We start from the raw sequence: 144,179 nt of genomic DNA, 5'->3' as shown, positions 1-144,179 counted from the left end.
ACTCGACCCCGTCTTCTCATCCAGCAAGGACATCGCCTTCAGCCACGCCACGGGACTCCACTGGACGGACCACAGCTGCGTCCACTTCAGCTTCAAAAGGACCACGCTCCACCATCACCAACAACAGGTTCCCCGCAGAAGCTGGAACAAGATCACAGCCGACCAGCTCGCGTCTTCCCTGAGCAAGAAGCCTCCCACCAGCACAACGAACCCCAGCAAAGCGGCCACCAACCTCACAAAATGGATCAGCGACTGCGCAGACGACCTCGCCCCTCTGAAGACCCCACCGAGCAGACCCGGCAGCAAGAAAGCCCCATGGTTCAACGACGAACTCAAGAGCTCCAAGAAGAACTGCAGAGCACTCGAGAAAACCTGGCGCAGACACCCAACACCGGACAACATGACTGCCCTCAAGCTCGCCACCCGAAAACACCACCAACTGATCCACGCCACCAAGAAAACCGTATTCAAGGAACGACTGGACAACAACGCACTCAACAGCAAGGAACTCTTCAACATCGTGAAAGAGCTCTCCAACCCCAACGCCGGAAACAACGACATAACCCCTTCGCAAGACCTCTGCAACTCCCTCGCCTCCTACTTCCACAACAAGATCGCGGACATCCACAACAGCTTCAGCACTCAACCGACGCACGCCACGACCGAACCACCGCCCCCCACCACCACCCTCCGCGCCTGGACTCCGATCAGCACCGAAGACACCATCCGCACGATGAACTCCATCCACTCCGGATCTCCGACAGACCCCTGCCCTCACCACGTCTTCAACAAGGCCGACACTGTCATCGCACCCCACCTGCGGGACATCATCAACACCTCCTTTGACACCGCCACCTTCCCGGAGAGCTGGAAGCACGCCGAACTCAGCGCTCTACTCAAGAAACCATCAGCCGACCCCACCGACCTCAAGAACTACCGCCCCATCTCGCTGCTCCCGTTTCCGGCTAAAGTCATCGAGAAGACCGTCAACAAGCAACTGGCCGCCTTCCTCGAGACGAACGGCTCCCTCGACCTCTCGCAGTCTGGCTTCCGGGCCAACCACAGCACCGAGACCGCCCTGATCGCAGCTACCGATGACATCCGAGCCCTGCACGACAACGGAGAAACGGCGGCCCTCATCCTCCTGGACCTCTACGCGGCCTTCGACACCGTCTGCCACCGTACCGTAGTACAGCGCCTCAGCAACGTCGGAATCCAGGAGAAGGCACTGGAGTGGATCATCTCCTACCTCGCCGGAAGGACACAGAGAGTCCGCCTCCCCCCGTTCAGATCGGAGGCCACCGAAGTCATCTGCGGCGTTCCTCAAGGCTCCTCGCTCAGCCCAACACTCTTCAACGTCTACATGAGCCCCCTCGCAGCCATCGCACGCCAGCACAACCTCAACATCATCTCCTACGCCGACGACACCCAGCTGATCCTCTCCCTCACCAACGACCCCACCACCGCCAGAGCCAACCTGCACGAAGGGATGACGGACGTTGTCAAATGGATGTCGAACAGCCGCCTGAAACTGAACTCAGACAAGACGGAAGTCCTCATCCTAGGATCCTCACCCTCCGCCTGGGACGACTCCTGGTGGCCCCCCGCCCTGGGCAGCGCACCCAAACCAACAGACCACGCACGCAACCTGGGCTTCATCCTGGACTCCTCCCTCTCCATGACCAGACAAGTCAACGCCGTCTCCTCGTCGTGCTTCAACATCCTGCGCATGCTACGCAAGATCTTCCGATGGATCCCCTCCGAGACCAGGAAGACGGTCACCCAGGCCCTCGTCACCAGCCGGCTGGACTACGGCAACTCCCTCTACGCCGGAACCACCGCCAAACTCCAGAAGAGACTCCAGAGGATCCAGAACACCTCAGCACGACTCATCCTGGACATCCCCCGCCGCAGCCACATCTCCGGACACCTGAGAGACCTGCACTGGCTCCCGGTCAACAAGAGAATCACCTTCCAGCTCCTCACCCATGCACACAAAGCCCTACACAACCAAGGCCAAATACCTCAACAGCCGCCTCAACTTCTACGCTCCCAAACGCCAGCTTCGATCGACCAGCCACGCCCTCGCCGCCGTCCCCCGCATCCGAAGAGCCACCACAGGAGGAAGGTCCTTCTCCTACCTGGCCGCCAAGACTTGGAACTCCCTTCCGACCCGCCTCCGCCTGACCCAAGACCAGCTCGCCTTCAGGAAGCAGCTCAAGACCTGGCTGTTCGAGCAGTAGCGGACCCCCCCCCCCCAGCGCCTTGAGACCCTCCGGGTGAGTAGCGCGCTATATAAATGCTTGATTCATTTGATTCATTCAACACATGACAACTTATCACCCCTTCAACTTATCTTACTGGCACAGATCGAGCAACTGTTAATCTCGGCATTATCACCTCTGATCACAAAAATCAACGATCTAGGGGACAGGTTGACCTGTATTGAAACAACAATAAAAAAGAACTATTCATTAACCGATAAAACTGCTACACCTACTTGCCCTACTCCCTCCATCAACTATGAAAAGCCTAAGCCCACTGCATGCAGAAAAACTCAAACTCTTGAACCCCCCTTTACTACACTCATTCCAAGAGGCCGGAATGCTACTTTTAACCCTGTACTCGTACCTCATAGAGCTCCTAGGATTACACCAGAAAGAAGGCATCGCATCAATCTACCTCCCGAAGCTGCCCCATACGTGACTGTTCTCTCTGGGGTCCCTACATTGAGTCAGGGCAAACTTGAAACACACCAGGATTTGCTTAACAAAGCCATTTTCTGGCTACAACATAACAGACCGTTGCCACCTGCACTTGATGGTGGAATCCTGAGCGTCAGGAGGGTGGGGTGGCTAGGTACGTTGCCCAAAGACATTTCGGGGGACTTGATTTTAATTAAATTTAAGAATAGGAATATTGTCCCCTACCTACGTTCTTCCAAGCATAAAGAAGGAGATGGCCCCATTTGCATTTGGGACTTGCATGATTTTTATCCCGGCCCACGATACAATTCGTTACCAAGACTAATGTCATCGAATCATAATTCTTGGTGAAAGGGGAATCTGTGTACCCTGTTCTATTAATTCTTTATTTTTTATCTAGTTTGGATTATGCACGTATTTTGATTAGCTGATTAGTTAAATTGTTTTCGTTCATTTTTATAGTTGATTTCTTTTTACCTTGTAATGATATGATGAGTCATTATGTATGTATGTATTTTTCTTTTTGTTGCTTTTATGGTTTTAAACTAAAAACCGAATAAAGCTTATTTTGATTTGATTTGACATAAATAGTTTTACATATATAAATATTCTATAACAACTAATTGCCAATTTTTGTGCAAGAAAAAATATTTCTGCATCAAATTATTTTGCCCTTATAAATTGCTATCTGTTCCCAGTCAAATTAATCTGTGTCTAAATTTACCATCTTTTGAATGCTTCAGGAAATTTCTGTCCTACATTTTGTACAGCACAATTGTAGAAATGTATGTACCTATGTCCATGCTATTCATGTACATGGCTGACCTGTGTGTGTTTTCCTAACCAGACCAACTCTTACTATATTCTTTGCAGGCCCTAATGATGCAGAGAAGCAGGGTATTTGATTAGCTAGTCATGTTCTTTTTTCAATCTTTTTTTGTATTCAAACGTATTTTCCCTACTTGCATTAACAGTCTGACAACTGGTGACAGTGCGCCCCTTAACCAAATATTCTGTCCCACTTAAACCTAAAACACTGAGCTGTAAGGGATATGTGGAGCTCAGAGTAAGTGAATTACATAATATTTGTGAATACCCAGAAAGTTACGAGCATATTGGGACTCAACACATTTGATTAACATTTCCCTGTTCAGTCCTCTGACATTTTCTCAGGAATACTTAATAATGTAATCTCAGAACAAACTATGAAAATTTAGTTTACTTAACCCCACATTCCTCTCTAAAGGTGGTTCGGAAAAACAATGTGGGTAAATACTGCTAGCGTTTCAAGGGATTTATACGACAGAGGAAAAGGGGGGACTGCGAGCTGGAATGGAAGTTCCAGAGCCCTTGCTCCTAGGAATAAATCACAATATCACAAAAATAGGGTTTCTGTTCCTAGAAAAGAAGAGAAAAAATATAGACTGGTTATGTGTGACTAGAGCAAGGTCACCTGGGCAGTGAACAAGACTGTCTCATATTGCCCTGACACATCCCCAAAGGGATGTCTTGCTTCATCAAAGGGCAGTGCTCCTCGTCGATCCAGCGCTGCAATACCCTACGGGTCCTCCCAAGGGTAACTTTAGCGTAGATTTTTTGTTGAAAAATGCTTGCTGATGAGTGCAAGAAAGTTAGTAAGTGGGCTGGTTTTGTGAGTATGAACATGTGGATTAAAACTGTTAGGGGAGGTCACAAACAATTCTTTAATAACTGGACCACCCTGTCAGGGGTAAAAACCTTTTAAAGATGAATTTTACCAATGCAGTTGTTAGGAACCCTGGTAGTCAGTGTACTACAGTTGAGTAAAGAAAAGTACCCTGTAGTTGTAAGTAAGAAGCTTCCCTCTGGTCTCACTCTGAGTTATAAGCTAAAATGGTTCACACCTTTCTAGTGGTCATAAGGATCTGTGGCACTTCATCAGGACAGAGAGAGTTATCTACCCTACAAATATATTGTGCCCCTAAAGTACTACCTCCTGTATATGTGGTTAAACGTCCAACCTATGGAGTAAAGAGGATACAAAAAGAGAGGTTATCATGCTCCTGGTGTGAGAAACTTTCATCCACCAGGCCATCTATTATCATGGACCAAAATATCGGCCTGGTATCAAATTCAGCATCTAGACATTTGACATATCTATATGAGACATACATGACATGGATATTTGGCTTAAACAAATGCTGCAGCAGTGATTCCCATGGTGACTGTGCCGCTACGAAATTTGGACCAGGGTGCCGGTCAGGTACTGAATTGGTATCCAATGGCATCAAACAAACAGACAAGATACACAGTGCACTTATTTGATGGTTAACAGACTGATGGCAGTAATTCATCAGGATGTGATGTCAATGTGAAGTTACCAGGCTATAAAAGTGAAGTCTGGCATCTTCGTATAAGCAAGACACAGCACAAGTTGGTAACATGTTATGGCAAGCATTCCAAACAAAACAAACATCCTGGTTGTAGTGCACATTCACACTCAAGTGGTGCCCAGTGCATGTTTAACAGGTTAGCATGTTAAAAACACCAATCATTTGTCATGTTGTCATGTTGTTCCTAGGAATCCCCCAGGACCTGCGCGTGTTGAATGACCTAAACTAAGGGCTTGGTGTCCAAACCGCTTCCGAACATCCTCACAGGATATGTCGGCCATTAGACCAGCTAGCTCTACAATGCCACTACCACCCCCCTGTATCTTACAGTGGTATAGGTAGTTTCTGGCAACGACTGACCATGACAACCCTGATTCCTCAGGGATCGTGGAAAACCGTACAGTACCTTTTGCCAAGTCACTTGTGCTTGCTTATTCGCAGAAAGCACACAGGATGGCGATTAGGACGTTTCAATAAGTATTTATTGGTGCAGTGCCGGTCTTGTGTAAAACATATTTGCTGCAACAATTATGAGACACAAGCATACAAAAGAAATCGCAAGTACCAATATATTAAACAGTAGACACATTCAAACCAAATTGCTAAGAAGATAAACATATACAGTTCAGATACAACAGCAGACTTGCGTACTCCTAAAAATGTGCACTCTAAGTAATTTGTCTAAATGTACGTAGCCAAGATCTGTAAGTGTAGCACGTATATGCATATGTATATATATCCTCACAAGCTGCCTGAGTTGCACCGCCGCAGCTCCCAAACAGAGGGTGCATCGTCGAAAAGGACCAACCAAGCAAGGTCCACTTAATTCTGCATTCACTTCATAGCAACAAGGATGACCACGCCGTGCATAGATGCAAAAAAATGGTTTATTCGCTGGCTCCCATCAATGGGAGCTGGCGAATAAACAATTTGTTTGCATCTATACACACACACGGAGTCATCATCCTTGTTCCTACGTGGTGAATGATATATGTATATATATATTCACGGAAAAAACACAGGGTTCATGGGCGTTTTAGTTAGTTGGACATTTCACTCGTAAGAACCATAGGAATTTCACCATTATAGTTAGTTCAGCTAACTATAACTCGCGCGCCGACAATGCACTGCTGATGACGCCACATATTACATCACTCATGACATGGTCAGTGACATCCCTTATGACATCACTGATGACATCTCAAATAACATCAGTGATGTCATTTGATCAGGATTGAAGAGGAATCATTTCCCTAACTTAAAACGTGCCACAGGGCATGTTTGCACACGGCACTTCAGGCCCCGCCCCCTCCCTTCACCACTGCGTAAACCCCCGGGGCCAGCCTTTCAGGGTTTTTTTTATTTTTGTATAATGGGGAGGCAGGCTGCTTGGCCCCCTCCTTATGGCCCTAAGATCCCCATCCCGCAGGGCCAGCCCTATCCGTTAGGACCGTGGGGGGTCCCAAATCCCTCCACGGTCCTGCCTGCTCCCCGCGTTCTGCGGGAGTTGGCATTGCTTTTCCACACAGAGAGCTGCTAAGATGCAGCTCCCCATGCGGAAAAGCAATCTGCTTTGGTTTTTGGAAGAGAGAGCAGGTTTCCCTGCTCTCTCTTCCAAAAACCAAAGCAGAGTTTACTATTGCAGGGCGGGAGCCACGAGGCTCCTGCCCTGCCATAGCAAACAGCAGTGTCCCAGGGGTGGGCACCCCGGGACACTACAGGAGCCGGCCCTGGGCAATGGAGGTCCCCAGGGCCATCACAGTGCTCTAGGAGGGGGGCCACGCGGCCCCCCTCCCAACATTGTTAAAGCCCGGGGGAGTTGGTGGTCCCGGGGCTCGAGGGTCGGTAACGGACCCCCAAATTTACATATCAGTGCCCCGGGGAGGTGGCGGTCCCAGGCCGTGTGGGGGGACTCGAGCCCCCCCCACAGGTATTTATTCAAAAGAAGCCCTGGGGGTAGCGGTCCCTGGGTCAGCGGGGGACCGTGAGCCCCCACACAATAATTACAGAAAGCCCCGGGGGTAGTGGTCCCTGAGCTTGGGGGGCCATTGACGCCCCCCATACATTTTAAAAAGAAGCCCCGTGGGGTGGCGGTCCCAGGGGCTGCGGGGGGCTCTGTGCCCCGCAAATATTTCTAGAAAGCCCCGGGGAGCGGCAGTCCCCGGGGCTGCGGGGGTCCCCCTAGGCCCCCGCAAATATTTTGGGAAATACCCCTGCCAACCTGGGGGATAATTAATAACAAAGTGCGGGAGCCCGCGCTTCGTTTTTTTTATTTTCGCTGCAGGATCCTCGGATCCTCTATGCATCCTGCGATTTCCCCCCCCAAATTTTTTGGGGGGGCCCTGGGGGTCCTTATGGGACCCCCTAATCAGGCCTAGGGGGTCAGGGTGTTTCTACCCTGCCCCCTTTTCTTGTTTTGTGCCTCAGTTATTCTGTTTTCTTGTGCTACGGTTCTACCAAGGCACAAGATGGCTGCCAACACTTCCTGGTTTGGAGTGTTGACAGCCAATTAGCATGAAGCTTGTGAAGGGGAGGGTACGCGGATACTGCGAAAAAAACACAGATTTCAGGGACTTCATAGTTAGTTGGACATTTTACTCGTACAAAACCAGAGAAATTCGGCCGTTATAGTTAGTTGAAGTAACTATAACTCGCGCCCCCCTGTGAAAAACGCTGGATTAAATAGCTGAAAATCCACCCGGTTGTGCCGCCTCCTTTGTTCGTAAAATATATATATATATATGTGGTAGGTGGTACGTCAGCCTCTGGTGCACAATCTTCGGCGTCTGATGCTAGCTCAATGCTAGCTAGCGGGTCGGATGCTGACAGCATGAGAACAGACCCGAGGTTGGGGTTTATAAAATTCTCGCTCGCGCAGGAGGTAGATTGCCTGCGGCAAGATCGGCGGGAGACTCTACGACCAAGAAAACTGAGCCAAACCGCAAACAAAAACTCAACTTCAAGCAGCAACAACGACAGAAAGCAGGCCGGGGCAGAGCAGCCAAAGAAGAAATTTTATCCAAAAAAGAAATGGAACCAAAGGAAATAAATCCAATTCCAAAAAGAAAATCTGACATTAGCAGGGGGTCCATCAGTCATCAACCTGACTTCCACAGTTCTCAGCAAATCTGATGTCAAGGTTTTGTCAGTTGGGCTTACATACAGCCCAGCAAGTAATTTCAACTATGGTAACACCAGGGTTGATCTATTCAAATACACCCGTAAACTCAAATTAAAGAAGCATTTTTTGAGCAGTCAGTTTCAATCAAAGTCACAGAAAATGCGCCGGGGTCAAACAATACCGGGATCGGTTGCCAGTGAAGTAGCATTGCTCCAAGATCTAATGGCACTGCATGATGAAGCTTCACCTTCATGTTCATTGGAGGAACAGCCGGTTTTAAATGCACCTAGTTTGACTTAGTTTAAACGTAAATCGACCTTTACACCATTAATGCTCCACGACAACATATACATTTTTCACGAATTAACTACAGCTGGGATCAAAAAATTGCACATGAAAGAGAAGCACAAATTTGGGGCCCATAATATCCAATACAACAACTTGGTTAAAAAACTACAGGCGGATAACACGATCATTGTCCGCCAGGCTGACAAAGGGGGAAATGTCGTGCTCTGGCCACGTGCATTGTATTTGGAGGAGGCATACCTCCAATTGAATGATGCTTCTTGCTATAAACGCTGTGACCTCACTACCATCAAACAGGCACAGAATGAACTCAACAGTTTAATATTGAGTTGGAAGAGCGCTGGTCTTCTGAGCCTTGACAAATTTAAATTTCTCAAGAAAAACTTCCCTGTAATGCCAGTGTATTATTTGATCCTTAAGGTACACAAAGACATCATCAAACCCCCTGGCAGACCAATCATTTCGGCCAGGGAGGGTTTGTTGGAAAATGTCACCAAATACATTGATTTCTTTCTTCAGGATTTCGTCAAAACATTACCATCATTTGTACAAGATTCGAGTGATTTCCTCAGAAAGGTGGATGTTGTGCAGTGTGAACCCGGGTACTGGTTAATCACGCTGGATGTTTCAGCGCTGTATACCAGTATTCGACATCTGGACGGTTTGAGGGCAATTCAGTTTTACTTGGGTAACAGACCAATGCAATATTTTGAACACAACAAAATGTTGATTACAATGATATCCTTTTGCTTGAATAACAACTTTTTCCAGTTTAACAGCCAATTTTTCCAGCAGATCAGGGGAGTGGCTATGGTGGCCTGCTTCTCTCCCAGCTATGCCTGTTTGCATATGGGCTACTGGGAGAGGCAGGTCCTCCATGGTACACACCTTGCGGTGGTTGCTGAACAAGTGGTACATTGGTATCATTATATCGATGACATATTTTTGATATGGCGGGGTACCCAGCTGGAGGCATTGGATTTCATTGCTCAGCTGAATGTTAATTTGTTCAGTATTACCTTTATCCACAACATGAGTCAGGAGACTATATGCTTCTTAGATGTGGAGGTGTCTATTAGCCAGAACTGGTTACAGACTACACTATATCGAAAGCCCACGGCTGGAAATACGGTGCTTCAGGCCAAGAGCCACCATCCGGCACATCTGATCCGCAGTATCCCCTATGGGGAGATGCTGCATATTAGACGTATTTGCAGCACTGAAGCCCAATGTGGGCTTGCTCAAAAGGAAAGTAAAGCTTGTTTCCTGGCCAGAGGGTACACTGAAGCTGCCGTGGACATAGCCATCCGGAAGGTTAATGTCATCCCGAGAGAAGAGGCCCTGCTGCTGATGAAATCAAAGGCAGCAGAGGTTGAGAACGCCAACCAGCCAGTCAGACTAGTTCTGACGTACACAATCAGCAATTTCAGGCGTTACGCAAGATTGTCACCAGAAACTGGAATCTGATTAACAATGATCCAGTTATAGGCCACCTCATGCCATCCAGGCCAGATATTTCGTGCAGAAAGGCGTGTTCTCTCAGTGATACTTTGGTTAAATCCAGTCCGGAGGTTGTAGAAAATATCCCTTGGTTTAAATCTATCAAGGGATTCAGAAAATGTCCCACGTGCAAGGCGTGTAAACATGGGGTGAATAAAATGGAATATCTAACCGCATTTTCTGAGGTACCCCGGCCGATTCAAAAACAATTGACGTGCAAGACGGAGTACGCGGTTTATGTGCTGGAGTGTCCCTGTGGCCTGCGCTATGTGGGCAGCACTAAGCTGCAGGCACACAAGCGGATACTCCAGCACGTAAGGGCCATCAACACCGGCGATGTCGCCTATCCCGTCGCACGCCATTTTAAAGAGCACCATGGAAACGAGAGTCAATTGCTGAAATATTTTATAATTGACACGGTTCCACCCCTGCGTAGAGGCGGTAATCGCGAAGCAATCCTTAGAGCCCATGAAACCAGGTATATAATTGACGTAAGTCACCTTTAGGTCTCAACACTAGTGTAGACTTCCACACCTATTTATAGCCTCCCATTTTAGAACATCAGAATTAGTTGAATAAGGGATAACACACCTCATCAACACTTATGAATCATAGGAGTTGAAAAGGGTTTGAAACTAACTCAATGATGAGATAATGAAATTTGGTGTGTTGCTCTCTCAACATTCCGTATGTACAGTCCAGTAATCCCGGTTAGAATGGTCTTGTATTTAAATGTTGTTGTGAAACACTTTTTGTACATTTATGTCATGCAGAGACAATGTTTATGTCATCTAGTATGTCTTCTATGTCTACACGTACTCCCTTGTAAATCTACCAATCATGTTACAATATATATATATATACATATATTCACTGAAAAAACCATAGGTTTCAGCCACGTTATAGTTAGGAATTAGCTTTTAAAAAACCTAAGAAATTCACTGAAAAAAACATAGGTTTTAGGGGTATTGTAGTTAACTGGACATTTCACTTGTACAAACCATTGAAATTCCTCTGTTATAGTTAGTTATACTAAATATAACTCACTGCTGCTTTGCCGGTGTTATTGCCAGCTCTTTTGCCACTCCACTCCTTGCCAACCCCGCTTCGCGGGAGCCGCTGCGCTGTGTGACGATCCAGCGTTGGTGCCTGACAGCCTGGGAAGATCTCCGCCGAGGGCTGAGAGGCTGCAGGGGTGTTGCGCTGCAGGGACTCACTCTACCAGGAGTCCCTGCGTGACCAAGTAGCATCCGGTCAGCGCCCCCTGCGTGCCCCACCCCCAGCCGCCCTACCCCTATAGGTTTTGCTGCTGGGCCGTCTCGCGGGACGCCGAGCGAAGCCCGGGCAAAGGGCGGGCCGTCTGTGGCCGTCCGGGACGCCCGAGGACGGGACAGGCCACCCTCTTTACGCCTTCAATTGTAAGTGGAAGGTAGGAGCATAATATTATGGGTTCAAACTGTGATAAATCTAGCACTGTGGGGGGCAGTAAAGGAACATTAGAGAATTACTTCACCAGGGCCTCTGTGGATTTGGACAAGGATGACTTGCTGACTGAGCGTAGGATTGAACGTCGCCGCTCTATTGAGTCTCTGAAAAATAGATCATTGATTGATTTGGCGCCTACATCTGCCCTGCCGGATAATACCATTGATACTTATACCGAAGATCCACTGTCCATGGATAAATTTCCCCTACTCCTCAGAGACACTCCACCGCTCCCTGGCACAGTATCCATCGACCCTTCACCTAATGTGTTGTCTTCATGCGCTCCTTGCACAGGACTAGATGTAGAAAATGTGCCTTGTGCTCCAGCTAGGGAGTTGCCTAAAAGGACGGGCAAGATACTACATACGACCAAAGCTCTTGGCCCACCACCATCTAACAGGAGGAGGGGGTTGGGTGCTCCACAGAGGGGTAAGCTTAGCCACTCCGAGTTCGGCAAATCCCTGAAAAGCAAGACCACTGGTGCAACTATAACTAAGGCCCCTGTACCATCTGATATAGTGTCACCAGCAATACCAACCCTAGACACAAATGCTATATTATCTGCTACCAATTTAGTAAGGGAAACTGGGGTAGTTTCCCCCTCATGCCAAGAAGTTTTTTCATTCTCTGACACCCCGTGGAACTCCGCAGAGCAGCTACTTAGGTCCTTTATGCTCCCTATATTGGATATTTTAAAGAGGGTGGAGCATCGACTAGGTAATCTAGAGGCATTGTTTGCTGGTAAAGTTGGGACAGGGCCTACTACGACCATCCCAAGGCCCTCCACTTTGCCGACAACTCTACCTCAGATTCCAAATGTCCTTGTTCCTACCCTGGTTGCCTTTAATGGTCCTAATAATGGCAATATTGGAGCCAACAAACCCTCTGGTAATAACAAATTGAGAACTGTAGGTTCTCCCAAGAGCTCCAGAAAGGATAATAATATAGTTAACAAGCCCCCTAGTAATATCCAATGGAAAAATTTGGTATCTCAGCATGCCCAGGCTCCTGCGGCAACAGCGGTAAAATCTATAGCCCAGGCTGCAAGAGAACCTCAGAAGGGTGGTGAAAACCCCAGTATCACGAACCAGCAACTGGGAAGGGGAAGGTCGAGCTTGCTCATTAATGATAAAACACAGGGTCACAATGTTGAACTACCCCCCGAGGCTGTACCATTCGTAGTTGTACTCACAGGAGTCCCTACTTTAGAGGCATGTAAAAGGGTGGGGCATCCCCAGCTAAAAAACAAGATTCTGCACTGGCTAGGACAAAACAGACCACTCCCATATTACATCGATGGGGAGATAGTCCACGTCAGGTGCCTCTCTTGGCTGGGCAGTAGGGAAAAAAACCTAAAGGGAGATATTGTAGTAATACATTTTAGATGTATACTAACAGGGTCCTCTGGGAATTTGAATACTGTCATAGTCCCATAAGATCTAACCTATTTTTATCCAAGATCGCATGTGACTCCCCTTCTTTTCCCCGGAGGGCTAGCCGATCCTCACCGCAACAAGAATGTGTATATGCCTCCCTATAACAGCCACACAGGCCATTTGCTCAGGCCCCTGCCTACTGGGAGCACTTCGGGCTGGAATATAGTCCCTGCTAGTGGCCGCAGTATGCTTTCAGGGGGGTTGGACTACTTGTATGGGAACAGGAGTATGGAGCATTTGATCCCTTTTACCCCGCTGGAAACTTCCAACAGATATGGTGTCCTTTCCTGCTTCGATGGCTGTGATTGACTTCCCGCCTCCATCATTCCTCCTCTAACTAGTTCAAGGGTGGGTAAAGGGGAGCCAGCCCGGGAGGACACTCAGAGTGGGATTAGGTTGACGTCTACATTCTCCCAACCTACTATTGCCCCCTCCATATCACACGAGGCCAAACTCCCCATATCTAGCCACGACACACCTAAGGGACAGATGAGCCCTGAAGCAGGTGACCCAATCGTAGAATTTGCTACATTTTCCAATCAGCTAATTTACCGACCGACCCGTCAAAGTAGACATCTAGCGGCCCTATCATGGAACGTGGCGGGTTTGGCTACAAAACTAGACAGCACTGATTGGTGTGATTTCGTGGATACTTATGGTATCTGTATATTTCAAGAAACATGGGCTATGACCACCCATCATAGAATGGGGTTTGTTACCTACGCTGAACTTGCCATAAAGGGTGCTAGAGGCAGGCCATCTGGTGGCCTGACCATATGGGTGGGTGCCCATCTTGGGTTCTCAGTTAAAAGGATCAATACTAATAGCTGCGACATATTATGTATTCTTTTAGCTCGCCCAAACACACCCAAATTGGCAATCATTAATATCTATTTACGCCCTGTTCGTGGGGGAGGAACATCACAGACTTTAGAGTCCTTAACTAATCTATTGAACAGCCTCCCTAGCGAGACTAAGGTGTTAATAGGGGGAGACTTCAACTGCCACTACGAGCCACTTGGGGGGGTTATTCAGATATCGTCAGATGAGGATGACGCCTGCCAGATTCCATTTCCTAATGTCTATCAAACTAAATCCTGGTCACCTATGGTTATGCAGCTCACATACTTGACGTATACATTTTCACTTAGAGCATGTAATGGTCGCTTTCCGGGGGATAGTCCAGGAAAGCGTACTTATAATGGAATGGGCCATTCGTCAATAATTGATTATTTTATGGCTAGTTTGTCTTTATGGCCACTGATCCGTAACTTCCATGTACACGATCGCTCGGAAAGTGATCATAACCCTTTGGTGGTGGACTTGGATCTGCCACATCCTGAGGGGGTGCATCAAGAGGCTGACATGGTTTCTAGCAATATTAGGATTATACAGGGTGGTAAAAGAATCCGCTGGGCCTCTATTAAGACTTCACCAGAAAATCTGGCTTCGATGTACAAAAGTGTAATTCCTCAGCTAGAGCGGTTGTCAGCACTGTATGAGAATGTCCCAAATCATGCGGAAGGCGCTAAAATTTTAGAAATCCATAAAGAGTTAATGACGGCCTTGGCGGACAGCTTCTACAAACCCTCCAATCAGAGCCAACGGCAGCCACGGGACCATAATCCCTGGTATAACCATTCATGTAGGAGGGCGAACACTACTTTAGTATCCGCTCTTAAAACAGGCAGTAGGACTTCCATTATGATTGCAAGGAAGGCCTATAAGGATCTCCTGTTCCATGCAAAATCTGAATGGGAAACTGAGAGATGGCATGCAATCAAACAGGCATTAATTGCGAAAGATGCCCGATCCTTTTGGAATCTGGTCCACACTGGGAAGGTAGAGGGCAAGTCCAAGATCGATCCTAACATCGCTGAGGAAGCTTGGTGTGCTTACTTTAGAGATCTTTATTCTAGTCCCGCTTCCCTAACTATTGACTTATCAAGTTTTCCCCTGAGGTTGGATCCAAGCTGGCACCCTCCTTTATTTACTTTGTCGGAAGTGACACTAGCGGTACTAGCACTGAAACCTAATAAGGCCCCGGGGTTGGATAGGATTCCTGGTGATCTCTACAGAGATGAGCTGAAGATATGGGTTCCTTACTTGACTGTCCTATTTAACGCCATTTTGGACGGACAAGAACTCCCTAGCACTTGGCTGGGGGCCGAAATCATTCCGGTTTACAAAAAGGGCTCTCCGCTGGCACCATCAAATTATAGGCCAATTAGCCTTATTGATGTTACACAAAAAATCTATGCCAGACTCCTTTTACAACGCTTGCAGGATTGGATCATAGAGAACAATATTCTCTCCCACCTGCAAGCAGGGTTTAGAGCCAAAATATCGACCATTGACCAACTACTACGGCTCCAGGTACTCTACTGGAAGCATGTGGTCCTGGATGGGGGCAGCCTGTACCTAACGTTTGTGGACCTCAAATCCGCCTTTGATATGGTGGATAGGAACCAACTGTGGAGTATACTAACCAATATGGGGATTCCTCCTTACCTGTGCCATCAATTTAAAAGACTCCATTAAGGAACCTTTGCGAAGGTACGCTATGGTAAATCTGGTCAGCTGACTAGAGCATTCCCAATCGAGAAGGGAGTCAGGCAGGGGTGTGTACTTGCCCCTACTCTATTTTCCCTTTTTCTAAATGGCCTCATAGATGATTTGACCAGCGCAAATAATATTGATGCCCCCAATTTAGCTGGCGGTAAATTTCTTGCACTAATGTTTGCGGACGACACCCTGCTGCTTTCAAAAACACCAATGGGAATGCAGCGGGTGTTAGACCAATTTACCGAATTCTGTAAGAAAAGGAATCTGGTGATTAACATAGATAAAACAAAGTACATGGTGTTTAACGCCAGCACAATTAATTGCCCTTACCCGAAAATGGATGGACGACCCCTGGAAAGGGTAAATAACTTTGTCTACCTTGGTTTGACGCTGAACGACAAAATGGGGTGGGACACCCAAATGTCTAGGGCTAATTTAGGGCTTTCACAGTCCGCGGGGGGAATCTTAAGAGTGCAGAAAAATTGCGTGCACAAACTAGTGAGTGCACCGCTAGAAATATATAAGGTTCAAGCCAGATCTTCCACTCTTTACGGGGCGGAACTCTGGGGGCACTGACCAGCAATTGAGATCAGTGTTACTGAGAATAACTTCATTAGACAGTTGCTTTCTCTACCAAAAAACACACCGTTAATTCCACTAAGGCTGGATCTAAACTTGAGGCCAATTGCAGAAGCAATTGCCTCTCGCCCACTTCTCTATTGGCGAAGATTGTGGAGTATCCCGAAGCTTGAGAGCTATAGAGAAGAACTGAAGACCGTGATGGCCTGTCAGGGTGTAGGCAGGATACAGTGGTTATCATTCATAAGGGGGCAGGCGACCAGGATTGGCATGGAGAACCTGTGGTCCAACCCGGAGGAAGCATGCCAAGCTACCTCGAGACAAACCCTGGCTGAGACCATAAAACACCATAATCTACAGGAAGTTCTCCAATAAGCCAGGCCCTCCAGTCTTACCGATAGTTTCTTAGATCTTAAGAACGTTTACAGCTTTGAGAAGGAATTAGATATGATTGAACCGGTTCTAGCAAAGAAACTGTATCTACAGTTTAGATACGGCACACTGCCTCTGCACAGACAAATGGAAAGAGGGTCCAGCTCGCCCCTGTCCAGGTTGCGAAAACCCTAACGAGACCTTAATGCATGTAATCTTGTTATGTCCTGCCTACTGCAACAGTAGAAAGAAATGGATTATACAGCTATGTGTGAACCTGGGAGTTAGAAATTATCTAGAGATTTTTAGAATCTTAAAATCCGACACCAATGCACTAATAGTTACAGCCATTGCTAAGTTCTTGTTTTCTATGTGGTTAACAAGACGGAGAATGTTTTGGAAGTAACAAAGCCCCCTGGTTTGTTGTTAGATAACTTTCCCAGGAAAACTTTGGGTTTCTATTGTATTTTAACTTTTTAATCTGTTAATATATAATTTATTGTCTTAAATATCTTAACGGGACTCCATAACCAAATGGAAACTTATGGACTATGTATATGAACTAGGATGTAACATGTGTATTATTTTATGAACTAGGATGTAACATGTGTATTATTTTATGAACTAGGATGTAACGTGTATTATTTTATTGCTTAAAACGTGTTTTTTTTCCTTGTTGTACTTTTATGGTTCATAAACAAACCGAAATAAAGTTTAGAATGAATATAACTCATGCGCCCGCAACCCACTGCTGATGATGGCACATATTACATCATTCATGACATGGTTAGTGATATCACTGATGACATCTCAAATGACATCACTGATGACATCACTGATTACATCATCCAGTGAATGTGGTTTGGTTTGAAATTTAAATATGTATTATATACATACCAATCTGTATTGAAGATTGAGTGGATATATAACTGTCTGAATGGATGATTTTAGTAGCAATGTGATTGACTGTTTAAGTGACTAATTTAAAGTGTCTCACTAAATATATGGGATAGTGATTAAACTGTGTGAATACCTGTATCACTGTATATCTTGTTGTGTAAACTACTACATAAGTTGTTTACTAGCTATGTGAAAGTCTATATTATTATTAAGTAGTTACGTGAGTATTTGTATGGGATAGCGAATGAGTGTGTGGTTGGGTGGAAGGTGTGTGACTGTCCAAAGATGTATAAATACTTGACTTAGTAGGTATATGAGGTTAAGATTTTAATGGATTCTTGTCTCCCGATTCAAAGAAATAAATCTCATATCCACCATCCACCAGCACCATGGTTTACTGACGCTCTTCACCAAGAAAAATCTAAATGTAAAAAACTGGAACGCATATGGCGCTCCAACTATGATGCTGTTCAAAAAGTTGAATACAAGGCTGCCCTTAAAGCCTATCACGCGGCTTGTGATATTGCCAGAGCAAATTTTGCTAATACCACTATTCTTACAGCGCAGAATAGACCCAAGGCCCTGTTTAAAATTGTGAAGGAGCTATCAGGTGCATCTACGGTACCTAAAGACCCCAGTCTGGATACTGCCCAGTGTGAAGTCTTAGCCAATTTTTTTGTTGACAAAATTGAGAAGATCTATGAGACTTTTAACTCTACTTCTGGTGCGTCCACTTATCCTGACCCAACCGCATGTACGCCCCCACCGGTCACTTTCCCTTGCCCTACTCTCATTACTCCCCAACTTCATGCGTGGGACCCCATCTCCCCTACGCTTCTAAAAAAGTATCTGCAGGATATAAAATCTGGTTCCCCCATTGACCCTATGCCTCCTCAAGTTTTGAGCTCTTTGGACCCAGCACTACTTCTCATTATTCTGAAGATTCTGAACGCATCACTTATTGAAGCTACCGTCCCTAACGAATGGAAGCACGCTATGGTGGTCCCACTATTAAAAAAGGCCAACGCAGATCCCAATAACCCATCTAATTTTCGCCCTATTTCTTTGCTTTCATGTTTCTCTAAAATTCTAGAGAAACATGTGAACTCTTTGCTCAACTCTCACGTGGAAACCTCCAATTTTCTTCATGGCTCTCAATCCGGGTTCAGGGCGGGTTTCTCAACTGAAACCACTCTCCTTGGTGTGTCAGAATCCATCAGACAAAAGGTGGACAATGGGGAGACAGTGGCACTCATATTGCTTGATTTGAGTGCCGCATTCGACACCGTCTCCCATTCCATCTTGTTGTCCACCTTGAAATCGGCGGGTGTCGGTGGTTCCGCCCTGGCCTGGATTGCTAATTTTCTTTCTGATCGCACGTTTCAAGTTTTTTCTTCTACATCTATCTCATCAACTTTCCCTTCCAATCACGGTGTCCCACAAGGGTCTATCCTCAGCCCTCTTTTCTTCAATTTATATGTTAGACCTCTTGCTGAGAAGTGTGGCTCACTGGTTAGAGGAGGCAGACCCTGAAGCAGAGGTCAGACCCGGGACCAGGGTTCAATTCCCGACGCGGCAGGGTCTTGAGCCCAAATATCCACAGACTCGATAATTCTCGCTTCGGTGCCTACTCGAATCATGGGTTCACACGCTCTGGGCATTAGCCTGCTTAATATCCACTACGCCCCCCCCCGCGGCGGGATGCCTGGCTTTCACCTTGGGGAAGCCAGGACGGGTTCCCAAGGCAAGCGCCGAGATGCCTACGGGTAATCGAGCGCTATATAAGAACGCATAATAATAATAATAATAATAATAATAATAATAATAATAATAATGATAATAATTTCTGGCGGAACAAGCAGGTCTCACTATTTATTCCTATGCCGATGACACGCAAGTCATCTATTCACTTTCCACCAACAAACATCTTCCCTCCTCCTCTCTTCAAGCTGGACTGAAACGGATATCGGCCTGGATGTTTGAGCACAAATTAAAATTGAACGGGGAGAAAACAGAACTACTCCTGTTTGGCTCTGACACCCCGCTCTGGGGCCCACAACATTGGCCACCGGAGATGGGCCCTCTTCCCACCCCAACTACTAGTGCTCGTAATCTGGGGGTCCTCCTGGACAATCAACTATCCTTCAGGCAACACGTCGTGAAAGTCTCCGCCACCTGTACCACCATCATCAGGTGGTTGAGGAAAATCACGTGGATGCTGCCTGCTGACACCCTGAGAACTGTAGTCCAGGCTCTTGTCACCTCACGCCTGGACTATGGAAACATCTTACTCCTGGGTGCCTGCAAGGAGGTAACTAAGAAGTACCAGGTGGTACAAAACATGGCTGTTCGCCTTATCTGTAACCTTCCCGCTAGAACCTCTACCACCTCTCACATGCGTAAACTACATTGGCTGAGAATTGAGAGCAGAGTCAAATTCAAGGCACTTTGTCTTATGCATAAGATCATGTCTGGAAAAGCTCCACACTACCTATCTGCTCTAGTGCACCAATATCTTCCACCTCGCACACTTAGGTCATCTACCCAAAATAAGTTCAGGATACCGCGTGTCAAGAGAGCTAAAATGGGAGGTCGCTCATTCTCCCTGCTAGCACCTTCTCTTTGGAACTCTCTACCCCTCCCCTTGCGATCTGAAATGTGCTTCTTGACTTTCCGTAAAGGAATTAAGGCCTGGCTCTTCAATATGTAAACTGCTGTCCTGACACTCCCTCCACCCTGTATACTGGTTTATTTGCTTTAGCGCCGGGAAACCTCCGGGTAGCTGTGCGCTTAATAAATGTAATAATAATAATAATAATAATAATGAGTTACTATCTCATGAATGATGTAATATGTGACATCATTAGCAGTGGATTGAGGGCGCGTGAGTTATCCTTAGTACTACTAACTACAATGGAGGAATTTCAATGGTTTTGTACAAGTGAAATGTCCAGCTGACTATGACACCCATAAAACCTATGGTTTTTCAGTGAATTATAAAGGTTTTTTAAAGGCTAATTCCTAACTATAACACCCCTAAAACCTATGGATTTTTCAGTGAATTTCAAAGGTATTTTAAATGCTAATTCCTAAATATAACATGTCTGAAACCTATGGTTTTTCAGTGAATTTCAAAGGTTTTTCTAAATGACTAATTTTAAATGTATTAATTGTTATATAATTTTTTATACTGATTTACTACATTTTTTTACACTATTTATTTTTAGATATTTTATTTTTTAAATTACATTATAATTACATTATAAATGACATTACAAAATATACCTTCTCAGAATGAATTACTTTAGTTTAAATACTTTGGAAATAGGCAATAGACTTTTAAGTACAGTACTTACAGTTGTTGCAATGGGCAACACAATTTCAATTTCAATGCAACATTGAGCTCAATGTGAATTTCTAGTTACATGCAATTAGTTACTTTATGGATTACTTTTCTAACCACAGGACTGGATCCTAGATTCAGTCCTCGGACATCTCCTGTAAACAGTTGAGTAAAAGCGTTTTGGTTACGGTAGTGATTTTTACGGAATATTATTGTATTTTAAAAGTTGACACTAGAAACTTTTTCACATAGAATTACCAATGTTATCCTATGGGAGGTTTTTCACTTAGCAGGTAAGTAGTGTTATTGTTACTTTTTCTTACTCAGTGGTGGATCCTGGATCCAGCACTTATGCATCTCATGTAAACAGGTGAAAGAATGCGTTTAAGTCATACAGGCGATTTTTAAGGAATATTTGTAGTTTGTGAAAATCAACACTTAGAAACTTTTCTGGTGAAAACCAGACAATGGATTCCTATGGAAGAAAATACAAGTTACTGGTAAGTACAGTTAGAATTACTTTTCAGGTTCAGTGCTGGGCTAAAAGATGCAGCACTGGGTTCGCTCCTGATAACAGGTGAGTAAATCGGAATTCGTTGTTCGGATGATTTTAGGTGAGTATTTTAAAGTTCAAAAACTCCACACTTAGAAGAATTTCCAAGTGAAACCAGTCAATGTTAGCCTATGGAAGTAAATTCAAATTACTGGTAAGTATGGATAGAATTACTTTTCAGGATCAGTACTGGGCTCAAAGATATGTAAGTAAATCAGAATTCGTAGTATATCCAGTAAACGCCACAGAGCTGCATAGCAGAGAGATGTGAAAAGGGGCATGGCCTGCACCACCTTTCGGCCACGCAGCACAGTGGTGCTTCCTGGAAGCACCTGGTGGGCTACTTGGCCCCCACGGTCCCTCAGGTTTGAATTGGAATATTTTCTCTAATTTAAAACGAGCCACAGAGCATGTTTGCATATATCACGTCAGGCCCGTCCCCTCCCTTCACCACTGTGTAAACACACCCTGTCACTGTTCTGAGTTGAGAGATTAAGTCCCCTTCAATCCTAAGGGTCCCTAGGGTCAAATTAGCCCACTAGGTACCTCCAGTAAGCGTCACAGAGCTGCGTTGCAGAGAGGTGTAAAAAGGGGCTTGGCCTCTGAACACCTGTTTGCAACACAGCTCCCTGGTGCATACTGTAGATACCTGTTGGGCTTTTTGGCCCTCAGGGACTTTCGGTATTGAAAGATAATTCATTCCCCAACTTAAAACGCCCCACAGGGCGTGTTTGCACAGTGGTGAAGGAAGGGGGCATGGCCTGAGGTGATATGTCTGTAAACACACCCTGTGGCGCGTTTTAAGTTAGAGAATTAATTCCCACCAGGTACCTCCAGTATGCGTCATGAGGCTGCGTTGCAGAGAGGTGTTCAGAGGCCACACTCCTTTTTACAACACTCTGCAAGACAGCTCCGTGGCAGAGGTTTTTGGAAGGTTTCCCTGCTCTCTCTTCCAAAAACCAAAGCAGAGTTTGCTATGGCAGGGCGGGAGCCACGAGGCTCCTGCCCTGCCATAGCAAACAGCGGTGTCCCAGGGGTGGGCACACTGGGACACTGCATGAGCCGGCCCTGGGCGATGGAGGTCCCCAGGGCCATTACAGTGCTCTAGGAGGGGGGCCACATGGCCCCTCTCCCAACATTGTTAAAGCCCCGGGGAGTTGGTGGTCCCGGAGCTCGAGGGTCGGTAACGGACCCCCATATTTACATATCAGTGCCCAGGGGAGGTGACGGTCCCCAGGGCGTGTGGGGGGACTCTAGACCCCCCACACAGGTATTTATTCAAAAGAAGCCCTGGGGGTGGCGGTCCCTGGGTCAGCGGGGGACCGTGAGCCCCCACACAATAATTACAGAAAGCCCCGGGGGTAATGGTCCCTGAGCTTGGGGGGCCTTTGATGCCCCCATACATTTTAAAAGAAGCCCCGTGGGGTGGCGGTCCCAGGGGCTGTGGAGGGCTCTGTGCCCCCCGCAAATATTTCTAGGAAGCCCCGGGGAGCGGCAGTCCCCGGGGCTGCGGGGGTCGCCCTAGGCCCCGCAAATATTTTTGGAAATACCCCTGCCCACCTGGGGGATAATTAATAACAAAGTGCGGGAGCCCGCGCTTCATTTTTTTTATTTTCGCTGCAGGATCCTCGGATCCTCTATGCATCCTGCGATTTTCCCCCCAATTTTTTTTTGGGGGGGGCCTGGGGGTCCTTATGGGACCCCCTAAGCAGGCCTAGGGGGTCAGGGTGTTTCAACCCTGCCCCCTTTTCTTGTTTTGCGCCTTAGTTATTCTGTTTTCTTGTGCTACGGTTCTACCAAGGCACAAGATGGCTGCCAACACTTCCTGGTTTGGAGTGTTGACAGCCAATTAGCATGAAGCTTGTGAAGGGGAGGGTACGCGGATACTGCGAAAAAACCTCAGATTTCAGGGACGTCATAGTTAGTTGGACATTTTACTCGTACAAAACCAGAGAAATTCGGCCGTTATAGTTAGTTGAGGTAACTATAACTCGTGCCCCCCTGTAAAAAACGCTGGATTAAATAGCTGAAAATCCACCCGGCTGTGCCGCCTCCTTTGTTCGTAAAATAGATATATATATATATGTGGTAGGTGGTACGTCAGCCTCTGGTGCGCAATCTTCAGGGTCTGATGCTAGCTCAATGCTAGATAGCGGGTCGGATACTGACAGCATGAGAACAGACCCGAGGTTGGGGTTTATAAAATTCTCGCTCGCGCAGGAGGTAGATTGCCTGCGGCAAGATCGGCGGGAGACTCTACGACCAAGAAAACTGAGCCAAACCGCAAACAAAAACTCAACTTCAAGCAGCAACAACGACAGAAAGCAGGCCGGAGCAGAGCAGCCACAGAAATTTTTTTATCCAAAAAAGAAATGTAACCAAAGGAAATAAATCCAATGCCAAAAAGAAAATCTGACATTAGCAGGGGGTCCATCAGTCATCAACCTGACTTCCACAGTTCTCAGCAAATCTGATGTCAAGGTTTTGTCACTTGGGCTTACATACAGCCCAGCAAGTAATTTCAACTATGCTAACACCAGGGTTGATCTATTCAAATACACCCGTAAACTCAAATTAAAGAAGCATTTTTTGAGCAGTCAGTTTCAATCAAAGTCACAGAAAATGCGCCGGGGTCAAACAATACCGGGATCGGTTGCCAGTGAAGTAGCATTGCTCCAAGATCTAATGGCACTGCATGATGAAGCTTCACCTTCATGTTTATTGGAGGAACAGACGGTTTTAAATGCACCTAGTTTGACTGAGTTTAAACGCAAATCGACCTTTACACCAATAATGCTCCACGACAACATATACATTTTTCACGAATTAACTATAGCTGGGATCAAAAAATTGCACATGAAAGAGAAGCACAAATTTGGGGCCCATAATATCCAATACAACAACTTGCTTAAAAAACTACAGGCGAATAACACGATCATTGTCCGCCAGGTTGACAAAGGGGGAAATGTCGTGCTCTGGCCACGTGCATTATATTTGGAGGAGGCATACCTCCAATTGAATGATGCTTCTTGCTATAAACGCTGTGACCTCACTACCATCAAACAGGCACAGAATGAACTCAACAGTTTATTATTGAGTTGGAAGAGCGCTGGTCTTCTGAGCCTTGACAAATTTAAATTTCTCAAGAAAAACTTCCCTGTAATGCCAGTGTATTATTTGATCCCTAAGGTACACAAAGACATCATCACACCCCCTGGCAGACCAATCATTTCGGCCAGGGAGGGTTTGTTGGAAAATGTCACCAAATACATTGATTTCTTTTTTCAGGATTTCGTCAAAACATTACCATCATTTGTACAAGATTCGAGTGACTTCCTGAGAAAGGTGGATGTTGTGCAGTGTGAACTCGGGTACTGGTTAATCACGCTGGATGTTTCAGCGCTGTATACCAGTATTCGACATCTGGACGGTTTGAGGGCAATTCAGTTTTACTTGGGGAACAGACCAATGCAATATTTTGAACACAACAAAATGTTGATTACAATGATATCCTTTTGCTTGAATAACAACTTTTTCCAGTTTAACAGCCAATTTTTCCAGCAGATCAGGGGAGTGGCTATGGGGGCCTGCTTCTCTCCCAGCTATGCCTGTTTGCATATGGGCTACTGGGAGAGGCAGGTCCTCCATGGTACACACCTTGCGGTGGTTGCTGAACATGTGGTACATTGGTATCATTATATCGATGACATATTTTTGATATGGCGGGGTACCCAGCTGGAGGCATTGGATTTCATTGCTCAGCTGAATGTTAATTTGTTAAGTATTACCTTTATCCACAACATGAGTCAGGAGAATATCTGCTTCTTGGATGTGGAGGTGTCTATTAGCCAGAACAGGTTACAGACTACACTATATCGAAAGCCCACGGCTGGAAATACGGTGCTTCATGCCAAGAGCCACCATCCGGCACATCTGATCCGCAGTATCCTCTATGGGGAGATGCTGCATATCAGACGTATTTGCAGCACTGAAGCCCAATGTCAGCTTGCTCAAAAGGAAAGTAAAGCTTGTTTCCTGGCCAGAGGGTACACTGAAGCTGCCGTGGACATAGCCATCCGGAAGGTTAATGTCATCCCGAGAGAAGAGGCCCTGCTGCTGAGGAAATCAAAGGCAGCAGAGGTTGAGAACGCCAACCAGCCAGTCAGACTAGTTCTGACGTACAATCGGCAATTTCACGCGTTACGCAAGATTGTCACCAGAAACTGGAATCTGATTAACAATGATCCAGTTATAGGCCACCTCATGCCATCCAGCCAGATATTTTGTGCAGAGAGAGGCGCGTTCTCTCAGTGATACTTTGGTTAAATCCAGTCCGGAGGTTGTAGCAAATATCCCTTGGTTTAAATCTATCAAGGGATTCAGAAAATGTCCCACGTGCAAGGCGTGTAAACATGGGGTGAATAAAATGGAATATCTAACCCCATTTTCTGAGGTACCCCGGCCGATTCAAAAACAATTGACGTGCAAGACGGAGTACGCGGTTTATGTGCTGGAGTGTCCCTGTGGCCTGCGCTATGTGGGCAGCACTAAGCTGCAGGCACACAAGCGGATATTCCAGCACGTAAGGGCCATCAACACCGGCGATGTCCCCTATCCCGTCGCACGCCATTTTAAAGAGCACCATGGAAACGAGAGTCAATTGCTGAAATATTTTATAATTGACACGGTTCCACCCCTGCGTAGAGGCGGTAATCGCGAACCAATCCTTAGAGCCCATGAAACCAGGTATATAATTGACGTAGATTGTAAGTCACCTGTAGGTCTCAACAATAGTGTAGACTTCCACACCTATTTATAGCCTCCCAATTTAGAACATCAGAATTAGTTGAATAAGGGATAACACACCTCATCAACACTTATAAATCATAAGAGTTGAAAAGGGTTTGAAACTAACTCATTGATGAGATAATGAAATTTGGTGTGTTGCTCTCTCAACATTCCGTATGTACAGTCCAGTAATCCCAGTTAGAATGGTCTTGTAGGTTGCTAAACAGCAATTTTAAATCATGAAACTGTTCTTTTTTGTTTACAAACCAGTAATTCACATTGTAATGTGATTTTTTTTGCACCTTTCTCTCTTTTTTTCATAAATGTTGCATGTTTAGGTAATTGTGTAGCTATATAGCTTAGAAATATGAGCATTAAGCACTTTATTTGGTAGTTTCGTAATGACTTAAAGGAGGACTTTCCAACATTGTATTGGCACTGATTTTACCCACTAGGGTTATATTATCGTATGTGAGCTCCATGGTGGGCATACGTAGATCAAGGAAAATAATGCATACTTTTACGGAGGTATGTAGCGGAAGGTGTTGCATCGCATTTGCCCCATGCTTTTTTCCTTATGTCTTGTTTAAATGCTATCTTACATAGATTGTATTTTAAATAGTGTCATTTTAGTGTAAATGTTGTTGTGAAACACTTTTTGTACATTTATGTCATGCAGAGACAATGTTTATGTCATCTAGTATGTCTTCTATGTCTACACGTACTCCCTTGTAAATCTACCAATCATGTTACAATTGCACTCGCACTTGCACTTTAAAAATTAAATGCCCCTCCTATGGCGTCATGTGATCAAGGCCTCTGGGCAGGCCGAAACATTATGCTGGTGGCGATATAAAAAATTAAAAGAATATTTATTCACCTCAAGCCTGGGTCGGCTCTCGTTCCCTGTGCTGGCAGTATCCTGGTGGAGCGCGGATTGCTTGTGCTGTTGGTGCGAGTGGTTGCTGCATATATATATATATATATATATATATATATATATATATTCACTGAAAAACCATAGGTTATAGACCATATATAGTTAGGAATTAGCATTTACAAAACCTTGAAAATTCACTGAAAAAACCATAGGTTATAGACCATATATAGTTAGGAATTAGCATTTACAAAACCTTGAAAATTCACTGAAAAAACCATAGGTTATAGACCATATATCGTTAGGAATTAGCATTTACAAAACCTTATTTTACTCACACAAAACCATTGAAATTCCATATATAGTTAGTTGCACTAACTATATATCGCGCACCCGCAATCCACTGCTGATGATGTCACATATTACATCATTCATGACATGGTCAGTGACATCACTGATGACATCACTGATGACATCTCAAATGACATCACTGATGACATGACTGATAACAACATCCAGTGATTTTTTGTTTCTGTAAAGTTTAAATATGTCTTACATATTGAAGATTGAGTGGATGTGTAAGTGTCTGGACGAAGGATTTAGTAGGTGCATGACTAACTGTATGAGTGAGTGATTAAATGTGTCTCACTGAGTGCATGGGTTAGTGACTAAACTGTCTTAATTTGTGCATCATTATGTCTGTTGTTCTGTAAACTGCTGCATGTGTTGATCAGTAGCTGTATGAGTAACTATATGGGTTATTGATTGATTGCCCAAGTATTTGTATGGGAGACTGAGTGTGTGTGTGGCTGGCTGGGAGGTATGTGACTCTGTGCAGATCAATGTGTACTTGTATCAATGATTGTATAAGAAGGTAAGTATGTGTTAGTATATGTTTGAAAATGTAAGGTGCTCTATGTTTAACTGTATAGACAAGAAAATGGAAGTGTCATTGATTCTTTACATGACTGACTAGGTGAGTGAGTAACTCCATGGATGAGTGGCAGACTGTGAGTGTCTGTATAGGTGTATGAGTGCATATGATAGTGTTGTAAAGATGAGTGATTGTATGTATGAATGATTGTATGGGTGAATGAGTGAAGGTGTGTGTAGACGTAGGAATCAGTGAGTGCGTATGTAGTAACTAGTATTGGTGTGTCAATGGTTTCAAAAATTATACTCTGTATTTAACACTGGGTGAAACAGAGGTTATATTAAAATGTGAGGAGATGCATTGTATTGTCACATGAATGATATCATCAGTGATGTGGTCATTGATGTCAAATGAGATGTCATCAGTGATGTCATCAGTGATGTCATTTGAGATGTCATCAGTGATGTCACTGACCATGTCATGAATGATGTAATATGTGACATCATCAGCAGTGGATTGCGGGTGCGCGATATATAGTTAGTGCAACTAACTATATATGGAATTTCAATGGTTTTGTGTGAGTAAAATAAGGTTTTGTAAATGCTAATTCCTAACGATATATGGTCTATAACCTATGGTTTTTTCAGTGAATTTTCAAGGTTTTGTAAATGCTAATTCCTAACTATATATGGTCTATAACCTATGGTTTTTTCAGTGAATTTTCAAGGTTTTGTAAATGCTAATTCCTAACTATATATGGTCTATAACCTATGGTTTTTTCAGTGAATTTCAATGGTTTTTTAATAGCAAATATCATAAGCTGTCGAATGTCAAGTACGTGGTAAGTAAAAACATTTTCGTGTTTATGCACACTGATCTGCTTTGAATGCTGCCCCCCCCTCATTTCTATTAGGAGTACTCTCTCTTTGCAGATAGTGAAAGGTAGTTAACGCAGGCCTTTGCCCCCGTTGTAATACGTCGTGCCTGCTTCTCTCTCCATTTGATTGATTGTTATCCAAGCATTTACTGTTTTAGAATTGGTTCTCTTTGGTTCATTCTCTATTTACAAACAAACACAGAGTCGCAATACTCTGTTTAGTCTTTGCAGATAACGAAAAATCGTGTAAAAAAACAAAAGGAATCGAGCAAAATCAGTAGGCCACTAATGGGATCTCTTTTTGACCTCGCTAAAATAGAAACATTAGGAACAACCCCTCATGACAAATACGAAACTAGTGAGATTAACTGAACTCCACACAATGATGGCTGCAAAACAGCTCGGCTCCGCCACCCACCCCGCCCAAAATAACGATAAAGAGCGGCTGCCATGATTGGTTGCGGAATGGCCACGACGGAGCTACGAAATGGTGGTGCTCTCATGCTAACCCCAGCTTCAGTCTGAAACATCCAGAAACACTGTAGACTACCAATTCGATCAGTTCCGGTAGCGCCCCAATGTAACCCGGTAGAGAAGAACTAGCCCTCCCCTCTTTGACTGATGGTTCTTGTTGCCTGTCCCTTCTGTTGTCATTTAACAGAACTATTTAGCCTGCTGAAAGGGGTTGTGTTCCGACCGCTGGTTGGTGGAGACATTTTGACTATATTCTGGACCTGCGTTGTCGCGTAATGCGTCATATCATGCGCCGCGTTAGCGCATCCGGAAGTCCTCCGGGGCGCGACGCGCAGCACGTAACGTAAGCATAACAAGTCATGTGACTTGTTAATAAAACTTTTCATTGGTTCATTTTACTTTTCTTATTCTAATGATGAAAGGCTTGTTCATATGACCTAAAAATTACGCTTTTTATTACTTCCGAACATTATTTTTTCTTAAATATATGTTATAATGTTCCAGGCTAATGTACTTTCCCGGAAAATTTACAACTGTCCTGCAAGTAAAATATATTCTTTTTTCGAGAAAAAGAGCGTTTCTTCGTCCCATGACGGAGCCGTTGAGCAAAAGAGGGTCGACCTGCTGTCTTAGTCGCCGATACGCCTGAATATGAGATTCTTATCGATCACTTTATGTTGCAGGAGTAGAAAACACAACAGCCCTTGACCATTTATCTTTACTGCGTTCCTGCGTATTATACCTTTTACCCTTCATGTAATTGGTCTGCTTTATTTCACTTGCCTTTTAATGATTCTAAAACAGTGACTATTATTAAAAACTTTACCAATGTATATACTACTACCATGTTTTCTTTTAAAAACCTTTATTGTGAAAATTTCATTATACAAATACGAGCCTATAACCACGTGGGCCGGCCACAGAGCAAACTGTAATCGTATATGATGAGTAGACATTTACACTGTAGAGGAACGTAACGGGCGGGCCATTAGGTTGCAAGAACTAAGGTGTCTAACAGTTGCGGAATTGGTGGACGTACATTTTATGATTAAAATACGACAGGGCCAGTTACAATAAAATTATCTAGATATACATTTGCGGGCAAGTACCATGGGTGACGTTAATTCGAACTTTCAATAGTAAAGTAATCAATAACACATCAGAACTTAATATCAATAGGGATGTCGAAATATTCAATCAATTCTCGTCCCCGCCCGCCATGTGCTTCAAAACTGCATACGTATCTCGTGATTTCAAGGTTCTGCAACCAGTACACAACAAGGAGTTACGAGTCCCATTTATTCCGGCGCCATTTTGGGCGAGGACGGGCAGGTCCAGGATATAGTCAAAATGTCTCTAGCAACCATCGACTATGATGATGTTCATATGCTGTATTTATTAGAGTAACACTCATCTGTCCACATGAAATTAATTTGCCACAATCTAAACATGTCATTTTAATCTTTCCAAAGTTCTTCTAAATATTTGGGACCGTTTCCCTTGCCTCTGATGCTGTCAGTGCCACTTCTTTGATGAATGTACTGGCAGGTCGGGGGTTCTCCTCCAAATCTCTCTTTTATGCAGCACTATAATTAATTGGTGCCACCTCTCCATATGACGATGCATGGTATAGTTACCATAACTATATTTTTTTTCGGTTCCTCTGGAGAGTACATCGTGGCAGATGAAGCGTGTAACGTACCGGGCATTTACCTTTTTTTGCATGTACAGGAAAGGAAAAAAAAATCGAGCGTCCGAGTTCTAAGGTGTCCCAGGGCCATTTTAGTGGACCAGGCCCAAATCCAAAGAACAGGCCGCCATTTTGAGAGTCCTGTTGCAGCCGCCTGTCGCTGTAGCATCAAGAGCAGCCGAAACTCAGCTGAATGGCAACTGAAACGGTAAAGGGGCGCCCCACTACAGCAGACGAGCCTCCACCTAGGAAGGCCCGTTCACGCCGCCTCCCCCCCCCCTTTGGGCACCCCACGCCGTTATTCGGAGCAGTATTGTAGGATGGCCACACCAGTGCGGCAACTTGCTAGACATCACCTCGGTGGTAACCGAATCTCAGCGCCTTGTGGTGTCTTCTCTTCAGAAAATATTGTTGCGCTGCCTTTGGCCCCATTCGCACATCGGTCCGCTACTGACGCCATCTCACAGGCTAATGGGGCGCCCCACGCCGAGTTTCAGCATTGTAGGATGGCCACACCAGTACAGCAACTTGCTAGACATCACCTCGGTGCCATCCGGATCTTGGCATCTCAGCGCCTTGTGGTGTCTTCTAGTCAGAAAATATTGTTGCGCTGCCTTTGGCCCCATTCGCACATCGGTCCGCTACTGACACCATCTCACAGGCCAACAGGGCGCCCCACGCCGACTTTTACCATTGTAGGATGGCCACACCAGTGCCACAACTTGCTAGACACCACCTCGGTGCCATCCGGATCTTGGCATCTCAGCGCCTTGTGGTGTCTTCTATTCAGAAAATATTGTTGCGCTGCCTTTGGCCCCATTCGCACATCGGTCCGCTACTGACGCCATCTCACAGGCCAACGGGGCGCCCCACGCCGACTTTCAACATTGTAGGATGGCCACACCAGTGCGGCAACTTACTAGACACCACCTCGGTGCCATCCGGATCTTGGCGCGTTGTGCTGCCTTCGGCCTATTCACACATCGGTCCGCTACTGACGCGAACTCACAGGCCAACGGGGCACCCCACGCCGACTTTCAGCATTGTAGGATGGCCACACCAGTGCTGCAACTTGCTGGACACCACCTCGGTGCCATCCGGATCTTGGCGCCTTGTGTTGCCTTTGGTCTATTCGCACATCGGTCCGCTACTGACGCCGCCTCACGTGCCAACGTATTTTCTCCGCATTTTATACCCTATGCCGCATAACAGGTCATGTGACTTGTTTATAAAACTTTTCATTGGTTCATTTTACTTTTGGTTTCCTAATGATGGAAGGCTTGATCATATGACCTAAAAATAACACTTTTCATTGGATGAAAACTTTTTTTTTTTCCCAAACGATGAAAGCCCCACCTTGTTTCTGGATGTTTCAGACTGAAGCTGGAGTCACCATGAAAGCACCACCATCTCGTGGCTCCGTCGTGGTCATTCCGCGAGCAATCATGGCAGCCGCTCCCCACCAGAAGCCTGCAGGAGTCGGGGGCCCCCAAAACTTTTGATGAATCCTCAAGGCGGAGGGGACGCTTTCGAGAATGGGGTCCAAGACCTAGCAGACAAGCGTCCGATTTCCAAGGTGTCCCAGGGCCATTTCAGTGGACCAGGCCCAAAAAGGAAACAGCCTGCCGCCATTTTGAGAGTCCTGTGACAGCCGCCTATCGCTGCACCGCAAGAGTGGGCGCAACTCAGCTGAATTGCGGCTTTTGACACAGTGGACCAAAAGCGGACGGAATGGCAACTGAAACGGTAAAGGGGCGCCCCACTACAACAGACGAGACTCCACCTGGAGAGGCCCGTTCACGCCGCCTCCCCCCCCCCCCCCCCGGGGCGCCCCACGCCGTTATTCGGAGCAGCATTGTAGGATGCCAAAACCAGTGCGGCAACTTACTGGACATCACCTTGGTGCCATCGTTCTGCTGCCTTGGAACTATTCGCACAACAGTTTGCTACTGATGACCCACCCCCCGCGACGCCCCACGCCGGATGCCGAAATCAGTGCGGCACCCAGGCAAAATCACCTGGGTGCCGTCCAGAAATCTGGACGTTGTGCTGCGTTGGGACTATTCGCACAGCCGACCGCTACTTCGTTGTTTTTCCCTAAAAATGTTTATATGTTATTACTGTTTTTGTTTTGTTGTATATATTTATAAGTTATTAAAGTTTTATAATCTTACTACTTTGTTGGAGTGCTATATATTTTTAATGTGACACATAATTGTAAAAACTTTGATGTACAAAGAGTCATCCCTGGAATCTTCCGCTTCAGGCTCGGTCCCCTCCCCAATCACAATACAGGATGGTTTTCAGATAATAGGAACCCGTCTGCTGTGACGGATCTCATCGAGTGTGGGCCTTGATCTACTATAACTCCTTTGAAGAGGGGTGATTCTTTACAGCTGGGGCCATAAACTACATCTGCAGGGCTAGCTGATAGCCTAGGACCGGCCTGGACAATCGGACACAGAGGAAAAGAAGTGTCAGAGGGTGCGGTAGTGAATAGGGCGAAAGGGAGGTGTCGGGCGGGCACAGGGTGTGATTCTCAAGGAAGAGAAGCGCAGACAGGGGGAGGTTTATTACCCATGCATAAGACAGAGAGCTGGGGTGACCACTGCCTGGGGGAGATGCTTGCGAGTGTGGGGAGCCATGCTAAGGATCGACAGCGTGCAGAGAGTGGGTCTGGTCAAGGCATCTAAAATGACTGCCGTGCACGACAAAAGTGTGGCATTTGAAAAAAGGCAAGATGGCGCAGACAATGTTTTTCAACACTTCCTGATTTCCTTCGAATCGAACGTTAACAGACGTTGGGGCATATTACCAAAGTTAAGCGATATTTATCCCTAACGATGCTTAGCAACGAATTTTTTACCGCTAAGCATCGTCAGAAATTATCGCAGATAAACCTTGCTATTATCAAGGTTTATCGCAAATACGATAAAAAACGACCGCAATGCATTAATATCGCTGAAAACTCAGCGATATTCATGCATTACCAAGCTAATGCTCTTAGCCATGTTATCCACCTCCCATTGGATAACATGGCTAAGAACTGCTCAGGGCAGGTGGTAGCTTTTGGAGATATTCGCGCTTATCGCGAATATTTCCAAAAGTTGGTAATAGGAGATAGCAATGTTAGCGACTGTTTCCAGTCGCTAACATCTTGGCATGCCCACTTTGCATGTCATTAGTGATAAATATCACTCACATGCAAAGTGGGGCCCAAGATGGTCGCTATCTCCTACTAGCGGTCGCTAACTGGTGTTAGCAACAGCTAGGTAATACAGAGATAATTTTATCTCCGCGAAGCGGAGCGCTGTTACAGATATATATCTTTTTTTGAACGTTAATTTCTCAAAATCCACTGAAGCACAAATATTGAGACCTAGCAAAGGCACATCGAGCTACCAGTCCCTACAATTTTGCCAAGTTTCGTGCAAATCCATTCAGCCGTTCGATTATTATTATTATTTATTTTTTTGCCCCGCGGGGCCCTTTTAAAACCTCCACATCAAACCTAAGAGGTCAAGGAGGATCTACTATGCCCCCTTATGGTCATTTGCCCCTTCGCTTTGGCCTCCTCTTGTCTCTTGATCCTAACGAGAGACAAGATGGCGGCCGCTACGGACTGTTTGCAATGTTTACAGACGCCGGAGAACCAATCAGCTTCGCAAAGCTCCGTAACGCGAAAAGTACGCGAAGCGGAGCGCTGTTACAGATATATATCTTTTTTTGAACGTTAATTTCTCAAAATCCACTGAAGCACATATATTGAGACCTAGCAAAGGCACATCGGGCTACCAGTCCCTACAATTTTGCCAAGTTTCGTGCAAATCCATTCAGCCGTTCGATTATTATTATTTATTTTTTTTTTGCCCCGCGGGGCCCTTTTAAAACCTCCACATCAAACCTAGAGGGTCAGGGAGGATCTACTATGCCCCCTTATGGTCATTTGCCCCTTCGCTTTGGCCTCCTCTTGTCTCTCGATCCTACCGAGAGACAAGATGGCGGCCGCTACGGACTGTTTGCAATGTTTACAGACGCCGGAGAACCAATCAGCTTCGCAAAGCTCCGTAACGCGAAAAGTACGCGAAGCGGAGCGCTGTTACAGATATATATCTTTTTTTGAACGTTAATTTCTCAAAATCCACTGAAGCACATATATTGAGACCTAGCAAAGGCACATCGGGCTACCAGTCCCTACAATTTTGCCAAGTTTCGTGCAAATCCATTCAGCCGTTCGATTATTATAATTTTTTTTTTTTTTGCCCCGCGGGCCCTTTTAAAACCTCCACATCAAACCTAGAGGGTCAGGGAGGATCTACTATGCCCCCTTATGGTCATTTGCCCCTTCGCTTTGGCCTCCTCTTGTCTCTCGATCCTACCGAGAGACAAGATGGCTGCCGCTACGGACTGTTTGGAATGTTTACAGACGCCGGAGAACCAATCAGCTTCGCTTCACAAAGCTCCGTAACGCGTAAAGTCCGCGAACCGGAGCGCTGCCTGGTCCGCTGTTACAGATATATATCTTTTTTTGAACATTAATTTCTCAAAATCCACTGAAGCACATATATTGAGACCTAGCAAAGGCACATCGGGCTACCAGTCCCTACAATTTTGCCAAGTTTCGTGGAAATCCATTCAGCCGTTCGGCCTAAAAGTGAGGCCAACCGCCCTATGGAAAACTCAATGTTAAAAACACGTTTTGGGACCCCCCTTTTTTCTCGGCCCCCCCTTGACGAACCCCCCCCAAATTTCCAGGGGCTGCTCAGAAACAAAATGTGCCATTTTCCTGAAAATTTCAGCCAACTCCGTCCACAAACGCCAAAGTTATTAGACATAGAATTTTCAAAAAACCCATAGAGAAAAAATCCTAACTATATATACCTACTGGCGACCGCCAGTAGGTAATATATATTTATATATATATATATATATATATATATATATACATATATATATATATATATATATATATATATATTCACTGAAAAAACCATAGGTTATAGACCATATATAGTTAGGAATTAGCATTTACAAAACCTTGAAAATTCACTGAAAAAACCATAGGTTATACACCATATATAGTTAGGAATTAGCATTTAAAAAACCTTATTTTACTCACACAAAACCATTGAAATTCCATATATAGTTAGTTGCACTAACTATATATCGCGCACCCGCAATCCACTGCTGATCATGTCACATATTACATCATTCATGACATGGTCAGTGACATCACTGATGACATCACTGATGACATCTCAAATGACATCACTGATGAGATCACTGATGACATCTCATTTGACATCAATGACCACATCACTGATGATATCATTCATGTGACAATACAATGCATCTCCTCACGTTTTAATATAACCTCTGTTTCACCCAGTGTTAAATACAGAGTATAATTTTTGAAACCATTGACACACCAATACTAGTTACTACATACGTACTCACTGATTCCTACGTCTACACACACATTCACTCATTCACCCATACAATCATTCATACATACAATCACTCATCTTTACAACACTATCATATGCACTCATACACCTATACAGACACTTACACTCTGCCACTCATCCATGGAGTTACTCACACACCTAGTCAGTCCTGTAAAGAATCAATCACACTTCCATTTTCTTGTCTATACAGTTAAACATAGAGCACCTTACATTTTCAAACATATACTAACACATACTTACTTTCTTATACAATCATTGATACAAGTACACATTGATCTGCACAGAGTCACACACCTCCCAGCCAGCCACACACACACTCAGTCTCCTATACAAATACTTGGACAATCAATCAATAACCCATATAGTTAATCATATAGCTACTGATCAACACATGCAGCAGTTTACAGAACAACAGACATAATGATGCACAAATTAAGACAGTTTAGTCACTAACCCATGCACTCAGTGAGACACATTTAATCACTCACTCATACATTCAGTCATGCACCTACTAAATCCTTCGTCCAGACACTTATACATCTACTCATTCTTCAATATGTAAAACATATTTAAACTTTACAGAAACACACAGTCACTGGATGATGTCATCAGTGATCTCATCAGTGATGTCATTTGAGATGTCATCAGTGATGTCATCAGTGATGTCACTGACCATGTCATGAATGATGTAATATGTGACATGATCAGCAGTGGATTGCGGGTGCGCGATATATAGTTAGTGCAACTAACTATATATGGAATTTCAATGGTTTTGTGTGAGTAAAATAAGGTTTTTTAAATGCTAATTCCTAACTATATATGGTGTATAACCTATGGTTTTTTCATTGAATTTTCAAGGTTTTGTAAATGCTAATTCCTAACTATATATGGTCTATAACCTATGGTTTTTTCAGTGAATTTCAATGGTTTTTTAATAGCAAATATCATAAGCTGTCGAATGTCAAGTACGTGGTAAGTAAAAACATTTTCGTGTTTATGCACACTGATCTGCTTTGAATGCTGCCCCCCACCCCTCATTTCTATTAGGAGTACTCTCTCTTTGCAGATAGTGAAGGGTAGTTAACGCAGCCCTTTGCCCCCTTTGTAATCCGTCGTGCCTGCTTCTCTCTCCATTTGATTGATTGTTCTCTTTGGTTCATTCTCTATTTACAAACAAGCACAGAGTCGCAATACTCTGTTTAGTCTTTGCAGATAGCGAAAAATTGTGTAAAAAAACAAAAGGAATCGAGCAAAATCAGTAGGCCACTAATGGGATCTCTTTTTGACCTCGCTAAAATAGAAACATTAGGAACAACCTGTTGAAAATAGCAATGCGTATGTATATAAGCGGCGTTCATTTGTGTTCACAGTACCCCTTGTTGATTGTTTCAATCGAGCATTGACTTGTTCGAAGTTAATTCTCTTAAGGATCTTCTCTACCTGCAAACGAGGAAGAATAGGAATATTCTCTCTCCCTTTGCAGATAGTGAAGGGTAGGTAACGCAAGCCTTTAACACGTCGTACCTATTTCATTCCTCATTGATTGATTGATTGTCCGAACATTGACTGTTTGGGAATTAGTTCTTTTTCGAGGTATTCCCTGTTTGCAAATAAACGTAGGAAAATCTTTGCAAGTAGTGAAAGGGTACGTAATGCGGACCTTTCTCCCCCGTTGTAATCTGTCATGCCTATCTACTCCCCACTGATTGATGCACCTTTTTCTCCCGGACCATTTACTAGAGATACGTCATCTGGCCCGACCAGAGAGCACCCCTAGTGAAAAGGACATATGCAATAATAACGAAGTGATCACTGTATCCTGTTAACAGAAACTTTACCATGAAACAACCTGGAAAGAAAAAAATCAGTAGGCCACTGATGAACATGAACTTTTATTAAACAACGAACAAAGAAACGATAACATAACGTAATGATAAAACCTATTAATGTCCTAGAAACAAGAAAACGTTAAAATATGCCAGTGGTGAGAGACCAGAAAAACAGTAAGAGAAACCAAATCACCCCTCGCTGTCCCACCGCCTGCCACGCCAAAAAAATCGATAGACTAGGGAAAATGCAAGTCAGTAGAACATCCACCCCCACTCTGGAAACTTCCAAGGTGGGGCAGGGTTCCGGCTACGCCCAGCCGGGAGCAGCCCATATAAGGCAGGTCCTGCTGCCACGCCTCGGCCAGGAGATCCTAACGTAGGGTGTAGCCGGAGGAGAGGCCGAGGCCAGCGGGACCCGGCCAGGGGATTGCCTTTACAACGCTGAACAGTTGCAGGGGGGGGAATGTGTCCTCGACCCTCCCCTCTCTCTCCCAGTCCGGCCGCGGTGGCCCTTGAGAGTTGCAGGTAGTCCCGCCACATGCTCTTCCGGTCCGACCACCAACGGTCGGGGGGCCGAGGCCGACGGGATCCGGCTGCAGCCGATAAACCAAGAAACCCGTTCATGGGGCCAGAGCCAGGGGCGTCCGGCCGACATCCACCGGAAGCCCGGCCCGAAGACGGACGGGACACTTCTTTCTTTTATAATGGCTGCGACAACACTGGGGGGGGATGTCTTGCACATGCCTCCGACCCCCCCCCCCTCGTCCTCATCGCCTGGTCCGGCCATAACAAATCTCAAGCGAGACGCCGTGGGGTGCACTGGGAGGGAGAGACGGTGCGAACAGCCCTCTCCCGCCTCCCCAGGTGGAGGCTTCCCAGCTGCACCCTCAGCGCTCCAGGCGCCCGGAAAAGGGTTCTTCCACTGTGGCCATGCTGCAACGTCTCGCCCGGCAGGGTGGAGCCCGTCCGCTCATGTGACCCCGCGATCGCCGGTAGCTGCCGAACTCTCAAAATGGCGGTCGACCTGGCAAGAGCGGGCCCAGCATAAAGAAATGGCCCGGTTACTGGTTGACTCCACCACCGTAGTCCTCCACGACCTTGAAGATTCTAGAGGAGCCGCGGGAGTCTCCGACCCCCGATGGGGAATGACTGCCATGATCGCCCGTGGAGTGACGAAACTGTATCCGCGGGACGTCGGCGCTCCCATGCTGGCGCCAGCCTCACTTTGAATTACTAGAATCCTGCAGACCTCTCTTCCGGTGAAAGCACAGTGTGACCCGGTAGGAAAAATTATTGCACCCCCTCCCCTTTTTGACTGATAGTTCAAACCACCGATCCTTTCCTTTGCCCTTTTAACGGAACTTTGGACTGCCTCCCCCTCTTTTACATTTTCTAGAGAAAACAAAACATTAACCACTACATTAGCATAGCAGTTGACACCAGAACTGTTTTCAAATTGAAAACCAACAACATCTTCAACAGAATCCTTTTTGTTTCTGCTGTGACCCTGCTACAGCACAGGCATTGTCCCCAGCAGTAATTCTGCAATGCCGGTAAGAATAGCTGTGGTGCCTACTGGACTCACTCACCCCCGCGGCGCCCAACGCCGTTTTTTGCTGGGCGGCAACTTACTAGACATCACTTTCGTGCCATCTAGATTTCAGCGCGTTCTGCTGCCTTGGAACTATTCGCACAACAGACCGCTACTGACAAGAATATTTCATTATTGGTGCTGTCAATTTCAATAAATCTATTGGATAATTCAAAAGAAATTGCCACGGTCTCTTCGTTGTTTAAATGTTTTTACTGTTTTTGTTTTCTTGTATATATTTATATGTTATTAAAATTTTATATTCCTACTACTTTGTTGGAGTGCTATATATTTTTAATGTGACACATAATTGTAAAAACTTTGATGTACAAAGAGTCATTCCTGGAATCTTCCGCTTCAGGCTCGGTCCCCTCCCCAATCACAATACAGGATGGTTTTCAGATAGTAGGAACACGTGTGGTGTGACGGATCTCATCGGGTGTGGGCCTTGATCTACTATAACTCCTTTGAAGAGGGGTGATTCTTTACAGCTGGGGCCATAAACTACATCTGCAGGGCTAGCTGATAGCCTGGACAATCGGACACAGAGAAAGAGGAGTGTCAGAGGGTGCGGTAGTGAATAGGGCGAAAGGGAGGTGTCGGGCGGGCACAGAGTGTGATTCTCAGGGAAGAGCAGCGCAGATGGGGGGAGGTTTATTGCCCATGCATAAGACAGAGAGCGGTGGTGACCAGTGCCTAGGGAAGATGCTTGCGTGGGTGAGGAGCCATGCTACGAATCGACAGCGTGCAGAGAGTGGGTCTGGTCAAGACATCTAAAATGGCTGCCGTGCACGACAAAAGTGTGGCATTTAAAAAAAGGCAAGATGGCGCAGACAATGTTTTTCAACACTTCCTCATTTCCTTCGAATCGAACGTTAACAGACGTTGGGGCATATTACCAAAGTTAAGCGATATTTATCGCTAACGATGCTTACCAACCAATTTTTTACCACTAAGCATCGTCAGAAATTATCGAAGATAAACCTTGCTATTATCAAGGTTTATCGCAAATGCGATAATAAACGGCCGCAATGCATGAATATCGCTAAAAACTCAGCGATATTCATGCATTACCGAGCTAATGCTCTTAGCCATGTTATCCACCTCCCATTGGATAACATGGCTAAGAACTGCTCAGGGCAGGTGTTACTTTTTGGAGATATTCGCGCTTAGCGCGAATATCTCCAAAAGTTGGTAATAGGAGATAGATATCTTGCATGTTGTAATGCAAGTTATTGTGGTATATGGAACTCATACCATAATCTCTCAGGAAAGCAGAAACTGATCCTTTTGGGACCGCCTAAAAAGGCCTAGGGGGTGAGGAGTACTCTACTTTGCCCCCTTTTCACGTTCCGAACTATTTTATTTTACTCTCTTCTGTAATTACACAAAATAGCAGCGATAAGATGCATCGGAGACACACAGTGAGAGAAAGGAGGCCGGAGATGAAGAAGAGATGTCAAATACACATTGGAGATAATATAGTGGCAGAAGGGAAGTAAATATGAGTAAACTTACCATGTAACATAAAAATGTTGCACTCTATACTATAAGTCTCATTTTATACTACAATCACTTCGCTACAACCTCATAAATTAAAAATAAAAATGAATAATGTCTCAAACAATTTTTGATTTCTAAATATAAATTTATTCTTCAGAATTTTCTAAATTTGAAAGAACTAGTAACATGTCCTCATCAGCAATGTCCTCATTAAAAGTCTCCAATGATGATTCTTGTAACTCTATGGTCTCCAAACACTCGATAAATTCGCCATCAAGAGATTGATAAAAAAAATCATTCAAGTCATCTCCTCCTTGTGACAATATTTCATTATTGGTGCTGTCAATTTCAATCAATGTAGTGGAATCATTCAAGTCATCTCCTCGTGACAATATTTCATTATTGGTGCTCTCAATTTCAATCAATGTAGTGGAATCATTCAAGTCATCTCCTCCTTGTGACAATATTTCATTATTGGTGCTGTCCATTTCAATCAATCTAATGGAATCATACAAGTCATCTCCTCCTTGTGACAATATTTCATTATTGGTGCTCTCAATTTCAATCAATGTAGTGGAATCATTCAAGTCATCTCCTTGTGACAATATTTCATTCTTGGTGCTGTCCATTTCAATCAATCTAATGGAATCATACAAGTCATGTCCTCCTTGTGACAATATTTCATTATTGGTGCTCTCAATTTCAATCAATGTAGTGGACAATTCAAAAGAAATTGCCACGGTCTCTTCATTGTGAGCCATTTTATTTTGAAATTGCTTGCTGTAAATTGCAGAAAAAAATAATCACTTTCATTTATCGTTTTTAGTAATACATAATATAAAACTAACTTTATCAAGTATTTAGTATACCAGAAGGACTGCAAATAAATAACAGAAAACATTTTTCAAATTATCTTCAAGTGTACAACATAGTTCCCCTTACAAATTAACAACTCACCTTTTTAAAAGTAGCAGAAGTGTTAGTACTGTGTAAATCAAACACCAGAAATTCACCACCAAAAATTCCTCACAAATGTACCTCAGACAGTAGTATCACAAAATGGCTGTGGTTTCCTCTCATTTGACATATATACATAACCAATTAACTTTCATCACACACAAATACAAAACCAAAGTAACATTTTAATTGGTTCTAAATTTCAACACTTTCAAATGTGTTTTCCCCATGCAATTTTCCATAGGACATTTACATACGTCTACAGCCTGAATGGCTGAACGGAATTACACCAAACTTGGCAAAATGGTACATCAAACCTAAGAGGTCAGGAAGGATCTACTATGCCCCCTTATGGTCATTTCCCCCTTCGCTCTGGCCTCCTCTTGTCTCTCAATCCTACCGAGAGACAAGATGGCGGCCGCTACGGACTGTTTGGAATGTTGACAGACGCCGGAGAACCAATCAGCTTCGCAAAGCTCCGTAACTCGAAAAGTACGCGAAGCGGAGCGCTGTTACAGATATATATCTTTTTTTTAACGTTAATTTCTCAAAATCCACTGGAGCACATATATTGAGACCTAGCAAAGGCACATCGGGCTACCAGTTCCTAATATTTTGCCAAGTTTCGTGCAAATCCATTCAGCCGTTCGATTATTATTATTTTGTTTTTTTTTTGCCCCGCGGGGCCCTTTTAAAACCTCCACATCAAACGTAGGGGGTCAGCGAGGATCTACTATTCCCCCTTATGGTCATTTGCCCCTTCGCTTTGGCCTCCTCTTGTCTCTCGATCCTACCGAGAGACAAGATGGCGGCCGCTACGGACTGTTTGGAATGTTGACAGACGCCGGAGAACCAATCAGCTTCGCTTCACAAAGCTCCGTTGCGCGAAAAGTACGCGTCCTGGAGCGCTGCCCGGTCCGCTGTTACAGATATATATCTTTTTTTAAACGTTAATTTCTCAAAATCCACTGTAGCACATATATTGAGACCTACAAAAGGCACATCGGGCTACCAGTCCCTACAATTTTGCCAAGTTTCGTGCAAATCCATTCAGCCGTTCGGGCTAAAAGTGAGGCCAACCGCCCTATGGAAAACTCAATGTTAAAAACACGTTTTGGGACCCCCTTTTTTCTCAGCCCCCCCTTGACGAACCCCCCCCAAATTTTCAAGGGCTGCTCAGAAACAAAATGTGCCATTTTCCTGAAAATTTCAGCCAATTCCGTCCACAAACGCCAAAGTTATTAGACATAGAATTTTCAAAAAACCCATAGAGAAAAAATCCTAACTATATATACCTACTGGCGACCGCCAGTAGGTAATATATATATATGTATATATATATATATATATATATATATATATATATATTCACTGAAAAAACCATAGGTTTCAGCCACGTTATAGTTAGGAATTAGCTTTTAAAAAACCTAAGAAATTCACTGAAAAAACCATAGGTTTTAGGGGTGTCGGCTCTCGTTTCCTGTGCTGGCAGTATCCTGTTGGAGCGCGGACTGCTTGTGCTGTTGGTGCGAGTGGTTGCTGCATATATATATATATATATATATATATATATATATATATATATATATATATTACCTACTGGCTGTCGCCAGTAGGTAGTTATAGTTAGGATTGATTTCCATAGGCAAATCGTAACATTCTATTGGGAATAACTTTGGCGCCGGTGGAGGAATCTGCCTGAAATTTTCCTCAACTTTGCCTCGCGGCGCTCCGCTCCTTCCCTGAAAGTTTGGGGGGCATTTGTCAAGCGGGGGCCGAGAAAAAAGGGGGTCCCAAAACGTGTTTTCCCCATGTTAATTTCCATAGGGCGGTCAAACTCACTTTCAACTCGAACGGCTGAATGTATTTTCACAAAACTTGGCAAAATTGTAGGGACTGGTAGCCCGATGTGCCTTTGCTATGTCTCAAGATATGTGCTCCGGAGGATTTTGAGTAATTTAGGTTAAAAAAAAAATATATATCTATAAGCGCGCCCCGGTACGCGTACCGGGGAGCGCACCGGGCGCGCTACACGACTTGCGCACGGAAAGCTGATTGGCTCTCGGGTGTCTGTAAACATTCTAAACAGTCCGCAGTGGCCGCCATCTTGTGTCTCGGTAGGATCGAGACACAAGAGGTGGCAAAAACAAAGGGGGAAATTACCATAAGGGGGCAGGGTAGACCCCCCCTGACCCCGTAGGTTTGATGTGGGGGCCATAAAAGGGTCCCGCGGGACAAAAAACATTTTTTTTTGGTCGATTTTCGCGGGGGAGCGCCCGGTACGTGCACCGGGGAGCGCACCGGGGAGCGTACCGGGGAGCGTACTTTGGTGAAAAATAGTGAAAATAATAGTGTAAAATAATCATTTTGAGTGATTACAGGTAGGGTAGCTCTGAAAACAGCTTTTGGGTTCTGTGGCTGTTTTAGGTACCTACAAGTACGTCCCACACACACCCACACGCACACAACCCCACACCCCCACACCCACACACTCCCCACACACACCTCACACACGCACACCTGTACCCACACCCAAACACCCCACACCCCCACACCGACACCTTACACATCCACACTCACACCCACATCCCACACACCCACTCACACACACACCTCACCCCCCAACACACACACACACACGCACACACAGATACCTAACAGACACACCCCACACATCCCACACACACACCTCCCCCCCACACACACACACACACATCACAGACACATCCACACATCCCACACATACACACACATCCTACACACATACCCCCCACACCCACACACACCCCACACACACCTAACACACCCACACCCCCGCACACACCTTACACACCCACATCCCCACCCACACCCACATACCCCACACACCTACACACACCTATACACCTCATCCCCCCCAGACACACACACACACATACACACCTCATAGGCGGCCATCTATATCTCATAGATTTCACTGCGTCACTATTACGAGGCTTTTTGCGGGGGAATGCCCCCTCTGTGTACATTACACCTGACAGAGGTATAATGTGGCGCAGAGGTTTAAAAAGTGACGCATCTACCTACATGCGTCACTTTTTAAATATGGCGCAAAAAGGTACATGTTTTATGCCGCCGATGCGTCACAAAAAGTGACGCATCAGTAGCGCAAAACTGACGCAGGTCTTTATAAATGAGGCTCATCTTTTGTTTGCACACTACTCCAGTTTAGTCCTGTCCACTGCACTCTTGGACACAAGCCTCACCTTTTGTGCTCCCCTGGGCAGGCTTCATCACATCTGCACTCCTACTTAGTCCTCATAATCTTTTTTTAGAATAACATTTGAAAAACAGAGAAAAGGTCATATGTATAAGCTTTTCAGTGCACTACTGAAACATTTTTGGGGCAAATTAATGTCTTTTACATTTTTGAGAAAGAATAAATAGTGTGTGCATGATTACATAAAAAAAGTTGACCTTTTCACAATCATGTCACCTGTGTTACCTCAGATTAGGAAGTAGATTGTACAGATGAGGTGAGGCATGTCCAGAGGGACAGAGGAGGTGAGGCCTGTGTTCAAGACTGTAGTGGGAGAGAGGCTTTTCTTGGAGAGCGTAAGTGGTGAGACCTGTGTCTAAGAGTGCAGTGGACTAGGCTTCATGAAGCCTATCCCCCACTGCACTCTAAGACACAGGTCTGAAGTTCTTTGCACCCGTGGACAGACCTCTCTTCTACTACACTCTTCAATAGAGGCCATACCTCTTGTGCACCCCTAGACAATCCTTACCTCATCTGGAACCCTGAATAGACTTCAACTAATTGGCATGCTTAGACAGGCCTCAGCTTATTTACACCCTTGGACATGCGTTACCTCATATGCACCTACTTACTATCAATTATGCTCAATACATTGAGGCCTGTTCAGAGGACAGAGATGAGGTAAGGCTTGTCCAAGGATAAGAGGAGGTTAGTCCTCTCCATTGTAGTCATGCAGACTGAATGCTTGTACATAGGACCTGCACTGTGTGTCTAAAATGTTATTTAAAAAAGGATTTTGGTGAAAAAAAATGACTTTTAGTTTTTTGAGAAGGAATAAATAGTGTCTGCATGATTAAATACATATATTTCATCTTTTCACAATAATGTCACCTGTGTTACCTTAGATTAGGAAGTAGATTGTGTAGATGAGATGAGGCATGTCCAGAGGGACAGACGAGGTGAGGCCTGAGTTCAAGACTGTAGTGGGAGAGAGGCCTTTCCTGGAGAACATAGGTGGTGTAGCCTGTGTGTAAGAGTACAGTGGACTAGACTTCATGAAGCTTATCTCCTACTGCACTCTTAGACACTGGTCTCACTTTCTTTGTACCTGTGGACATACCTCCCTTCCACTACACTCTTCAATACAGGTCTCACCTCTTCTGCACCCTTGGAGAATCCTCACTTGATCTGTAACCCTGAATAGACCGTTTGCTTTTTGTCATTGCTTTGTTGTTTGATAATAGTGGTCTATAATGTGCAATTTTTTTCTTTAACACAGATTGAAATCAAGATTTCAAGAGTAAGGAAAGATGCCCTCAAGGCAAAGAAGAAGGAAAAATGAAATACGGTTACAAACAAAAACAGCAACGGAATTACAGCACTCTTCAACAACAAATACTTCAAAAAACAGGAACAAAGCTCCTGGTAAGACAAGTAAGTCTTTCTTACGGAACATATGTCGTTAAAAAAAAAATGTTGGACAGCATGTAGAAAAAGAGAATGAGAGAGTAAATTTGAAAAGGAAGGAGAGACCCTCAAAGAATCCTACAACTGGAGCAGGATAGAATAATATGTATAGGAATAGAAGGCAGAATCAGTTTAGAGACATTCGTAAACGAATGTTTCGCAATAGGGTGGTTTTAAATTTGTTAAAAAACATTAGGAAAGGTAAACAGAGAGCTGCTTTTTATAAGAAAAAGAAAAGTGTAGAGAAGATTGTTGATCAGGCTTTTGAAGTTAAGAAAAAATTATTTATTTTAATAATCAATAGAATTAGGACACTTAACAAGACAATTGATGTTTTCAAATCAAACAGTAGATGGAAAAGAATAATTAATCTGACTAATTTTTGTAAAGTTTTTTCAGGAGAATGGATGCACAGTTCAAGTTGTGAGCCATTTTTTAATGAGGAGAGTTACTTCCAGGAGAACGATTTAGTGCATGCAGTTGACACCAGTGGTCGAGCGTATGAAGTGAAAGACGGTTGTCCGATTGAAAAAGAGAAACTTGTGCCTAGAGAACCAGAAGAGGTGTTTACTGATGAAGTTTTAGGGAGACATACTAAGGGTCCAGTGTACACTTGGAAGTGTAGTCGTATTTGTAGTGTGTGACAGGAATCAATTGATTTGTTTTGTAATTTCTTACGTACATATAGTAAGAAAAGTCTAAAGCAGAAAGTGAAGTTGTTGCAAGACTTAGATCCTTGCAGAGTGAGAGAAAACACAGGTTTGCAAGGGCATTCACTGGCTTGTCTTTCTAGAAAAGTCTGTCAGAGTGTTTTTCATCATTTTCGGATGTTAGCAGTGCATCATACCAAAATGAGGAAATTAGTGAGAATGTTGTATTATGCAAAAAGTCCAGCACTTAAGCTTAAACAATTAAACAGTGCTCTTTTGCATGGAACTGAATTAGATGTGAAGAAGATTTGTGAAGAAATTGAGATTTGTTATTTTGGTGAAAAAAGGACAGTGTAGAAATTGACACAGCAATTCAAGGCAATGTGGAAGAGAATGTACAGATTTCAAGTACAGAAAAGTTTGAGCAGGAAATTACCAGGTTTAAGGTGAAATCAAGTGAAAGGCCGAATTTTACTTGTGTGTGTTGTCGACGAAGTCATTATAAACATCAAACTAGATTAGTTGATTTATACGTAAAAAGTGAAAAGATGAATAATTATGAGTGGAAGGATTTTGCAACTGATTTGTGGGTGGAGAATTGTTTTGATTTGAGTTGTGATCAGCGTATTTGTAAATATTGTTATGATAAATTAAATCAAAACAGAATGCCTGCCAGAGCTGTTCATAATAATCTGGAGTTGGTAGAAATTCCCCGTGAATTGATGGATTTAAATACATATGAGTCTATTTTGATTCAATGTGTCCATCCTTTTCAGGCAATTGTTCGCATGGAGCCTAAGATAGGGAAATTGCCTCCTACAGATTTGCAGAGAGGATTAAAGGGAAGAGTTGTTTATTTGCCTCTAGATTTCAAAAAACATATTGATACAATTGGTATAGAAAAAGTAGAAGAGAAACCTTTAGTTATTCTAGTTACTGGGGTTCTGACAAAGAGTAAGAACATCTGGCAAGATTTAGTGAATGTTAGGAAAGTCAAAAAGGCAACGTTGTATTTAGTCAAAAACAATGAGTATTACAAAGATGTATGTGTTGCAGCAGAGGAAACAGATGCAGATGAAGACAGTGATTGTTCAGGCGGCCAAATTGAAAAAGTTGATGTGTCTAGAAGTGAAGAAATATATGAACATTATACTGTTCATCCTTTGCATTCCAAAGAAATAATGGGGAATGCAATTGAATTATTTCAAATGAAAGCAGCAAAAGGAAGTCCCATTAGTGTATGGGAAGAAAGTTTGGAAGCTCGTTGTTTTCCACAGCTATTTCCAACAGGTCGAGGTGGACGATATGACGATCGACCACTTCAAATTCCTGCATCTAAATATCGAACTGTAAGATTGTATGCTGAAGATCCAAGGTTTCGTCAATGCATTCCCTATTTGTTTCATTTACTGTATGAAAGTGACTTGTCTGGGCTTTCTTATGCAGTAAACCATATACTGAAAAGTGGAGCACATCTGCAAAATGTTTCGGCGAGAGACTTTATGGAGAAAGTGAATCTGCAAGGTAATATTTTGGAATCTCATTTAATCAATCTCCTGGCATGTCAGCGTGGTACAAACGAGTATTGGTACCGTCGTCATGGGGAATTGAAATGTATGCTAAGAAACTTAGGAACTCCTACATGGTTCCTCACTCTTAGCTGTGCCGAGTATGCATGGGACGACTTACTTCAATTTCTACGCGAGGCAAATGCAAATTTACAAAATATAGAATTCAAAACACCTGGAGAACTGTGTTCTTTGGATCCAGTGAATGTATGCAGATATTTCAATCATAGATTTGAAGCTATGATGTCTTTTATTACCAACAAAAAAATCCTCCCCTTGGAGAGGTTTTGGATTTCTTTTGGAGAAAGGAGTATCAAGCGAGAGGTGCTCCTCACAAACATATGTTGTTGTGGATTAAAGATGCACCCAAATTTGGAACAGATTCGGATGAGACAGTGATGAGCTTCATTGAAGAGTATTCAACATGTGCTGTTCTGAAAACTACCGAAGAAAACAGTTTAAGGCAACAAGTTTTACGCTTTCAATACCATCGTTGTGGAAAGTACTGTCGTCGAAAATTCAGAAACAAGGACAAGTTCTACACAAAATGTCGTTTCAGCTTTCCACGACCAGTGATTTCTAAAGGAAGAGTAAATAATTTGATGTCTTCTCTGCGACATACTGTGACGAGGAAGCCACCAAAAAATACATACAATTTAAAAAGAAACGAAGAGTCCAAGTACATCAACGGCTACAACCCAGTGATTTTGTCCATGTGGAATGCTAACATGGATATTCAATTCGTTGCTGACAACTCTATTTCTGTGGCTCGATATGTGACGTCTTACATCACAAAAAAAGAAAAAACAGAACTGAAGGAAATGTGGGAGGACATTTCACATGAAAAGAGTCTAAGCAAGAAATTATACAGTTACAGTCTGAAGATGTTGTTGCATCGAGAAATTGGAGGATATGAATGTTCTGATCGATTGTCATCAGCAAGTCTCTATGCCAAATCTAGAACGATCATGTGGGTGAGTCTAGGTCTTGCTGCAACACGAAATCGAGTTTTGAAATCTGTACAAGAGATAGAGTATTTGGCGGAGAAAGAACCAGAAAGTACAGATATTTTGAAGACAAACATGTTGGCTACATACTATCCAAATAGAAGTTCTCACCTTGAGAACGCTTGTCTCTATGAAGTTCTTCAAAGCTATATTGATAAGAGGAACATCAGAGAAGATATCAATAATGGAATATATGCTGTCATTGGATGTGAAGGATGTCTAGTGAAACAGAAAAAAGGCCATTTGATTAATCATCGAAAACTGAGTTGTGAAAATCCAGACAAAAGGGAATTTTTCTATTTAGCTCTTTTGCAACTCTTTAAGCCATGGCGTACAGAAGAGGAACTACTTGGAGATTTTCTCTGTTACGAAGATTCTTTTAATGCAACCAAGGATACCATAGAATGTCCTGTTTTTCCAAATTATCTGCAAATGTTGAACGAAGAAATAGAGCAAGAAGCCACAATTGCTGCAGACATTGCTAGAGACAGTTCTCAAGACAGTCAGAGTTCTGCTTCATTGAGTCAGGATCCACTTGGAGGACCAATTATTCAAAATGAAGCTGCCACTGCCATGGATGAGGTGGAAAGAGCTATGGAACAAGCTCAAGATGATGTAGTTAACTTAGAAGATTTGGTGAAACAACTAAACCTTGAGCAGAAACAGATATATGACGAAGTCACAGATCAGATTGAACATGGATTCACTCATGAGAAAAAAAAGTGCTCATGTACATCATTTAAACCAGTCCAACTGTACGTAAGTGGAGAAGCGGGAACTGGAAAAAGTTTTCTGATTAAAGCAATTGCAACTTATCTGCAGAAAAGGACTGAATCACCGCTATCTTGTGTTGTTACTGCTCCAACTGGGCTGGCAGCACATAAAATTAAAGGGATTACTTTACATCGTTTACTGATGCTGCCAGGGGAGCATGATAACAAATTGCAATATCACAAGCTATCTGGAGATGCGTGTTCCGAAGTTTCGAGAGTCCTGAAGAAAATGAAACTTCTTATCATTGATGAAGTAAGCATGGTGTCAAATATAATGCTTGCTTTTGTGCATTTGAGAATGCAAGAAATTCTTAGAACAGACTATGATGTCTTATTTGGAGGAAAACATATTATTGTTTTTGGAGATCTACTGCAGTTGACTCCAGTGAAAGGACAACCTGTGTTCAAAATGCTCACGCATGAAGATACCAGGAAGTGCCTAGGAAGCATTGGAAACGTTAATCTATGGTTAAACTTCAAATATGCAGAACTGCTTCAAAATATGCGGCAGGCAAAGGATGAAGATTATAAAAATATTCTACAAGATGTAAGAATCGGAAAAGTAAGTCAGCAAGGGAAAGAAGCTCTACATGGACAATTAATTTCAAATTTGTACCCAAATGAAAACATTCTTCCAGAGTATATTTTTAAGAAAATTAATGAGAAGAAATCTGGCATATGTTTGATGCCAACTCTGAAAGAATGTTCCATGTTCAGCAACAAAATGTTAAAGTTAGAAAATGAAGAGATAGTGAAACTGGAAGCTATAGATAAAATTTAACATATGGGAGCAACAATTATTTTGTCTGAAAACTTGAAATCAAAATTGGATTCATTAGAGAAGACTATATCTAAAACTGCTGGTTTTGAAAAGACTCTGAATGTGTGTTTAAATTGTCGTATCATTTTGAGAAGGAATTTAAATGTTGAAAGAGGTCTGGTAAATGGAGCAATGGGTCATGTTGTTGGTTTTGTGAATTCCAAAAATAGAGATGGAATTGAAATTTTAAAAATTAAATTTGATGGCATTGAGGAAATAGAACAAATTTGTTGTTGTTCAGCTAGATTTTTGCTTGTGAAAGACTTATATGTTCGCCGAAAACAGTTTCCTATTTGTTTGGCATATGCGGTGACAATTCATAAATCTCAAGGTTTAAGTGTAGATAGCGCTTTGGTGAACATTGGAAGTTCTGTGTTTAAAGAGGGTATGGCATATGTGGCATTATCACGCGTCAGAACTTTATCAGGATTGTATTTGATTGAGTGTGATGAAACAAAGATTTGTGCAGATCTACATTGTGTTAAAGAATACAATAGGTTAAGAAGAGAGTATGCTCCACATTTGCCTCAATATCCTCTGTTTGAAAAACGTGTGGTAGGCCGAAAAAGAAGAAATGAGAATAATTGCAGTGAGGTAGTAGCAAAAAGACAAAAAGTAGATGAAACTGTAATTGTAAGGAGAAAGAAAAAGGATTCTGTTGAAGATGTTGTTGGATTTCAGTTTGAAAACAGTTCTGGTGTCAACTGCTATGCTAATGTAGTGGTTAATGTTGTTTTTTTTCTTCAAAATATACAAGAACAGATTGTTGAAAATCGGGATCAAAGATTCTGTTGTTTGTTGAATTCCGTGTTTAAGAAATGTAGCAGTGATAGAGCAAAAATAGAAAGTGTTTCAGAAATTATGTTCTGGTCAAAATCAATTTTCACAGAATATTCAGCAGGATTGTCAAGAATTTTTAATGTATATGTTTGATGTATTGGAAGATGAAGGTGAAGATATAAAAAAATCTTTTTAGCCTTTCTTATCAATGGCAGCATGACTGCGACAACTGTACTTTATCAAGTACTACTAGAATAGACACTGAAATATTTATATATTTGACTTTACCAGACTGCAAATCAGTGCCTTTTAATAATCTATTTAAAGCCGCGGATCACAATATGGTGTGTACCCAATGTAAGTCTACTATGCTGTCCACATTATTTCTACAAAATTATGGTCAGTATGTCATTTTAATGTTCCAAGATGTAGACCTGATGGAACTAAATTGACAACTTCTATTAAAATTTTTGTTGGTTCTCAGTTATCAATATCAGGAAGAACCTTTGCAACTGTAGCTATTATTTTTCATGACGGTCCTTCTACAACATCAGGGCATTACACATGCTATTTAAAAAGTTGTAAAGGTTGGACTCACTGTAACGACATTCATTTGACTTTCAAACAACGTTTGCCTTTTGGCTTAAAAAATTCATACCTAGTGTTTTTACAACCAAAATTTAAGTAAAGGTAATTGGCCTTTGAAGACGGGAGCAGTTAATAAAGGTTATTTTGCTGTTTAAAAATATATTCTGAGTAAAAGTGATCCAGGTAATATAAAAAATTGACTTGTCATATAGGTACTGTAAGTGGATCTCATAGTATGTGATATTAGAATTATACAAAATGATGAACATGGAAAAAAGGTAATTTCAGAGTTTCTTAGAGTTAATTTGAAAATATACTTATACAGTCATGACTGAAAAAAGGAGTATATGAAAATAATGAAAATATTTCAGATGTTCTTGGAGCTTTTCTTCTAGAAAGTCGATTAAATGACTTTTTAGTGAACAGCAGAGTACTTTGCAACGAGAAAAGGTCCTCCATGATATACTATTTGGCCTCAAGGAAAAGTAAATCAATCAAAGATTAGTGTACATTTGTCAATTGTCAGTATCTACATTTTTTTTTAAAACACAATCTTTTAGATTGTGTTTTTTTTCCGCTGTCATATGATGAGTAATTTGAACTCACTGTTTAAGTGAAATTCAATATATTCTGAGAACAGCAAAAATAAACTATGTAACATGTTGTACAAGTTATACTATAATTTGGATTGTGTAAATTAAATTGTATTCCCATTCTCTGACACTCATTTTCCCTTTTCCTCTCTCTTTCAGCTCTCTTTACTCACTCACACTGCCTTTCTCTCACTCTGTTTCACACCCATTCGTTTACTGCACTTCTTTCACAACCCCTCATTCTCATTTCAACTGTCTGCATCCCCTCTCTCCCTTGCACCACTTTTCAGCTTTCAGTCTCTCTGCTTTACTTCCCTTTTCCGTCTTTTCCTCCTTTGCTCTTTTACTAATTCCTCTTTACTCACTGAGCAGTATTGTCGCACTCTATCACTATAACTCACCCACTCTCCCTCGCTTATCTTTGTTTGCTCCTTTCTTTTGACCTCTTTTCTCAATTTTTCGTTCACTACCTCTATGTCCTCAGTGCCTCACTCTCCTTGTGTTATGTTCACTTGTGTTTATCTACCTTCTATCATTTCTTTTACAACAACTTCACTGCTCCTCTCTCTTAGTTCTTCATCCCATTTCTTTTACTCTGGTTCCATTACTATCCCTCATTTCCTTTCTTTCAATGTCCTTCTCTTTACTTTCATCACCAAATTATTTTCTCTCAGTACCACTCTTTTAGTCATCTTCTCCTCTCTTTCCTTTGTTTGCTCCCTTACTCATTTCCTTTTGTCACTCATTGTACTCCACCTCACTCAGTTTTTCTCTTAGTGTGTCTGTCTACTAACTTCCTGACTCCATTTCCCTCAATCGTTGTATATTATCCTCTGTCCCTTCATCCCTTCACTTTGACTGTTCTTCACTTACTCTCAGTTATCTTCTATTTCTCAATCTTCTAAATGCATCCTTAATTAGTCTCTTTTCCGTCTCTGTTATTATCTTTTTACTTACTACTGTTTCCTGACTTAGTTTTGCTAACTCACATTGTTTTAGTATCTTTCTTACCTTCAGTTCATTTCTCTGTTCTTCTCTTCCTCTGTGTCAGTGAATCTATATGCCTTACTCTTAGTAATTTGCTCTCATTCTACTTCTTTTTTCTCTTTTTATCCTTCTACCTTACTTTATTTCCCTTTCTGTGTCCTTCACTCTTACTTTATTTCTAAATACACTGTTATGATTTTTAACCTCTTCATTTGTATTTTTTTAATTTAAAATACACATTTTACTAATTATAACTTATGTTTTCTTCTCTCTTTCACAGATACAAAGTGTAGTAAAAAAAAATTAAAGTTACATTTATTATATGGTGAGTATGACTATAAAAATGTATTTTGTCATCACCCTTTGCTTTAAGCTCACTAATATTTTCTCAACCAGCCTCACTCCTTTGTCTTTATTCTGCTTCCCTCACTTATTCTTATTCTCCATGTTTACTCCAATTTCCCTATTTCCCCTCTCATATTCAACTTCTTTCAATCCCTATTCTTTACTTCACTTACCCTCTGTTCCCTTCCTTTGCTTCTTCACTCATTCTGTTTTTCTTAATTATTTACCTTACTCCTACACACACACCTCATCCCCCTCTCAATACATACACACACCTCTAACATACACCCCACACACACACCACACACACACCTCATACACGCAAAAAATCCCCCCACACACACTCTTCACATACACACACACATTCCATACACACACATACATCGCCCACATATACACCCCACACCCATACACTCCTCACACATACTTCACACACCCTCACCTCCACCCACACCAAAACACCCCACACAGCCACACCCACAGACACACCTTACACACCCACACCCCGACCTACACCCACTGACTCCCTATAAGTCACACATACTGCATTACTTATCTTTCTTTGCTGTTTCACTCAAACCCATTCAGGTACTGTTTTCTTTACTCTCTTTGTCCTTTCTCTTTGTCACTTCCCATGTCTTATCCTAATTCAATTTTTTACCCTCTTTCACCCCTCTTTACTTACACTAACTGGTCTTTTCTTACCCTCACTCACCGTTCTTCATTTATCCCGGTTACGCCACTAACCTTCATTCTCAATTATTTACTGTCCTTTCTTTTTCTTTCAACACCCACTCACATTCTCCCACTATCTCTATTTTAGTCTTCTTCCTCTCTCTTCCCTTCTTTCGCTCCCTTATTCATTTTACTTTTCTCACTTTCACCCTATTACACCTTCTCTGTTTTTTACTATGTAATAAAAATACCTCTGTGTTTCTCCCTCTAGCTCTCTTTCTCTTAACATTACTCTCTTTGTGTTCTTCCCTCATGCTACCTCCTTCATTAAATTTTTTTTTTTTTTTTTTTGGGGGGCGCGCTCCGGTACACGTACCCTCAGAAAAAAAACTGACAGATTCATTAAAAATATAGGGTTATTTTTATAAATGAAAGGTAGTTCTAAAAAGAACTGTTTTTTTTCTTCTTTTTGTTGTTTTATATTTTTTTTATTTTTTTTGAACATTTTGTACTTTTTTGGGCTTTTCAAAACAGTTTTATATTTTTTTTGTATTTTTTATAGGGAAAAACAAAAAAAGGGGAATTGAAAATGGCTCAACTGGAGCAAAAAACAAAAAATGAAGAAAATTACTTTTCTTTGGGGCATTTGTGATTGTCTCCAGCAAGGACGACGAGCTTTACGCTCTTTTCACCATAGCAGATGAGCTTGCCACAATCAATACATGTGATTCTAAATTTTGCAAATCGAGGTTGAATACAAGGCATTGTCTCCGTTGTTTCTAGTCCCGATGGACTGGGGTGCTTTCTTTTGGAGGAGGTCCTTGAATACTGGGGGAGGTTACTGGCCAATTCCCTGATCTCTGCAGCAGAGTAGTTGTTTGGATGCTTGCGGGTCATATGTCTGATCATGGTATTATTACCAAAGGAATATTTTTTGTTTGTGTTGCCCCTTGAGAGTTATTCGCCACAGATTAGGCAAGTTACCTTGGCCGCATTCACTTTTTTCTTGCCCTCTGGGATTGAAAAAAACTCCCATGCAATGTGTGGCCTTGGCTGGTATGGGGTATTGTCTTCAGCCAGCCATCTTCTCCCCTCCTCCTCTTCCTCTTCCTCCTCCTCCTCTTCTTGACCACCAATGTACTGTTGTGGTGGTCCTCTTGGTTGTGGTGGTGGTGGTGGTGGTGCAGATGCTCCAGCTGTTGCAGCTACAGTAGCCATTTGAAAGTACAAAAAAGTTCTCTCTATTGCTGAAACAGGTCTTCCTCAGTCAAAGGACAAAGTCAGAATAAGGAAAGAAGGTGGGGTCTTGAACCAATGAGAAGTGTTATTTTCAGGTCATATGACCCGGGCTTTACTCATTTGGAAACCAAAACTGTTCTGCACCAATAGAAAGTGTTATTGTCAGGTCACATGACCCGACGCGCTTACGCTACGCGCCCCGGGGCGCGCCCGTAGTCGCGCTCCGGGGCGTGCCCGCGGGCACGTAGTGTAAGCGCGTCAAGATGTTGCGCGATCGTATGCGCTCGCGTGCTTCTGGGTGCGCTTACGCTGTGCGTCATATGACGCATCACGCGTCTACGCGATACGTCACGATGTTGTTTTCGTTCGCGAAAATAGCGCTAACGGGACGCTCCCCGGTACGCGCCCCGGGGCGCGCCGCAACATTGCGCTGACCGGGGCGCTTCCTGGTACGCGCCCCGGGGCAAAAAAATAAAAAATACATAAATATACAATATAAAATTCATTATAAAAAATATTACTTTTCATACCTATAGAGATTTGCTATTAAAAAACCTATGAAATTCACTGAAAAAACCATAGGTTTCACACCAGTTATAGTTAGGAATTAGCATTTGAAAAACCTATTAAATTCACTGAAAAAACCATAGGTTTCACACCAGTTATAGTTAGCTGGAAATTTTACCGGCATAAAACCAATGAAATTCCCACGTTATAGTTAGTTGGACTCACTATAACTTGCGCGTGCAATGCACTGCTGATGACGTCACATATTACATCACTCATGACATGGTCAGTGACATCACTAATGACATCACTGATGACACTATCCTTGTGACAGAGTGACAGACCTCCTTTCACTGTAATGTAACCCTTGAAACACATATTCAAAAATAGAAACTAACATTTTCAAAAAAATGGAGCTATCCATACCAGTTACAACAACCAATTCAGTAATTCCACCATCTATATACACATCCACTCATTCACCAACAGTTCTATGTAGTCACTCCTACATATACTCACTCATCATATGTAGTGATACACCAATACATCCTGTTACACACCGACAGTCATCCAAAAGATACTGTCACACATACTCACACATGCAAATAAACTATTAAACAACCATTTATTTGCATATACAGTTATACACACACTACCACTTTACTTTTAAGGAAACTTACACATACTTACTCTCTTAAACAATCACTTATAGAAACACATAGTAATTTAAACAGGAACTCTTACAATCCCTCACTCTCACATATACTCACTTATATACATCAATATTCACATATAATACATTAAAACATATGTAGTTACTGATAAAGACACTAGTGAGACAGTCATTCACTCACTAACATACACATATACACACTCATCCACCCATACAGTCCTGCACATGTGCTGTATTCAAAACACATACAAACAGAGAGTCAGTCATTCACGCATCTATGTGCTAAGTAATACCCCCATCAAACCATACAAACACTTATACTGATACTAAGAAAAACATCTAATAACCCATATACCTACACATGCAGCTACTCACCAACCCATGCAGCCACTTATACACAAAGTGAAACATTAATCCATATATTTAAATATTTAAACATTACTCACTAATATTTATTTTTCAGAAAGACACACATTCACTGGATGGTGTCATCAGTGATGTCATGCGTGATGTCACTGACCATGTCATGAGTGATGTAATATGTGACATCATCAGCAGTGCATTGCACGCGCAAGTTATAGTGATTCCAACTAACTATAACGTGGGAATTTCATTGGTTTTATGCCAGTAAAATTTCCAGCTAACTATAACTGGTGTGAAACCTATGGTTTTTTCAGTGAATATATATATATATATATATATATATATATATATATATATATATATATACATATATTCACTGAAAAAACCATAGGTTTCAGCCTCGTTATAGTTAGGAATTAGCTTTTAAAAAACGTAAGAAATTCACTGAAAAAAACATAGGTTTTAGGGGTGTTGTAGTTAACTGGACATTTCACTTGTACAAAACCATTCAAATTCCTCTGTTATAGTTAGTTATACTAAATATAACTTGTGCGCCCGCAACCCACTGCTGATGATGGCACATATTACATCATTCATGACATGGTTTGTGACATCACTGATGACATCTCAAATGACATCACTGATGTCATCACTGATTACATCATCCAGTGAATGTGGTTTGGTTTGAAATTTAAATATGTATTATATACATACCAATCTGTATTGAAGATTGAGTGGATATATAACTGTCTGAATGGATGATTTTAGTAGCAATGTGATTGACTGTTTAAGTGACTAATTTAAAGTGTCTCACTAAATATATGGGACAGTGATTAAACTGTGTGAATACCTGTATCACTCTATCTCTTGTTGTGTAAACTACTACATACGTTGTTTACTAGCTATGTGAAAGTCTATATTATTATTAACTAGTTAAGTGAGTATTTGTATGGGATAGTGAATGAGTGTGTGGTTGGGTGGAAGGTATGTGACTGTCCAAAGATGTATAAATACTTGACTCAGTAGGTATATGAGGTTAAGATTTTATAACACACTAAGTATGAGTTACTATCTCATGAATGATGTAATATGTGACATCATCAGCAGTGGATTGAGGGCGCGTGCGGTATCCTTAGTACAACTAACTATAATGGAGGAATTTCAATGGTGTTGTACAAGTGAAATGTCCAGCTAACTATGACACCCATAAAACCTATGGTTTTTCAGTGAATTATAAAAGTTTTTTAAAGGCTAATTCCTAACTATAACACCCCTAAAACCTATGTATTTTTCAGTGAATTTCAAAGGTATTTTAAATGCTAATTCCTAAATATAACATATAAGAATAGAATACCTCAGCACACCCTTCTCATTATTTCTAATACCAATAGTACAAGTGTTGCTTCACACAGTCTTTGAAATCTCAGTGCCCTATGCAAATCAGTCCAAGATAAAGTAGTTTCAAGAGGAAATGATATAATAGTCCAAACAGGTCTTCTTGGATCGAGGTCTGTTTATTTTCATATATCTCAGGAAGAAAGCAGCCTTCTTATTAGGTATTAGAAATAATGAGAAGGGTGTGCTGAGGTATTCTATTCTTATATGTATGACCTAGGTTCTTATTGATCCTGGGACGGAACGACACCTTGGTGGGTAGGTGTCATATACCTCCAGCACCCTCGCCACAGTTGCAATTGCATAACGATTCGATGTCCCCATTTCACTTCCTGCAAGGAGATCTTCTCAATCGTGCGCGAATTTACTAGCCCCCGGTCCATCTCCACCCAGGGTGCTCCAGCGGAGACCTGGGCTAACACTATTGCCAATTTTTTTACCACCAAAATTAGGCAAATCCAGGTCTCCTTTTCATCGAAAGCCCCAGATGATGCGTCTATGATGTCGATCGAGACAGTGTCTCTATCTCCCTCAGGCCCAGCTCTGCTTGATTTCCCTCCCCTCTCGGTTGCTACATCTTTAGCCTTGATGAGGAACCTCAAGTCGGGCTCACCACTAGATCCATGCCCGGCAAAATTTCTGGCAAAAATGGCAGATGCCATCAACCCCATAGCCAATCCCATTCTTAATTTATCCCTGAGCGAAGGTTTTCTGCCCCAGACCTGGAAGCAAGCCATGGTCATCCCTCTGATTAAGAAGCCCAATCTTGACCCAAAGGCACCCTCCAACTATAGGCCAATCTCGCTCCTTCCAGCACTAACCAAGATCTTGGAGAAACACGTGCACAGCGTGCTTTCCAACTTCCTGGAGTCCAATGATTTACTTCATGAATCCCAATCGGGCTTTCGCTCCAACGTAAGTACCGAGACGGCGCTCCTGGAAGTCTCGGAGATCGTAAAAGAGGTGCTGGACATGGGAGGCAGGGTGATGTTAGTTATGCTAGACCTGTCGGCGGCATTTGACACCGTCCCCCATGAGGATCTTCTCACCAGGCTCCGTGACATCGGGCTAGGGGGGACGGTGTTCAACTGGTTTTCTTCCTTTCTGGCCAATCGCCGCCAGACGGTCTGGGTCCCACCCGGATCCGCCGAGATGCCGCCATTGGGAGTCGGAGTGCCTCAGGGCTCTATTCTGAGCCCCACTCTATTTAACATCCTTATGACCCCTCTGGCGACATTGGCGGAGTCCTTTGGGGCCCGGATCGTCTCTTATGCTGATGACACTCAGCTCCTTTTCACCTGTCGCAAGAGCGAAGAGTTCGATGGAGATAGGATCCGTGAGTGCCTTGGGGCTGTTTTTAGCTGGTTTTCACATAACAGCCTTAAGTGCAACTCGGACAAATCCGAAATACTATTCTTCGGATGCCCATCAGAACCAGATTGGCAAGGATGGTGGCCTGCCGACATGTTCCCTCCCACACAGTCCTCTAAGTGGGCCAAGAACCTGGGAGTTAAAATTGACAACGAGCTTTCGCTCAAATCCCAGGTTTCCACTCTTACGGGAACATGCTTTGGGATTCTCAGAATGTTGCGCAAGTTCTTTCCCCTTCTTTCGGAGCAACATCGGAGGATCACTGTTCAGGCCCTTATAGGGTCCAGATTGGACTATGCCAACGTCCTATATCTGGGCTTGCCTGAATATCTCCTCCAACGTCTGCAGGTCACCCAGAACGCTGCTGCGCGTGCCATTTTTGGCCTTCATCGCCGTACTAGCGCTTCTAATCTCCTTGTATCCCTCCATTGGCTCCCGGTGCGGAAGAGGATACTGTTTAAGGCCATGACCCTTGCCCACAAGGCCTTGCATGGCAATGGCGCCAAGTATCTCCAGAAGAGGCTGGACTTCTATCGACCTGCACGTTCCCTCAGGTCAGAAGCCTTGGCTTTGGCGCGGGTACCACGCATTAAAAAGGCTCGGCTAGGTGGCCGGTCTTTTAGCTTCCTTGCTCCTCAGCTATGGAACTCGCTACCGTTGTCCCTGCGAAACACCTCAAATCTGCTTGTCTTCAGGAAAGACTTGAAAACCTGGTTGTTTGCTGGATAACTCTTCCCCTTCCTTGGGCCCTGTTCTGTTACTGTTATGTTTCTTGCTCTCTTCCATGGTTTGGAGCTCAAAGCGCCGGGACACTCCTTTGGAGTAGCCGTTGCGCTATATAAGTCCCATTTTAACATAACATAACATAACATAACATAACATAACTTGGCGTAACTATTTAAGATGTGCGGCTCACTCTAAGCAAACCCATTCAATGTTGATATAAATCCTAAATATAACATGTCTGAAACCTATGGTTTTTCAGTGAATTTCAAAGGTTTTTCTAAATGACTAATTTTAAATGTATTAATTGTTATATAATTGTTTTATACTGATTTACTACATTTTTTTACACTATTTATTTTTAGATATTTTATTTTTTAAATTACATTATAATTACATTGTACATTACAGTACAAAATATACCTTTTCAGAATGAATTACTTTAGTTTAAATACTTTGGAAATAGGCAATAGACTTTTAAGTACAGTACTTACAGTTGTTGCAATGGGCAACACAATTTCAAATACAATGCAACATTGAGCTCAATGTGAATTTCTAGTTACATGCAATTAGTTACTTTATGGATTACTTTTCTAACCACAGGACTGGATCCTAGATTCAGTCCTTGGACATCTCCTGTAAACAGTTGAGTAAAAGCGTTTTAGTTACGGTAGTGATTTTTAAGGAATATTATTGTATTTTAAAAGTTGACACTAGAAACTTTTTCACATAGAATTACCAATGTTATCCTATGGGAGGAAATTCACTTAGTAGGTAAGTAGTGTTATTGTTACTTTTTCTTACTCAGTGGTGGATCCTGGATCCAGCACTTATGCATCTCATGTAAACAGGTGAAAGAATGCGTTTAAGTCATACAGGCGATTTTTAAGGAATATTTGTAGTTTGTGAAAATCAACACTAAAAAACTTTTCTGGTGAAAACCAGACAATGGATTCCTATGGAAGAAAATACATGTTACTGGTAAGTACGGTTAGAATTACTTTTCAGATTCAGTGCAGGGCTAAAAGATGCAGCACTGGGTTCGCTCCTGATACCAGGTGAGTAAATCGGAATTCGTTGTTCGGATGATTTTAGGTGAGTATTTTAAAGTTCAAAAACTCCACATTTAGAAGAATTTCCAAGTGAAACCAGTCAATGTTAGCCTATGGAATTAAATTCAAGTTACTGGTAAGTATGGTTAGAATTACTTTTCAGGATCAGTACTGGGCTCAAAGATATGTAAGTAAATCGGAATTCGTAGTATATCCAGTAAACGCCACAGAGCTGCATAGAAGAGAGATGTGAAAAGGGGCATGGCCTGCACCACCTTTCGGCCACGCAGCGCAGTGGTGCTTCCTGGAAGCACCTGGTGGGCTACTTGGCCCCCACGGTCCCTCAAGTTTGAAGTGGAATATTTTCTCCAATTTAAAACGAGCCACAGGGCATGTTTGCATATATCACGTCAGGCCCGTCCCCTCCCTTCACCACTGTGTAAACACACCCTGTCACCGTTCTAAGTTGAGAGATTAAGTCCTCTTCAATCCTAAGGGTCCCTAGGGTCAAACTAGCCCACTAGGTACCTCCAGTAAGCGTCACAGAGCTGCGTTGCAGAGAGGTGTAAAAAGGGGCTTGGCCTCTGAACACCTGTCTGCAACACAGCACCCTGGTGCATACTGTAGATACCTGTTGGGCTTTTTGGCCCTCGGGGTCTTTCGGTATTAAAAGATAATTAATTCCCCAACTTAAAACGCCCCACAGGGCGTGCTTGCACAGTGGTGAAGGAAGGGGGCATGGCCTGAGGTGATATGTCTGCAAACACACCCTGTGGCGCGTTTTAAGTTAGAGAATTAATTCTCACCAGGTACCTTCAGTATGCGCCATGAGGCCACACTCCTTTTTACAACACTCTGCAAGACAGCTCCGTGGCACTTACTGGAGGTACCTGGTGGGCAAGTTGGCCCCCAGGGACCTTCATGATTGACAAGGAAATTATTCCCCAAGTTAAACTGCGCCACATGGTGTGTTTGCACACATATGAACTCAGGCCTCGCCCTCTCCCTTCACCACTTTGCAAACGCGCCCCATGGCGCATTTAAGTTGGGGGATTAACTCCCCTTGAATACTGAGGGTCCCTGGGGTGCAACTATCCCACCAGCTGCCTCCAGTAAGTGCCACAGAGCTGCATTGCAGAGAGGTGTAAAAAGGGGAGTGACCTCAGCACACTTCTCTGCAACGCAGCCTTCTGGCACATACTGGAGGTACCTGGTGGGCTAGTTGGCCCCCAGGGACCCTCAAGATGAAGAGAAATTAATTCCTCAACTTAAAATGCACCACCGGGCAGTGGTGTTTGGGTAGTGTAGAGGGTCGTGCAAGGGTAGTTTTTTAGGGTTTAGGGTAGCTCAGTAGTGTTTGGGTAGTGTAGGGGGTCGTGCCAGGGGCAGTGTTTTAGGGTTTAGGGTAGTGCAGTGGTATTTGGGTAGTGTAGTGGGTTGTGCCGGGGGTAGTGCTTTAGGGTTTAGGGTAGTGCAGAGGTGTTTGGGTAGTTTAGGAGGTCATGCCAGGGGTAGTGTTTTAGGGTTTAGGGTAGCACAGTGGTGTTTGGGTAGTGTAGGCGGTCGTGCCGGGGATAGTGTTTTAGGGTTTAGGGTAGTGCAGTGGTGAATGGCTAGTGTAGGTGGTCATGCTGGGGGTAGATTTAGGGTTTAGGGTAGTGCAGTGGTATTTGTGTAGTGTATGGGGTCGTGCTGGGGGTAGTATTTTAGGGTTTAGGGTAGTGCAGTGGTGTTTGGGTAGTGTAGGGGGTCGTGCTGAGGTAGTTTTTTAGGGTTTAGGGAAGTGCAGTGGTGTTTGTGTAATGTAGGAGAGTGCTGGGGGTTATGTTTTAGGGTTTAGGGTAGTGCAATGGTGTTTGTGTAGTGTAAGGGGTCGTGCTGGGGGTAGATTTTGTGTTTAGGGTAGTGCAATGTTTTGTATGTAGTGTAGGGGGTCGTGCTGGGGGTAGATTTAGAGTTTAGGGTAGTGCAATGGTGTTTGGGTAGTGCAGGGGGTCATGCTGGGGTAGTGTTTTAGGGTTTAGGGTAGTGCAGTGGTGAATGGATAGTGTAAGGGGTCGTGCTGGGGGGTAGATTTAGGGTTTATGGTAGTGCAGTTGTGTTTGTGTAGTGTAGAGGGTCGTGCTGGGGGTAGTGTTTTAGGGATTAGGGTAGTGCAGTGGTGTTTGTGTAGTGTAAGGAGTAGTGTTTTAGGGTTTATGGTAGTGCAGTGGTGTTTGTGTAGTGTTTGCGGGTTCGTGCTGGGGGTAGTGTTTTAGGGTTTAGGGTAGTACAGTGTTGTTTGTGTAGTGTAGAGGTAGCCCTGGGGAAGTGCTGAGGGTAGTGTTTTAGGGTTTAGGGTAGTGCAGTAGTGTTTTCATCGTATAGGTGGCCATGCAGGGGGTAGTGTTTTAGGATTTAGGGAAGTGCAGTGGTGTTTGTGTAATGTAGGGGTCGTGCTGGGGGTTGTGTTTTCGGGTTTAGGGTAGTTCAATGGTGTTTGTGTAGTGTACGGGGTCGTGCTGGGTGTAGATTTAGGGTTTAGGGTAGTGCAGTGGTATTTATGTAGTGTAGGGGGTCGTGCTGGGGTAGATTTAGAGTTTAGGGTAGTGTAGTGGTGTTTAGGTAGTGTAGGGGGTCATGCAGGGCGTAGTAGTTTAGGGTTTAGAGAAGTGCAGTGGTGTTTGTGTAATGTAGGGGTCGTGCTGGGGGTTGAGCTTAAGGGTTTAGGGTAGTGCAATGGTGTATGTGTAGTGCAGGGGATCGTGCAGGGCATAGATTTAGGGTTTAGGGTAGTGCAGTGGTGTTTGTGTAGTGTAGGGGGTTGTGCTGGGGTAGTGTTTTAGGGTAGTGCAGTGTTGTTTGGGTAGTGTAGGGGGTCATCCTGGGGTAGTGTATTAGGGTTTAGGGTAGTGCAGTTGTGAATGGGTAGTGTAGGGGAAAAAGCTGGGGGTAAAATTAGGGTTTAGGGTAGTGCAGTGGTGTTTGTGTAGTGTAGGGGGTTGTGCTGGGGTAGTGTTTTAGGGTAGTGCAGTGTTGTTTGGGTAGTGTAGGGTGTCATCCTGGGGTAGTGTATTAGGGTTTAGGGTAGTGCAGTTGTGAATGGGTAGTGTAGGGGAAAGTGCTGGGGGTAAAATTAGGGTTTAGGGTAGTGCAGTGGTGTTTGTGTAGTGTAGGGGGTCATGCTGGGGGTAGTGTTTTAGGGTTTAGGGTAGTGCAGTGGTGTTTGTGTAGTGTATGGGGTAGTGTTTTAGGGTGTATGGTAGTGCAGTGGTGTTTGGGTAGCGTAGTGGTTCGTGCTGTGGGTAGATTTAGGGTTTAGGGTAGCGCAGTCGGGTTTGGGTAGTGAAGGGGTCGTGCTGGGGGTAGTGTTTTAGGGTTTAGGGTTGTGCAGTGGTGTTTGTGTAGTGTAGGGGGTTACGGTGGGGGTAGATTTAGAGTTTAGGGTGGTGCAGTAGTGTTTATGTAGTGTAGGGGGTCATTTCTGGGGTAGTGTTTTAGAGTTTAGGGTAGTGCAGGGGAGTTTGGGTAGTGTAGGGGTCATGATGGGGTAAATTTAGTTTTTAGGGTAGTGCAGTGGTGTTCGGGTAGTGTAGGGAGTCGTGCTGGGGGTAGATTTAGATTTTAGAGTAGTGCAGTGGTGTTTGTGTAGTGCTTGTGGGTTTGAGCTGGGGGTAGTGTTTTAGGGTTTAGGGTAGTACAGTGATGTTTGTGTAGTGTAGGGGGTCATGCTGGGGGTAGTATTTTAGGGTTTAGGGTAGTGCAGTGGTAATTGTGTAGTGTAGGGGGTGGTGTTTTAGGGTTTAGGAGAGTGCAGTGGTGTTTGTGTAGTGTAGGGGGTTGTGCTTGGGGTAGTGTTTTAGGGTTAAGGGTAGTGTAGTAGTGTTTGTGTAATGTAGGGGGTAGTGTTTTAGGGTTTAGTGTAGCACAGTGGTTTTTGGGTAGTGTATGGGGCCGTGCTGGAGGAAGATTTAGGGTTCAGGGAAGCGCAGTGGTGTTTGTCTACTGTAGGGTGTAGTGTTGTAGTGTTTAGGGTAGTGCAGTGGTGTTTGTGTAGCATGGGGGCTAGTGCTGGGGGTAGTGTTTTAGGGTTTAGGGTAGTGCAGTGGTGTTTGAGTAGTGTAGGGGGTAGTGCTCACCAGGGAGTTAACTGGAAGTCAACTGTTGGTATTAAACATGAATGTTTAGTCTGCACGTCAGAATTTTCAAATTAAATAGAAGAATATTTGAGATCTCTCTTAAAACATGCCCACATTTTTCTTTCTACAACACTAACCATAATTTCTATGACAAAATGAACCCCCTCATTTTGTTCCTTTTTAAATTAAATGTTTTAAGTGTTACCAGTTTATTCCAATCAAGATGGCTTCAGGTGTGCCATAATTTTGTCATAAGTACGACTGTTAGGGCTCTAGTTGTTCTTTAGAACACTCTGGGTGGCTGCAGTAGAACACAAGGGAATCAACTGGCAGGCTGCTCCTGTTGAAATATAACAGGGAAGATATTTGACATCTCACTTAAAACATGTGCTAATTTTTCTTTCTACAGCACTAACCATCATTTCTAGGACAAAATGAACCCCTTCATTTTATTCCTTTTTAAATTAAATGTTTTAAGTGTTACCAGTTTATTCCAATCAAGATAGCTTCAGGTGTGCCATACGTTTGTCATTAGTAAAGCTATTAGCGCTAGTTGTTCTTTAGAACACTCTGGGAAGCAGCAGTAGAACACAAAGCAATCAACTGACAGGCTGCTTCTGTTGAAATATAACAGGAAGATATTTGAGATCTCACTTAAAACATGTCCTAATTTTTCTTTTTACAGCCATAACCATACTTTCTATGACAAAATAAACCCCCTTATTTTTTCAATTTTCAATTAAATATTTTAAGTGTTACCAGTTTATTCCAAACAAGGTGGCTTCAGGTGTGCCATCATTTTGTCCATAGTAAGGCTATTAGAGCTCTAGTTGTTCTTTAGAACACTCTGGGAGGCTGCAGTAGAACACAAAGGAATCAACTGCCAGGCTGCGTCTGTTGAAATATAACAGGAAGATATTTGAGATCTCACTTAAAACATGTCCTAATTGTTCTTCTTACAGCACTAACCATAATTTCTAGGACAAAATTAACCCCCTCATTTTATTCCTTTTTAAATTAAATGTTTTAAGTGTTACCAGTTTATTCCAATCAAGATGGATTCAGGTGTGCCATACTTTTGTCATTAGTAAGGCTGTTAGCGTTCTTGTTGTTCTTTAGAACACTCTGGGAATCTGCAGTAGAACACAAAGCAATCAATTGACAGGCTGCTCCTGTTGAAATATAACAGGAAGATATTTGAGATCTCACTTAAAACATGTCCTAATTGTTCTTTCTACAGCACTAACCATAATTTCTATGACAAAATAACCCCCCTCGTTTTGTTCCTTTTTAAAATAAATGTTTTAAGTGTTACTAGTTTATTCCAATCAAGATGGCTTCAGGTGTGCCATAATGTTGTCAATAGTAAGGCTGTTAGTGCTCTAGTTGTTCTTTAGAACACTCTGGGAGGCTGCAGTAGAACAAAAAGGAATCAACTGACAGTCTCTGCCCTTGTCAGATGTACATGTTTTACTGAGAATGTCAGACTTCATTATCACATGACTGAGAAAGATAATGCAAATTTACAGAAAATATGCTCTCATTTTAGCTTCTGGAGCACCTTCCAAACCTCTATAGGACAAGCATGAAAAAATAGTTTTCTCTCAAACATGATTCATGATTTGCCAGCAGAAGGCCTTTTCACATGGTAAAATCACCTTAGAACACACCACAATTCCTAAAATGAGTATGGTACCATCAACAAATTATTTATAATGTAAATAAAGTCTTAAAACCTTCTATTAACTGTAATGCTTTTTAATGAGGTGCTATCATGTATATTTGTCCCAAGATGGCTGCCAACACTTCTTGGATGAAGTGCTGACAGCCAATCAAATCTCACAATGAGATGTGTTGTTAGGCTCGCCCAGATATATATGTACTTTGTTCCTTTAATATCTTAAAAACTACTGAACAGATTGACACCATTTAAGCAAAAGGCACGAGTCTGAACTGAGGACTACCTCTTTGCCAAATTTGGTGTAATTCCGTTCAGCAGTTCGGGCTGAAGCTGAGGCTGAAAGTCCCTATGGAAAATTGCATGGGGAAAACACATTTTGGGACCCCCCCCCCCTTTTTTCTCGGCCCCCGCTTCAGGAATCACCCCGAGATAGGAGTGGAGCGGATCTGGCCATTATTTTTGAAAATTTTGCGAAGATTTGTCAACCGGCGCCAACGGTATCCCAAATAGAATGTAGCGGATTTTCTATGGAAAATAGGTCCTAACTATATCTACCTACTGGCGACCGCCAGTAGATAATATACAGGGCTAGATAATTTGAAGGGGATATATTATGGAAATGTATTGAAAACATATAATCGTGTATTTTTGGTGACACTAATTGCCCATTTTAATGTATTTAAACATAAGGTTATGAATTTATATTGCAAGCCTTACAAAATGGCCATCCTTAGAATATGTATGAATTTACTTCTTGTATTTACATCTTTGTATATCTACGCTCTAAGTGTACATGTCGCAAATTGGTTTATTTACCATTTTCCATAACTCGAGATAGAATCGTCCCCCTCTCAATTTTGCACTTTACTGTTTGTTGTTAACATGTTTTTCTTTTGATATAAGCACGTAAGCACTTTATCTTGAAGCCTTTCCTCTCAAGTACATATTGAACAATACATGTTTAAAGATGGCCGCTGCATTCGTAACTCATGCAATGATCCCTTCTCTATGTTCAGGAAATTTGGAAAATGTACCAAGAGTAGAAATCTTTTGGGAGGATACTTGCGTGCTCTCCGTTTTTGGCTTCACAAAGCTGACTGTGTTTGAATATATATATATATATATATATATATATATATTACCTACTGGCGGTCGCCAGTAAGAAGTTATAGTTAGGACCTAGTTTCCATAGGAAATCCGCAACATTCTATTTGGAATAACTTTGGCGCCGGTGGACGAATCTTCACGGATTTCTCCCAAAAAATGGCCTGCTCCGCTCCGCTCCTTCCTTGAAAGTTTAGGGGAGATTCGTGAAGCGGAGGCTGAGAAAAAAGGGGGGTCCCAAAACTTGTTTTCCCCATGCAATTTTCCATAGGACCTTTAGCCATGGCTACAGCCCAAACGGCTGAACGGAATTACACCAAATTTGCCAAAAAGGTAGAGTTCTGTTCGCATATATTTATAGACGACATACCATACACGTACGGTAAGCGTGCGGTGAAGAGTACCTTCCCGAGCACGAGCTGCATGCTCATTGGCTGTCAACTGTCTGTCCACACTCCAAACCAGGAAGTGTTGGCAGTCATCTTGTGCCTCGGTAGAACCGAGGCACAAGAAAGCAGTGAAACAAATGTAGAAAACACGTAAAGGTGGCAAAAATTCGCAGGGTACGCGTAGGTACGCGTATGCCATGAAAAAAATAAAAACTCTGGTCTGCTTTTTTTTAATTAGCCCCCGGGGAGACCAAATCCCTGGGGCATTATGGAAAAAGTGTGGGGGGGTCCAATCCCCCCACACTGCCCCGGGGCCCGCCACCCCCGGGGCAAAGTAATTATGCCAGCGGAGGGCACATGGCCCACCCACAGCCCCAGGGACCGAGACCCCCGGTGCTTCATTTTTTGTTTTAAAAAAATGAAATCCTGTGTGGGGGGCTCAAGCCCCCAATTTGCCCCGGGGACCGCCACCTCCCCGGGGCTCTAATTTTGATTGTAGGGGGTCCATGACGGAACCCCCAGCCCTGGGGACCACCACCTCCCCAGGGCCGGCTCCTGCAGTGTCCCGGGGTGCCTACCCTCTGGACACTGCTGTTTGCTATGGTAGGGCGGAAGCCTCGTGGCTCCCACCCTACTATAGCAAACTGCTTTCCTATTTGAAACCTGCTCTCTCTTTCAAATAGGAAAGCAGATTGCTTTTCGTCAGAGAGAGCAGCATGTAAGCTGCTCTCTCTGACAAATAGCAATGCCGGCTCCAGAAGGACGCAGGGAGCTGGCTGGGACCATGGGGGCATTGGGGCTTCCCCCACTGTCCCCAATGTTATATTTTAGCCCCGGGGGATGGGGTCCCCGGGGATTATTATAATTACTCATAGAGGCTATTTTTTTACGGTAGATTTACCGTACGCGTACCATGCTCGTACGGCCAACGTACCGTCTGTAAGTCGTCCCATAAGCGGTACGCTATCATGAAAAAAATCATCTAAAAAAATAAATTTTAGAGATATCTATCAAGTTTATGTGTTTATGTGTTGGTTGGTTCTAAGTAGACCTTTTCTCTTTATTGGTACTTATAAGTAAGTACTTATGCATAGTCTAAACTTGTTGAGGAGCAGTGTTTTATAGAGTGCTGAACTTTTGACCTCGGTTGACAGTTGACTTTTGCATTATCTTTTGGAGGTAGGGTGGAAAATGATGTTAGTTGGAAAGGTTTGAAATGTTGAACCAATAGAAATGTGTCTTTGGTTTTGAATTATTATGTGAAGGAATTTGATTTGTTAGTAATGTGTATATATGTTTAATGTAAGAGGGAACATTTGCCATTTCTTGGTTCTGCTGGAAGCACTGAAGCAGAGAGATTCTGTATAAGGCTATCTGCTGTGTGAGTGGCATTCCTCTTAATCTACCAATCAGTTTGAGAGGTGAGTTGATAACTTGTAAGGGAATGTATGTGGTGCATTTTATTTTTAGTAAAAGTAATGTATTTAACCTTGAAAAGTTTGTAGAATTTTATTTTGAGTTTGACTGCATTTGGATAACTATTGTGTTAAAATCATTTGGTAAGTTAATGTGTTTAGTGAGTCACCTTTGCGCAATAAAATGCAGTACTAAAAAATGTAGAAAGTGTGCAGTCAGTTAAACGGTTTAGTGTGGTAAATGTGTTTTGGTAAAATGTATGGTTTTATATACTTTTTCTAGAATCACACTGAGCATCTGTGTAAATTAAGGAATTATAGTTGCAGGTTTTTCCATAATCTCCGCAGTCTCTCCTCACAGTCTACATCTCTCTGCTTATACTGTCTCTTCTTTTGTGATATGTTCCCTCTTTCTTTATTTTCACTTGTTTTCCTTATAGTGCTGCTTGTTCTCATAGTCCCTTTTGAAGTCTTAGTCTCTTTCTGTGCTCATTGTCTCCTCTGCCTCCTAATAGTCCCCCTTCTTTTTATACTCCCTTGTCTGACCTTTTAATCCTTCCTCTCTCATCATACCTCCCTGTTAATAATTCCCCAGTTAGTATATATAGACTGCTGTATACACCTTGGGCCTCTTTTTTGTTCTATTGTGTCTCATTTTTGGATGTAATGTTGGCAAAAAAATAATGGAACAAGTTGGAAATGTATTTGCAAAATCAGTCAGGATTATGCACTGAAATGTAGTGGTCATATACATAGAATGTTTTCAGTCACTTAAACGTTTTAGTGTTGTAAATGTGTTTTGGTAAAATGTATGGTTTTAAATAATTTGTCTAGAATCACACTGAGCATCTGTGTAAATTAAGGAATTATAGTTGCACCTTTTTTCATAATCTCCGCAGTCTCTGCTGAAAGTCTACCTCTCCCTGCTTATACTTTCTCCTCTTTTGTGATATTTTCCCTTTTTCTTTATTTTCACTTGTCTTTCCTTATAGTGCTGCTTGTTCTTTTAGTCCCTTCTGTACTCTTAGTGTCTCTCTGTCCTCATTGTCTCGTCTGTCTCCTAATAGTCCCCCTTCTTTTAATACTCCCTTGCCTGGCCTTTTAATCCTCTCTCTCTTATCATACCTCCCTGTTAAGAATTCCCCAGTCAGTATACGTAGACTGCTGCGTACATTGTTGGGCAGATTTAGAAGCCCCTTGGGCCTCTTTCTTGTTGTATTGTGTCACATTTTTGGATGTAATGTTGGCAAAAAATATTGCAGCAAATTGTAAATGTATTTGCAAAATGAGTCAGGATTGTCTACTGAAATGTAGTGGTCATATACATAGAATGTTTTCAGTCACTTAAACGTTATAGTGTAGTAAATGTGTTTTGGTAAAATGTATGGTTTTAAATAATTTGTCTAGAATCACACTGAGCATCTGTGTAAATTAAGAAATTATAGTTGCACCTTTTTCCATAATCTCCGCAGTCTCGCCTCACAGTCTACCTCTCTCTGCTTATACTGTCTCCTCTCTTGTGATATTTTCCCTCTTTCTTTATTTTCACTTGTCTTTCCTTATAGTGCTGCTTGTTCTCATAGTCCTTTCTGTATTCTTAGTGTCTCTCTGTACTCATTGTCTCATCTGTCTTCTAATAGTCCTCCTTCTTTTTATACTCCCTTGTCTGACCTTTTAATCCTCACTCTCTTATCATACCTCCCTGTTAAGAATTCCCCAGTCAGTATCCATTGACTGCTGCATACATTGTTGGGCAGATTTAGAAGCCCCTTGGGCCTCTTTCTTGTTGTATTTTGTCTTATTTTTGGATGTAATGTTGGTAATAGAATAATGCAGCAAAATTGAAATGTATTTTCAAAATGAGTCAGGATTGTTTACTGAAATGTAGTGGTCATATATATAGAATGTGTTCAATCACTTAAACGTTTTAGTGTGGTAAATGTGTTTTGGTAAAATGTATGATTTTAAATAATTTGGCTAGAATCACACTGAGCATCTGTGTAAATTAAGAAATTATAGTTGCACCTTTTTCCATAATCTCCGCAGTCTCGCCTCACAGTCTACCTCTCTCTGCTTATACTGTCTCCTCTCTTGTGATATTTTCCCTCTTTCTTTATTTTCACTTGTCTTTCCTTATAGTGCTGCTTGTTCTCATAGTCCTTTCTGTATTCTTAGTGTCTCTCTGTACTCATTGTCTCATCTGTCTTCTAATAGTCCTCCTTCTTTTTATACTCCATTGTCTGTCCTTTTAATCCTCCCTCTCTTATCATACCTCCCTGTTAAGAATTCCCCAGTCAATATACATAGACTGCTGCATACACTGTTGGGCCAATTTACAAGCCCCTTGGGACTGTTTCTTGTGATATTGTGTCTCATTTTTGGATGTAATGTTGGCAAAACAATAATGCAGCAAATTGGAAATGTATTTGCAAAATGAGTCAGGATTGTCTACTGAAATGTAGTGGTCATATACATAGAATGTTTTCAGTCACTTAAACGTTATAGTGTAGTAAATGTGTTTTGGTAAAATGTATGGTTTTAAATATTTTGTCTAGAATCACACTGAGCATCTGTGTAAATTAAGGAATTGTAGTTGCACCTTTTTCCATAATCTCTGCAGTCTCTCCTCACAGTCTAGCTCTCTCTGCTTATACCGGCTCCTCTCTTGTGATATTTTCCCTCTTTCTTTATTTTCACTTGTCTTTCCTTATAGTGCTGCTTGTTCTCATAGTCCCTTCTGTACTCTTAGGTGTCGATTCCGATCCGGTAAAAAGCGCTCCGAATTGCAGTTCGGAGCGTTTTTCCCCGTACGAATCGCACCCGTAGGCGTCCCCGTACGATTCAGCAAGTACGATCACAAATTAATGCGTCACTCCGTACGACTCGTAAAAAACACCGTACAAATCGAAAATCCATACGAATTGCAGTCGGCTGACGCACCACGCAGCGTCCGAACGTAAATAGACCGCGCCTTCCGACCCAGGAAGTACGATCCGTATCGAACACACACCGTACGGCTCTTTTGCTATGAGAGCTCTAAACTACCGTAAACCCACACTCCGGCAAACCCGGCACCCGGTACACGACAAGCAAGACATGAACGCCATCGTCCGTGTCATCCCTATCCTGTACGCCCACCACCTCGTATTTAGAAACCGACGACGGCGCAGAAGGTGAGTACAACGAACTCCAACATACCTGTACGTTTTGCCACACGGGCACATCTCCATTGCACGACTGTCATGTCTGGGTACGTTGCACCACACACTCCCGCACATCACTAGTGTAATACGGAGACGTACCGCACCTACGTCATCCACTTCGGGGTACGGTACGTCACCGCACTCCACCAGTGTTATACGTGCCGCATGTACGTCATCCAGCTCGGGGTACGGTACGTCACCGCACATCACTAGTGTAATACGGAGACGTACCGCACCTACGTCATCGACCACGGGGTACGGAACGTCACCGCACAACACCAGTGTAATACGGAGACGTCCCGCACCTACGTCATCGACCACGGGGTACGGAACGTCACCGCACATCACTAGTGTAATACGGAGACGTACCGCACCTACGTCATCCACTTCGGGGTACGGTACGTCACCGCACTCCACCAGTGTTATACGTGCCGCATGTACGTCATCCAGCTCGGGGTACGGTACGTCACCGCACATCACTAGTGTAATACGGAGACGTACCGCACCTACGTCATCGACCACGGGGTATGGAACGTCACCGCACAACACCAGTGTAATACGGAGACGTCCCGCACCTACGTCATCGACCACGGGGTACGGAACGTCACCGCACATCACTAGTGTAATACGGAGACGTACCGCACCTACGTCATCCACTTCGGGGTACGGTACGTCACCGCACTCCACCAGTGTTATACGTGCCGCATGTACGTCATCCAGCTCGATGTACGTCATCCAGCTCACCGCACAACACCAGTGCAATAGACGTGTGGGACATACGCCTGCTAAGTAATTGTATGTGTAAGTATCAGAGTGTGTGTCTGAGACCCCCCCCTGCCCACCACTGCCCAGCATCAGAGTGCCCACCACTGCCCTGCATCAGAGTGCCCAGCATCGGAGTGCCCACCACTGCCCTGCATCAGAGTGCCCAGCATCAGAGTGCCCACCACTGCCCAGCATCAGAGTGCCCAGCATCAGAGTGCCCACCACTGCCCAGCATCAGAGTGCCCACCACTGCCCAGCATCAGAGTGCCCAGCATCAGAGTGCCCACCACTGCCCAGCATCAGAGTGCCCAGCATCAGAGTGCCCAGCATCAGAGTGCCCACCACTGCCCTGCATCAGAGTGCCCAGCATCAGAGTGCCCACCACTGCCCAGCATCAGAGTGCCCACCACTGCCCAGCATCAGAGTGCCCAGCATCAGAGTGCCCACCACTGCCCTGCATCAGAGTGCCCAGCATCAGAGTGCCCACCACTGCCCAGCATCATAGTGCCCAGCATCAGAGTGCCCACCACTGCCCAGCATCAGAGTGCCCAGCATCAGAGTGCCCAGCATCAGAGTGCCCACCACTGCCCTGCATCAGAGTGCCCAGCATCAGAGAGCCCACCACTGCCCAGCATCAGAGTGCCCACCACTGCCCAGCATCAGAGTGCCCAGCATCAGAGTGCCCACCACTGCCCAGCATCAGAGTGCCCAGCATCAGAGTGCCCACCACTGCCCTGCATCAGAGTGCCCAGCATCAGAGTGCCCACCACTGCCCAGCATCAGAGTGCCCACCACTGCCCAGCATCAGAGTGCCCAGCATCAGAGTGCCCACCACTGCCCAGCACCAGAGTGCCCACCACTGCCCAGCATCAGAGTGCCCAGCATCAGAGTGCCCACCACTGCCCAGCATCAGAGTGCCCAGCATCAGAGTGCCCACCACTGCCCAGCATCAGAGTGCCCAGCATCAGAGTGCTCACCACTGCCCAGCATCAGAGTGCCCACCACTGCCCAGCATCAGAGTGCCCAGCATCAGAGTGCCCACCACTGCCCAGCATCAGAGTGCCCAGCATCAGAGTGCCCAGCATCAGAGTGCCCACCACTGCCCAGCATCAGAGTGCCCAGCATCAGAGTGCCCAGCATCAGAGTGCCCACCACTGCCCAGCATCAGAGTGCCCAGCATCAGAGTGCCCACCACTGCCCAGCATCAGAGTGCCCACCACTGCCCAGCATCAGAGTGCCCAGCATCAGAGTGCCCACCACTGCCCAGCATCAGAGTGCCCAGCATCAGAGTGCCCACCACTGCCCAGCATCAGAGTGCCCACCACTGCCCAGCTCGTACATCATAAACATACCATTGTCAACCTCATTACCCTCAGGAGATAGACTCATTTTAGTAGACCTAAATGTGAATATCACACCAGCTCCCAGGCACCCAGCAGTCACAGACATCATCACACAAACTACAAATCTGAAAAGCAAAAATTAGCTTTATTCAGCGGAATCACAAAAGAAAAGCAAATGAGAGTCCTCGCTCATTAAAGGCCAATGGCCAGTCCAATAGAGTCTCTGCAATATAGTTTGTGCCTTCATGGGTGTCATCTCACCCAAACCTGCCTGCACATGGCGTTTAATCAGCTGTGCTGACTACGGGGGCACCATCTGTGGAATCCTCCGGCACCGCATGGACAGGAGAGGGAAGGACAGGTGGAGTGGGTGCAGGTCTAGTGGATTCATCCACACTGGTTGGGGCATCGCCGAAAGTAGATTCAAAAACCTGGCTGCACACCTCAGCCAGGGCGGAAAAACTACCACCTGAACCCGGGGACACATTGGGGGTGGAGGTACAGGGCTGTGAGTCAGTCCTACTGGGTGTGTGGATGCGTGTATGAGGTGTCTCCCCTCTCCCTGTGGGTGTGCCTACTTGCCCTTGAGACTGTGTGCGTGGAGTTTTGAGCTTCTTATGCTGTGTGTGTGCGCTGGGTTTGTCTGACCTGTGGCGTGTGCGTGTATGCTGTGTAGGTATGTGAGAGGCAGATGTGGATGGCTCTGAAGGAGGGGGGGGACAGATGCTGCTGGGTGTAGAGAGGTGCCGTCAGTGTTGATTCAATGGCAGCCACACTCCGACGCAGATCAGACATGGCTGATGACATGCCCTCCATGAACGACACCACCTGTGTCATCAGTTGTGTATGTCCATGGAGGACAGACAGCATGGATGCCTGACCTACTGCAATCTGCCGGAGTAGGTCCACTGTCTCAGCACTGAGGGCAGCAGGGGACACAGGGGCAGGGGCTGCGGTGCCGGGAACAAAGGAGACACGGGGGCTAGCACGGACCCTAGGCACACCAAGGAGTGGGAGGTTGGAGATGGGACTGGAGGAGGGGAGGGCAGCCAAAGATGTATGAGTGACCATTGCTGCATATTCCCCCCCCTCCTGAGAGTCTGTCTCGGATTCGTCGGCATGGTACGATGTGTCAGTCACATGTCGTTCGGCCTGCAGACTCTCCTCACACTCTGTGCCACTGCCTGCCTCTGACACCTCAAAGCAGGTGGCACTGTCGGTGTGTCCCTCCGCCTGGTCCGCGCCTGTGTCCCCTCCAGATTCAGATGATGATGCTGTGAGCAAGGAGAAGAATGAAAACATATCAGTCACCTGTACACATCAGACATATCAGCTGCAAATCATTTGGCCTCATTCCTCAACATGGCATGCATCATGAGTCACATGACACTGAACTCTGCATAATGACAAGTCTACTTGTGGACAAATGTCAGAGACACACCGCTCAATGTATGGTAGGAGACAAGGTACAGGCAAGGCAAATACTTGTATGAGAGACACAATCATGATCCACTGCCTGACAACAGGATAGCTGATGATGCATAACAGTTCATTAGCCAACCCAGCCACCCAAATCAAGACCTGGTCATGTTTGATTCGCTTAGACTCTGTCCAACATTACAAAAGTCCTGGCCGAACTGCCATGTGATGCCATCCTGGGACCTGAAACAAGTGTTCCATCACCTCACACTGCCATCACCGCTTTGTACATCCAAAGTCACATTGTGTGGCATACCATCAATACTATGTACAAAGAACATGCAACAGATGTAGAGAATATGCACACACGCACTGCCCAGTGTGAGTATGCAGAAGCCCAAAATATAGCACATGTACATTGTGCACCTGTAGCTAACACAAGATAATTTGAAAGTGTACCATGGACAAAGGCCACTGAGGCAGACTTCTGCATAAAACACTTGTTGAGACTCAAGAACAGTGCCACAATATGAAGAAGGGCAGACATAGTGCACATGTGGTGCTACATTTAAGGTACGAACAGGTGTCACATACCCCCCTACAACATGATGATGTGCAAAGGAAGATGCAATCTGAGACACTGCACCATAGGAGTACATGTCAAAAACAAGCATTAGCCAAAGCAAAACTCTAATATGTAGTAGGGCAAGGCATGTAAAGAAGCAGCTGCTGACAGAGGGACAATCACATTCCAATGCATGAACTGCCTGTCTGACCACACCACTCAAACTATGGGAGAGTGACCATGCCTTAGAGCTCTTCAGGTACCATTGCACACACACATGACTACAAACAGACATGTACATACCCCCTTCGTGCTGCTGTCCCTCCTGCAACTGCCTATGGAGGTCTGGGAACACCACTTCCAGGACCCGGAGCATGTTGGGGGTGAGGTGGCGGCTGCCGCCATGCCGGCGTGGAGCTTCCGCAAAAACAACAAGTGATGGACTGAATGTGGATCAATGTCACACACTCCCCCAGTCAAAAGATCTGGGCCCAAATCCATCGTTTTTTTGCACTCCACACCACCCTGGGTTAGACAATGGCGATATGCAAAACAGCTCTGACCCTGTTGCCCCATGGGAACAGTCCAGTCCGAACTACAAAAGCCATGCCCTTCCCAGAACGGAATCAAGCATCCGAGGACCGGACCGGTTTCGAGGTAACACCTCTCTTCAGCCCGGCTAGCTTGACTCCAAGTGGTGTGGAGTGCCTGGGACCCACGTCTGGGCATCCCCAGCGCACTTAGGGCGGCAATTGCAAAAACAACAAGTGATGGACTGAATGTGGATCAATGTCACACACTCCCCCAGTCAAAAGATCTGGGCCCAAATCCATCGTTTTTTTGCACTCCACACCACCCTGGGTTAGACAATGGCGATATGCAAAACAGCTCTGACCCTGTTGCCCCATGGGAACAGTCCAGTCCGAACTACAAAAGCCATGCCCTTCCCAGAACGGAATCAAGCATCCGAGGACCGGACCGGTTTCGAGGTAACACCTCTCTTCAGCCCGGCTAGCTTGACTCCAAGTGGTGTGGAGTGCCTGGGACCCACGTCTGGGCATCCCCAGCGCACTTAGGGCGGCAATTGCAAAAACAACAAGTGATGGACTGAATGTGGATCAATGTCACACACTCCCCCAGTCAAAAGATCTGGGCCCAAATCCATCGTTTTTTTGCACTCCACACCACCCTGGGTTAGACAATGGCGATATGCAAAACAGCTCTGACCCTGTTGCCCCATGGGAACAGTCCAGTCCGAACTACAAAAGCCATGCCCTTCCCAGAACGGAATCAAGCATCCGAGGACCGGACCGGTTTCGAGGTAACACCTCTCTTCAGCCCGGCTAGCTTGACTCCAAGTGGTGTGGAGTGCCTGGGACCCACGTCTGGGCATCCCCAGCGCACTTAGGGCGGCAATTGCAAAAACAACAAGTGATGGACTGAATGTGGATCAATGTCACACACTCCCCCAGTCAAAAGATCTGGGCCCAAATCCATCGTTTTTTTGGACTCCACACCACCCTGGGTTAGACAATGGCGATATGCAAAACAGCTCTGACCCTGTTGCCCCATGGGAACAGTCCAGCCCGAACTACAAAAGCCATGCCCTTCCCAGAACGGAATCAAGCATCCGAGGACCGGACCGGTTTCGAGGTAACACCTCTCTTCAGCCCGGCTAGCTTGACTCCAAGTGGTGTGGAGTGCCTGGGACCCACGTCTGGGCATCCCCAGCGCACTTAGGGCGGCAATTGCAAAAACAACAAGTGATGGACTGAATGTGGATCAATGTCACACACTCCCCCAGTCAAAAGATCTGGGCCCAAATCCATTGTTGTTTTGCACTCCACACCACCCTGGGTTAGACAATGGCGATATGCAAAACAGCTCTGACCCTGTTGCCCCATGGGAACAGTCCAGTCCGAACTACAAAAGCCATGCCCTTCCCAGAACGGAATCAAGCATCCGAGGACCGGACCGGTTTCGAGGTAACACCTCTCTTCAGCCCGGCTAGCTTGACTCCAAGTGGTGTGGAGTGCCTGGGACCCACGTCTGGGCATCCCCAGCGCACTTAGGGCGGCAATTGCAAAAACAACAAGTGATGGACTGAATGTGGATCAATGTCACACACTCCCCCAGTCAAAAGATCTGGGCCCAAATCCATCGTTTTTTTGCACTCCACACCACCCTGGGTTAGACAATGGCGATATGCAAAACAGCTCTGACCCTGTTGCCCCATGGGAACAGTCCAGTCCGAACTACAAAAGCCATGCCCTTCCCAGAACGGAATCAAGCATCCGAGGACCGGACCGGTTTCGAGGTAACACCTCTCTTCAGCCCGGCTAGCTTGACTCCAAGTGGTGTGGAGTGCCTGGGACCCACGTCTGGGCATCCCCAGCGCACTTAGGGCGGCAATTGCAAAAGCAACAAGTGATGGACTGAATGTGGATCAATGTCACACACTCCCCCAGTCAAAAGATCTGGGCCCAAATCCATCGTTTTTTTGCACTCCACACCACCCTGGGTTAGACAATGGCGATATGCAAAACAGCTCTGACCCTGTTGCCCCATGGGAACAGTCCAGTCCGAACTACAAAAGCCATGCCCTTCCCAGAACGGAATCAAGCATCCGAGGACCGGACCGGTTTCGAGGTAACACCTCTCTTCAGCCCGGCTAGCTTGACTCCAAGTGGTGTGGAGTGCCTGGGACCCACGTCTGGGCATCCCCAGCGCACTTAGGGCGGCAATTGCAAAAACAACAAGTGATGGACTGAATGTGGATCAATGTCACACACTCCCCCAGTCACAAGATCTGGGCCCAAATCCATCGTTTTTTTGCACTCCACACCACCCTGGGTTAGACAATGGCGATATGCAAAACAGCTCTGACCCTGTTGCCCCATGGGAACAGTCCAGTCCGAACTACAAAAGCCATGCCCTTCCCAGAACGGAATCAAGCATCCGAGGACCGGACCGGTTTCGAGGTAACACCTCTCTTCAGCCCGGCTAGCTTGACTCCAAGTGGTGTGGAGTGCCTGGGACCCACGTCTGGGCATCCCCAGCGCACTTAGGGCGGCAATTGCAAAAACAACAAGTGATGGACTGAATGTGGATCAATGTCACACACTCCCCCAGTCAAAAGATCTGGGCCCAAATCCATCGTTTTTTTGCACTCCACACCACCCTGGGTTAGACAATGGCGATATGCAAAACAGCTCTGACCCTGTTGCCCCATGGGAACAGTCCAGTCCGAACTACAAAAGCCATGCCCTTCCCAGAACGGAATCAAGCATCCGAGGACCGGACCGGTTTCGAGGTAACACCTCTCTTCAGCCCGGCTAGCTTGACTCCAAGTGGTGTGGAGTGCCTGGGACCCACGTCTGGGCATCCCCAGCGCACTTAGGGCGGCAATTGCAAAAACAACAAGTGATGGACTGAATGTGGATCAATGTCACACACTCCCCCAGTCAAAAGATCTGGGCCCAAATCCATCGTTTTTTTGGACTCCACACCACCCTGGGTTAGACAATGGCGATATGCAAAACAGCTCTGACCCTGTTGCCCCATGGGAACAGTCCAGCCCGAACTACAAAAGCCATGCCCTTCCCAGAACGGAATCAAGCATCCGAGGACCGGACCGGTTTCGAGGTAACACCTCTCTTCAGCCCGGCTAGCTTGACTCCAAGTGGTGTGGAGTGCCTGGGACCCACGTCTGGGCATCCCCAGCGCACTTAGGGCGGCAATTGCAAAAACAACAAGTGATGGACTGAATGTGGATCAATGTCACACACTCCCCCAGTCAAAAGATCTGGGCCCAAATCCATTGTTGTTTTGCACTCCACACCACCCTGGGTTAGACAATGGCGATATGCAAAACAGCTCTGACCCTGTTGCCCCATGGGAACAGTCCAGTCCGAACTACAAAAGCCATGCCCTTCCCAGAACGGAATCAAGCATCCGAGGACCGGACCGGTTTCGAGGTAACACCTCTCTTCAGCCCGGCTAGCTTGACTCCAAGTGGTGTGGAGTGCCTGGGACCCACGTCTGGGCATCCCCAGCGCACTTAGGGCGGCAATTGCAAAAACAACAAGTGATGGACTGAATGTGGATCAATGTCACACACTCCCCCAGTCAAAAGATCTGGGCCCAAATCCATCGTTTTTTTGCACTCCACACCACCCTGGGTTAGACAATGGCGATATGCAAAACAGCTCTGACCCTGTTGCCCCATGGGAACAGTCCAGTCCGAACTACAAAAGCCATGCCCTTCCCAGAACGGAATCAAGCATCCGAGGACCGGACCGGTTTCGAGGTAACACCTCTCTTCAGCCCGGCTAGCTTGACTCCAAGTGGTGTGGAGTGCCTGGGACCCACGTCTGGGCATCCCCAGCGCACTTAGGGCGGCAATTGCAAAAGCAACAAGTGATGGACTGAATGTGGATCAATGTCACACACTCCCCCAGTCAAAAGATCTGGGCCCAAATCCATCGTTTTTTTGCACTCCACACCACCCTGGGTTAGACAATGGCGATATGCAAAACAGCTCTGACCCTGTTGCCCCATGGGAACAGTCCAGTCCGAACTACAAAAGCCATGCCCTTCCCAGAACGGAATCAAGCATCCGAGGACCGGACCGGTTTCGAGGTAACACCTCTCTTCAGCCCGGCTAGCTTGACTCCAAGTGGTGTGGAGTGCCTGGGACCCACGTCTGGGCATCCCCAGCGCACTTAGGGCGGCAATTGCAAAAACAACAAGTGATGGACTGAATGTGGATCAATGTCACACACTCCCCCAGTCACAAGATCTGGGCCCAAATCCATCGTTTTTTTGCACTCCACACCACCCTGGGTTAGACAATGGCGATATGCAAAACAGCTCTGACCCTGTTGCCCCATGGGAACAGTCCAGTCCGAACTACAAAAGCCATGCCCTTCCCAGAACGGAATCAAGCATCCGAGGACCGGACCGGTTTCGAGGTAACACCTCTCTTCAGCCCGGCTAGCTTGACTCCAAGTGGTGTGGAGTGCCTGGGACCCACGTCTGGGCATCCCCAGCGCACTTAGGGCGGCAATTGCAAAAACAACAAGTGATGGACTGAATGTGGATCAATGTCACACACTCCCCCAGTCAAAAGATCTGGGCCCAAATCCATCGTTTTTTTGCACTCCACACCACCCTGGGTTAGACAATGGCGATATGCAAAACAGCTCTGACCCTGTTGCCCCATGGGAACGGTCCAGTCCGAACTACAAAAGCCATGCCCTTCCCAGAACGGAATCAAGCATCCGAGGACCGGACCGGTTTCGAGGTAACACCTCTCTTCAGCCCGGCTAGCTTGACTCCAAGTGGTGTGGAGTGCCTGGGACCCACGTCTGGGCATCCCCAGCGCACTTAGGGCGGCAATTGCAAAAACAACAAGTGATGGACTGAATGTGGATCAATGTCACACACTCCCCCAGTCAAAAGATCTGGGCCCAAATCCATCGTTTTTTTGCACTCCACACCACCCTGGGTTAGACAATGGCGATATGCAAAACAGCTCTGACCCTGTTGCCCCATGGGAACAGTCCAGTCCGAACTACAAAAGCCATGCCCTTCCCAGAACGGAATCAAGCATCCGAGGACCGGACCGGTTTCGAGGTAACACCTCTCTTCAGCCCGGCTAGCTTGACTCCAAGTGGTGTGGAGTGCCTGGGACCCACGTCTGGGCATCCCCAGCGCACTTAGGGCGGCAATTGCAAAAACAACAAGTGATGGACTGAATGTGGATCAATGTCACACACTCCCCCAGTCAAAAGATCTGGGCCCAAATCCATCGTTTTTTTGCACTCCACACCACCCTGGGTTAGACAATGGCGATATGCAAAACAGCTCTGACCCTGTTGCCCCATGGGAACAGTCCAGTCCGAACTACAAAAGCCATGCCCTTCCCAGAACGGAATCAAGCATCCGAGGACCGGACCGGTTTCGAGGTAACACCTCTCTTCAGCCCGGCTAGCTTGACTCCAAGTGGTGTGGAGTGCCTGGGACCCACGTCTGGGCATCCCCAGCGCACTTAGGGCGGCAATTGCAAAAACAACAAGTGATGGACTGAATGTGGATCAATGTCACACACTCCCCCAGTCAAAAGATCTGGGCCCAAATCCATCGTTTTTTTGCACTCCACACCACCCTGGGTTAGACAATGGCGATATGCAAAACAGCTCTGACCCTGTTGCCCCATGGGAACAGTCCAGTCCGAACTACAAAAGCCATGCCCTTCCCAGAACGGAATCAAGCATCCGAGGACCGGACCGGTTTCGAGGTAACACCTCTCTTCAGCCCGGCTAGCTTGACTCCAAGTGGTGTGGAGTGCCTGGGACCCACGTCTGGGCATCCCCAGCGCACTTAGGGCGGCAATTGCAAAAACAACAAGTGATGGACTGAATGTGGATCAATGTCACACACTCCCCCAGTCAAAAGATCTGGGCCCAAATCCATCGTTTTTTTGCACTCCACACCACCCTGGGTTAGACAATGGCGATATGCAAAACAGCTCTGACCCTGTTGCCCCATGGGAACAGTCCAGTCCGAACTACAAAGGCCATGCCCTTCCCAGAACGGAATCAAGCATCCGAGGACCGGACCGGTTTCGAGGTAACACCTCTCTTCAGCCCGGCTAGCTTGACTCCAAGTGGTGTGGAGTGCCTGGGACCCACGTCTGGGCATCCCCAGCGCACTTAGGGCGGCAATTGCAAAAACAACAAGTGATGGACTGAATGTGGATCAATGTCACACACTCCCCCAGTCAAAAGATCTGGGCCCAAATCCATCGTTTTTTTGCACTCCACACCACCCTGGGTTAGACAATGGCGATATGCAAAACAGCTCTGACCCTGTTGCCCCATGGGAACAGTCCAGTCCGAACTACAAAAGCCATGCCCTTCCCAGAACGGAATCAAGCATCCGAGGACCGGACCGGTTTCGAGGTAACACCTCTCTTCAGCCCGGCTAGCTTGACTCCAAGTGGTGTGGAGTGCCTGGGACCCACGTCTGGGCATCCCCAGTGCACTTAGGGCGGCAATTGCAAAAACAACAAGTGATGGACTGAATGTGGATCAATGTCACACACTCCCCCAGTCAAAAGATCTGGGCCCAAATCCATCGTTTTTTTGCACTCCACACCACCCTGGGTTAGACAATGGCGATATGCAAAACAGCTCTGACCCTGTTGCCCCATGGGAACAGTCCAGTCCGAACTACAAAAGCCATGCCCTTCCCAGAACGGAATCAAGCATCCGAGGACCGGACCGGTTTCGAGGTAACACCTCTCTTCAGCCCGGCTAGCTTGACTCCAAGTGGTGTGGAGTGCCTGGGACCCACGTCTGGGCATCCCCAGCGCACTTAGGGCGGCAATTGCAAAAACAACAAGTGATGGACTGAATGTGGATCAATGTCACACACTCCCCCAGTCAAAAGATCTGGGCCCAAATCCATCGTTTTTTTGCACTCCACACCACCCTGGGTTAGACAATGGCGATATGCAAAACAGCTCTGACCCTGTTGCCCCATGGGAACAGTCCAGTCCGAACTACAAAAGCCATGCCCTTCCCAGAACGGAATCAAGCATCCGAGGACCGGACCGGTTTCGAGGTAACACCTCTCTTCAGCCCGGCTAGCTTGACTCCAAGTGGTGTGGAGTGCCTGGGACCCACGTCTGGGCATCCCCAGCGCACTTAGGGCGGCAATTGCAAAAACAACAAGTGATGGACTGAATGTGGATCAATGTCACACACTCCCCCAGTCAAAAGATCTGGGCCCAAATCCATCGTTTTTTTGCACTCCACACCACCCTGGGTTAGACAATGGCGATATGCAAAACAGCTCTGACCCTGTTGCCCCATGGGAACAGTCCAGTCCGAACTACAAAAGCCATGCCCTTCCCAGAACGGAATCAAGCATCCGAGGACCGGACCGGTTTCGAGGTAACACCTCTCTTCAGCCCGGCTAGCTTGACTCCAAGTGGTGTGGAGTGCCTGGGACCCACGTCTGGGCATCCCCAGCGCACTTAGGGCAGCAATTGCAAAAACAACAAGTGATGGACTGAATGTGGATCAATGTCACACACTCCCCCAGTCAAAAGATCTGGGCCCAAATCCATCGTTTTTTTGCACTCCACACCACCCTGGGTTAGACAATGGCGATATGCAAAACAGCTCTGACCCTGTTGCCCCATGGGAACAGTCCAGTCCGAACTACAAAAGCCATGCCCTTCCCAGAACGGAATCAAGCATCCGAGGACCGGACCGGTTTCGAGGTAACACCTCTCTTCAGCCCGGCTAGCTTGACTCCAAGTGGTGTGGAGTGCCTGGGACCCACGTCTGGGCATCCCCAGCGCACTTAGGGTGGCAATTGCAAAAACAACAAGTGATGGACTGAATGTGGATCAATGTCACACACTCCCCCAATCAAAAGATCTGGGCCCAAATCCATCGTTTTTTTGCACTCCACACCACCCTGGGTTAGACAATGGCGATATGCAAAACAGCTCTGACCCTGTTGCCCCATGGGAACAGTCCAGTCCGAACTACAAAAGCCATGCCCTTCCCAGAACGGAATCAAGCATCCGAGGACCGGACCGGTTTCGAGGTAACACCTCTCTTCAGCCCGGCTAGCTTGACTCCAAGTGGTGTGGAGTGCCTGGGACCCACGTCTGGGCATCCCCAGCGCACTTAGGGCGGCAATTGCAAAAACAACAAGTGATGGACTGAATGTGGATCAATGTCACACACTCCCCCAGTCAAAAGATCTGGGCCCAAATCCATCGTTTTTTTGCACTCCACACCACCCTGGGTTAGACAATGGCGATATGCAAAACAGCTCTGACCCTGTTGCCCCATGGGAACAGTCCAGTCCGAACTACAAAAGCCATGCCCTTCCCAGAACGGAATCAAGCATCCGAGGACCGGACCGGTTTCGAGGTAACACCTCTCTTCAGCCCGGCTAGCTTGACTCCAAGTGGTGTGGAGTGCCTGGGACCCACGTCTGGGCATCCCCAGCGCACTTAGGGCGGCAATTGCAAAAACAACAGGTGATGGACTGAATGTGGATCAATGTCACACACTCCCCCAGTCAAAAGATCTGGGCCCAAATCCATCGTTTTTTTGCACTCCACACCACCCTGGGTTAGACAATGGCGATATGCAAAACAGCTCTGACCCTGTTGCCCCATGGGAACAGTCCAGTCCGAACTACAAAAGCCATGCCCTTCCCAGAACGGAATCAAGCATCCGAGGACCGGACCGGTTTCGAGGTAACACCTCTCTTCAGCCCGGCTAGCTTGACTCCAAGTGGTGTGGAGTGCCTGGGACCCACGTCTGGGCATCCCCAGCGCACTTAGGGCGGCAATTGCAAAAACAACAAGTGATGGACTGAATGTGGATCAATGTCACACACTCCCCCAGTCAAAAGATCTGGGCCCAAATCCATCGTTTTTTTGCACTCCACACCACCCTGGGTTAGACAATGGCGATATGCAAAACAGCTCTGACCCTGTTGCCCCATGGGAACAGTCCAGTCCGAACTACAAAAGCCATGCCCTTCCCAGAACGGAATCAAGCATCCGAGGACCGGACCGGTTTCGAGGTAACACCTCTCTTCAGCCCGGCTAGCTTGACTCCAAGTGGTGTGGAGTGCCTGGGACCCACGTCTGGGCATCCCCAGCGCACTTAGGGCGGCAATTGCAAAAACAACAAGTGAGTCCCGTGCTCTCCACACCACTGGATTCAAGCAAGCCGGGCTGAAGACGGCTGGAATGCCAGAAACCGGTCCTCGGAAGCTTGTTTCCGGTCCATGGAAGGCATGGCTTGGCAGTTCGGGCTGGACTGTTCCCATGAGGCACAGGGTCAGACTGATTTGCATATGGCCATGTCTGAACTGGGGTGGTGTGGAGTGCAAAACAACGATGGATTTAGGCCCAGATCTCTGTACTGGGGTGAATGTATGACATTGTTCTGCATTCTGTCCATCAACTGTGGTTTTTGCGCGTGGAGCTTCCAGCTTCAGCTGGACTCGGGCGATGCGGCGGCTCCAGCACCGGATGTCCTGCCACCTCTTCTTTATGTTTCGAAGCCTCCTGCGAGGTCCCCCCTCTCTCCGGACAGCCCTGGCGATGTCCACCCAGATTTCACCCTTCTCATAGGCAGATACCTGTCACAAATGTAAAGTAACAGAACATCAGTATACCTGGTGCATGTTCCCAAGACACCCATATGTGCACAAAATACATGATGACAACAGGGCATCGTATGCCACACACATTTGCATAATTGTCCAGGAGTATGTGGCCTGTGTGCAAACACAACTGCTTTGCATGACATTGACAATCTACAGATGACAAGAGGGCTGCAAAACACTCTTTGAGCATGGCACTCACTGAACAATATATGCTATATCTGGGTGCAATGCAGCACGTGACATGCTGTCACACACCACACTACGACAAATAACTCTCTTCTAACAACACTGTGCACCCTGGCACTCACTCACAACAACATTGCATCTATCCCCTATTACTACACAGTGGCAATGATGTCACACACACAACAGGTGCACTCTCCAAGGTATTGCACAAATCACTCACCTGATCCTCTGGTCTCCCATACAGCTTGCTGAAGTTTGGCAGGAGGGCATCCAACAGGGCCTTGTTCTCACCATCAGTGAATGCAGGTGCCCTCTCCATGTTCAGCTAATCAGGGTCCAGAGGATTCAGAGACAGCAGCTGTGGTTAGCACACCAATGTTGTGCAGGCAAGTGCCCCCCCACAGCCACATGCTGCCTTATATCTGTGCTGCAGAGGGTCTGTGAGTCCAAGGAGTAGTGTGTGATAGGCCACCATAATTTGCATCCTATGTTCCATCCAATCACATCACACCTAAGCCCATGACACACATATGCATGGTTTGAAAATAGAGCCAGAGCTGAACAACAACTTTCGCAACATTGTATACTTTTGCCCAACTGAATCTTCAAGGACACCTGTAGGAGTTGAAAAACACTCCGTATCCATGACAACCTGGTTGCATTTTGAACAGTACACTGTTCCCCTAGTTGTTGCCTATGCATTTTTTTAAATTCACACCCAAGTACGGTGACATTGCCATTGGCAATGCTACACATTGAATGGTGTAACGATGCGTACACAGGCACGTACCATTGGGGTACGCTTAGCTCGCGTGGAGCCTAAAGGCGATAGGGAAACGATGCGTACACACGCACGTACCATTGGGGTACGCTTAGCTCGCGTGGAGCCTAAAGGCGATAGGGAAACGATGCGTACACAGGCACGTACCATTGGGGTACGCTTAGCTCGTGTGGAGCCTAAAGGCGATAGGGAAACGATGCGTACACAGGCACGTACCATTGGGGTACGCTTAGCTCGCGTGGAGCCTAAAGGCGATAGGGAAATGATGCGTACACAGGCACGTACCATTGGGGTACGCTTAGCTCGCGTGGAGCCTAAAGGCGATAGGGAAACGATGCGTACACAGGCACGTACCATTGGGGTACGCTTAGCTCGCGTGGAGCCTAAAGGCGATAGGGAAACGATGCATACACACGCATGTACCATTGGGGTACGCTTAGCTCGCGTGGAGCCTAAAGGCGATAGGGAAACGATGCGTACACACGCACGTAACATTGGGGTACGCTTAGCTCGCGTGGAGCCTAAAGGCGATAGGGAAACGATGCGTACACACGCACATACCATTGGGGTACGCTTAGCTCGCGTGGAGCCTAAAGGTGATAGGGAAACGATGCGTACACACGCACGTACCATTGGGGTACGCTTAGCTCGCGTGGAGCCTAAAGGCGATAGGGAAACGATGCGTACACACGTCCGTACCATTGGGGTACGCTTAGCTCGCGTGGAGCCTAAAGGCGATAGGGAAACGATGCGTACACACGCACGTACCATTGGGGTACGCTTAGCTCGCGTGGAGCCTAAAGGCAATAGGGAAACGATGCGTACACACGCACGTACCATTGGGGTACGCTTAGCTCGCGTGGAGCCTAAAGGCGATAGGGAAACGATGCGTACACATGCACGTACCATTGGGGTACGCTTAGCTCGCGTGGAGCCTAAAGGCGATAGGGAAACGATGCGTATACACGCACGTACCATTGGGGTACATTGTGTCAGACATGGTCAAGTGAACGATTGTGTAGGCTGCGTCCCTGTCCACCTTCATGTCACCATTGGGAGAGTCACACCAGGAAATCACACAGCAGGGATGTAGTCTACACTCATGTCAACCATGTGGATGCATACATCAGCATGGCACACATACATCAGTATGTGCCAGGTTTGGCAGACATTGAAGAAGCACAGGGATTGTGACCCTGTGCCTCAGTTGATGTGTGAATAGCTTGCACAACATGTCATCATTCATGATGCACATGTGCATCACATGCATTCAACAATTTCAACACGATTAACGTCTGCAACATGTAGCGAGGCACATGAACACTCGAATGGGCCACAATTCAGTACAGGGAAGTGGCACATGATGACAGGAACATGCCCACTGTCACAGAGGTGTCATAGCCGCACAGCATGACCCTGTGTGACCACGTCATGTGTGTGCCATGTGCTACATTGTGCATGCTGTTAGCATATGCCATGAACAGGTCAGTAAAGTATTACTCACCTCAGAATATCCCCACATGTCATCCTGGACATGGCAATTTCCGTAATACCGTACACTTGTGTGTTGGTGTGTAAATCCTCTGGCTCTGCAAGTATCCTTGGCGTTGTGTGTGCCCTGATGACGTTATCTGAGTAGTCATATGTCACCTCTGCGTCCACACGTCAGGTCCTCTGTTTGTTTCTCAACACCAACGCAGGTCCGGTCTAAGTTAAAGCTTACACATTTTGTACCCTAAATCATTGTACTAACACTTCAGAACATTTACCTTTTATTGTCATACTCAAGACCGTGCCAATAGGGATGTCACTTACAAAGCCTGTGAGGAATGAAAACGCATCATGTTGGTGAGTGACCCTCACCGTCTGTGTCTCCACGGTTTCCATGTCAGGCACAACAACAAGAGCTGCTCCAATTGCGGGGACCTGACATATGTATCCAGGTGTGATATGTCCCACAAGCCACTCAGACTCCAGCAGTTGGCACAGCACCACAATAGCTCATGGTTGGGATGTAGGACCAGTGCATGTGTGTGGGTGTGGAGACATGTGAGCCCCTTATTAGTACATCATTCCCCAGGGCAAACTCGTCAGGTAAAAAAAAATAAGTCAGAGATGTGTAATTGCATTAACAAATAACCACGATGCTAGTGCAATGCTGCATGGGATTAGGGTGACAGCGACCACACGGCTCCATCAGAACAGCAGCCATCGTAGCCAGCACCACGACCTACGGTCCCAGCCCTGCATGTGACACAGGAGGAGTAAGTGCACTTCCTCATGTCCATGATGTCCCTCACCCCGCCCACTGACTCCGCATCTGCTTCTGGCCCACCGTACCCATCAGGGGGCAGTTGCGCCTCTGTTGATATGCCCCTGATGCCATCACTCGCTGAGTGACGGACGCAGGCGGTGCATACGTCCCAGAACCGCTGTGACAGACATGATCGGAATGTTCATCCTGGTCCCCGCTGGTTCAACTCACAACCTCACTGCCAGATCTCCCCCAGGTGTCAGCCGTGGCACCATTCTGGGGTGGTGCTGGCCCCGATACCACACACTGTACGGCTCCGCCGTGGTAACTGTGTGGCAGAACACCGCTCTTAATGCTGCATGGGAATGTAAACATCAATGAGCTGGCCACACCTCATTACAATTGGCGCTAATGAGTATTGGGAGGGTCAAGAAGACCCACTGGCACGTGAGTGTCAGTCCCAAGACCACAGGACAGGTGGACTGGGGGATGCGAGTGTTGTGGACACCTAGCCAGACACAGGTGATGTCTCAACTCAAAAGATGTATTTGGATGATTGGGCAACGTTCAGTGTAGTGTTTATGTGGGCGGTTGGAACCATGGCCCTTCATCTCCCTATTGCTGCGGTGAGGACCAACTTGTCACTCAGGTCCTTCAACTACACTAACGCTACGCTGAGCCTCTGCAGGCCTATCTTGATGAGAGTACTGTATGTATATTGGCAAGCATGTACAGCCACGCAGCATGTTTGTCTGTACATAGGCACGTTGTCAGACCCCCACTGCCCTACCCGGACTGACCATGTTCCCTGTCCTACCACCCCATCCCAGGAAGCATCTGCATGCAGCCCTCAAAACCACAGAACACATTCCCGTCAGCTACGCTGTAGAGGGTATCCAAGAGGTACAGGCACTACGCAAAGATGTCATCATCCTCCCTGACTCTGGGAGTGATGTTTAGCTACTTGACATGCATCTTTGCCTGCTACCCACACTCTCTGTGGGATATGTTTGTGTAACAGCTGCCAGTGTATGCGTTGTAGGTACGGCCAAAACGTGGCCACGCCCTTGTCGGATGCCAATCTACAACACTGGTTTTGTTCCGGTGTGGCCTGGATAGCCACCACTCACTGGTCAGATCAATGCCACCCAGGGAGGCTAATTAGTCCTAAGCTATGTATGTATTGAAATGTGACACTTTGCTACTGCCTACTGTTCCTTACAGATATTGGTTTACAAAAGGTAAGTAACTAGTCCTTGAAAGTACTGTGCATCTGCTGTAGGAGCATCTATGTTGTGTCCTTGCTGTGATGGCAGGGTGACTAATGTACACACACCATGCCACGTGTGTTAATGACCCATTCACATGTGTGATGGCATCACAGACCATCAGTGACAAATGTAATTTTCATGCTGTATGATGATGGTCATGTCATTGTCACTGAAAGTACACACCGCGACATGACTAAGGCTGAACAGTGCAAATGATTGCACATGTGGTATGTGTGTGTATTGCAGTCTGCCCTCTGGGTGTGCAGACAACCTCCTACTGACATTGACATGACGTGTCTCACTGACATGATACATTGTCATGGTCACTAAGACCTTTACATCTGATCGTTTGTATGCATGTCACATCCATTCCACACACTACAGGTATTTTCCTTCGCCACGGAGGAGTGTGTGGGAGCTGGCATCTGTGTGTATCCCACGCCACACTCCAAATTGTCTACATTATTTGAAGCAGTGTTGCTTGTGCCATGTACATTGTTATAGTCTTAGTCAGACAGTTGTAGACATTTCCTTAAAATTGTGTCTTGCAGGGCACCCCCTCTGGAAAGGCCGTTGCCTGACTTGGAAGCCATGAGGGAGCGCAACTGCATCCGTCGATATCGCTTCGGCCGACAGTTGATCAAGGACCTGACGGGCAGGCTTGAGGCTCACCTACAACCACGCCACAGGTATCCAAGTGCACTGACACCCAAGGTAAAGGTGATGGCAGCCCTCCATTTCTTTGCCACAGGTACCTTCCAATTTACCATTGCTGATGTGGGAGGGATGTCTCAGACCATGTTTAGCCGGGTATTGGGTGATGTTTTGGGAGCAATGTTGCTCCACCTTGATGAATTCATAACATTCCCTACTCCAGAAGAGTTGACAGATGTCAAGGGGGAATTCTATGGCCTGGGCCGTATGCCACATGTAATTGGTGCAATTGATGGTACACATGTTACTCTTGTCCCACCACAGGCTCAGGAGCAAGCGTATCGCAACAGGAAACACTACCACTCGATAAATGCCCTTGTGGTGTGTCTTGCCAACATGATGATCTCACATGTTTGTGCACGTTATCCAGGATCGTGCCACGATGCTTTCATCATGAGGCGTAGCAGGGTACCATAGATGATGCTGCAGCTGCACAACCACCGGGCATGTCTAGTTGGTGAGTATACACTGTGAGCTCTGTATGTCAGTATGTCACAACTTCATGATCTGCATCATATGATTCACTCTTGTACATGATGTCAAATTGCAGGAGACGCTGGATATCCAAACATGCCGTGGCTAATGACTCCGCTACGCGACCCCAGGACAGCTGCAGACCAGCGTTACAACAATGCTCATGTGAAGACCAGGCAGGTGATCGAACGGACCTTTGGACTCCTAAAGAGCCGCTTCAGGTGCCTGGACAAGACAGGCGGAGCCCTCCAATACAGCCCCCGCAAGGTGTGTGACATCTTCACTGTGTGCTGCATGCTACACAACATGGCAGTGGAGAAGGCTGTGCCACTCTACCTGGATCCTGATGAGCTGGAACATCCGCCCGTTGAGGATGAAGGCCTTGGCCAGGATGCCAGTGACGAGGAGGGTGAAGATGATATCCGCGGTCACCTCATCCGCAACTTTTCATGATGGTGAGTCCTTTCATCTTTTAAGTAAAAGATGGACTATAGAGTAGCATGGGTAGCATGCTGTGTATGCAACAGACTGTAAGCAAGATCACTTGGATGTGTGTTGTGCTGTGTCACATGTTAAGTTGTAATGCTACACACATACGTGCTATGTGTGCACTTGGAATGTACAGGTGTCATACTACATCTGGCTATTCAACAGACATTGACAAAATGACATTATACCGAACTTGACCCCTTGTGTGCCACTCTCATCCACAGCTCGCCCTGCCTGTTGTCCGTTGGGGTACATCGTGGTCATCCTGCTACTGCTCATTACGGTTGCAAAGTCAGCCACATCAACGGAGCATGCTTGAACATGTCGAGAAGTCAATTTGGGTAAGGATTCATATGAGGCTGTTTAGCGTTGGTATGTGTAGAAATGTGTGGTACATGTTCATGTGCATGTGGTGTCATCTTGCATGCATGCTACTCCATTATGTACCTCATGACATGTATGGCCACTCCCATGACAGGATAGTCACCCCTTCTGTCATCTGTTGTATTTTGATACTCTGGTGAATGCATCAATGTGTGTAGACAATGCCACAGCAACATTGCACATACCATGGCATGACATTGTGTCAGAGGTCACAACCACGGACTCTGTGGGGGATTGCAGCCTCACTGTGTGCATTAGAATGTGACTGGATCCTCACCTCCAGCTTGTGGGCCAGTCCAGTGTGATTACCATGAAACCATGTGGTGTTGGTGTTGCCCAGTGTATGTTCCACATCTTAAGACAAATGTCCTGTGAATCAGTTAACATGGATGCATTGCCCCTTGCAGCAGTATATCATGTCACTGTCATGTCGTTACCTCAGTGCAGGTTGAGAATACTGCTACGCCAGCCTTCACAGTGAGTAGCCGTGATGTTTAGATGCACATGATGCCATGTATGTTTAGCATGACAAAGTAAAAAGTGTGAAAGATGCATATGTGAATTTCTGTGTAGCACCAGTGGAGTGCGGTCATTCACATGAATCTCTGGTCGCCGGCACCATTACTGTGCTATGGTAGGGTCTGATTATGTAGCTTGGATGGACATCACTTGCACTTAATATTTATTGTACATGCATATCATGTTTAGCATTGTGATGCATACTTGACACACCAAAAGACTGGCTACAGAGTGCCTTCATTACATGTCGATCATTAGCTTCCTCATCATATGTGATACTAACAGCTGTAGTGGATTTGCTCAAGTTAGCCTACAGGGCCCTTATGGCTAACCAATATCACATACAGACTTTAGAGTTAGCGGTAGTTGGATTTCCATATGTTTCCATTTGTTACTGAGGTCCACCTCATCTGTGCCTGGGAATGTGTTCATACTACATAGATCTTTTTGCATGGGTGCTCACTTGTGAGCGTTACACATGACTCTAATGGATGACAGACTGTCCCAGTGTTCATGTGTCTGTGTCACAGCATCGTATCTGATGTGATGGCATGATTAATCATCATTATTTGTCACCAGACAGTACACTTCACAGGTGTGACTGGTACAGTGTAGCTAATGAGGTTTTTGAAGTGTCTGTGACATGAGAATGTTGTCCTAATGCTTAATTGCCTCTGTTTCAGGTCTCCCTCCCAGCAGTTCCCATCCTCTCCTTCCCTCGCCTGATCACCCTTTTGTGTCTGTTGTTTGTACTCAGACCAATGGGCTATTTGGAGGTGGAACCCTTAGAGCATCACACCAGTCTGATGAAGAAAGGTACGGCCAGTCGTTGACAGCCTTGTAGGTATTCGTAAAGCGGCATTACAGGTGACATCATGATTAGTGTAAATTGGACTTATTGGCAATGCACATGTATGTTTGTGAAAGCTCCATGGGCTCACAATGTAGATTATCATGTTGTGCATGACGTCTGACTCCTACAGAATATAGTGCCTGCTTGTGGCTCAACACACATGTCCGTCTAATGTGCACATTTACTATTTTGAACGTAGTTACCTCATGCTTGTTAGGTGTGTAACTGTATATTGACCACACGCATGGGGTGGGTGAAGGCTAGAATACTATGTTGTGTGTGAGGTACATGTCTTTGTTGGTGCAGTTTTCCTTTGAACATACTAGCTCTTGTATACACCTGCAGACGCTGTGTGTCTTGTGCCCCACTTGACCGTAAGGGCCCTGATCCACTGACTGTGATGTGTGGTGATTACTGTGCCATTTAGTTGTCAGTGATCCTGAGTGAGGCAGACACTCCTGCCTTCACATCCACATGTCACTTTGTGCATTGCGGGTGCCCTTGTGTTATGTGTTTGTTTAGCAATTAGTCACACCCCTCCTGCCGTCATGTATTCACTCATTGCTGCAGCTGCATACACAGCCAACATGCAGCACACACTATCCAGGAACACAGACACCTACAGGATGACCCTCCTTCCATCCATTAATAGAGCATGCTCCGGCCACCCTACACACAGACAACACCAGACATTCACCCTCGTGCTATAAAAATGCTTTGTACTCAGCCATAGCTGCTGCTATGCGTGTGTGTGCAACACATACTGGCACGACTATGCAGATTCACATGACATTGGGTCTACGTACCACCAGGTCATGTGGCGTGTCCAACACACACACACCTTACATAGGCACAATATTGTACAGTGTTAGCTTGTCAACACCACTAGATCAGAAAACTGTTAGCTTACAGTCACGTGCCAGAACACAACATGCTCACACCACTTCAACATTGCTGTCACAGTCAGTCAAGTTGGCACATGGGACACACACCATGGCCCTGTCTCTTGGGTGTGGTGTGATTTGGCCGTTCCGGGGTTGGTATTTGTCTGATGTGTGTCGTTTTTCTGTATGCGTTGCTCCCATTACAGTAGTATAGTACTTGTAGCTCCATAGGGGTAGGTCACCTAATCAGGTGTGCTTGTCTAGAGTGCTCCAGCCCATTGCCCACAGTCTGTCCTGCCACCGTAATCCTGTGCGGCATTAATCACATACACAGTAATGCATCATGCTGATGGTAGCTCACATACCTGAGGACACAGTTGTAGGTACTCCCTACATGGACTACTACTTTTGTGACACTGACATGTACTCCTCAAAGGGACTCTCCTGGGCCTGCCTGTGCTAGCAGTATTGGGATTCAATCCTCCCTCCAGCCTTGACTGTCCCACACAGGTGTGTCTTACCATCCATGTATGTAGTTTGTGGAAATTTCTGACCAATGTGTGTCCTCACTCAGATTCTGATCCAAGTGTGTGGATGACTGCTGTTTGTTGTATACCTTGCATTTATGACATTTGCTGACACATATACATGTATGCTGTTTCAAAGATTACTCACCAAATGCTTATGATGTTTACATTATTTATTGGGTGCTCTAGTGCATGAAACGTGAATAGGTGCTGTACAGAAAGGGGGGGAATCCAAAATTCACTGCTGGAGATGAGATGCCTTACTGTTTCAGTCAACAGAGTCCAGCCCACAGTGCCTGACATCATTGGGCAGACTGGGACCAGCAAGTCCATGTGGGAGAGTCTCATAGGGGATGCTGTTGCACCCAGGGGCTATATACCAGGTCCAGTGTCCTGGGAGAAGTCCATGACCCACAGGCCCTCAACGTCTTCGGCGTGGACGACCCACCTTCCTTGGGGGACCCTCATGTGCAGGCATGGACGGTGCATGGGACGCTACGTCAGAGGGTTCCTCCTCCTCCCTCTCCTCCCTCCCTGTGGCTGGTGTTGCACGTTGCCGTGATGTTGCTGGCCTTGTGACACAGGGAGGGGGCTGCATGTTGGCAGCCATCTGACGTAGCACATGGACAATGTCCCTATGCACCATCAAGAGCTGAGCCTGGTGTGCCTCCACCCGTCCATAATGCAGGTCTTGCCTGGCTATTTCCTCTGCCTGCTGTTCTTTGAGCTGGTTGAGGGTCTCCGCAAGCTGGCTTACCTCACTGGTGTCCCGCCGGTATGCCTCAAGGATGTTACCGAGTTCAGCCATACCGGTCCCTACAGCTGACTGCCCAGATTCTCGCCTCCGCCTTGCGCCACTCCCACCACCCTGACCCACATGAGCACGGCCTGCGCTTGTGGGCACATCCGATCGACGGGCCACCCGAGTGCTGGGAGGGTGGAGGTTGTCACCAACCTCAGGGGCGCCCGACAAAGGGTGTCCCTCATTTTCAGACAGGCTCGATTGTGAATCATGGGCAGGGCTCTGACCTGTCTGCTGGGTATACAACCTTTACAACGCAACTTTTACCACGACCTACCATTACCACGCATTTTTTACAAAGCAGGATCCATTACAACGCATACCATTACCACGCATGTATTTACAACGCAGGTACTTTTACAACGCATACCATTACAACGTAAGTATTGGTAAGTATGTTATTTTATTAAAAATATTATTTGGGTTTTTGGGTAAAGGGGTATTTTTAAGGTTCAGGGTCAGTTTTCAGTTTTTTGGGTAAAGGGGTATTTTTAGGGTTCAGGGTCAGTTTTCAGTTTTTGGGTAAAGGGGTATTTTTAGGGTTCAGGGTCAGTTTTCAGTTTTTGGGTAAAGGGGTATTTTTAGGGTTCAGGGTCAGTTTTCAGTTTTTGGGTAAAAGGGTATTTTTAGGGTTCAGGGTCAGTTTTCAGTTTTTGGGTAAAGGGGTATTTTTAGGGTTCAGGGTCAGTTTTCAGTTTTTGGGTAAAGGGGTATTTTTAGGGTTCAGGGTCAGTTTTCAGTTTTTGGGTAAAAGGGTATTTTTAGGGTTCAGGGTCAGTTTTCAGTTTTTGGGTAAAGGGGTATTTTTAGGGTTCAGGGTCAGTTTTCAGTTTTTGGGTAAAGGGGTATTTTTAGGGTTCAGGGTCAGTTTTCAGTTTTTGGGTAAAGGGGTATTTTTAGGGTTCAGGGTCAGTTTTCAGTTTTTGGGTAAAGGGGTATTTTTAGGGTTCAGGGTTAGTTTTGGGTTTTTGGGGTACAGGGGTATTTTTAGGGTTCAGGGTCAGTTTTGGGTTTTTGGGTAAAGGGGTATTTTTAGGGTTTAGGGTCAGTTTTGGTTTTTTTTGGGTAAAGGGGTATTTTTAGGGTTCAGGGTCAGTTTTGGGTTTTTGGGTAAAGGGGTATTTTTAGGGTTTAGGGTCAGTTTTGGGTTTTAGGGTAAAGGGGTATTTTTAGGGTTCAGGGTCAGTTTTCAGTTTTGGGGTAAAGGGGTATTTTTAGGGTTCAGGGTCAGTTTTCAGGTAAAGGGGTATTTTTAGGGTTCAGGGTTAGTTTTGGGTTTTTGGGGTACAGGGGTATTTTTAGGGTTCAGGGTCAGTTTTGGGTTTTTGGGTAAAGGGGTATTTTTAGGGTTTAGGGTCAGTTTTGGGTTTTTTGGGTAAAGGGGTATTTTTAGGGTTCAGGGTCAGTTTTGGGTTTTTGGGTAAAGGGGTATTTTTAGGGTTTAGGGTCAGTTTGGGGTTTTTGAGTAAAAGGGGTATTTTTAGGGTTGAGGGTCAGTTTTGGGTTTTTGGGTAAAGGGGTACAGGGTAAAAAGTAAATATAATTAAATTTAAATTACATTAAATTAAATTGATTAAATTAAATTAAATTACATTAATTAAATTAAATTAAATTAATTAAATTAAATTAAATTACATTATATTAATTTTAATTAAATTACATTTTAAAAAATATTATATACTTACCAATACTTACGTTGTAATGGTATGCGTTGTAAAGGTACCTGCGTTGTAAATACATGCGTTGTAATGGTATGCGTTGTAATGGATCCTGCGTTGTAAAATATGCGTGGTAATGGTAGGCGTGGTAAAAGTATGCGTTGTAACGTCATACATCCGTCTGCTGGGATGTGGTGGGAATAGGTCCGGTGGTTGGCAGAGATGTAGCTGGTACAGTTGCTGCAGGGGTTTGGGATCCAGAGGAGCCAGGTTGGTTGGGGTCATCTACAGTGCGTTGAGGGACGGCGCTGGCGGTGGGGTCTGGGTCCTGCTGAGCCTGGGACTGGGATCCTTGGCCCCCCTGGCTGGGGGGGAGATCCGCACGTTGCCCTGTATGTGGGAGAGAGAGACACTGTTAAGGCAATATCAAGTGACATGTGGTTTGGTTATCCATTATCAGCATCACTGTTCCACAAGCTATACATTGTTGACATTGTACAGTTGTGTATTTAGTGGTAGAAAAAACAATAGTACGATGGGGTATATACAGTCTTCCAATCTCTTGACAATGACTGACACAACCATTGCTGTGTCTTGTGTTGCCGGCACCACACGTGTAAAGCATTTGTAAGTTTAACGCAACATCCTGGATACGGTGAAAATTCTTATGTGTGCGTCAAGCATGCACAGAGTTTAGATGCAGCATGTTGATGTAAGAGACAGAGCATCATTATTTAGCATGTCAGCTACTACTTTGGATGTCTTTTGCTGTTCCATGCTGGCCAAACAATGCCAACACTGCTGGACCTGTACACCCACTTGTAGATCATGGCTTTAGAACTTGGCACTTCTCTGAGACGCATCACCTTGTCAATACCCATGGCCATGTTGGTACTTATGTACATCCACAAAGGTAATGAGATGGGGCACAAGCTTTTTTAGAGGGGCACAATGGACTGGAGCTTCTGTTATGTGCATGTAAGAGTTGTATGCATATTCATATGAGTACGTGTTTTGTTGTGGTACATGGCAATTGGGACAGTGTTGCAATACAACGCCTGTCCCCCGGGGATGAGTTTCTGTAAGGGGTGTGTACAACAGGCCATGCTATTACTTTGTTTGAGAATTGCAAGCGTCCATTGTTCATGATTTGGCTGTCCCCTCATGTGGCATGCTGCCATTATGTTGGATTTGTGTTGGTGCACAGGATGTGTGACCTTGTCCTGATGTTTGTGTTAGCAATGAGCACAGGAGGGACTTGTGCTGCCTACACCTGTGCCCATTGTGTACTATAGAGCTTTCTGAGATGTGTGTCCTGACACAGTACAGTGTTGACAGCAAATGGTGGGTGTCTTACAGGCACATAGCAGATGTTTGCTGGTACTTGTGAGACATCCCTTAACATTCAGCTCTATGGAGTTTGTGAGGCCTGTGCAGTGCTTGTGTGCAACTGTGTGTGTGCCCCAGGGATGTGCGTTGAGGTGACCAAGGGACAAACACTGACTGATGGAGACAGAGGGAGAGGGAGACAGAGGGCGACAGAGGGAGAGGGAGACAGAGGGCGACAGAGGGAGAGGGAGACAGAGGGAGAGGGAGACGGAGGGCGACAGAGGGAGAGGGCGACAGAGGGAGAGGGCGACAGAGGGAGAGGGCGACAGAGGGAGAGGGCGACAGAGGGAGAGGGAAACAGAGGGAGAGGGAGACAGAGGGCGACAGAGGGAGAGGGAGAGGGCGACAGAGGGAGACAGAGACAGAGGGCGAGACAGGGATGGAGACCGGTAGATTGTGCTTGCTCTCTTGCTACACTGCCTTACTTTGTCACAAAATGATGCATCTCTGTAAGGTGTGTCAGCAATTAGTAAATATTTAGAAGCTGTGGTCTAGTATCTTGTGTGATCTTTACCTATCCCTGTGCATTGGTCATTATGCTTGTGTGTGTCCCTGGGACATATGGCATGAGAGCAGCCTCTTACCCTACACATAGCACCCTATGTGCCTCCCCCTTGCAACTACCACCATTTTGTTGTGTACTGCTTGGAGTCATGGCCACCCACTCCATGCTGCTGGGCACTGTTGTTAGTCTACCCATGTAACTTGTGTTTTTTGTACACTCACCAGACTCAATGGCTCCTTCTATTCCATGTACTCCCACCGCTGGCAGTAGGACCATGACCTTCTCCTCCCAGGGCTGGTATACAGGAGGTCTGCGGGGACCACCACCTCCAGTGTGGTGTGCATTGACGTAATCCTGTGCCATCTTTTTCTTCACCATCCTCCGCAGATCGTACCACCTGGACTGGCAATCATCCCTGGTGCGTCTGATGGGTGCAACAGCATTGACCCGGTCTACAATCCTCTCCCACAGGCGTGTTCTTTCTGCCAGGCTGGTCTGTCTGACCAATGCGCCAAACAGCTGCGGCTCGACTCTGATGACTTCATCAGTAAGTATCTCCATCTCCGGGTTAGTGAATTTTGGATTCTTGGGTGTGGTGATGGTGTGAGGTGTATGTGATTGAGGGTGTGATGGTGTGTATGGATGAGGGTGTGTGTTTGTGATTGTGAAGGAGGTGGTGTTGGTGTAGATGTGATAGGGTGTATGTGTGAAGGTATGTGGCTGCAATTGTTGGTGTGCTCTCAGTTTCCTCGCAAGAATGGGTATGTTGCAAAGGATGATGGGTTGTATGTGTGGTCCCTTTTATTGGTCAAATGGTGGGTGTGGCTTAATTTGAATTGTTGGGGTGGGTGTTATTTGGGGTGGGTGTTGGTGTTGTCCTCTGTTTGGCTGCTTGGCTGTGACCAGGACATTGATTGTCAAAGGTGTGTACACAGGAGACATGTTCAGTGTGGTAGTGCGACTCGTTAGCAAGGTCCTTGTGGTCGTTTTGGTGTTGGCGTTATGTGTGCTTGGGGTACTTGTGCGTGCGTTTGAGTAGTACGGGCCGTTGGCGGGTGGGGGTGTTCGCGTAGGCTTGGCCGAGGTGTGTGCGTGTCGTACTTGTGCGTGCGAGTGAGTAGTACGGGCCGTTGGCGGGTGGGGGTGTTCGCGTAGGCTTGGCCGAGGTGTGTGCGTGTCGTACTTGTGCGTGCGAGTGAGCGGTACGGGCCGTTGGCGGGTGGGGGTGTTCGCGTAGGCTTGGCCGAGGGGTGTGCGTGTCGTACTTGTGAGTGCGAGTGAGCGGTACGGGCCGTTGGCGGGTGGGGGTGTTCGCGTAGGCTTGTTGGGGGGGTGTGCGTGTCGTACTTGTGCGTGCGAGTGAGTAGTACGGACCGTTGGCGGGTGGGGGTGTTCGCGTAGGCTTGGCCGAGGGGTGTGCGTGTCGTACTTGTGCGTGCGAGTGAGCGGTACGGGCCGTTGGCGGGTAGGGGTGTTCGGGTAGGCTTGTTGGGGGGGGTGTGCGTGTCGTACTTGTGCGTGCGAGTGAGTAGTACAGGCCGTTGGCAGGTGGGGGTGTTCGCGTAGGCTTGGCCGAGGGGTGTGCGTGTCGTACTTGTGCGTGCGAGTGAGCGGTACGGGCCGTTGGCGGGTGGGGGTGTTCGCGTAGGCTTGTTGGGGGGGGTGTGCGTGTCGTACTTGTGCGTGCGAGTGAGTAGTACGGGCCGTTGGCGGGTGGGGGTGTTCGCGTAGGCTTGGCCGAGGGGTGTGCGTGTCGTACTTGTGCGTGCGAGTGAGCGGTACGGGCCGTTGGCGGGTGGGGGTGTTCGCGTAGGCTTGTTGGGGGGGGTGTGCGTGTCGTACTTGTGCGTGCGAGTGAGCGGTACGGGCCGTTGGCGGGTGGGGGTGTTCGCGTAGGCTTGGCCGAGGGGTGTGCGTGTCGTACTTGTGCGTGCGAGTGAGCGGTACAGGCCGTTGGCGGGTGGGGTTGTTCGCGTAGGCTTGTTGGGGGGGTGTGCGTGTCGTACTTGTGCGTGCGAGTGAGTAGTACGGGCCGTTGGCGGGTGGGGGTGTTCGCGTAGGCTTGGCCGAGGGGTGTGCGTGTCGTACTTGTGCGTGCGAGTGAGCGGTACGGGCCGTTGGCGGGTGGGGGTGTTCGCGTAGGCTTGTTGGGGGGGGTGTGCGTGTCGTACTTGTGCGTGCGAGTGAGTAGTACGGACCGTTGGCGGGTGGGGGTGTTCGCGTAGGCTTGGCCGAGGGGTGTGCGTGTCGTACTTGTGCGTGCGAGTGAGCGGTACGGGCCGTTGGCGGGTGGGGGTGTTCGCGTAGGCTTGGCTGAGGGGTGTGCGTGTCGTACTTGTGCGTGCGAGTGAGCGGTACGGGCCGTTGGCGGGTGGGGGTGTTCGCGTAGGCTTGTTGGGGGGGTGTGCGTGTCGTACTTGTGCGTGCGAGTGAGCGGTACGGGCCGTTGGCAGGTGGGGGTGTTCGCGTAGGCTTGGCCGAGGGGTGTGCGTGTCGTACTTGTGCGTGCGAGTGAGCGGTACGGGCCGTTGGCGGGTGGGGGTGTTCGCGTAGGCATGGCGGAGGGGTGTGTGTGTCGTACTTGTGCGTGCGAGTGAGCGGTACGGGCCGTTGGCAGGTGGGGGTGTTCGCGTAGGCTTGGCCGAGGGGTGTGCGTGTCGTACTTGTGCGTGCGAGTGAGCGGTACGGGCCGTTGGCGGGTGGGGGTGTTCGCGTAGGCATGGCGGAGGGGTGTGTGTGTCGTACTTGTGCGTGCGAGTGAGCGGTACGGGCCGTTGGCGGGTGGGGGTGTTCGCGTAGGCTTGTTGGGGGGGGGTGTGCGTGTCGTACTTGTGCGTGCTAGTGAGTAGTACGGGCCGTTGGCGGGTGGGGGTGTTCGCGTAGGCTTGGCCGAGGGGTGTGCGTGTAGTATGTATTGGTGGAGCTTGCAGTGAGGCGAAAGTCCCCTACGAATCAATGTTGAAGCGTGAATACTTTGGCCCGTACGAATCTCGCTCAGGCATTTCGTTCCGAATCGGAATAGTGAGTTTGTACGGACTGATTACGAATCGTACGGTGGTCTGCCCGAGGCTTATTCGTACGGGTGAACGAATGTCATTCGTACGGATCGTAGCAAATCGTACGGAAATCAACGGTAACGGATCGGAATTCGCTGGTCGGACGGTAGTTTCCCATTCGTACGGAATCGGCTACGAATACGAATCGTACGCCGGTTTATTTTACCGGATCGGAATTGACCCCTTAGTGTCTCTCTGTCTACGTTTTCTCGTCTGTCTCCTAATAGTCCCCCTTCTTTTTATGCTCGCTTTTCTGACCTTTAAATCCTCCCTCTCTTATGATACATCCCTATTAAGAATTCTCCAGTCAGTATACATAGACTGCTGCATACACTGTTGGGCAGATTTACAAGCCCCTTGGGCCTCTTTCTTGTTCTATTGTGTCTCATTTTTGGATGTAATGTTGGCAAAATAATAATGCAGCAAATTGGAAATGTATTTGCAAAATGAGTCAGGCTTGTCTACTGAAATGTAGTGGTCATATACATAGAATGTGTTTAGTCACCTAAATGTTTTAGTGTGGTAAATGTGTTTTGATAAAATGTATGGTTTTAAATAATTTTTCTAGAATCACACTGAGCATATGTGTAAATTAAAGAATTATACTTACACCATTTTCCATAATCTCTGTAGTCTGTCCTCACAGTCTACCTCTCCTTGCTTATACTGCCCTTCTCATTTGATATTTTTCGTCTTTCCTTATTTTCACTTATTTTTTCTCATAGTGGTGCTTGTTTTCATAGTCTCTTCTGCCCTTTTAGTCCCTCTCTGTCTTTATTGTCTCCTCTGTCTTCTAATAGTCCCCCTTCTTTTTATAGTCTGTCCTCTTACCTCTTATTGTTGTCTCTCTCATCATACCTCCTTCTTCTTTTCTCATACATACTCTTCTCTCCTTATATTCTCCCTTTCTTATTATTATTGCTCTTCTTTGCACATACTTCCCATTCTTTTCTTTTCTTTTTCTTTCTCTTCTCATACTCTCCTCTCTCTGCTCACACTTCTCCTCGCTTTTCTGATAGTTCCAACCCTGTCCTAATATTCTTCTCTTTTGTTAATGTCATATTCTTCTCAACATTCTCAACCCTGTCCTTATAGTCTCCCCTGTTTTCAAATTCTCCTATTTTCTTTTACTTTTCCATGTGTCATCATACTATTTTCTTTTTCTTATATTCACTTTTGTCCTAAACTCCTTGTCTTTGTGTTCGTCTTCTCCTGTCTCTCTTCATATTCTTTTTCTGTTTTCATTTTGTCTTGTATTTCTTTTTACTTCACGTTTCTGTACATATTGCCTGTTCTCTTCTCTTACTTCTCCTTGACTCTCTGTGTATACTCTGTAGGACTTTCCTCATACTTCCCATCTTTTCATACTGACCTCTCTCTTTATATTTGTTTGTCTTGTCATAGTCTTCCCTCTTTTTTCATACTCTTTTCACTCTTCATAATCTACCCTATGTTTATACTCCTTCCTTTCTCCTCATAGTGTATCCTCTGTTTTTGTACGCTCGTTTTCTTTGTATGCAGTAGTTTTCCTCATATTATCCGTGTTTTCTTCTGGTACTCTTTTTATACGGCCCCCTGTCTCCTTATACTCTCTTTTTTCTTCTACTCTCCCTTCTTTCCTCATACTGCCAACTTGCTTCTCATAATCCTCCTCATCTCTTCATACTTTCCAGTCTTTTCATACTCTATTTATCCCCTTATACTGCAGTGTCTGCTTATATTCTCTTTTCTATTTATATTTCCTATTGTCTCATAGTTCTCTTTTTCTTGTTGTAACTCCTTCTATTTTCATACACCTATGTTGTTGTCATAATCTCTCCTCTCTTCGTATAAGTAATATAATAGTGTTTTTCATATATTTATTTTTCTAAAGTGATATATATTTTTTATAATAGATTCTTTTGATCATCAGTGAAAAAAAATCATTATGCCTTCAAAAATAGAAAAGAAGAAAGAACGAAAGAAAGCAGTTTATTTAAAGAGAAGTCATCTACAACATTTACCTGAAGAACAATGTGTTAACAAAAAGACAAAAAGTCCTGATAAGAAAACTAAGACTCTTTTGCGAAGATTGTCAACCACTAACAGTAGTGTGCGCAAAGTAAAAAATACTGTCACTGTTTCTGCAACTAAGAGAAAAGAAAAGAACAATGGAAAAACTTGTGAAAAAAAGTATATAGTAGAAGGAGGAGTTGTTGCATGCCGTTGACACTACAGGTTGTGCTTATGAGGTTAAAAATGGTTGTCTATTGAGAAAGAGAAAATTGTTCCTAGAAATGTAGAAGAGGCGTTAGCTGATGAAGTATTAGGGAGAAGGCCTAAAGCTCCAGTGTACACTTGGAATTGCAGTATTATTTGTAGTGTACAGCAGGAATCTATTGATTTTTTACGCAATTTCTTATGTAACTATGCTAAGAAAAGTGTTAAACAAAAGATTAAGATGTTGCAAGGATTAGACCCTTGCAGATTGAGAGAAAATACTGGTTTGCAAGGTCATTCTTTGGCTTGTCTTTCTAAAAAAGTATGTGGAAGTGTTTTTCACCATTTCAGGATGTTGGCAGTACATCATACTGAAATGAGGAAATTAGTCAGAACGTTGTATTATGCAAAAAATACACCTCTAATGTTAAAAAAGTTGAACAGTGCTCTTTTGCATGGATCTGTATCGGATGTAAAGAACGTTTGTGATGACATTCAGGTTAGTTACTTTGGTGCAGAAGAAGACAGTGCAGAAATTGATACATTAGTAGAAGGAAATGTAGAAGAGAATGTAGAACATTGTAGTACCGAAAAATTTGAGCAAGAAATTACAAAGTTCAAGGTGATTTCAGGTGAAACACCAAATTATTCTTGTATTTGTTTTGTTATGTACTCATAATAAAAATCAGACTAGGACTGTTGATCTGTATTTAAAATGTGTAAAGGAAAATAATAAGGAGTGAATGGAATTTGTAACTTATTTGTTGGTAGAGAATACTTTTGATTTGGGTTGTGATCAACATATTTATAAATATTGTTATTACAAATTAGACGACGATAAAATGCCTGCTAGAGCAGTGCATAATCATTTTGAGTTGGTAAATATTCCTTCTGAACTGGTGGATTTAAATACTTATGAGTCTATTCTTATTCAATGTGTGCATCCTTTTCAGGCTATTGTTCGTATGGAGCCTAAGACAGGGACATTGCCACCTTCAGATTTACAGAGAGGATTAAAGGGTAGAGTTGTGTATTTGCCATTAGATTTAAAGAAAAATATTGAAACAGTTGGTGTAGAAAATGTAGAAGATGAACCTTTAGTTATTCTTGTTAATGGCGTTTCTACTTAGAGTAAGAAAATCTGGTAGGAATTAGTGGACGTTAGAAAAGTGAAAAAGGCAACGTTCTATCTGATAAAAAAGAATCAATATTATAAAGATGTGTTTATGAGTGAAGAAGAAATAACTGTAGAAGAAGATAGTGATTTGCCATCTGGACAAATTGAAAAAGTGGATGCGTCCAGAACTGAAGAAATCTATGAACATTACAGTGTTTATCCACTGCATTCCAAAGAAGTGATGGGGAATACTATTGAGTTATTCCAAATGAAAGAAGCAGAGGGAAGTCCTATTAGTGTATGGTAAAAAAGCTTCAAAGCTCGTTGTTTACTTCATTTGTTTCCCACAGGAAAAGGAGGACGATATGATGACAGATTCCTGCATCGAATACCAGACATTAAGATTGTATGCAGAAGATCCAAGATTTCTACAATGTATTCCACATTTGTTTCATCTTTTGTTTGAGAGTGATTTGTCTGGACTTTCTTATGCAGTAAACCATATATTGAAAACAGGTGTACATCTGCAAAATGTTTCGACAAAGGAAAGATAATGTTTTGGAATCTCAGCTAATTAATCTCATCGCATGTCAGCGTGGTACTAATGAGTACTGGTACCGTCATCATGGAGAACTTAAATGTATGCTAAGGAACGTAGGAACTCCTACATGGTTCCTTACTCTAAGCTGTGCTGAATATGCTTGGGATGATTTACTTCAATTTCTTCGAGAGGCAAATCCAAATATACTAAATATTGAATACAAGACACCTGGAGAATTGTGCTCTTTGGATCCAGTTAATGTGTGCAGGTATTTCAATCATAGATTTGAAGCTATGATGTATTTTATCACCAATAAAAAAAATCCACCTCTTGGATAGGTTGTGACCTTCTTTTGGAGAAAGGAGTATCAAGCAAGAGGTGCTCCTCACATACACATGCTAATATGGATTAAAGATGCTCCAAAATTTGAAACAGTCTCAGATGATACTGTGTTGTCTTTTATTGAAGAATACGCTACATGTGATATACCCAAAACCACAGGGGATAAGGACTTCAGACAACAAGTCTTATGATTCCAAAGCCATAGTTGCGGGAAATACTGTAGTCGAAAGTACAAATCTAAGGACAAATTCTACACTAAATGCCGTTTTAGATTTAAATGTCCAGTAATATCGAAAGGAAGAGTGAACAGTTTTATGTCATCTTTGCGACATACTATCACAAGACAGTCTCCTAAAAATACCTACAATTTAGGAAGAAATGAAGACTCAAAATACATAAATGACTATAACTCAGTTATTTTGTCCATGTGGAATGCTAACATGGATATTCAATATGTTGCAGACGATTCCATTGCTGTTGCTCGATATGTAACAAATTACATAACAAAATCAGAAAAGACGGAATTGAAGGAAATGTGGGAAGAGATTTCCCACGAGAAGAATCTAAGTAAGAAATTATATACTTAGAGTTTGAAGATGTTATCTCATCGAGAAATTGGAGCGTATGAATGCTCGGATCGCTTACATCTGCAAGTCTATACTCCAAATCTAGAAGAACCATTTGGCTGAGTCTAGGTCATGCTGCAACACGAAACCGAGTAATTCAATATGTACAAGAAATTGAATATTTAGCTGAAAAGCAGCCAGAAAGTATAGATATTGTGAAAACAAATATGTTGCATACAAATTATCCAAATAGAAGTCATCATCTTGAGAACATTTGTCTCTATGAAGTGCTGCAAAACTATATTTTTAAACAGAATATTACAGAAAACATCAATAATGGTATATATGCTGTGATTGGTTCTGAAGGATGTCTGGTGAAACAAAGAAAAGGATATTTGATTAATCACCGTAAACTGAGATGCGAAACACCTGAAAAAAGGGCATTTTACTATTTAGCTCTTTTGCAACTTTTCAAGCCATGGCGTTCAGAATTAGAATTTCTTGGAGATTTCGAGAGCTATGAAGATTCCTTCAATGTGACTAAAGATGCTATAGAATGTCCTGTTTTTGCTAATTATGTGAAAATGTTGAACGACAAGATTCAGCAAGAAGCTACAATTGCAGCTGAGATTGGCAGAGACAGTTCTCAAGACAGTCAAACTTCTGCTCCGTTAAGTCAGGATCCATTAGGAGAACCAATTATTCAAAATAAAACAGCAACTGATTTGGAAGAGATGGAAACAGCAATGTATCAAGCTCAAGAAGATGTAAGAAACTTAGGAAACTTGGAAGAACAACTAAATGTTGAGCAGAAACAAATATATGAGCAAGTGAGAGAGCAGATTAACCATGATTACTTACTTGCTCATTGTTTCAACCTATCCGATTGTACGTGAGTGGACAAGCTGGGACAGGAAAAAGCTTTTTAGTTAAAGTAATTTTAACATATCTACAGAAAACAACTGACTCGTATTTGTCTTGTGTTGTCACTGCTCCAACTGGGTTGGAGGCACGCAATACTAAAGGAAGTACTTTACATAGTTTATTAATGCTACCAGTAGATCATGAAAACAAATTAGACTGCCACAAGCTATCTGGAGAAGCTTGTTTTGAAGTTTCAAAAGTCTTGAAGAAAATGAAACTTCTCATTATTGATGAGGTAAGCATGGTATCAAACTTAATGCTTGCCTTTGTGCATTTAAGAATGCAGCAAATTCTTAAAACAGTATGACGTATTATTTGGAGGAAAAAAGTCATAGTTTTTGGAGATCTACTACAACTTACTCCTGTAAAAGGACAACCAGTGTTTAAAACACTGGCACATGAAGATACCAGAAAGTCTTTGGGGAGTATTGGAAATGTTAACATTTGGTAATTTTTTCAATATAAGGAACTTATTACAAATATGCGTCAGGCAAATGATGCGGATTATGGAAAAATTCTTCAAGATATAAGAATTGGAAAAGTGACAGAACATGGCAAACAAGCTTTACAGAGACGATTACTTCCCAATTTGTTTCCAAATGAAAATATTGTTCCTGAGAAACTATATATATGAAAATTGCAGAAAACAAGTCTGTAATCTGCTTAATGCCAACACTGCGTGAATGTTCTGTATTCAATGAAGAAATTTTAAAGTTGGAAAATGAAGAAATTATAAAATTGGAAGCTATTGACAAAATAGTACATGAAGGAATCACTATTATTTTGACTGAAAAGTTGAAGAGGAAATTGGATTCTTTAGAGAAGTCGATAAGTAAAACTGCTGGTTTAGAAAAGAATTTGTATGCATGTGTAAACTGTAGGGTAATTTTATGTAGTAATTTGAATGTGGAAAAAGGTTTAGTAAATGGAGCAATGGGTAAAATTGTTGATTTTGTTAATTATGTAAATAGAGATGGGATTGAATTTTTGAAGATCAAATTTGATGAAATTGCTGAAATACAACAATTTAGTCTTTGTTCATCTCGGTTTTTGCTTGTAAAAGATCTGTATGTACGCAAAAAACTATTTCCTATTTGTTTGGCATATGCGGTGACCATTCATAAATCTCAAGGTTTAAGTGTAGATAGTGCTTTAGTGAATATTGGAAGTACCGTGTTTAAAGAGGGTATGGCATATGTTGCTTTGTCCCGAGTCAGAACTTTATCTGGATTGTACTAGCATGATTTTGATGAGACAAAGGTTAGTGCAGATGCAAATTGTGTGTAAGAGTATAATAGGTGAAGAAGAGAATATGCTCCCTATTTAGGTCAATATCCAGTATTTGAAAAGTGTGTGGAGGTAGAAAAAGAAGATTTGAGAATATCTGTAGTGAAACCGTAGAGAAAGAAAAAAAACAAGATGAAGTTGCGCCTGCAAGCAAAAAGAAAAAGGACAGTGTTGAAGAAAATGTTGGTTATTGGTTTGAAAATAGTTGTGGTGTCAACTGCTTTGCTAATGTAGTTGTTAATGTTGTTTTACTTCTTGAACGTTTTCAACAGCAAATTGTTGAAAATCGGGACAAAAGATTCTGTTCATTGTTGTATTCTGTTTATAATAAATGTAGTAGTGATAAAAGTAAAATTCAAAGTGTTTCTGATATGCTTTGGACATATGTTCTGGTTCTACTCAATTTACACAGAATATTCAGCAAGATTGCCAGGAATTTTTAATGTTTATGCTTGGTGTACTGGAAGATGAAGGTATAGATATTGAACATATGTTTGACCTTTCTTATACATGGCAACATGACTATCAAAATTGTTTGTTTACATGTAGCACTAACATAGACACTGCAAGATTTATATATTTGACTTTACCAGACTGTGAATCAGTGTCTTTTAACAATCTAATTAGAGGAGCAAGTCAAAACATGGAGTGTAGCCAATGTAAATCAGAAATGTCATCAACATTATTTATACATAGATATGGACAGTATATAATTTTAATGCTGCAAAGTTGTATAGCTGATGGAAGAAAATTGGAAACTTTAATTAAACATTTTGTAGCTACTCAAGTATTAATATCAGGAAGAACTTTTGTAGCTATTGCAATTATTTTTCATAATGGACCTTCTACAACATCTGGACATTATTTAAAATGTCTGAACGGTTGGATACATTGTAATGATACTCAATTAGTTTTTAAGCAATGTTTGCCTAAAGAGTTACCAAATTCTTACCTAATATTGTTAAAGCCAAAACTTTAAGATCACAATTTGGCCTTTCAGGATTACTGCTGTTAAGGTAGATTCGTTTGGTGTTGTAGAGTATTTTGTAACTGAGGGTGAGGCACTTGAAGGTAATCCTCTCGTTGATGTTGAGGCAGTGTAGGTGTATAATGTCGTGGGTGATGTGGCTGTAGCAGTGGACATTGAAGATCAGTCAGGTGGAGGTCCTTTGGATTGGTTGCAGTTGTTATACGTGTTTGGCTGGAATTCTTGTGTAGAGTGTGTTGCCACAGTGAAGTCTGATTCTTCTTGTTTTCTTTAGGATGTACTTGTAAATGTGGTGGAGCATGTGGAGGGTGTTATAGCAGTATGAAGAAATTCTGTAGACCTGTTTACACATGTAGAGGGAGGAGTTGAGGATGAATCGTAGGTTGTGTACATGGTCAGTAGGTGTTGGTACTGTTCACAGTGTAGTTGGGCAGCAGGAGTCATCTGAAGCTGAGGGGGAGTATCTACATGTTGTGCGAGTTCAGGTTTAGAGAGCTGCTCCTTATCCACTTGGTGACATCCTTAATTGCGTTGTGGAGGTTGTTTTATGTGGTATGTGGCTTCTTGGTGAGGAAGAGGATGAGCTGGGTATCGTCGACGTAAGAGATGATGTTGTGGTTGAGATGGCGGGCCATTTGTGTGAGGGTGGCCATGGAGATGTTGAATAGCATTGGGCTGAGGGATGAGCACTGGGGGACGGTGCAAATGATGTCAGTGGTTTTGGATCAGAAGGCTGGAAGGCAGACGCTCAGAGTTACTATTGAACAATTTTTAAACTAAAAATTTCACACATACTATTTGGCCATGGGGAAAAGTATGTGAAACCTTTATTTCTCTTTTTGTTGTAAATTTTGTCAGCATATATTTGTAAGTAACATTATTTATAATGGAATAAAATTAATGATATTGTTTTGTTTTTTAAGATTGTTTGACATACCTCATAGTTACGTAAGAAATTGGTTTTATAAAAAAACATTTCTTCTTCAAAATCTTTATTTCGATCACAAGATCATAAAAGATGTACACAATAGTCACAATGATTAAAAAAATGCTGAAAATATCATTATGTCATTAGTATAAAATGCATTTAAAAATTAGAACATATAATGATCAGAATAGATACCAACATATCAGAGGATTCAGGTCTATCAATGGTCCCCAGCTCTTTTTATCAGACGGGTTCGGGCATACCACATTGCAGTTAAAAATGTTGATAGGGCAAATACAATGGGTGGGGATAAATCAGTCTTTAAAACTCTGTATGCGGGAAGAAATGTTCTAAATCCCATGTTTTTAAGGAGAGGGACCAACCAGTAATTCCTACTTTTCTGATAGACTCTGCAAAAAAAGACCACCTGTACATCATTCTCTTTTGTATGAGCACATACAGGGCAAGTCTCTGTAGAAGGCCTGCACGACAATGCTGCAGTAAAAGATGCCAGGGGAAGGGTCCCATACCTCCATTGCAGGAATAATTTCCTTGTTAGCGCCGGAGTCATGTCATCCAGGAAACTTTCAAGTTTATATGAGTCTTTAATTTTTATGAATTGATGAGTCAAAGATCCTTCACGAGTACTGTCCACAGCTCGGAGGAGCGTTTTATCATAGTACGCTCTGGACAGCGTCTCTCTAGGCGTCCTATTACTTGTATTTACCGGATCTGACCATAATTCCGGTAGACCAATTGTCTCGGAGGTACTCTTAATGTAATTTAACCATGGTATCTTGGTGGCATTGGGCAACAATAGGAATTCCTGCAGCTCAGTACTGTAAGTAGAGAGATCCGGATTGCTCCAGAGGCGGCGCCAGAAGGTTAGAGGTTTGAGCCCTAATTCCTCCGTTATAGGCCGAAGGCCCATGTCCAGCCTTAGGGGTAGGAGTGGGGTACTCAAAGGAAGAGCTGTGAGCTGCCTAAGGAATTTATTCTCAGTGGTCAGCAATTTTGGCGATGGAATATGGCCCCACAACTCTCCCCCGTATGTAACTCCCCCCGCGCCTGGGCCTTATAAATTTGGATTGCAGGAGTTAGTGGGCGATATGGTGACTTACTCGCTAATCTCGTGATACCACCCGCCATCTGTGCCAATTTGATGTTTGCTTGGACTGGTGTGCCGACCACGTTAAATTCTCATTTAGGGTTATCCCCAGATATTCAATTGTGCGGACCCGTTCCAAGCGTACTGTGCCAAGCAGGGGGTTTGGGCGGTTTAAGGGCATGGGGTTCAGAATCATAAATTTGGTTTTCTGGGGATTTACATTTAACATATGCTTTATTTCTATTTTTTAGATTGTTATTGAGTTTGTTGTTTGGGTTTTTTAAAGATAATCTTTTTGATTATCTTTTTTTTGCCCGCTGTTATGTGATGAGTACTATTGAACTCACTATTTCTAGTGAAATTCAATATATTCTGAGAACAGAAAAAAAGGCAAATGAAATGCTTTACAAGTGATTTTGTGTTGTAAAAGATAAATTGAAACTGTATTTTTTTGTCTTCTACAGATGCTAAATTTGTAATAATTATTATTATTTTTAATTTATTATTTTGAAGGTAAGTAAAAGTAACTGTTAAAAATGAGATGTACTTCTACAGAGCTGGAGTAAGAGAAAGTGGATGAACGACATAAGTATGTAAAGATGGTTTGTATCTTTTAAACATATTTGAAGAAAATAAGAAAAATATATACTGAGTTTACCTGTATTCTTTGCATTTTAGTACAACACATGTACTACTTTGGAACTTGTAAAGTGAATAGATATAATTTATTTTTTTGTACTGCATTTTATTATCATAGCCTTAGATTTTTCCTATAGTGATAAGGAGTGATTGGTTTGAAAATGTAAGAACATTTTATAACTAAAAATGTATATAAGCAATTTTATGAATATGGTTTTATAAAGTAGTTGAGAATGGTATTTGTAAAATATTTTTTAAAGGGAAAAATAGTTGATAAAGCTAGTTTTGTATTAAGTAATAGGAAAAACAATAAAATAAAGTGTTTATGTTTTTCTACAAGGAACAACAACCTTTAAAAAAATCACTATGGAAGAAGAGCAAAACTATGTAGAAGAAAGTGTTGAAATTTCTAACACTTTCATAGAGGACTTGAATGTACCTTTTATTGATTGTGTAAATAAAGATGGAAATATTGCTGCAGATATAAGCTGCAATTTCTTCGATGAAACAATGGATGAGGATTTTATTGAAGCATTACAGGACATCGAGTTACATGAAATGACTTTTGAAATTTATAATGAAGAAAATGAAATTTCAGATGAAATCTGGTTGAAAGCCCTATTAAATTATGAAATGTTACAGGAATAAATTTGTGATTTAAAATTAAAAATGGTTTGCGAGACTCTTGTTGCAGAATTGTAATCATTCAGGTAGTATCCAAGTACTCATGGTGCAAAGTGGGCCTTAGGAGATGGACTGATTCAAACCTCTATAGATTATGTATGCACTCTTCTATGCACCAGAAATGTTGTGTTTTATAGCTTTTATTTCCAGGTCTATATCATTTGACTTCCAGCAAAGTCTCTGTGATTGCTGATTCCATATTGTACTGAGCTATTCAGCAGAATGTTCTTATCTATGCAGTGTGCTATAAATGAACCTATTTTAAATTCAATAAGGCAGTCTCCTTGGAGAGCTGTAATTATCCAGTCAGTATCCAAATATTCATGGAGGAAAGTAGGCCTTAGGCTACAGCTTTATAAACTGTTCATGTTGGTGACACACTTTTTGAAGAGGCATAATTTTGCGACATAGTAAGATAGTGTAGCGAGCGAGCCCGAACCGTCGAAGGGGGTTAGGAGGGGGGGTGGGTGTTTTCTCCCTCTGGAAGAACATTTTGAAATACAAGTGGGAAAATGGTCTCCCTTTGTCTATGTCCATCCCAGTGTCGCCCTCCTCCCTCCCTCTGTCTCTCGCAGACTCGCTCCTTCTGTCTCCCTCCCTCTGTCTCCCTCACTCTCCATTTCTCTTTGTTCCCCACAGTTTCCCTCTTTCTCTGTCTCCCTCCCGCTGTCTGTCTCCCTCCCTCTGTCTGACACCCTCTATCTCCGTCTCTGTCTGTTCCTGTCTTCCTCCCTCTGTCTCCCTCTCTGTCTCTCTGTCTCTGTCTGTCTCTGCCTCTATCTCTCTGCCCCTGTCTCGGTCTCTATCTGTCTGTCTCTGTCTTTATCTCTGTCTCCCTCCCACTCTCTGCCTCTCTCTCTCTCTCTCTCCCTCCCTGTCTCTCTGTCTCTTTTTGTCTCCCTTCCTCTCTCGCTCTGATTACCTTCCTCTCGCTTGCTCTCTATCTCTTTCTTACTCTCTCTCCATCTGTCTCACTCACTCTATCTGTCTCCCTCTCTCTATGTTGCTACAAGGCCATAGAGGGGGAAGCCAGTACATTTTGCAATTTTCCCCCAGCAAGAAACTCTCCCTAACACCCAACTGAAGTCGAGTTCCATACTGGTTTCTACCCTGAAAGGGGTTTACTAGAGGCCTTTGCCAGAGTAGATGTCTGCCGTGTAGACACTACTAACACAAGAAAAGCCAAGCCTTGATCCACACGTAGAGCACTAATTCAATAGGGTTTACTCTTGGTAAATTGTGCACAGTTTTAGCTTACAACACATCATGAATATTCTACCATCAATAAATGAGAGAGCAAGCAGTGAGAACATGCCTTGAATTTTCAGAGAGCAGCCATGGAACATCTCTCTAATGGTTCAATGCAGAATAGCCCTAGCGTGCATCAAAAGTGAAGATAAACTATGAACGCATGCACACACATCTTTTATTCAACATGCATACTGTACATCCAGCTTCTCTGCAAGAGGCTTCCCTAGCTTCGCTGTGAGCAGGCAGCCGAGGCCTTGTTCTGCAAGTTCGAGACACCGAAGGAATTTCCACAAAAGGAATTGTAGAGCCCCGATTAACACTGAAAGCCTTTAGTGTACTTTTTTTGTAGCTGATAGACAGGCGGCATTTCCCTTCCTCTAGCTTGGAGATGAGAGCTGACAGCACTGCTGCACTTCACAGGTGTTTCAAAGACCATAGACCAGAGTGTCAAGGAATGCCTCTTAATTAGCAGCCGTTATGTGCTAAGTTCCTGCGACACAACCATCATTTGTAGACAACACAGTACTGTGTCGGGACACACAGTTTGGAAAGCTCTGCCTTAGGCCATGGACTGCTTTAAACCTGTATAGACTATGCATGCATTCTTCTATGTACCTACAAACTAGTCCTTTATACATTGAATTACCCAGTCTAGATCATTAGACTTTCAGCAATCACTCTCATTCTATTGTTTCATGAGGCTACTTGTGCCATCGGAACGTCACTTTTTGTGATGTTCCGTGGCACAGCTGTCTATGTGATATTTATCAGGCACAAATAACCCAATTTTTTGGACATACTGCAATATGATAAATATCAGCCCCTTTAACATAGTGTTCTGCATTAAAGGGGCATGCAAAGGGTGTTGCTGGGAGCACAGCAACACCTATAGCTTTTTGACACTGCCCTAGATTTACGAAGAATTGTAAATCTGAGGCAGTGGAAAAAGCTTACACCTCCCTATTTGTTTTGTACAAAAAGGTTTCCCTTGCTGAACAAAAATAATCATCCCGGCAAACACAGGCACCCTTGCACTATTGTGCAAAGGTGCCTGCGTTGGCACAGGCACACCATTGTGTGCCAGTGCAGGGGAAAAGGAGAGGCATGTGCTGTATCTTATAGATACAAATTTAAACGAAAGTTTTACCTCTGACACCATTGATCATATACTCTTAGTTTGGAGCACAGGAGTCCCTTTTATTGTTTTTATTACTTTTGTGTTTCCTTTATTCCATTTTTTGCTTAGATTAGGTTTGTTAACACTCTATATACATGAGATACCTTGACATTTCATATCATTAAATTTTGCACAGAAATATATACAGAGTATCTTGATTATTCAAAAAACATGTAAGTACAAATTTTACATATAAATAAACATCATTGTGCTTGCTTTCATTTATAGAAACAGACAAACAATACAATACAGAAACATGACCCTATTAATGTTTCTCAAATCAAAAGTCCTACTATACTAGCAGATTGGACTGGGCGGTTCAGCACTGTCGTGGATCAGCTCCTTTCTTCAAGGACGTACTCAGAGGGTTTTTCTCAGACCATTTCAATCGGAAGGTAAACCACTAGTATGCGGAGTCCCACAGGGCTCGGCCTTGAGCCCGTTGTTTTTTAATGTCTATCTGGCCCCGTTGGCCAAGGTGGTTGAATCATCTGGGGTCAGAGTGATCTCTTATGCTGATGATACACAGCTTATATTTTCTTTCAGAGATCACTCTGACTCCAGCCTCTCCTGCTTCCGACACTGCCTGGGTGAAATATGCTACTGGATGGCTTCTAACCATCTCCGTCTCAATACCGACAAGACGGAGGTTTTGTTTTTCAATCAAAAACAGAGTATACCATCCACTTTGTGGTGGCCTACGGTACTTGATCCCCCCCCTACTCCTGTCCATACCGCTCGCAACCTGGGCTTCCAGTTTGACGACACTCTGTCCTGCGACCCTCATATCAATAAGGTCACTGCAGCTTGCTTTTGGAAACTGCGGATGATGAGAAAGATCTTCCCTTTTCTACCTTTGGATGCTCGTAGAACTGTTACTCAGGCCCTGATCACTTCACACTTGGACTATGCCAACAGTCTCTACGCAGGGGCCCCCCAATACCAAATTGAACGCTTACAAATCGTTCAGAATGTGGCGGTGAGGCTGATTGGCAATATCCCCTACAGGCATTCGGTCTCAACGTATCGCAAGAAGCTTCACTGGCTCCCAATAGCCAGTCGTATCAAGTTCAAGTTGCTTATTCTTGCTTTTCGGGCCCTCAATGGAGTAGGACCTGAATATTTAAGAAAGAGATTAGTTCTATCCCACTCTGCCAGAAATTTACGATCTAATAATCTTCGCCTCATTGTGGTCCCACGGTTCTGCCACTCTAGAATGGGTGGCAGAGCCTTTGCAGTCATCACGTCCAAACTGTGGAACAGTCTACCGTTAGATCTCAGATTCACCCCCTCTGAAGCACTCTTTCGTAACCGTCTCAAGACGTGGTTATTCTCATCTACTTAGTTAGACTCCCTTTTTTCCAGCTTACAGTCTCAGCGCCGGGACACCCCCGTTGGGGGTAGCCGTGCGCTCTACAAGCTTCATAAATAAATAAAAAATAAAATAAAATAAATACTACCAGAGTTGGGGTCAATTGCTCTTGGTAATTTTATCTTTGGGTCCTTATAAAGTTAAGAGCTTTTTCTTGAGGGTGAGCCATCTAAATAATCAGGCTCCACTACGTTAATTTTAGCTTTTAAGTCCAAAAAGTCTTTCACTCTGATACTCTATAGTTAATGCCAACGCGTTTCAACCTCGGTGAAATATGGACCACTTATTCTGTGTGAGGTCTTCCTCAGGGCACGGTGTGTCACGTAGGACCGTTTTCTAATTCTATAGAAGAAATAATCAACAATCAGTGTTGTTGTATTGTGTGTGTATCTATTTACAAGTGCAAATCTATATTACATTACATTTATTTTATGTACCTATGGTTGTTTAAAGAGAGGGGGATAAAATCACTTTTATCCTTGTCCAATGTCCCTCGCTCTGTTGGTAGACACAAAAGGAAATTCTAAGTTAGCTTTTATCTTTTTACGTGTATGTCCATGGCATGTCAACTTGCTGTTGTCTTTGGACCTACCCAATATGTTGCGGCGCATTCTTCTCTTTTTCATTTGACGTAGGGAAGGCCTGCTGTGCTTCCCTACGGCAAAATCTCATAAAGGAGGTGCTATGTCAGTAGCCCAGTATTCATAGTGCAAAGTAGGCTTGGGGCAAGGAGTACTTCAAACCCCTATAGACTATGCACACAATGTTCTATGCACCTGCAAATTTGCCTTTTATATGTTGAATTCCGCAGTATCTATCCTTATACTTCCACCAAACACTCTGTCAATCTTGGTATACTTTTATAGTGACTAATTGATCATTGTGTAGTAAGGAATTCACTACATTAAAACACTAATCAGTAGATGTACAATAAGTGGTAGATCCCCATAGATATGCCAGTTATTGTGCAGTGTAACTTCAACACCGTGCATGCACCGTATTTACAATGTGTTGCACTATAGGGCAAAAACAGTACAGATATGTGATGTATCTCTGCTGTGAAGGTGGCACATTGCTTGACTTGTGTTGCAAGTGCAATACAGCTCCAGCAATGCTGTTGGGGCCCTATGCTCATAATGCTGTGTCAATCCTTATACCTACTTCAAGCAGGTGCAGGGTCTTGACGCAGTATAAGCCCAAAAGTGACTGAATGAAATCTTATAGATTCGTCGTAGTCACTTTTAGGAGGCGTTCATGCGCCAGAACACCCTTAACCTGCACAGGGAAGCCTCCTTCTGGCGCAGGGCTTTACAATGTGATGCAGCTTCCAACTGCGTCACATTGTAAATACCATACACTATGGCACATCTTTTGCACCACTGCTGCATCACTAAAGTGATGCAACGGTTGTGTAAAAGAGGCACAAGGGGGTTGTAAAACCGCCCCTAATACATACAAATTCATCCAGACAGTTTCACCAGTAGTGCAAATTGAAGCATAGACTTGTAACATATTTATATGCATATGTAACATTCAAGTGCTTCGGAGGTACTACTGTATACTATAGGTAAACACCTTATAGATTTATGCTGTAGCACATCCTTATAGTTCTGCACTTTCACATTCACCATACACTAATAATGTATTCAGTCATTCATTTTTGAACTACACATTCATTCTGACAGGATTTTACACACTAACATAGAAATATAGTTCTTTTTTTTGACCAGTGAAGGTAGTTCTGAAAAGAACTGTTTTTTTTGTCTTTGTTGTTTTATATTATTTTTGTAGTTTTTTAAGTGTTTTTTTTTAACCAAAAAAATTGAACTTTTTAAACCAAAAAACTGTGGACCAGGAACAAAAAACTAAAAAACAAAAAACAAATGAACGAGTGCAATTGTGGCTCCTCTTCTTCCGAAGAATCAACTCGATGGATTGTTGTCCATAGGCTATTAGTTGATTGCAAATGTTACAAGGAATTCTAAGATCTCCAAATTCCAGTTGGATGTTGGGAATCATAGTGCTCGGTAGTGGTGGTGGTGGTGGTGGTGCACTTGATGTGCTTGGCACATCAGAGCCCTGATCCTCCTCCAATCTTCGGGTTACTTGTCTCGCCCAATTTTTGGGATGTAAGTTCTTAACATGGCGCATCATCCTCGCAGTCCCACAAGAAAATTTCTTATTAGGGTCACCCCTGGACAAAGTACTGTCACATATTTTACATGTGACCTTAGGGGTGTTGACTTTTTTTTGTCCTTCAGGGAAGGTGAAAAATTTCCAAATTATGGCCTGTTTTCTTTTAGGTTGAGGCTCCTCACGAACAAATTCTTCCTCTGAGGAGGCTCTTTCTCACTAGCTCCACAGAAGATATCCTTCTCCTGAGAAAGTTAAGAAAGAATGATTAAAATTGGAGGGGTCTTTCAACAGTTGGAATAGGAAGTATTATGAACCAATCAAATCTCTTCTTTTAAAGTCACTTGGATTTGCGTACTCTTACGGTGCGAGTACGGTGCGAGTACGTACGACGTACCGCCACGATTTGTGTAATTGCTTTTAAAAGTAATATACGCTTATTAAAAGTTAAACAAAACTTGTTTCATTATTATCCTACATAATCTCTTCCCTCAATATGTACATTAAATACATAAATATATGTTTTTGAACAATTAGAAACTTGCGCGGCATACGCGTATGGAGCGTCGTACATGACGTCACTCGGAAGCGAAGATGCGACGCTCAGCGTGAATGCGTATGCGTAACGTATGGGCTGATACGCGCAGAGGACGATTTACAGTACACCGTAAGGTGCGATTACTCTACGGTGCGATTACCCCCCCAAAAAAAAAGAAATTATGGGGGCGTGGCCGAGACAGCGATGTGAGCGGACGTGTCTCGCCTGAGCTCCGTCGCCCCGCTGCTTTAATTGGCCTGTTTCAGCGTAGTTTCGGGGGAACATCCACTCCTGGGGTCCCCCCGTGCGCCAACGACCCTGCTGGTGTTTTTCCTGGACGGCGAGCGGCGGCTGTGGGGCATTCAGTGGTTGCAGCACCGGCCTCCGGGACCCCCGCAGTCGGCCGCCGGCCGCCATCTTGCTGTGGACCCACTGCTGACACGCCTGGACTGGCTCCCGGGGAGAGGCCCGACACTGCGTCCCGGGTGAGGCTCCGGAGCACCCCTGCTCCCACCCGTGGACTCCCTGCACCAGCGGAACCAGCTTGTCGCCGGCGGAGTCGCGCCGGAGCTGTTGGAGCCGGGCTGCCACGAGCGGAGCACACAGCGGCGGCCTGGACGCCGAGCCTACGCGAGCCCCCGGCTTCGGCGGGAAAAACAGGCCCAGACCCGAGGACTTGCCGGCGGCCCCTGCCCACGAGCCCTTGCTCCATCGCCCGTCGCTGGACCCACCCGGTGAGCTGCAGCGCGCTGACCTCCTCCCCCCCCCCCCCTGCTGCCTTCCCGGGGGGTCCGGCGGTTGCGGGGCTTGGCGGTTGGTCTACCCGCCATCTTCCCCCCTCGGCGGAGGGCTGATCCCGCTCACGGACGATCCTTGCCGGAGTGCCCCCGACTGCCCTAGACTCACTGGCAGCGTGCAAGCGGGCCCTGAGCCTTGGTGAGCCCCATATCCTCTGGACAAGTCTTCTGGCCGCCTCCCTGCTAAGGCCCGGCCCCGCCAAGCCTGGTGGGCCGCAGACCGGGCGCACCTGCCGCGACCACACGGGGACCCCGGGAGCCTTTGCCTTCTGCTTTTCCCGGCGCTGGGCTTCCCGCAGCTAGGGAGCTGGGACGCCTGGGGGGCCCTCCTGGACACTCTTCGACTGCTGTGAAGGGGCTGGCTGGACGCTGCTCTGGGAATAGGCCCTGACCCTGGTGGGACAAGGGGACTGCGCCTAGCCAGGACTCTTCGGAGGCCCCCCGCCTGTGGGCCCCAGGCCCGATTTGCCGTGGGACACCTGTAGCCATCACACACCTAACGTCTCTCCTGCCTCATCGCTACCTTGCCTCCCCGGTCGCTGCTCCCGCTCCGGCGGCCCCACCACATTCTGGACTCCTTCAACTTGAGTGCGCCCCACGCCTTGTCAGAGGACGGACCCGGCTACGGACAGCGAGGGCAGCGGCACGCATTGCCATCTCCTGCATCGTGACCTTGAGCCCTAGATCGTGGGACCCGGGCAGCTACACCACAGGGCACCAGTGCGTCCTCCCTCGAAGCACCCCCCACCTCGGCCCGGCGACTGTGCGTGGAAGCCGAACCTGCCCCCCACTGCCCCGTGCCGCCTCGAGTGGATCATGACTCGCGGCAAGGGGACCAAGCTGGAACCCCCGCCCACGACGACCAGAGGGGCATCAGTAGCTTCTATGTGGGGCAAGGCGGGCTCCCCACCATCTTCCGGTGGCCCCTCATCGGCATCAGGGGGGAAGCCCCCGCCGCCAGCCGACTCTCCACCGGTGACGCAGGCCTTCATGACCTCCTTCATGGCTGATCTGAAGACGGAGATTGGATCCCTCAGAACGGAGGTCCACACCTGCGTCAAAGAAATGCGCAGGGAAGTCACTGACCTCGGCGATCGAGTCGACGGCCTGGAGAAAACGGTCGACTCCCGCACCAAAGACCTGGAGCAGATCTGGCAGAGAGTGGCGACCCTTGAGGAACAACACATCCAGCTTCAGATCAAGCAGGAGGACCTGGAAAACAGGGGACGACGCAACAACCTCCGCATACGGGGTGTGCCACTTGGAGAAGAGGGGACTAATACCATGGCCTATGTGGCCCTGCTCTTGCAAGCGGTGTGGGGTGAGGAGGACGCCCCCCCGCCGCGCCTCGACCGCGCACACCGGGTCTTTGGAGCGGGAGGAAAAGCGGGCCTCTTGCCCGACATCGTCACTAGGCTCCACTACTTTACTGAGAAGGAGGCCATTTTGAAGGTAGCTAGGGACAATCCAGACCTGCGGTACGAAGGCCACAGGATCCAGATCTACCAGGACTTGGCCCCCACAACACTCCACAGAAGAAAGGTCTTCCGCCCGATCACCGAGAGGCTCCGGACCCTCAACGTCTCCTACCAGTGGGGCCACCCTTTTGCTCTCATCTTCAAGTGGGAGGGCAAGCGTAGGGCTCTCCGGTCCTACCGAGAAGCGGCACACCTGCTAGGCATGCCGGAGTCCCCGGACCACAGCCCGACTCGCCCCCCCCGCTCGGAGAAGGGCCCCCCGCGCCCAGATTGGTCCACTGTGCGCCCCCGCCGAAGGTCCCCTCCGGTGGACGTGCTCTCTGCTTCTCAGACCAAACAGGACATCATCGCACACATCCGCTCCCTTGAGGGCGACCGCGAGGGGCAGGCCTCCCAACTCCTCGCTTCTGGCTCGGAGGGTGGGGATCGCCCCTCAACGCCGGATGGCCGCTGATCGCTGCTGTTGTATCTCATGCTACCCTGGGCGCGCGCTTGCCAGCTGGGCGCTTGGCCTTGCCCTCTTCAATCACGATGGCCTGATCCCACTGCTCTAGAAATGGACAACACTCTTCGCCTCTTCCAGGCCGAGCACCCCATCGCCGAGCTCCAGCGCCCTGTGGGCGCCTGACCGGGCCGAATGGACCCCACGGCCCGGCGCACCCCCCGAACTACCTCGAGGCAGCGGGGTAGACGGGCTCTGAGACGACTTGTTTGCACACTACTTTTCCAGATCTCCGCCCCCTCCCTTTGTCCCGTAGGAAGTGACATTCCTGAGTTCGTCCAAACCCTCGGGTAGAGGATGTCCGGTACCTGGGACACTGTACACTGGGCCCGTTGGCCTGTTTTGGTTCTCTTCCCCCTCTGCGCCTTTTCTTCTTTCTTTCTCTCCTCTCTTCCTACTTCCCCCTTCCACATCCCCCTCTTCCTGTTCCTTCCCCGCGCTTGCGGAGGGGTGGCATGGTGGGTCCTGCGGGGGTTGCCGCGCTGGCGACGAGCTGACGCTTCTGCTGTCCCGCTTGCGGGGAGGTCTGCTAGGCCGGGACCTGCGCGACTCCAACCACCCTTAGCGCTATGACAGCAAACATCCCTACACCCTTGAAGGTCCTTTCCCTTAACGTCAAGGGGCTCAACTCTCCCAACAAGCGAAGGCAGATATGGCGCTACCTCCTGCACCACTCCCCCGACATTGTTCTCCTCCAGGAGACACACCTCCTCAGAGAGGACATCAAACGCATGGCGCACCCTAGATACCCCACACAGTTCTGGGCATCCTCTGACACCAAGACAGCGGGGGTGGCAATCCTCTGTAGGGCTGGCATTAGGCGGGGACCCGTGAAACCCTTTAAAAGCACTGACGGGCGCTTCCTCCGAACCACGGTACAGATAGGCTGTGCACAGTTCGCTCTAGGATGTGTGTATGCACCCAACCAGTCGCAGGACAAATACCTCCAGACACTATTGCGGGAACACTTCCCAACGGGCGACGCTAATACAATCCTGGGCGGTGACTTCAATCTTGTCTGGGACCCCGAGCTGGACCGCGCGGGCGCCCCCTTTAACGGCGCGGGAGCGATGTCTTCTACCCTCAGGACGCAGCTTACGGACCTGGGTCTCGTGGACGTGTGGCGCTACCATAACCCGGGGTCCCGAGATTACTCCTTCTACTCGCATTCCCACCGGACGTACTCCCGTATCGACTATCTGTTTACCTCCCTTGAACTGGCCCGAGACTCCTTAGCTGCTGCTATATCCGACATCTCCCTGTCGGACCACGCCCACGTGGAGCTGTTACTGCAGGACCCCCAGGCTCGTGCCACTCGCGAACGCAGGTGGGTGCTCCCGCCGAGAGTCCTTCGAGACCCAGATGACGTCGCCAGCATCCGTGACGCCATAGACTCGTATTTCACCGTTAATGACACCCCTGACCTGCCCTTTCACACGGTGTGGGATGCCTTCAAGGCCACCATTCGGGGCCACATCACCTCCTTGGCGGTGGCGCGGAGGAAGGAGGTGTTCAAGTTGGAAACTGACCTGGCCAGTGAGATCAAGCTGGCGGAGGCCCGAGATCGGGACGCCCCCACTCGGACGACAAAGAGAGCCCTTGCCAATCTCAGGGGGCAACTCCGCGCCCTGCGCACTAACAAGGCGGAATTCTCCCTGCTGGCGCTCAAGCAACGGTATTATGAGGGAGGGGACAAAGTAGGTCGCCTACTAGCAGGCAGACTGCGGGCGCGCGCCGCTAGGGCCCACATCGCTAATGTCAAGCGGCAGGATGGCACCCGTGCCACCTCTGAGAGGGCCAAACAGGCTGCATTTGTTGATTATTACTCCTCTCTATACGCCGAGGAGCCCACCTCTGCGGAGGCACGGGAGGCCGTGCTCGCGAACTTTGAGGGATCCCCGCTGTCCCCGGCGTGTGCAGCCACGTTGGAGGACCCCCTGCGGGAGGAGGAAGTGACAGAGGCTATAGGGGACCTCCCCGTGGGGAAAACCCCGGGGCCGGATGGCCTGCCGTTGGCCTTCTATCGCCTGTTCCTGACCCAGCTCCGCCCGCATCTGCTGCGCCTCTACGGCTCCTTTTCTGACGCCACCGGCCCGTCCCCCGATATGGGCATGGCGGAAATAGCCTTGATCCCCAAACCTGGGAAGGACCCCGACCTGTGTGCTTCCTACCGCCCCATCGCCCTCCTTAACACCGATCTTAAGATTTACACTAAGATCCTGGCCAAACGGCTGGATCCGCATATGCCGGGTCTGGTGAACCCGGACCAGGTGGGTTTTATACGGAACCGCCAGGGTGCCGATAATGTTCGCAGGTTGGCGCACTTGGTGGGAAAGGTACACCATTGGAAAATCCCGGCCTGCCTCCTCTCGCTAGACGCGGAAAAGGCCTTCGACCGGGTCGACTGGACCTTCCTGAGGGCGGTCCTTGAGAAACTAGGTCTTGGCCCTACCATGATCTCCAGGTGCATGGCCCCTTACATTGGACCACAGGCTAGAATCCGGGTCAACGGCCAACTGACACCGCCGCTCTCGATCCACAGGGGTACGAGGCAGGGATGCCCGCTCTCGCCGCTCCTGTTCGCCCTGGCGGTTGAACCGCTGGCGGAGCTGATTAGGCGTGCCCCTGACATCCATGGCATCCCCCATGGGGGGCGTGCTAACAAAGTAGCGCTGTTTGCGGACGACCTGATCCTTACTCTCACGAACCCTCGAGTCTCCCTCCCAGCGGTGCACGACGCCCTCACACTGTTCGAGCGGGCGTCCGGCCTTAAAATTAACCACACCAAATCTTGGGCGCTTAACCTCACCATCCCCGAGGAGGAGGTCTGCCTCCTGAGGGAGGTCACGCCCTACCGCTGGGCGGATGACCACATCAAATACCTGGGTCTGGACCTCACTCCCCACCTCGACTCGTGGTCCTCGAGGAACTGGGCTGCTTGCCGAAAGGATGTCCTGGCGGACCTGCGGAAATGGAAACCCCTGATGATTTCCTGGTTGGGGCGGCTCAACGCGGTCAAGATGTCGGTCCTCCCCCGCATTCTTTATGTCTTCCAGTGCCTCCCCACCCCGATACCGATTCACTGCATTAAGACCCTCCAACGCGACCTCACGTCTTTCATATGGGGAGGCAAACGGCCCCGGTTCTCACAGAAAGTACTCATGGAGCCGAGGGACAGGGGCGGCCTCGCCTGCCCGAATCTTCTCCACTACTATTGGGCGGCGCATCTCCGGTTCGTGATAGAATGGGGTGCACGCGAAAGCGACAAGCACTGGTTCCACATGGACCGAGTGGTTACGGGGCGCACCATATGGGACCTGCCTTGGTTACCGCGGGTGGCGCGCTCCAGAAGTGCATACATGGCGGTCCCCACGAGGACGGTTCTTGAAGTATGGGACAGAGTGGCAGTGTCCAAAGGTCTGACCACGTTCCCCTCTCCGCACACCCCCATTGCAGGCAACCCGCACTTTCCCCCTGCTGCTCCGACCCGGGCGTTCGAGAGCTGGACCCAAGGAGACTGCAGGGTTGCAGGAGATCTTTTTCTTGGTGGGTCGCCTAAATCGTGGCTGGACTGCAGAGAAGAGTTCAACCTCCCCTCGACTGCCAGCTTACAGTACGCGCAGCTGCGCCACTGGACCTCGGGAGACGACATGTATCAGGCTGCTTCCAGGGCGCACACTCCATTTGAGAAGTTGGCACGCTCCCTCGGGGGACTGAAACGACTCATCTCCCAAATTTACAACATCTTGCAGCATCCCTCCACTCCGCCTGCGCATCCCTACCAGAGGCAGTGGCAGACGGCAACTGGCACTGAAATCACGCCATCTCAGTGGTCTAGGCTCTGGAACGACATCCCCAAATCCTACCGCAGCATCCCGCAGAGGGAAAACGCGTACAAGATGTTAACACAATGGTACTACACCCCCCTGCGACTCAGCAAAATGTTCCCTGCCTCCTCACCGCTGTGCTGGAGATGTGGCACTGCGACTGGCGACTTCATACACATCTGGTGGTCGTGCCCTGCCCTGGCTGTCTTTTGGAAGGAGGTCCTCAGTCACATTAAGGAGGTGTTGGGTTTTCCCCTCCCTGAGGAGGTTTGCACACTACTGCTGGGTATACGACCCCCCACACTTAAAGCACTCACGCGCAGCGACTGGATCCTCACCCTCCACATGCTAGGCGCTGCCAAACAACTCATTGCTCTATACTGGAAGCGGGCTGAGGCACCGCCGATAGCTTCCTGGTTTGTGCGCCTCTGGCAGGTCCTGACCATGGAGCTGCTCACGGCACGGATACAATCAAGGGGGGTGCGATTCAAGGCAGTGTGGGAACCCCTCGTGCGTCACCTGTGCTCCATCAGCTATGCCCGCCACATGCCTCCCAGGCTCCGCGCTTTGCAATTGTTTGAGGACGCCCTCATCCCTGCCGACCCAAGCAGGCTAGGCTCATAGTCACTTCCCCCAGTGCTGGTTTGCGTCTTATGCCTCTTGTAGGCGACCGCAGGTACATCTCCCTGGCCCCTCTCCACCTCACCCCTGCTCTCCCTCTTCCGACTTTTTCTTTTTTCTTGCCTTGCCACTCTGGCTTCCGCCCCCCTTTGGGGCAGTTTGGTCCCTGTTGGGCCTTTGAAAATGTGACACCACTGCTCTCCTTCTCATACGCGCCTCCCCCGTACTATGACACATTGCCAGCACTTGGCCACCTCTTGCTTTCTACTCCCTTAAGCCACGCGGCCGGCCCCCCGGGGGTTGTAGGCAGGGCGCTGTGTTAAGGATTCCACCTCACCTGGTTACCTACTCCTATTACTGATTTTTCTCTGCGCGGCCGGCCCCGATGAGGGGTTGTAGGCTTATCGCTGTGTTCACAATAAAAACAGATTTGAACAAAAAAAAAAAAAAAGAAATTATTTAGAATTTAATTTTAATATATTGGAAAAAAAATTAATTAATAAAAAAAATTGTTTTGTTATTATTTTACATTAAGAATATAAAATATAATTTATAAAATAAAATAAATATAAATATTTATAAATTTAAGAAATTAGTATAAAAAGAAAGAAATATAATAATTAATACATTTAAAAATTATCATTTAAAAAACCTTTGAAATTCACTGAAAAAACCATAGGTTTCAGCCACGTTATAGTTAGGAATTAGCATTTAAAAAACCTTAGAAATTCACTGAAAAATCCATAGGTTTCACACATGTTATAGTTAGCTGGACATTTCACTCATACAAAGCCTTTGAAATTCCCACCGTTATGGTTAGTTCAGCTAACTATAACTCGCGCGCCCGCAATGCACTGCTGATGACGTCACATATTACATCACTCATGACATGGTCAGTGACATCACTCATGACATCACTCATGACATCTCAAATGACATCACTGATGTTCCTCCCCCATGTTCAGTCCTGTTGGAACCTTGATAGCCATGTCGCGAATATAACGTGATTCTAATCTCCGTAAGCGTTTCTCTCTGTCCCTCCTCTAGGATCATGAACCACATGGTCCAAGCAAAAGTATTTCACTAACTTCTGGTTGCTATTATGATGTAGCTGGAAATATCTAACAGTCGGATAGTTGTTGTCATTATTCTGAATGGCTCTTTGATGTTCTAAGACATGAATCTTAGCTGGGTGTATGGTACTGCCCACGTACCTTAAACCACATGGACAGACCAGACAATATACTACAAAGGCTGTATTGCAGTTCATAAATTTAGAAATATGTATTGGGTCTCTACGACCTTCAATCGTATAAGTTGTAACTTTATTGCAATTTGAACAGGCCTTGCATTTACCGCAGGGGTAGAAACCTGCGATGCCAAGAATACCTTTTTGTACCGGTGGCAAGTGACTTTTTAGCAAATGGTCTCTGAGGGAACGTATCTGCCTACATGTCAGTGAGGGATGTGCTGGTATATCTCGTCCTATAATGACATCTGATTGTAGTATACTCCAGTTAGTCTGTAGTATTTTTCTAACACTATTCACCACATTGGAGTAGTTGGTGATCAACCTAAAATTCTAAGTTGATCATTTCTCTGTCTTTTTGGAAACATCATTGAGTAGATCTATTCTATTTTTCCTCTCTGCTTTTGCCCATGCCTCTTTTAGGGTTCTCTTCTTATATCCCCTCACTTGAAATCTCTAAATGCTTTCTTCAGCTGCCTGCTGGCAATCCAACCGCCTTGTGCTATTGCGTTTAATACACAGTAGTTCCCCATAGGGGATAGTGTTTTTTAGATTCTCCAGGTGGCTACTTCTTTCATGCAGCACTGAATTTCCCACTGTCGGCTTTCTGAATAGTGCTGTCTCAATTTTACCATCTGCTATAGACTCTCAGATCCAAGTAGGTGACCTCTTTAGTACTAATGTCACTTGTAAACTGGAGATTTAAATCATTCTTGTTTAAGTAATCAATGTATTGGATTGCAGTTTCCTTACTGCCTCGCCAGATCTGAACGAGATCGTCTATGTACCGCCTCCAACTGATGTTTCTCTCTACCTAGTGATCACATGTGTCCGCCCATGCGGCCTGCTTCTCCCACCAGCCAACGAAAAGATTTGCATAGCTGGGGGCGAAGCAGGCCCCCATGGCATTACCATACTTCTGTATAAAAATCTGGTCGTGGAATATAAAAATATTGTTATACAAATAAAATTTCAAAAACTCGACCAGTATTTCACTGTGTTCAACAAATTGCAGGGAACGATTCATCAGGAGATATTTGATAGCCGCAATCCCATCTTCATGTGATATGCTAGTATATAGACAAGTTATGTCTAAGAATATCATTAAAAAGTCAGGTTCACATAATGTTCCTTGGATGTACCTTAAAAAATCCTTTGTGTCCCTGGTATACTAGGGCAGTTCAAGTACAAAGGGAAACAAATAGTGATCGATGGAAGAAATAATTGAGCGTCCCGGTGGGTTCACCGCATTTTTATGGCCTTCGGCAGATGGTAGAAAGTAGGTAGTCTCGGGTAAGGTGTCAATAATAAGTTATATTCCTCTGTTGAAAGCATTCCTTTAGTTTGCCATTTTAGAATCATTTGTTCATACTGTGTTATGCTTTCCATGTATTCGCTGAAAGTGATCGGTAGATAATTATCTTGATTATTTAGTTGAAGGACGGATAAATTATGAGGTCCTTGTGCAGCGGCCGCCAACACTGAGGAAGGCGTACCACTGAAAAGCGTTTGTTGTTTTGATTTCTGTGCCATTAAATCCAGACTGAGGATTTACCCCCTGTGAGTGCTGGTGATTATTCATGTGAGCGTGGAGATTGTACTTGAGACTGCCATCACGTACCTACCACCCGCTACCGAGTGCACGGGCAGACGGCAGGACCAGGAGCGTTGATATATATATATACACACACACACACATTTGGATAAGAATCCCCTAGGGAACAACCAACCCCCTCACCTGAACCAAGGACCCCGTCTCTGCTTGGAGGATGACACCCCACAAGGGATGTCAGACTGCTGTGTGTCAAAGATTCAGCATGCCGGACACCGTGTCAGCTTGGAAGGAGTTCTCCTATAATTTGCAGGGGGGAATAAGGTTCTTATATACTAGAGTGGTCACTCCAGGGTTTCTTCTAGAATCGATATGTTTTCAAAATAATCATGAAAGTTTTTCCAAACAAGTGGTGACCCTTATACAGAATAATTATGCAGTGTCTGAGGACATGTTTATGTGTTTCATGTACAGGGATTCTGATAAACAAATAAGAGCCTGGTGTTGAAGAGACAGCAGCAAGCTACTAGGTCAAAGGATACCTGTTCAGAACCTTTATTGTCTTGTGGATGGGAAAATGTTTTTAAAAAGCAGTATACAGGACAGGTCTACCCTAAAAGACATGACAAAGTATGTTCACACATGTGAGCCCCCGATCCGTGTCATGGGTATATTGTTGACATAGTAAAAGATACCTGTTGGATGCATACTCCTATGTGATCAATATAACAACATCTATTTTCTTAAGGAAGTATGATTGAGTCTTACCGAACATGAAATTACTAATTGCCTCGTAAGGTGAAGCAGAGGTGCCACACTCAGTCGTGCTATGCTGGGGATAAAGTAAGTAAGGATTTTAATCAAGTAAGGCGGCCCACCATGAGAGAGTTGAGGCGCTGGTTTGCCTGATGGTCGGCATCAGTACTTACAATTTGAAGAGTGCAGGCCCTTTGTCAGTATCTACCTTCATCCTTTGCATCAGGGGAATCGGAGCTCTATTTAACCTAGAATCTGTTCAGGGGGCTGCATCTGAGACGCCTGCTGCCACCATTTGCCCAACACACATGCATTGCGGCCATCTTGGAGTGGTGGACTCGCCCATGTTGGTGTTTGTGGTGCGCATGTCTGGTGACCATATTGGGTTGGGTGAGAGAGTGTAAGGTTAAAAGCCAACCCATATTAGATTTCAGTGAGGAGAGCCCCAGATGAGAAAATTGTATTTTCATGATATACAATTTTACATAATGAACACCCAATAGCTTAAAACCAATAGGATCAAAGAGACCTACGGCAGGTTAAGTTTCTTACATTACAGTGAGGGAGGCCCCAGGTGATGAAATCAAATATTCATGACATATATGTCGGACCCAAGGTGAAATATCCCTAATCAAAAAACTAATGGCATCTAAGGATAGTGTATGGAATATGAAGAGCTTGATGAACACCTGAGGAGTATCCTGGTGGTGTATGGGGTTTTGTTTTTGATGGTAGGACCAATGTCAGACCCCTGAGTTGGAGTTATGTGGAAACGTATGGTTTGTAGTTCCTTAGGCTTGATTAGAAAGTGGTGTACACCTATACAGGATGGATGGCTTGTTACTTTGGTGGAGGGTCATGAAAGCCAACACTATATGGTGCATGATGAGTATGTGCCTAAAGTTCGATCCAAGGAATCTCGACAGACCAGGAGCCAAGAGGATGCTCGACAAAGATGAGGCAAAAGCACTTCAACTTGGGTTGGTATTTGTTCCCATCCCGCAAGTGGATACGTTTCGCCTTACTGGCGAACTACATCAGTTCTTCCTTAAAGTCAGATTACACTCATTCTTCCAAAATTAACCTAGCCCTACACAAACAGATGCAGGCTTAAGACCAAAATCAACCTTCACACCAACAGCTGCAATGATTCTGAGTGAAGAACTGACATTTTTAGAAAGCAGTACTTAAAGATGTGGGAGGACTGAAGAAGACCAAGCATTACTAGAATCTCCCTTCTAAGATAAGGACAGCCCTCAACAACCTGATGCAAGATGATACAAACATCATAAAACCGGCTGGCAAGGGTGGAGCAAATGTTATTATGAAGATAGATAACTATGACTGTGTTTGGCAGACAGGACACTCCTTCACAAACATGACAGATGTTCCATCTGCAACTGCTTTATATATCCATCTGTACGTTCTTATGAGAAAAGAAAACAAATCATATTTAGAGCATGATACTCTGCAAAAATGTAATCTGCTGTTTTACAAGTGTATTACAGTTTATGGCCCTTGCAATACAGTATAGTGGCTAGCTATCATATTTTACAGAGTGTCCGAATTGCAAAATTCTAAATAAGGGCAAAAGTGATTTGGTTAACATCTATTCTAGGCCAGTGGGAGTTGCCAGGGAGTCACCCGCCATTGATGAGCTTTCAGCTTATTTAGCTGAAATACCGGGAGATCTACCCTACATAGTGGGGGGGGATTTAAATTCCCATTTTGAGCCGCTGCCTGGCCTCCTAGAAGGCTTCCCGATGGATGAAGAGGCCAGGTGGTCAGTACCCCCGGTAGAAGCCCCTGCACCGAAGGCATGGACCCCCGTAGCGTTGCAAATCACAGCCTTAACCCTAAAGTTTGGAATTAGAGCCTGTAATGGGCGAACCAAGTCAGATGTACCTAGTAGAACCACCTTTAACAGAGCGGGAAGAAAATCCCGCTTGGATTATGTTTTGGTACAGATAACTAACTGGCCTACTATTAGGGATTTTAGGGTTACCGAAAGGCTAGAAAGCGACCACAACGCTTTAGAACTTGATCTCACTCACCCTGGCCTACAATCCCCTGCAAAAACTAGTGAGGGAAACATACCTGAACTGCTGCTGGCCAATAATAAAAAAGAATCAGGTGGGAAAAAATAGTCTTAAGCCAGGAGAAACTCCCGAAGCTTTATGCTGGGCTAATCCCTATCTTAGAGAGTGTAGGAGATTTAGACATCGAGAGGGGCAACAAAGAAACACTCGGCAAACTATATCAGGCCCACGAGGATCTCATAAAGGGTGTGGCTCCGATCCTATTCAGTAATGCACAAAGGTCGAGGAGAGGGCAACCATACAAATCCTTGTGGTACAATACAGCCTGCAAAAAGGCAAAAGGAGAACTCCTTAGAAATATTAGGGAGGGCCTAGGTGGAGAGAGGGTAAGAGAAAGCAGACGGGCATATAAAAAATTACTCGCCTATGCTAAAACGGAATGGGAGATGAATCAATGGGAGGAGCTCAGTAATTCCCTCACAAAAGGAGATCATAGAACGTTTTGGAGAGTAGTGAACGGGGGGGTCGGGAAATCTCCACTCAGCCATTGAGCCCAATATCGCAGCTGGGGCGTGGCAGGCCCATTTTCAAACCCTCTATAGCTCAAAGTGGGGAGAAACCTCGAATGATGCTGGTTGTGGCCAGGTGGCATATGAGGGGGAGCCAATAACAGTGGGAGAGGTTAGGGCAGCAATAGCAGGTCTGACCTCGGGTAAGGCGCCAGGATTGGATGGCCTGCCCGGGGACCTGTTCAAGCAGGAACCCGATGTTTGGGCCCCATACTTTGCCGTTTTGTTTAACGGAGTCCTGGGTGGCATGGAAGTCCCAAATACTTGGCTGGGGGCAGAGGTGGTTCCAATATTTAAAAAGGGCTCGCCCCTGCTCCCAGCCAATTACAGACCAATCAGCCTGATTGATGTACCACAGAAACTGTTTGGGAAGGTACTGCTGAATCGGCTACAGGACTGGGCAGAAGAAATGGGAGTCATCAGCCCCTATCAGGCAGGATTTAGGAAGGGAGTCTCGACAGTGGACCAGGTCTTCCGTTTGAACATCATTTATTGGAGGGCAGTGATTTGTGAAGGCGGCAGCTTATACACAATATTTGTGGATCTGAGAGCCGCCTTCGAGCTCGTGCCCAGAGGTAAACTCTGGAGTGTCCTGTCTGAGATGGGCGTACCTGTGGACATCTTAAAAATTTTACAGAGACTACATCACAACAACTATGCCCGAGTGAGGTGTGGGAAGTCAGGGGGTCTGACGGACAGATTCCCCATTGACAGGGGGGTCAGGCAGGGCTGTGAGCTCGCACCGACCCTGTTCTGCCTCTTTGTCAACGGGGTAATCGCCCACCTGAATGGCACCGAACATACTGACGCTCCAAAATTGAACGGCAGCAGGGTGCCTGCAATCATGTTTGCAGACAACACCCTGCTGCTGTCCAAACCCCCAATGGGGATTCAGCGGATTCTCGATTCTTTTGTGGCCTTTTGTACAGATAGAGGCCTAGAAATTAATGCCGCAAAAACAAAATTCATGGTCCTGAATCCAAGTAAAAAATTGCGCCCAAATCCTTTATTGGGAGAGTCCCGGTTGTCTCCACCTTCGAATACCTAGGTGTAACCTTGAATGAGACCATGTCATGGGGAACACACCGGACCAAGGCCAACCTTAAATTAGTACAGACCACTGGGGGTATCGCTCGGATGTTGAAAAACTCGACACATCGGCCGTTGGGACCACTCATTCAGATCTACAAAGCCCAGGCCAGGGGCGCTACTATGTACGGGGCGGAACTGTGGGGACACACACCAACTCGCTGTCTGTCGGTAACCGAGAACAACTTTATTAGACAGATAGCTGCACTCCCACCCAGCACTCCGCTCCTTCCCCTGAGGCTAGATCTGGGATTGAGACCAATAGCGGATGAAATAGGTCTTAGACCCATAGTGTTCTGGCGAAGATTGTGGAGTAGTGAAGCACTCTCTGCCTATAGGGCGGAATTGAGGGAGCTTCTAACCCATCCGAAAGCGTTACAGATCCCTTGGGTAAAACATATTCAAAAATTATGTACGATATTGGGGTTTCCTGATCTTTGGTCCGATCCTGCTGATGCCTCACTAAATATTTCACGTAGGGAATTGGTTAATGCCTATCACGCTCAGAAACTATTCACTGCCATGGAATGCCAGTGGGAGGGATCACTAACATCTGTATTTTTGCTAAGTAAGGACACATACAGGATGGAAAGGGTTCTGGACGCTATGTCCCCCGTGCTGGCCAGGAAGCTGTTTCTTCAATGGAGATACGGCATTTTGCCACTGCGAGCTTTTACCAGCTCCTGGACAAACCCGCCCTCCACTAAGCAGTGTCCAACATGTTCTTATGTTGAGGAAAATGATCTACATGTAGTCCTGTTTTGTCCAACCTATATGAAAGCTAGGAAATATTGGCTTCTCCCACTTATTAGAAACCTTGGTTGTAGGGAGTATCTCCCGATGTATAGAATTTTAAAAACCGATGTTTCGAACCTAACCGTGTTTGCACTGGCTAAATTTCTTACTAATGTCTGGCACATTCGCACTAGTTTTCTGAAGTCACAGCCCTTGTGTTCGTTTTAAGTCTTCCTAAATGTAATCTTGGTAGTTTTAATCTACAGAAATGAATGTATATATATGTACTATTGTCATTTGTGGTGATTTTATGGTGTATAAGTTTTATGTTGTTGTATATCTTTCATGGCCACATGGCCGAAATAAAGATTAAATACGAAATACGATTTGGTCAAAGACAGGTAAAGGCAAAGCACAGACATCATAAAATATGAATACAGAAAGCATCTAAAATTATTCAGGGATCCATTGTGAATCGGGCAAGTGGTGTCAATAGCTAAGACAATGCTCATAAATAGATTACTTGAGTAGGAATAAATATGTGAGTGTGATAATGCATGCATAGTCCATATTATGGCGTTTTCAAGCAGTAACATGGGAACAAGATTCAATAATATTTCAAACCAGACCTCTCCCCTACATCTCCAGCAGGTCTGGGGTTGTTCTGTTCCCTTGCCCTTCCTGAAAGTGGAGGTACTCCAGACCTTGGCAGGAGTAAATCTTGAATCATTTAAAGGGAAAGGGGTCTGTTTGAAGTTTGAGAATTCCCTCAAACCTCTGTGGGCGCAATTCACAAAAGTAATCTGAGACAAAGTCCTCACTTTTTTACTTTTGTTATTCAGAAAGGGCATTTAGGAGTAGTAAGTTAGGATTTTGTCTTAAATATGTCTCAAGTTTTGATCTTAAGAAAAAATCCTAACTTAAATTTAATTTAAGTTTAACTTAGGATTTTGTCTTAAGGTTGTCTTAAGTTTTGGTCTTAAGTTAAACTTAAGTTAAACTTAAGTTAAGTTTTGGTCTTTCACAAAAGTAATCGGACACAAAATCCTAACTTTACTACTACTAAATGCCGTTTGTGAATACCGAAAGTTGTACAGTTAAGATTTTGTCTCCGATTACTTTTGTGAATCCGGCCCTGTGTGTCTGGGCATACCCAGACTTCCAAGAGAATTATGCAGCGCATTTTCATATACGACTCCATAGGGCCCACTTGTGGAATATTACCCAAGCTGTCCTCAGCTCTTGCTGGTCAACATACATTCTGTAGGAAGGACAATGAGATAGGTTAAAGAAAATACTTATCCCTGAAGTCGTCTTAAGGACAAAATACGTTGGCTTGGCTAGATTTTGATGTGTGGGGAAAAAACAAAATCTTCGATATTCATCTGTATGCTCCAGTGTTTTCAAGGACTGAAATAAGAGTCTTTCATTTTGATGGACCCTGTGATATGTTAGATACAATAAAATGTTGAATAAGCTGTAATTTCCAGATTGGAACAGGTAACCAGATTATGTTTCATGTAATTGTAATTGTAATGAATGTTCCTAATCTTTTGTTAAGTTGGAATTTAAATTGCAATTTTGAAAAAGTTGTTATTTTTCTGCCTTAGCCATTTAGCTCCTGCAGCCTGTCTATGGGTCACATGACTGGGTGCACTTGGCAGTGGGGCTTTGTGTATTCCTCTCGGACAGCCACACACATGGGAGAGCTTAGGTTTGCCTTGATAGGCCATCACTGGCAGAATGGGAGGGTGGAATGGGACACAGCTATACTAACACTTGAATAGGCTATGCCCTGCCTCAAGAGAAAGGGCTGCATACTCCCCATGGTTTGCCTGGATCCAGGGCATGAAATGCTGGATGCCTGGTGACTTCTAACGGAAGCTTCTAGAAACCTCTCCCCCCCCAACAAGGCACAGCTGGGTATAAATATTAAAACTCAGACACCAATTATTAAGCAAACTTCTAGACTTGTAGATACTCTGTCAGGAAGGAGGGCTTCTGTGTATATGTAAGGACCACCACTCTGCCGGATTTCCAATCTAAAAGACTACTGCCCTGCTGTGCTAACCTGCTGCCCTCTTGTCTGGGGAAGAGGGACTGGACCTGCAGCTCTTGAAACCAGGATCCATGAGTAACTCCAAGGGCTAGGTGATGGGCCTCCAGACTTGAACCTCAGGTACAGAAGGTCCCAACGACCTCGAGCCCAGCACCTGGACTCTACAATCTGTGAGTCCACCCTGCTAAATGGTGCCGCCCCAGTCGTGGACTCTTGGAAGTGGGCCTGAGATGCTCTACCAGACTATGCCCAGACATGCTCAAACTGGATTCAAACTACTCTAGCTGGTATGCGGTGATACTACGAAACTGATCCCAGGATGCTTGTTTCTGGTCCTGAGAGGACCTGAATGGGCACTTCTGACTGGACTGTTTTGAAAACGAGCAGGGTCAAGAATGATTTGCATATGGCTCGGTCAAAAGTAGAGTGTTATGATGAGGAAGGAAACTGTGGATTAACCCAGATCTGTGTCTGGGGGTAAATGTTTGCATTGTTAAGCATACTGCCCATCATCTGTTCTTTTTGCTTTTAATGCCCTTCATGGGAAGGGTATGCCAAGACGTGGGTCCCGTGCTTATAGTGCCACTGGATTCAAGCTAGTTTGGCTGATGAGGGATGATACCCTGAAAATGGTCCAAGGATACTTGTTTCTGGTTCAGGGAGGGCCTGGCTTCACAGGTCAGGCAGTACTGTTCACATGAGGAGCAGTGTCAAGACTGATTTGCAAATGGTTGGGTGCAAACTGGGTTGGCACGGTGAGTTAACAAATGAGGGATTAAACCCATATCTGTGACTGGGGGTGAATATATGCATTGTTCAGCATTCTGATTCTGTCAATGATCTCTTCTTTTTGCTTTTGTTGCCCTAAGTAGGAAGTGTATGACCAGGCGTGTGCCACTGGATTCAAGCTAGCCTGGCTGATTAGGGGTATTACCCTGAAACTGGTCACAGGATGCTTGTTACAATTTCAGGAAGGGCCTAGCTTGGCAATTCAGGCTGGACAGATCCCATGAAGCCCAGTGTAAAGACTGATTTGCATAAGGCTAGGTTCAAACTGGAAAGGCATGGTGAGCAAAAAACCAATGGATTGAGGCCCAGATCTCTGTACTGGGGTGAATGTATGACATTGTTCTGCATTCTGTCCATCAACTGTTGTTTTTGCATTTGTCACCCCGAGTGGGACAGGTATGCTCAGATGTGAGTCCCCTGCTCTCCATGCCACTGGAATCAAGCTATCCTGGCTGATGAGGGCTGAAAGCCCGAAACCAGTCCTAGGATGCTTTTTTCCAGTCCAGGGAGGACCTGGCTTGGCAGTTTGGGCTAGACTGTTCCCATGGGGCACAGGGTCAAGACTGATTTGCATATGGCTAGGTTCAAACTGGAATGGCATGGTGAGCAAAAAAACAATGGATTTAGGCCCAGATTTCTGTACTGGGGTGAATGTATGACACTGTTCTGCATTCTGTCCACAACTGTTCTTTTTGCATTTGTCAACCCGAGTGGGACGGGTATGCTCAGAAGTGAGTCCTGTGCTCTCCATGCCACTGGAATCAAGCTATCCTGGCTGATGAGGGCTGAAAGCCCGAAACCAGTCCTAGGATGCTTGTTTCCAGTCCAGAGAGGACCTGGCTTGGCAGTTCGGGCAGGACTGTTCCCATGGGGCACAGTGTGAGGACTGATTTGCATATGGCTAGGTTCAAAGTGCAATGGCATGGTGAGCAGAAAAACGATGGATTTAGCCCAATATCTCTGTACTGGGGTGAATGTATGACATTGTTCTGCATTCTGTCCATCAACTGTTGTTTTTACATTTGTCACCCCGAGTGGATTGGGTATGCTCGAACATGAGTCCCGTGCTCTCCATGCCACTGGAATCAAACTATCCTGGCTGATGAGGGCTGAAAGCCCGAAACTGGTCCTAGGATGCTTGTTTCCAGTCCAGGGAGTACCTGGCTTGGCAGTTCGGGCTGGACTGTTCCCATGGGGCACAGGGTCAAGACTGATTTGCATATGGCTAGGTTCAAACTAGAATGGCATAGTGAGCAAAAAAACGAGGGATGTAAGCCCAGATCTCTGTACTGGGGTGAATGTATGACATTGTTCTGCATTCTGTCCATCAACTGTTGATTTTGCATTTGTCACCCTGAGTGGGACGGGTATGCTCAGACGTGAGTCCTGTGCTCTCCATGCCACTGGAATGAAGCTATCCTGGCTGATGAGGGCTGAAATCCCGAAACCGGTCCTAGGATGCTTGTTTCCAGTCCAGGGAGGACCTGGCTTGGCAATTCGGGCTGGACTGTTCCCATGGGGCACAGGGTCAAGACTGATTTGCATATGGCTAGGTTCAAAGTGCAATGGCATGGTGAGCAAAAAACCAATGGATTTGGCCCCATATCTCTGTACTGGGGTGAATGTATGACATTGTTCTGCATTCTGTCCATCAACTGTTGTTTTTGCATTTGTCACCCCGAGTGGGACGAGTATGCTCAGACGTGAATCGTATGCTCAGACGTGAATCCCGTGCTCTCCATGCCACTGGAATTAAGCTATCCTGGCTGATGAGGGCTAAAAGCCAGAAACCGGTCCTAGGATGCTTGTTTCCAATCCAGGGAGGACCTGGCTTGGCAGTTTGGGCTGGACTGATCCCATGGGGCACAGGGTCAGGACTGATTTGCATATGGCTAGGTTCAAACTGGAATGGCATGGTGAGCAAAAAAACAATGGATTTAGGCCCAGATTTCTGTACTGGGGTGAATGTATGACATTGTTCTGCATTCTGTCCACAACTGTTCTTTTTGCATTTGTCAACCCGAGTGGGACGGGTATGCTCAGAAGTGAGTCCTGTGCTCTCCATGCCACTGGAATCAAGCTATCCTGGCTGATGAGGGCTGAAAGCCCGAAACCAGTCCTAGGATGCTTGTTTCCAGTCCAGAGAGGACCTGGCTTGGCAGTTCGGGCAGGACTGTTCCCATGGGGCACAGTGTGAGGACTGATTTGTATATGGCTAGGTTCAAAGTGCAATGGCATGGTGAGCAAAAAAACGATGGATTTAGCCCAATATCTCTGTACTGGGGTGAATGTATGACATTGTTCTGCATTCTGTCCATCAACTGTTGTTTTTACATGTGTCACCCCGAGTGGATTGGGCATGCTCGAACATGAGTCCCGTGCTC

This window comes from Lissotriton helveticus, chromosome 1_1 (genome assembly GCF_964261635.1).
Source record: "Lissotriton helveticus chromosome 1_1, aLisHel1.1, whole genome shotgun sequence".
NCBI lineage: Eukaryota > Metazoa > Chordata > Amphibia > Caudata > Salamandridae > Lissotriton > Lissotriton helveticus.
Note: the sequence above shows the minus strand (reverse complement) of the source record.